This window comes from Equus przewalskii, chromosome 15 (assembly GCF_037783145.1).
Source record: "Equus przewalskii isolate Varuska chromosome 15, EquPr2, whole genome shotgun sequence".
In the NCBI taxonomy this organism is placed as follows: domain Eukaryota; kingdom Metazoa; phylum Chordata; class Mammalia; order Perissodactyla; family Equidae; genus Equus; species Equus przewalskii.
The window spans coordinates 70858444-70991062 of NC_091845.1; the positions used below are offsets into that span (position 1 = coordinate 70858444).

Sequence of the window (132619 nt, forward strand, 5' to 3'; positions counted from 1 at the left end):
CAAAGATGGCACCTGCCACCTCCATCTTTGGATAGTATTTCAGCATGCCCATTGTAGTGTGTTAAATTGGATGCCTGCCCCTCTGGCCACAGCTTTAAGATAAGCAAAGAGGCCTCTTTCACAGGTCTGGGCCCTTCAGTCAGTTGCTGCTGCACTGGGCCCTGGGGTGGGTGAGTCTGCTTCAGCCCTTTAAGAAGTTTCTCAGATTGCTATAGCCTTGTGGGTCTTGTGGATACAAGCCCCATTGGCTTTCAAAGTTAGGTGTTTTCAGGGCTCATCTTTCAGGTGCAGGTCTTAAAATCCGGGGTGCCAGATGTAGGATTCAAACCCTTTGCTCCTCAGAGAGCTTGAAGTTGTGAGTTCCCTCCCAGTTGTGGGCCCCCATGCCAGGGATGAGGTTTATGGTGAGACTGTCTCTCAACTTCTCCTACCTGTTTCAGTATGTTTTTTTTCCCTCATTTGCCTGATGTTTAGGAGTCACTCAGCTGGGTTTTGGGTTTCTTTTAGAGGAAATTGTTCTGTATGTAGCTGTAGATTCGGTGCGTCTGTGGGAGGAGTTGAGTTCAGGCTTCTCCAACTTCGCCGTCTTGAACTGGAACTCTCTTGACTCAATGGTGATTGATTCTAGGTAGTAAGATCTGGACGCTTGATCAAATTCAAGTTTCACTGATGAGGGCAGGGGCAAGTGTACTTCATAGATGTTCTCCGTTTCCTGCTGCACCACATCAGGAGGGACATCTGGTTGTCTTACCAACGAATTCAGGTATTATCAACTTGATCCATCATTATAAAATTCCCCATTTGCCTAGATCTACGATTTCATTAGGAGTTCTAAAATGGTTTCCTTTTATCATTTCTTCTGCACTTATTACCTGGAATTATTCTTTAAAGAGGAGTTTTTCCTCAACTGTCAGGTTATCCTGAAATGTAGTTCATAATGATAGGATAATTGCTTGATTCCCTCCTTTTGTTTATCAGTTTCCACTGCTTTAAAATTTTTAATATTCTTTTATGACTTGAAAAAGCCTAAACAAATTATCTGTACCCTGGCTTTCCTTTCCATAAATACCTCACAAATTTAAAATACTTGATCATTTTAATTGCAGATTCCCAGATGCTAAACAAACATGAGATGGCTTTGTCAAAAGGCTCAGGCGGTGGTAGAATGGAAACAGAGCGGGTGCCTTGCTTGTTGACAGATCCAGATTAAAAAGCATTTTTAGGGCTACAAGGTGGGGTCAGCATACTATAGCCCACTGCCTATTTTTGTAGGGCTTTGAGGTAATAATGGTTTTTACATTTTTAAAGGGTTGCAGGGAAAATGCCACAAAGACCCAGCCCACAAAGCTTAAAATGTTTACTATCTGGACTTCTACAGAAAAAGTTTGCCAGCCGCTGCTATAAAGCAATATGTATTAAAGCACCTCTGGATGAAAGGTCTATCTGTGAAACAACAGGTTTGGATTAGGGCAGTGGCTTGTATGCTTTTTGGGTGGGAAGTTACAGATTTGAACTCTAAAGATGATGAGCTCTACCCTAAAAATGTACATATACAAAACTGTGCCTATGTCTGTTCCCAGGCATTATGGCCCTCAGCTTAAGAACCTGTGCACTTTAGTATTGTATTGTATTGGCCTGCCTGGGCTGCCAAAAAAGAACACCACTGACTTGGTGGCTTAAACAACAAATTTCTCACAAATCTGGAGGCTAGAAGTCTAAGATCAAGGTGCTGGCAGGGTGGTTTCTGGTAAGGCATCTCTTGCTGACTTGCAGAGGGCCACCATCTGTGTACTCATGTGGCCTTACCATTTCTGTGTGCATGCACTCCCTGCACTCCCTGTCTCTTCTTCTTACGAGGCTCCATCCATATTACCTCATTCAACCTTCATTACATCCTTAAAGGTCCTATCTCCAAGTAGTCACACTAAGGGGTTAAAATTCAACCTATGAATTTTTATTTATTTATTTATTTTTTTGAGCAGCAACACAACTCAGCCCATAATGTAAATACTAAATCTGAGTTTAATTGAGCGCAGTGTCTGCACTGAGGATCCTGCCTCCTTAAGCTCTGAGAGAGAACCTATGTTCTAAGGGATTTGCTCCTGAATCCCATGTACCACCTTTCATGCTAAGGAGTCATATTTGTTGAATTCATGAATGTTGGTGAGATCAGGCTAGTGCACAAGAAAACTCATAGAGGAATATAGTAAGGTGCTAATTTAAGTGTCACAGATTAAAATACTGCAGCAATTCTGAGGAGAAAATAATCAAGTTTTTTTCCTTTTAAATGAGAGAGCTACCTGTGCTTGGAAGTATTTGCATGTAAGGAGACCTTACTGGCATTGGGACATTTAGTCTAAGTGTCAAAGCCAGAGTTGAAATAGTTTATGTAGGGTGTGAACAGACTCTGGAGAGTCAGGAGGAGAAGCTGAGATCTGGAGCCTACGTTTAAGACCTGAACTGGAAAAACAGTTCATAATCTTGGAGATTCTATCTGGGGTAGAGAGAAACAGAAGCATAACATTTATCAACAGTGTGCTCACCAGGAAGTTTTGAGGAATAGTAACTATTTCAAAAAATTTTTAAGTGGTGAAATTCAGGGACACTCACTGCAAACTGCAAACTGCCAACGAAACGCCCCAGCCAACACCAAATGGCTCCGCTCAAAGCAGGTCCAGGCGGGTTTGTGTGGGGGCGGGGTGAGAGCAGAGTTTACATGACACTGCAACCTACTGGGCAGTGGAGGAATCTGTGTTGTCTTAAGCTATGGATTAGCTCAAAGCTGAAAACTCTGAAGGGCCGGTTCTGTTGAGGGGCAGGGACAAACCTATACTCCACGTGGAGAAAAATCTGAGAAAAACTTGAGGGGGTTCGTGTCCAGGTTGAAGACTTTGATCTTTCACCATTTGAAAGGCCAATTCAGAGAATCATTAGGAAGTGAATATTATATATCAACATAACGTTCCTGATTCTGGTTTGTCCTTTAAACAAAATGAGGTAGCTTTCTATTTCGAGGATTGTGGTAACGCAGGTAGTAATTGGTGTTTGCATTAGCCTTTATTAATCTCAACCTAATTTTGTAGGTTGAGATATAAGGGGTTTTAAAAAAGTTTTAATAAGAGTTAAAAAATATATTTTTTAAATCCAATAGAATGATGTTCTAATAAACATCAGAAACAACTAGCAATGCATTTTTTAAGCTAAGTTTTACAAATCTTTCATTGCTTCAGCAAGAGAATGGATACTAGAATGCTTTCCTTTTAAAAACTCATCTATTCGAACAACTAATTTGAGTCACTACTTTTATTCTTTATTGTTTTTATTTTCCAAGTTTTGGCGCTCAGACTTGGCAAACATCACGGTATTTGCACAAACATGCACACGCATATATACATCACAGTATTTGCACAAACATGCACACGCATATATACAAACATATTTAAGTTTAAAGCTTCACTTCCTCTACTAAACCTTGTGCTCAGGCTCCTGTTAAAAAGAGGTAAAATGGTGAGAAGATAAAATCAGGGAAAACATGAATGAATCCCAAATGACAGCTTCCTTGTTGTTACAAATTAAAGCAGACGTTTTACGGCAAAATCCATCACCTCGCTAAAACCTCCACTGTTACAGCCTCAGATATTTACAAGAAAATAAACAAAAAGCCTCTTACACACTTCAATGTGGTGTAAGGACAAGCTAGCTGGGAGTTGCATTTTGTTGTTATTTTAGGTAACTTTCCATTCAGGACAGTTAATATTTCAGTGATTAAAATTTCAGATGTAAAAATGAACTTCAAGCAGGGTCATCATTATACTCTGAAGCAGAATTCTTCAGGCAGTTGTCTTTAAATTACTACATAAATCCATCACAGTAAGATTCAGGCTTCTAATTTAAAAAACATTTAATGTTCCGTAACTAAAGAGTAAATATGATCAGTGTACTCTAGGTCGTTTGATTTTATTTTTCTCTGCAGGAGCTTTCCTCTTTTGTGATAATCCAGGCCCAGGTTCCTTATTATTCTGAAGAAATGAAAGAGCTTCTGGTAGACAGTAATTTTCTACTTGAGGAGGGGATTCCTATAAAAGGGGAAAAACCCAACATCACTGTTCATTTTTTTCAGATTTCAAACTGTGAAATGATCAGGTAATAGATTCCTTTATTCTGCTTTTTGACCAGAAAAAGTTAAACATTTGTCGTCCAAGGTATGCTATTTAGCATTTGTCACATTTAGTGAACAGACCCTATGTGACAAAATTTTACCCTTTATCAGAAAAATGAGTTTATAGTTCAGATCTTAATAGTTTCACCTGTAAAATATGGATTAAATACAGAATATGGAAAAATACGGCTACTAGCTATCATTTATGTGTGAGACATTATGCTTGGTGTAAATTTATGAAAATATTTACTTAATCTTTACAATAAACATGTGAGATAGGTGTTTGTATTTCCCATTTTACAAATAAAATACAAATGTTAGTTATACAACATTTTGCTGCAAAACCAAAATTCATACACTTTTCTATTTAACCCCCAAACCCTTGCATTTTTCTTCCTCACAACCATATTCCAACATAAAAGAAAAGGAGCTTTCCCTCCTTATTAGAAATGTAATAAAACTTCTTTTTCTGGCAATATGGCAGACTTGATAACATGAAAATGAATCACCACAAAATACTGGATAAGAACCTTTCAATCCAATTCTTCCACGGATAACAACTATAACTCTGACCAAACTATTTTAAAAGCAACTACCGTTAGACATTGGAGGAGAAATAAAACCAGGCAAATGGTAGCGGGAGGTTGACATCTGGAAGAAGATAATGGTATGGGGTGAATTTCTTCTTTTTTTCTATTCTTTCTTTTTTTTTTCCTCTTTTTTTGAGGAAGATTAGCCCTGAGCTAACATCTGCCAATCCTCCTCTTTTTGCTGAGGAAGACTGGCCCTGAGCCAACATCCATGCCCATCTTCCTCTACTTTATATGTGAGACGCCTGCCACAGCATGGCTTGCCAAGCGCTGCCATGTCCACACCTGGGACCTGAACTGGTGAACCCTGGGCTACTGAAGTGGAACATGTGCACTTAACCACTGTGCTGGCCCCTGAATAGACATTTTTCTAAAGACATACAAATGGCCAATAGGTCCATGAATAGGTGCTCAACATTGCTGTACATCAGGGAAATGCAAATTAAAAGCACAATGTGCTATCCTCACAGCTGCTAGGAGGGCTATTATCAAAAAGACAAGCAATAAAAAGTGTTGGCAAGTATGTGGAGAAACGGGAACCCTGTGCACTGTTGGTGGTAATGTAAATTGGTGCAGCCACTATGGAAAACAGTATGGCGGTTCTTCAAAAAATTAAAAATAGAGCTACCATATGATCCAACAATCCCACTTCTGGGTACTTATCTGAAGGAAACAAAAATACTAACTCAAAAGATATTTGCACCTTCATGTTCACTGCAGCATTATTTACAATAGCCAAGATAATGGAAACAACCTGAGTGTCCATCAAAAGATGAATGGATAAAGGAAACTGGTACATATACGTAATGGAATACTATTCAGCTATAGAAAAGCAGGAAACCCTGCCAATTGTGGCAACATGGATGGACCCTGAGAGCATTATGCTAAGTGAAATAAGTCAGAAACAGAAAGACAACCTTATGATCTCACTTATAAGTGGAATCTAAAAGACACCCCAAACAACTCAAAGATACAGAGAATTGGTGGCCAAATGGGTGAAGGTGGTCAGGAGGTACAAACTTCCAGTTAGAAAATGAACAAGTCCTGGGGATGTAACGGACAGCATGGTGGTTACAGTTGATACTGTATTGGATATTTCAAAGTGGCTAAGAGAGTCAATCCTGGAAGTTCCCCCCACAAGAAAAAAGAAAATTTGTAACTATGTGTGGTGATCTAGACTTATTGTGGTGATCATTTTGCAATACATACATATATTGAATCATTATGTTGTACACCTGAAACTAATATAACATTATATGTCAATTATATCTCAAAAAAAAAAAAAAAAGGGCAGCCAGACTCATCCTTCAGGCAGATTGGAAGACTCCTCTCTGGATAAACTGAAACAATTCAAGAAGTACATAAAGGTCTGAACCTAGGAAAGGGTCCCCGATAACCAGCCCACCCAGGCTATCTCACCCAGCTCAAAAACGACAAGACCGAACTGTGCTCAGTACTTCTAATCAGCTTTTTTATCCCCTTCTCTTAATCATGAGCAGAAAGCCAGGAATTACCAGATATCTGACAAATTCATCTAACGCGGAAGATAAAGACCCAAAACAAAGAGGGGACAGGCAGTTTAGTGGAAGCAGAAACTATGCAGAAATAAGAAAACTTTATAAAAGGTCTCTATTAAAAAACATGATAACAAAATGAAGTCAAGAGAAGGCATGGAAGATAAAACTGAGGGAATCTCTCAAAAAGTGAAGATAAAAATAGGTGAGAAATAAGAAAATACACTATACAAATAGAAGTACCAGAAAGAACAGAAAGCAGAGTAAAAAAAACATCATCACTGGAATAATTCAATTTCCCAGCACTGAAAGATACATTACCAGACCAGAAGGGGCCCTCCAAGTGCCCAGAATAATATATACAAACCCTCATGATTGCATGTCATTTTGAAATTTCAGAAAACTGGGGATAAAAAGAACTTCCTATTAGTTTACAGTTACATATAAAGGTTTATGAATCAGAAGGGCTTTGGTTACTCGACAGCAATACCAGAAGCAAGGAAACATGCAATCAAAAGCCTAAGAGAAAATAGTTTCCAACCTATAATTTGATGCCCAGCCAAACTATCGGTCAAGTGTGAGCAGAGAAAAAAGACTTTACACACAAAGTCTCAAACAATTTATCTCCCATGTGCTCTTTCTCAAGAAGTTACTAGGAGACTTCTATCAAAATGAGAGAGCAGATCAGGGCAACATGGGATTCAGAAACAGGAGATACAACTGAGAAGAGGGAGAAAGGATGGTGAGTGGAGATCCTGGGATGACAGCAGTGCACAGAAGTAGAGGTGACCATCCAGCCTGGAGCAATGTGACTAAGGACACGTTGAAGGCCATCATCACCAAGATCTCTGCAGCCACCACACCTAGCTTTTTAACCTGAGGTCGGAACACTGGGATGAGCCTATCTCAGAGTCTTAACTGTACTTGGCTTATGTTGACCATGAACTTGACCATGAAGGTGCTGCTCTCCCCTCAGCCTGCTGCTTCACCCCACAGACATGCTCTGTTTTGACCTACTCCTGAGAGCTAGAGATTAGCAATGATGAACTTAGACGTAGAAACATAAAGCAGCTCACTCCCCCAACACATTCCTCCAGATAGCTAGTAGCGGACACACATTACAACCCTGAAAAAGGCAGGGACATGAATAACCAAAAGTCAGATAGGGGATTACTTCTGGTGGGGAAGTAGGCAGATCAACTGGGGGAAGCAACAGGGAGCTCCTATGGGACTAGCAAGCTTCTATTTCTTAGCTGGGTATCTAGATGACATTTTGTTCTTTTGTAACCAGTACATACGTTCTATACAGTCTTTCATATGTAAGAAAAAAAAACCAAAATGAGAACACATGTACAAACACTTAGCCCAGCACAATACAGGTGACTGATACTGGTTCTTGCTTAGATGTTAGCTGTGTACCTGAAATGATCACGAATTTTAGGAAGGAATGAGGTACGTAGGGTTCTCTACATTCTCCCTACCCTGCCCTTTTCCCCACTGGGTAAATTTTTAAAACCTCATGTCTCAAGAAATAGAGCTTTTTAAAAAGTTATTTATGTGTTCAAGGAGAGTTTCCTACTAAGTATGTCCCACTGCTTTATGACAAAGGCTTTCTCTCTATATTAAATCCCGAGCGCTCCCAAACACACGCAGCAAAAGTCACAAGGCAGGCTGAGTTTTGGCTTTCCCTTTTCTCTACACCACTGTTTGAACTCCTTTGTACGAAGACATTCATGATCATGCATCACACCTTGCTGATTCCTGATGGCATTTTAGGCACTCTGGTGTCAGGAAGATTTTTCTTTGCCCGTTCAAATCACACAACATAGGCCCTTTCTGAACAGGAGTGGAGTGAGCCCTCCATATAGCAAATGCTTGGTTTACCACAGCGTCTAACAAAGGTATTTACTGTGTATCGATGCAAAAGTTCAAGAAAATTAAAGGAGGACCCTTGGGTAAATGCTTCTCCTTGGACTCCTAGAATCAATTTTTGCTTTTTTTATAGTCCAACCTTTTAATAGGCACTTCTAAGGCTTTTAGAGGTACCTAGTTTTTTATACTGGTCTCGCATTTAACTTCCAAGCTAAATGTTTACATATGCGTTATTATAAAAAAAGAATGAAAGTGAAAGGGACGAACATTCTCTTACTAACAAGCTGAGGGTTTTGTTGAGTCGCTTGTCTATGCATACAAGCATATCTGCTACAGAGGAGGTCAAAGACAGAATCTTACAAACCTGCATAAGATAATCAGCAATATATTCCGTTTTCAAGCAGTACACATTATGGGCAGCAGCTTCCGCTATATTAACTCCTGAGTCATCTGGTTTGAGTTTATTTAAGTCAGAGAAGAGATGTGTGGCTTCTTTAAATAAAGGTACAGAATGACCAGATAGCACCTAATGAAAAAACAAGAGGCATCACAATCTATCAATGCCTCAAAGTAATTCAACTGTACAATCTGTACTTAAGGATTACCATCTCACAAAGCACAGAAAATCAAGCACTGATCACAGCAAGCTTGGTTAACAAATAATTCATTAAGTCGATCCAATACAAACCTTTGCTCCTCCTGACTGAAGAAGGCGTTTGAATCCTGCTTCTCGGGATGGATCAACATGTAAGATTACCTTCCACCCACTAAATGCCCCCTACAAATAAAAAATAATCAGTGTTGGAAAATATTTGGAAAATAAATGACAAAATCATACAGATCAATACATCATTTTATCTATAGACTTAGTTTTATGTTAACAAATAATCTTAAAACCTTTCCTTTTGCTACAGTGGTAACTGTCTTTTGGCACAATACTTTGAAACACACGACAGTGTTTGGCACACAGTAGGTCAATAAATATTTGAAGAATGAAGAAAAATGATGTGATGGTTAGGTAACATTAAAACAAAGCAACCTGACTTTTATTTAGCCTTTTCTATTATTTTTTTCTTACAATTAATCAAAGGTAGAGCCTAAAGCCTCCATTACATAATTCTCTTGAAAATGGTTACTAATTAGAAATATTCCTTACTCAAATATTTTATAACAGTTAACAGAAGCCAGTGGAATTACTGTAAAAGAAAGAGTCAGGGCTAACAAGGAACTGGAGAGAGCAGAGAACTCAGAATACAACACGGAAGATTCCTTAACTCACGGGTTCTTAAACTTTCTGTGAGCCATGGACCCCCTCTGGTAGTCTGGTAAAACTTATATGTCTGTTTTCTAAATAATTTTGTAGAAAATTAACAGCTTTATTGAGATGTAATTTCTATACTATATGAATGTCTTTTTAATGTTCAAGATAAAGTATAAAGAATTAAAAAGCAAACCATTTTATTGAAAATTATCAAAATATTAAAAAATTTGTAACATAATAGAAGTGCTTCTATATTAATGAATTAAATCAAAAGACCTAATGGTGGTTGAACAACTACTATAATTTTAAATAGTGATGAACATAACCAGTATTTCAGATACAGGCATACCTCGCTTCATTGTGCTTCAGATATCGCGTTCTTTTACACATAAAGGTCCGTGGCAACCTTGCATTAAGCAAGTCTATTGGCACCATTTTCCCAACAGCATTTGCTTACTTCGTGTCTGTATCCCATTTTGGTAATTCTTTCAATATTTCAAACTTTCTCATTATTATCATATTTATTATGGTGATCTGTGGTCACTGGTCTTTGATATTACTATTGTAATCATTCCGGGGCACCATGAACTGCACTCATATAAGATGGTGAACTTAATCGAAAACTTTTGTGTGTTCTGACTCCTCAATGACAAGCTATTCCTCGTCTCCTCTAGCCTCCCTTTTCCCTCAGCAACAATATTGAAATTAGGCCAATTAATAATCTTACAATGGCTTCTAAACATTCAAGTAAAAGGAAGGGTCACACATCTCTCACTTTAAATCAAAAGCTAGAAATGACTAAGCTTAGTGAGGAAGGCATGTCGAAAGCTGAGACAGGCCAAAAGCTAGGTCTCTTGTGACAAACAGTTGCCAAGTTGTGAATGAAAAGGAAAAGTTCTTGAAGGACATGAAAAGTGCCACTCCAGTGAACACACGAATGATAAGAAAGCAAAATAGCCTTGCTGCTGATATGGAGAAAGTTTTAGTGGTCTGGATAGAAAATCAAACCAGCCACACATTCCCTTAAGCCAAAGCCTAATCCAGAGCAAGGCCCTAACTCTCTTCAATTCCGTGAAGGCTGAGAGAGGGGAGGAAGCTGCAGAAGAAAGGTTTGAAGCTAGCAGAGGTTGGTTCACGAGGTTTAAGGAAAGAAGCCGTCTCCATAACACAAAAGTGCAGGGGAAGCAGCCAGTGCTGCTGTAGAAGCTGCAGCGAGTTCTCCAGAAGATCATTAATGAAGGCGGCTGCACTGAACAGGAGATTTTCAAGGCAGATAAAACAACCTCCTCTTGGAAGAAGATGCCATGTAGGACTCTCATAGCTAGAGAGAAGTCAAGGCCTGGTTTCAAAGCTTCAAAGGACAGGCTGACTCTTGTTAGGGGCTAACGCAGTGGGTGACTTTAAGTTGAAGCCAATGCTCATTTACCATTCTGAAAATCCTAGGGCCCTTAAGGATTATGCTAAATCTACTCTGCCTGTGCTCTACAAATGGAACAAAACATGGATGACAGCACATCTGTCTATAAGATGGTTTACTGAATATTTTAAAGCACACTGTTGAGACCAACATGATCATGTGACTCATGTTGTTGTCTTCTGGACAGGTTACCTTTCCAGTATGAAGTTTTGAGAATGACATCAGACAGAGAGCCTGACAACTAGTGGAATAAACCTCAGAAAAAAAGATTCCTTGCAAAATATGACTGCTCATTGACAATGCACCTGGTCACCCAACAGCTCTGATGGAGATGTACAATGAGATGAATGTTGTTTTCATGCCTGGTAACACAACATCCATTCTGCAGCCCACAGATCAAGGAGTAATTTTGACTTTCAAGTCTTCTTATTTAAGAAATAAATTTTGGGGGCTGGCCTGGTGGCATAGTGATTAAGTTCAGCGTGATCTGCTTCAGTGGCCTGGGATTCGTGGGTTCAGATCCCAGGTGTGGACCTACACACTGCTCATCAAGCCATGCTGTGGCAGTGTCCTACATACAAAATAGAGAAAGGCTGGCACAGATGTTAGCTCAAGGAGAATCTTCCTCAAGCAAAAAGAGGAAGACTGGCAATGGATGTTAGTTCAGGGCCAATCTTCCTCACCAAAAAACAAAACGAAACAAAACCACCCCACCATTTCAGAAGGCTATAGTTGCCATAGATAGCGACTCCGCTGATGTATCTGGGCAAGATGAAAACCTTCTGGAAAGGATTCACCATTCTAGATACCATTAAGAACATTCATGATTCATGGTAAGATGTAAAAATAGCAACATCAGCAGGAGTTTGGGAGAAGTTGATTCCAACCCTCATGGATGACTCGGAGGGATTTAAGACTTCAGCAGAGGAAGTAACTGCAGATGTGGTGGAAACAGCAAGAAACTAGAATCAGAAGTGGAGCCTGAAGATGTGACTGAATTGCTGCAATCTGATGATAAAACTTTAACAGATGAGGAGTTGCTTTTTATGGATGAGCAAAGAAAGTGGTTTCTTGAGATGGAAGCTACTCCTGGTGAAGATGGTGTGAAGACTGTTGAAATGACAACAAAGGATTTAGAATGTCACATAAACTCAGTTGATAAAGCAGCAGTAGGGTTTGAGAGGATTGCCTCCAATTTTTAAAGAAGTTCCACGGTGGGTAAAATGCTGTCATCAGCATCGCATGATACAGGGAAACCGTTAGTGAAAGGAAGAGTCAATTGATGTGGCACACTTCATTGCTGTCTTATTTTAAGAAATTGCCACAGCCACCCCAACCTTCAGCAACCACCATCCTGATCAGTCAGCAGCCATCAACATCGATGCAAGACCCTCCAACAGCAAAAAGATTACGACCCACTGAAGGCTCAGAGGACAGTTAGCATTTTTTAGCAATATTTTTTAATTGCAGTATGTACATTGTTTTTTTAGACATAATGCTATAGCACACTTAATAGACTACAGTATAGTGTAAACATAACTTTTATATGTGCTTGGAAACCAAAAAATTCATGTGACTTGCTTTATGGCAACATTTCCTTTATTGGAGTGGTCTGGAACCAAACCCACAGTATCTCCGAGGTATGCCTATACTTGCAATTATCATGCAAAGCAAAAATATCTCATTTCTATTGGGGTGAAGTCACAGGTACTGTTAATAGTGTTGTGATTTGTTGCCTAGACTTATAATGAAAAGAAATGCTAGCTTTCAATTATAGGTTAGTAAGATGAGGATGTACTTTCCCCCCATCCAAATTGTACAGCATTCTTGAATTTGATCTACAAACTTCTTTGGGAGAATCTTGTTGAGCCCAAGTTAAGAACCCCTGAAGCTAGACGCCGAAAAGATTCGTTGGAAGAAATACAGTATGGGTCATGTTTTACACATATAAATTATTTTTACAAGAGCCATCAACATTATATATAGCCTACTGTCGATCACAATTAGAGGAATTAGGAATTAACATTAAGCTCAATTTAGAACGTCCAAACTAAGTATATCAATCAAGGGATAAAAGACAAATAGAATTCTCACATTGTCAAGCACATTCTCTTAAAAAAAATTAAAATCTGGAAAAGTCATGACATTGAATGCCATTTATACTACCTAAATAATTATATATGTTAATACCTCAATAATGCCCGATTCTTGTCTTTGCTGGATTTTTCTCCTCCATCTCATTGCTGCAAGTGCTAGTCTTCGCTGCTGTACATTGATTCCAGTCAAAACGTCAAGTATGCAACTACTTCCCCATTCATAGTCTTCTTCCTAGAGAGTCAGTCCAACCAACTTTGAGTTTCTACAAGATGTTCTCAAGGGGTCCACAATTTAATGAGTCAATTGTTACAAATACAGAGGGTGCTAAGTGAGCATCAGTTTACAAGCATAGAGGAAGTGTAGATTAATCTGGCTTCATAGGAGAGTCAAGCATATCTGGTTTTTAATTAGAAAGCAGAAAAATATTGCATACCTTTCTAAGAAACACAGATAACTGCACCTTAGCAATTGGTAGTATTTAGATTATTGGGCTTCTCCTAGCGTAAGACGAGCTTCACAGGAGGACATAGTCTCAGAGCAGGTATGTATTAACAGCTGGATTACCTGTCTACAGAAGAGATCCCTAAGGGATCTTGATTGAAAACTTCAGAAACTAGACGATAGATATTACTGTGAAGATCAGTAGGAACCAACAATATTTCAAATAATTAGTTTAATATTTAATGGACTGGCAGTAAAGATAAAAGCTCACAATGAGATAATCTTGAAATTTTCTAATCTCAAAAAATGCCCCCCACATTCAAATTAAGTAATACTGATATAACTAAGAATCTGGATCTGTGATCTTTAATTTTTTTTGCTTTAATTGTTAATGCAGATCTTATAAAATTGGTTAATCTAATTGGTCATATTTGGTTATTTCAATTGCATGAACAGTCAGTGTATGCGCTGGAATCAATTAAGACATCTACTTTTAAAGAACAATGACCCTTCCCATTCATTGGAATACACACCGGCATGAAGTGCCCAGCTGTCCTGCATGCTTCAAGGTAGGAGCGATGAAGCACCCACTTGCCAGCTGCCACTGAGGCTAAGTACTTCTCGTTTCGAAGTGGATGTCCCACAACAATGTGTGTGCAGTTGGGATCAAAGCACTGCTTCTCTATCACTAATCCACCTTGAGCAGAGAAAAGTGGTACTTTACTGATTCTTAGCTTTGTCCTGGGAAAAACGCATCTCAACTATGCACAGAAATTATTTATAAACAAATGCATCAAATAAACCAAAAATCTTGGCTGATAATTATATTACTTTACACAAATATTTTATAAAATGTTTATTACAAAAACAAAATACAAAAATAGTAAAATGAATCCCCATACACTGACCACCTAGGTTCTAAAATTATCAAAATTTTGCCATCCCTACTTTATCTATCTGCCTTTTTTTGCTTAACTATTTTAAAGTAAATTCCAGACATCATGGTATTTTACCCCTATATACTCAGTATGCATCTCTAAAATACATGGGAATTTTCTTATACAGCCATAATGCAATCACCAGATCTAATATAATTAACAAAAATTCTTTGCTATCTCAATACTAAATCCTTATTCAAATTTTCTTGTTTATCTGCACTGGTTTGTTACAATTAAGATATAAAAAGAAACAGAATACAAAGGAGGACCACATACTGCAGGTGCTTGTTAGATCTCTTAAGTTTCTCTCAACTACCAGGGCAATTTCCAAGCACTGAATACGGGTAAGCAGGGAGACAGAAGTCAAAAGGGGGCCCCTACAGACTAAAAGCAGAAGAAAAGTCTTGATGAGTGGAAATTAGGTCAGCAGACCAACACAGAAGCTTGGGAGGAAAACCCACACACTGGGGAGACATGAAGCAGTGGTGGAGCTGAACTCTCTTCTCAGATATGTATGCATGAAGTCTGACTTTGAGGAAGAAGAACGCATAAGTAAATATAAGCTTATGTGAAACAGGGATTTTGATTTATACATTAGAGGTTAACTTGACTACTGGTTAGGCAGAGTTGGATCAAGGACTTTCTAAGACGTCAACAAAACATTTGAACTCTACTCATGCTTTACAGACAACTCTAATAATAATAGCAGCAATACTTTCTGAGCACTTACTATATGCCAGGAACTGCTCCAGATTATTAACTCACTTAATCCTCACAACTCTACTAAGGTAGGTTATATTATCTGCAAATTGTACATGAGGACACAGGTACAGAGTAACTCACCCAGGATTACAGAGGGACAAAAGAAGAAGGTTAAAATTCCCTGTTAATCTATCAATACCTAGTCTATACAACAAATTTATTCTGTAACCCAGAGAACATAATAGACTGATTTATTATGTTCACCGGTTGGCCACAGCTGCTTCACTTATAAAATGAAGGGTCTCTTTGCTTTCTAATATCAAAAGCCTTCTAGTCACAGACTCCCAATTCCAGCACAATCTGTACTCATCTGCCTCTGCTCTGTCCTCTTCTAGACAATTCTCTGCTAGTTGCTACTATTCTTGCCCACAGTTTGCAGACATGGAACAATCTATAGGAGACAGAGCCTTGGAGTGTTCCATTTTGGTGAGTTCTAGGTAAAGTTTAGCGATGCTGACTTATAACACTGCCTAATCTATTAGGTGCCTGGGAAACAAAGTGTTCCACATGAGGAAAGTTTCCAAGAAACAGCATCTCACGTGTACAACTGTATTTGACAGAAATCTCTAAAAAACATATATTGTAGTTCTCTGAATTCTTAAAGGGATAGCACTAAATAACATTTAATCTTTTCTTGATGACTCAGAGCCACTGTTAAAACAACCATTATTTCTTAATGTTTTCTCTATGTCAAGCTGTCAGCTTAAGTTCTCTTCCTATCATTTTCCTAACTCTATAGAGCTGCTCTGTCCAATATAGTAGCCACTAACCACACGTGGCTCTCAAACGCCTGAAGCACAGCCAGTTCAAACTGAGATGTGCCGTAAGTGTAAAATATATTCCAGATTTCAAAGACTTAGTAAGAAAAAAAAAAGGAAAATATCTCACTGATATTTTATATTGATTACATGTTGATAATATTTTGCACACACTAGGTTATATGTTTAAAATTAACTTCACCTGTTTCTTCTTACTTTTTAAAATGTGGCTACTCAAAAGCTTAAAATTACATATGTGACTCATGTTGTTGTCTACTGGACAGGTTACCTTTCTAGTATGAAGTTTTGAGAATGACGTCAGACAGACAGCCTGACAACTAGTGGAATAAGAATGTTACATAAGACAGAGCTTCTCTCTGGATATTACCATACCTTCAACTTCACAAAAATGTAGCTTTATTTATCTTGTAAGTGTATAATTTCATTGATTTTTGTCCAAGATTTGTCCAAAGCAGCACAAGAGATTTCTTAAACCTTAATGGTTTGTTTCAATTTAAATCTTTAAATCCTATGACCCAGTGAGTTTAGATTTAGATTAGAAGTTTATAAAATCAAAGTTCTAATGCTGACTCAATGTACAGCCCTGGACTAATTACCCTTCTTTTAAATCTCAATTTCTACATCTTACAAATGATATAAATATCAACTACATTTGACTTCCAAATAAGGTTACTATAGAGCACATTTTTGACTTAAGTAAAATACTTGTACCTAGTTTTTCAATCAGATGACAGTAATCAATACGTTCTTGAGGATTCAGAGATGACAACTGAAATATGTACTGTTTTTTTAAGTCTTCATGGGTCTCTTCTATCGTTATAATCTGGAATGGAAGAGTTTTATTTCAGAAAAAATTAACAGTAGGAAAGTTATCTGGCATATGGTTCTTTTATAGTGATATTTTACTTAGTCTTCTGAGTTATCAAATATAGAAATAATAATACAATGCAAAGAAATGCAGTTTTCAATATTAGATGAATCCTTGCTATTGATATCAACAAATTCTGAATACAGCAGAGCAGCAATATCCAAAAGCCACATCACCATACTCAGGATAAACAAACCTGTGCTTTAGGGTGTGGGGCCACAGGCGGGTTGGCCAGGGGGAAGGCAATACTGGGGGCTTGAGGCGTAGGGATCAGGTGGCTGTCTTTTATTGGAGTTTCCAGTTCATCACAGGTCGAGTGCTTTGGGGCTTCAGGCACACATATGTTTCCAGGACCACAGAGAGCTGAGGAAAATAAAATGCTGCAATGTGATGCTATCCATGTACGACTAAGAACAAAGTCTGGGAAATATTCTCATGTGTCTTAGCCAAGATAAAATTAAACACAAATTCTGGAAGGTAAAAAGTACATGCAAAAGAAGTAGCCTATTTCTAGAGCTTATAAATAAATGCAATTAATTAGCTTTAAAAGGGCAAATGGTGTTATCTGTCGGCTTCTCCCAACCCTTTCTTTAAATACCAACCTTTGATCAGTAAAATGTAACCCAAGTTTGTAAAACAAAGGCAATTCTACACTTGGAGAAAACCAGACGCAGAGACAAATCTATATACCTAGTATAGAGAAATAATTATGTGATGTGAAAGACAAAGGGGGAAAGATGACCAAAGATGAGAGGCAGGAAGCATTCTGTTTTCAAGGTAAAGCCCAAGGAAGAAAAAAATAGAGGAATTCAGAAAGGAACCCACGCAAATCCAAAGAACAAATGTAAGTATGTGCTGGGCGGAATTCAGAAGACGACTTAAAGGAAAACAAGATTAGGAGAAAAACCAAGCATTAACTACACAGATACAAAAAGCCCTAGAATGAAAGAAAGCACAATGGTGACAACCATGTCTGGAAAACAAAAAACTAATCCTAAGTTTCCAAATTTAAGAATCAAAATATTTTTCACTTTACTGATAAATTACCTCAATTTATAATTATTTTTCTGACTCTTAAGTTTAAACCAAAATCAGAAATATCTAGTAAGTTTTATTTGCACGCACACTTCAGAGAACCACAATGTGCTTTATGCTTATTTTTAAGAGGTAAACATGTACTTAATACAAACAAACAAATACATTTCTTTCTCATTACCCTGTTCAGCAATTTCTGAGTCATGTAAAGGCTCCTGGAAAGGAGAATCCTCCACTTTTTTAATGTCAACCTGAGGCTCAGAGTATTGTGTGGGACAACTGGGCCACTGCAGATTGCTGGCAAGCCTTGCTCTCTCCTCCCTGGCTGTAGGGTCATCCCAAATGATCTGTTCATTTTGGGAGGGCTCTGTGTTGACATCAGGTACTGTCTGACGAGACTGCCTAAGAAATAAAAGCGACAATTTTAATAAACAGGTAGCAGTAACAAAATCCACACTTGTAAGTTAGACTGTAAATTTGTGGTTCACTTTTATATGCCCACCATCTAGCACACAATAAGCACTCAAAAATATTTACTGAGGGACTGGCCCAGTGGCACAGCGGTTAAGTTTGCACGGTCCGCTTCTCGGCGGCCCGGGATTCGCTGGTTCAGATCCCGAGTGCGGACATGGCACCGCTTGGCACGCCATGCTGTGGGAGGCATCCCACATATAAAGTAGAGGAAGATGGGCACAGATGTTAGCTCAGGGCCAGGCTTCCTCAGCAAAAAAGAGGAGGACTGGCAGTAGTTAGCTGAGGGCTAATCTTCCTCAAAAAAAAAAAAAAAAAAAAAAAAATTTACTGAATAAATTAACTATGGGAATTTTTTTCTTTTTAAGATGTTTCTATCAGAAACTTATCTGTTCTAGGTAGAAAATAAAACACATATTTTGACTGAATGTCCACATATTTAAAACTTCAGGGGCAAAATTTACTGTCAAGAAATTAAAAGAAAAAAATCTGAAATGATTGCTGCATTTAAAAACCAGATTTCTCTTAATTATATAGGCCCAGGGAAACATGATAATGTTCAGAAAACTGGCTACTTTGCTTACCAGTAGTTGTATTTTTATCACTTGAAATAATAAGAACAAGAATTACATGCGAAGCATACAGAAAAGGCTGCCTTAAAAGAAAGTCCTTTTGGCCCTTGGTAACCAAACCTCCGAGAGACTAAGGTAGACCAGCCTTATACTGAACTAGAGTAAAGCGCGTTTTATGGTGTAATCATGACAATTGCACTGGAGAGTAAATAGAATTTTCCTTCAATGAATATATTCAATCTTTTAATATATATATAAAAATAAATATACACATCAATATACACAAATATAAACATATATATATGGAATCTTAGTAAAAATAATTGACCAAAGCTGATGGTGCCCCCAAAGAGTTCATTTGCCTCAGATACAAGGAAGACAGGCTTTTATTCTCAGAATGTATTTATTTACTCTGACTTGGTGAAAGATTTAGGCTCTCTATAATGATAAACTATGATCTGAAGTGTATTAAACAAAAAGACACTTTTACTCAGTACTCAGATAAGGAATTAGCCCCATGAAATATACAGTTAGCAAATGAGGCAAACTGGATCTTCAAATCATCTCCTTCTCAGCGGAGGTGAGAGAAAGTATTAATCACACCTCACCATGAAGCAGTTGCTTGGTAGGAAACAAACCTCTGTGTCTGCCTCCTGCCCCCACGTAAGAAGTCTAGAACTGCTTGGAACAAGGGCAGGAAAGAGGAAAACCTAAGTAGGCAAAGGGCCACAACCAACAGGTAATATCTGAATATAATACATATAGTTTGGGCTAAATAAGGCCCAGCAGTATAATCCTTTCATTGGTGTTGATATTCTAAACTTCTGCTTTACCGATTAAAAAATAAATAAATAAAAATTAGGCTCAACTCATGGAACTGAGTCAGCGGGAAGCTAAATAAGGAGCTTTCTCTCCAGTGCTCTAGTCACGCCCTCCTGCCATCAGCGACAGGTGCGCACCTCAGGGCCTCCAGGACTCTACTTCGTCCACTGCGGGCAGAGCGAGTGCTGTCAGGGGTTGAAGAAGCGCTGTTACAACCACTTCTGGAAAGAGAAGTCCTCTGCACTTGCGGTTTCACTATTGATGTTGCAGACATTATCTCCTGCAGCTGCTTCTGGAAGTTCTCTCTCATCTCCAAGGTCTGTGTCAGAGCTTGAAACAAACGCAAACACATCAATCAAGGTTAAGTTTCTCCTTTTTATCACATCTTATTAACTACTTTGTCTAGATTTGGTTGAAGACAAATGCATTAACTTGACGTGTACTGAATACTCACTATAGGCCACAGTAATGTATGAAGACCATGAACATTGTGGAACGTAACGGCAGCCCTCACCCGAGGACTGCATGTGAAATACTCAGGAAGCTCTTCGAAGACACTCTGGAACCTGCAGGGCTTATCCTTTCGGAGGGCTCCCTGCCTGCCTCTGACCCTCTCTCACGTTACGTACTACACTCTGAGGTGCATCACAGTCAGCTATGTGTGTGATTTTCCCCTGCAGTCCTTGAAAACACAACCACAATATATTTATCTTTGGCTTCCTTGTGGACTAACATTGAAGTAGGTACTAAATAACACTTTTGGAATGAACAGACTAGACTAACTAAATAGGTAAGTCACAGAAAAAGCTCTGGTGGGGCAGGATGAGTAAGGAAAATAGAAAATATTAATCCCTTAAAAAGAGGATACCTATAAAGCTATTCATTGCAGCACTCTTTATATTAGCAAGAAATCAGAAATAACCTGGATGGCCATCAACAAGGGACTGGCTAAATAAAGTGGGCCATTCATACAATAAATACTATACAGTTGCCAAAAAAAGGAAAAAAAACTGAAGAAGCTCCTTATGTACCAAGATGAAACACTCCAAGAGTTGAACTACTAAACAAAAAGATCAAGATCAAAGTATAAAACAGCATATATATATATAGTAGTCCACCATTTATTTATTTTTTAAAAAGCAAGGAAGGAGAGAACATCTTTTGATTACATATGCATAAGACAGTTCTAGAAGGATACATAAGAAACTAATAACACTAGAAGGATGGGAGAAACTCTTCATACCTTTTTCTGTACCTTTAAAACTATGTGAAAACATATTGCACATATAATAAAACTTTTTGAAAATCACTGAAAAGATTTGAACCAAAGAATTTTTAAAAATTCACTAACTCTACCTACCTTTAATAGAATAGGGCTGTACCACACTAACTGTAAAATACCTAGGCCCACAAATTTCACAAGTTTCACACTTAAGGCTTTGCAAATTATTACTTACTGATTGGCCTGCAACCTCAATTCAATTGTTAAATATACGCTTCCCTTGTATTTAGCAACCTAGAAAATTATTTTTCCATCTGATGCAAAGAAAGCATTCTGTATGAAAGATATATATTTATAAACTTTTTTTTGATAATTTAAAACACTTTACCTCCTTTAGAGTCATTCCTTCCATTTCCATTTGCTGTTGCTGATTCTTTATCACTGGTGGTCATATTGTCTATATCATTTTCTTCTATAGGCAAATGATCTGGCTGTTGAAGAAGAAAAATCACAATTTCTCAAACCAAGCCATTGTATAAGGTTTCACAGCAATATATATACATTCAGCTGAAGGAGGGAGTAAATATATTATCCATATTATCTACCTCATCATCCTTTATTGTAGAACCAGCTGAGAGTAGCCGACTGTTACAGAGTCTGTCATCTTGCACTGCACTGATATCCAAGCTCATTTTGGGATTATAAGTATGTGGATAAAGAGATTCAGGAAGATGTTTATACTCCTGGGCACACTGCAATACAATAATGTACTTTAAAACAGGACTGAAAAGAATCTTAGTGAATAAATGACATTAAGTAGGAAGAAGGACAACCAATACCTTATGTTAAGATGGCAAAAGTGTACAAAACTGAAGTTTTGAAAAGTAGTTGACACTTAAAAATTCCATCATACAAATGACAAATTGTCCTCACTTTTTAATGTCCACTAAAGTATAAAATCTAATTCTATTTCTATGCTTTTGTCAAGTATCAATCACACTCAAGGGAATAACCAGAAATAAAAGAGAAAAGAAACAGTTCTAAACTGCATTGGTGTGCTAAATTAATGCTCCTAAAATTATTATAAGATTTTCTTTCATATCATTTTTAATTAGTGAAAAGAATCAGAGAATCAGAAAGAGTACCCATTACAGACTTGTTAAGTATTTAAGTAATAAAGATCTTACGTTTTTGATGCCAAAGAAATGAAATGTGAGGTTAAGTTTATCAACTTGTTTACATATACAGAAACTGATCAGTGCCTTGAAATAATGTCTGTATACGTTTTCACTTAACAGAGAGGTGACGAGAAAAAGTACCACTTACTTCTAAAAGCCAGTGCTCTGAAACAATGTGTACTCCTCTTTCTTTTACAGATTTATACTCTCGATTAGTGTCATTTGGTCGCCCCTGATAGATGAAATGAGTCACTGTTTCATCGAAACTCCACCTGAACCAACCAAATACAAAAAAAAAAAACTAAGAGAAATATCTACATTAGTTTAAGATGATCACTACTCTCTATGAATAGAATATTTCTGACCTTCACTAAACTTTCAAGAACTAGAATAAGCAAAAATATCAAATGATAGGCTCCACTCCACATTTTTTGTCAAATTTTATACATATATTGCTAGGTACATAAATGCAGAGAGATATGTGGAATGGTATTCTTTAAAATATCACTTCCTTCTTTACACTTTTCTGAACTGTGCAAAGTTTCTTTTATAATGTATCACTTTCTAATAATAATAAAGGTATTTTCAAAGCAATAAAATGCTAAAGCATCCAGTCTGTCCTCCGCTGCCGGCAGCCACTCTTCACCGTACACTGCTCTATGCCTCAGAGTAGACTGTGTACTTTACATACCATGATCTCATCCATTCCTCACATCAATCCTAAGACACTGGCATCATTATATCCATTTTACAGAGAAGAAAACTGAAGGACATGGTTAAGTAACATGTTCAAGGATACTCAGTAAGTGGTAGAGCCAGTTTTTTATTTTGTTTTGAGGAAGACTGGCCCTGAGCTAACACCTGTGCCCATCTTCCTCTACTTTATATGTGGGACACTTGCCACAGCATGGCCTGGTAAGTGGTGCGTAGGTCTGCGCCCGAGATCCGAAGCGGCGATCCCCCGGCTGCCGAAGGGGAGTGCCAACTTAACCACTACACCACCGGGCTGGCCCTGGTAGAGCCAATTTTGACTTCAAAACTCACTCTCTTAACCATTACATTATGCTATGACCTCCTGATTCTTCCCATTTAATACTCTCCTGACCTAGGAAAATCAGCTAAAAAATGTGAAATACATCACCCTTCAAGGGATCAAGTAAACACAAAAGAAGAAGTAAAAATTACACTTCTAATTAAATCACCAAAATAAACAGAGGTTTCTCTTTATGGATACTTAACATACTTTCCCTCTCCTAAATAAGAAATATCTCCGAACTTTTTAAATAGGTAAACAAACAAATTAAGATGGAATATTGCCTCCTAAATTATACTATAAACAACTCTATTTCCTACTCCCCATGTACCCTTAAAAATAACAGTAAAAAACCCCTTCCCTCACCACGAAAAAAGAGAACTACAGGCCAATATCACTGATGAACATAGATGCAAAAATTCTAAACAAAATTTTGGCAACCAGAATTCAGCAATTCATCAAAAGAATCATACATCAGGATCAGGTGGGATTCATACCAGGGACACAGGGATGGTTCAACATCCGCAAATCAATCAACGTGATACACCACATCAACAAACTGAGGAATAAAAACCACATGATCATCTCAATAGATGCAGAGAAGGCATTTGACAAGATCCAACAGCCATTTATGATAAAAACTCTGAACAAAATGGGCATAGAAGGAAACTACCTCAACATAATAAAGGCCATATACGACAAACCCATAGCCAACATCATACTCAATGGGTAAAAACTGAACGCCATCCCCCTGAAAACAGGAACGAGACAAGGATGCCCTCTATCACCACTCTTATTTAACATAGTACTGGAGGTCCTGGCCAGAGCAATCAGGCAAGAAAAAGGAATAAAAGGAATCCAAATAGGGAGGGAAGAAGTGAAACTCTCGCTGTTTGCAGACGACATGATCTTATATATAGAAAACCCCAAAGAATCCATTGGAAAACTGTTAGAAGTAATCAACAACTACAGCAAAGTTGCAGGGTATAAAATCAATTTGCATAAATCAGTAGCATTTCTATACTCCAGTAATGAACCAACAGAAAAAGAACTCAAGAATACAATACCATTCACAATCGCAACAAAAAGAATAAAATACCTTGGGGTAAATTTAACTAAGGAAGTGAAGGACCTATATAATGAAAATTACAAGGCCTTTCTGAGAGAATTGGATGACGACATAAGGAGATGGAAAGACATTCCATGTACATGGATTGGAAGAATAAACATAGTTAAAATGTCCGTTCTACCTAAAGCAATCTACAGATTCAACGCCATCCCAATCAGAATCCCAATGACATTCTTTACAGAATTGGAACAAAGAATCCTAAAATTCATATGGGGCAACAAAAACCCCGAATTTCTAAAGCAATCCTGAGAAAAAAGAACAAAACGGGAGGCATCACAATCCCTGACTTCAAAACATACTACAAAGCTACAGTAATCAAAACAGCATGGTACTGGTACAAAAACAAGTGCACAGATCAATGGAACAGAATTGAAAGCCCAGAAATAAAACCACATATCTATGGACAGCTTATCTTTGACAAAGGAGCTGAAGGCATACAATGGAGAAAAGAAAGTCTTTTCAACAAATGGTGCTGGGAAAACTGGAAAGCCATATGTAAAAGAATGAAAATTGACCATTCTTTTTCACCATTCACCAAAATAAACTCAAAATGGATTAAAGACCTAAAGGTGAGACCTGAAACCATAAGGCTTCTGGAAGAAAACGTAGGCAGTACACTCTTTGACATCAGTATTAAAAGGATCTTTTCGGACACCATGCCTTCTCAGAGAAGGGAAACAATAGAAAGAATAAACAAATGGGACTTCATCAGATTAAAGAGCTTCTTCAAGGCAAATGAAAACAGGATTGAAAGAAAAAAACAACCCACTAACTGGGAAAAAATATTTGCAAGTCATATATCTGACAAAGGCTTAATATCCATAATATATAAAGAACTCTCACAACTCAACAACAAAACATCAAACAACCCAATCAAAAAATGGGCTGGAGACATGAACAGACATTTCTCCAAAGAAGATATACAGATGGCCAATAGGCACATGAAAGGATGCTCATCATCGCTGATCATCAGGGAAATGCAAATCAAAACTACACTAAGATATCACCTTACACCCGTTAGAATGACAAAAATATCTAAAACTAATAGTAACAAATGTTGGAGAGGTTGCGGAGAAAAAGCAACCCTCATACACTGCTGGTGGGAATGCAAACTGGTGCAGCCACTATGGAAAACAGTATGGAGATTCCTCAAAAAATTAAAAATAGAACTACCATACGATCCAGCCATCCCACTACTGGGTATTTATCCAAAGAGCTTGAAGTCAGCAATCCCAAAAGTCCTATGCACCCTAATGTTTATTGCAGCACTGTTTACAATAGCCAAGACGTGGAAGCAACCTTAGCGTCCAGCAACAGATGAATGGATAAAGAAGATGTGGTACATATATACAATGGAATACTACTCAGCTGCAAAACAGAACAAAATCATTCCATTTGCAATAACATGGATGGACCTTGAGAGAATTATGTTAAGTGAAATAAGCCAGCGAGAGAAAGATAATCTGTGTATGACTCCACTCATATGAGGAATTTAAAATTATGGACTAAGAACAGTTTAGTGGATACCAGGGGAAAGGTGGGGTGGGGGTTGGGCACAAAGGGTGAAATGGTGCACCTACAACATGACTGACAAACAATAATGTACAACTGAAATTTCACAAGATTGTAACCTATCAATAACTCAATAAAAAAAACAAACAAACAGGGGCTGGCCCCGTGGCCGAGTGGTTAAGTTCGCGCGCTCCGCTGCAGGTGGCCCAGTGTTTCGTTGGTTCGAATCCTGGGCGCAGACATGGCACTGCTCATCAGACCACGCTGAGGCAGCGTCCCACATGCCACAACTAGAAGAACCCACAACGAAGAATATACAACTATGTACCGGGGGGCTTTGGGGAGAAAAAGGAAATAATAAAATCTTTAAAAAAACAAACAAACAAACAACAACAACAAAAAAAACCCCTTCCCTAATTTAGTTGTTAGTCTTTCTAATAATTGTTTCTATGTCTCTTGTGAGGTAAAAGGATACAAATAAATTATCAAGATAATTCAGAAAAAGAGAGGAGTATTTTTGCCTGAATCATCCAGGTTTACTACTAGTCAACTCCACCGCGATAATACAGAAACTGAGCTTTAGTCCTCAGAGGTCCTTCAAGGACAGACTGCCAATGGTTACAGATGGTTCAGATGAGAGGTCTCCAAATTTTTCTTAAAAGACCAGATGATAAATATTTTAGGCTTTGCAGGGCAAACAATCTCTTTCACAACTGCTCAACTCTTGCCTTGTTGGATGAAAGCAGCCATGGATGACAGGTAACGAATAGGCATGGCTGTGGTCCAATAAAACTTCACTTACAAAAGCAGATGGTGGCCTGCACAACCCTCGGTCTAGGTCAGCGCTTTCAGCAAAACTGTTACTTCACTTCAGGAGCTATGTTGGAAATTTGTGGGGGTGAGTTTGGTCATCACAATAGCGTGTGTTTGTATGTTGGGGGCGCTACCAGCACTTAGTGAGTAAGACCTAGGGCTGCTAGAAATTCTGGAGAACAGTCACACATACAATTATTCCATATCCTACACGATTTTCTAATGTCCTGACAGAAATTCACATAGGTAAAAAAAGTTGCTTATAATTAGATGAGTCTGGAACCTATTTTACATATAAACACACGGGGTTTTTTTGCAGTTTTAATATACACTAATATGCCAGACATGCAACTAGCTATTGAGTAATTGCTGGAAGATGTACTTTGCTTCATTGGGAACACTGCCAAATTGTGAACTCTTGGTAAAGTCCTATTACCAACAGAAATGCTGCTCATGGAATCTGAGTCTCCATATCTGTTTCAGCCCTGTGGCTGTAACAATTGAAGTGATTTTATGTATGTATTCAAAAATATGAATATTCATTTCTTCTCATGTTGCCAGACACAGGTATTTATATACTAAAAATATATTCTATTGTTATGTGCTTCCTATTGACTTTTATTTTTTAAAATTATAAAAGTAGGCAAGTTATGTTTATGAAATCCATTTTAGTATAGGGAACGTTATATATGTAATAAAAAGGGGATGCTGCATCGGATGTGTTGAGCAGATCTGGTCTAGATGTTTCACTGGTGGGAGGTGGGAGATAGTATCAAATGGCCTCTTCAGGATGTTCTGGTGCTAGCTTATGGAAGGGGACATCTGGGACATCTTCACTTCAGAAGTCATTACCCTATGAACACGTAAATACTGTAACCTCTACATTTTAAAGGGTTCTTTGCTCTCATCCATTGCCAAGTCTGAGAAATCTATTTCAGGAATAGATATAAGGAAAGCTTTAAATTAATATGATCGACCAGTTAAATCCTACTCTGGAATTTCAGTAATATATTCTGTTTTTTGTACTGAGAGAACTGGCATTTTAAATGTTATAAAAACACAAGTCCTATATGTTCCTTTTAAGTCTTACATCAAGTCCATATCCAAACAGAACATCCCGGGAAGCATTCAATTTTGACAAATACATACACCCTCACAGGGCTACTGTGAGAATGAAATGAGATGACGCTCGGCTCATACTGGGTGCTCAGCAACTAGGAATCGGTAATATAAATACAATAAGAGGTAGTTATATACTATAATAGATCATATTATATACTAATGTATACAAAACAGACAATACAAATCATAGTTATGAGAAAGTTTCACTCTTCTAAAATAGATGCATTGAACACTAGGATGCCTGTAACTATCACACATATGTCTTACTTTTAAATTCTCCTGATCTCGTTTCTTTATCAAATAGAAAGCTAACTGGAATAAGACTTACAAAGGAGAAGATGAAGCTAATCATATTCCTCAAACTGTTAGCTATTTGTAAGACCACTCATTATGCTACCTATGAATGGCTGAATACAAGTGATCGAGAAAGCCAGCACCGCAGACAGGGGAGGAGGACAGTCAACTCAGCGTGGCTGGGGTACGGAGGGTCTCAGTCCCCGACACTGATGCCATTTGTGCTAGAGACTTGTCTCTAGCCTGGCTGTCAGGCTGAGGGAAGAGCTGATAATCTATGTCTCCAAAGTAGGGAAAATGATAGAAATTAAAACATCCTCAAAAAAGACCATTTTAATTCAGGAGTGCTGCAGTACTTAGAACTACTCACAGGACTCGAATCTGAAAATCACTAAGGTAAAAATATGTTTCATCTCTGACCTAGATATATTACTAGACTATAAACTCCTTGAAGACAAGGATTCTTCTAGACTGTACTTATTATTCACAGATCTCAAGTTCTTAGAATCATAATTGGTACAAAATATTCAAAGGTTCTCAAATATTTGTGGGATATACCCTAAAAAATAAACACATCAGAGTGAACTCATATGGTAGAGGGTGTTTTATCTTATTTATTTATTTTTGAGGAAGATTAGCCTTGAGCTAACATCTGCTGCCAATCCTCCTCTTTTTGCTAAGGAAGACTCGCCCTGAGCAAACATCTGTGCCCATCTTCCTCTACTTTATATGTGGGATGCCTGCAACAGCATGGCTTGATAAGCAGTACATAGGTCTACACCCGGGATCCAAACTGGTGAACCCCAGGCCACGGAAGCAGAACGTGCAAACTTAACCGCTACGCCACTGGGCTGGCCCGCAGAGCATATTTTAAAAGGATGTGGTAAATTAAATGTCAACTGGAGAGATTCTGTAGATAATACAACACACTAAAAGGCAAAATAAATGTTTCTTTGTAGATACTCAAAACAGCTTTAGGTTTACCTATAAATTTAGGCCACATTACCACCAAAGAGAAAGATGTGCCAACTACCTGTAATCTGCTCCTAGAGAGGCTGCGATCCCATTGAGTTCACTCTGCTTCTTACTGAGTTTTTTACTAACACACACCACTACCTTGTGAAGTGGCTTCAAGGCTTCTTCCAGTTCCTGGAAAACAAAAGAGACAGATATCACTACTGCTTGAAATGTTTTATCTAAAACTTCCTTTTAATAAGAGATCGAAGTCTACCTTCTCTGCTTGGGCATCCTTCAGTTGAGGGCTGGCAGAAAGAGCAACAGCATTTCGAGAGCTATTTGCCAAAGCAAGTTTCAAGTTTCTGACAATGACTTCTGAGAGTGGTGTGCTCAGCTTCCTCTTCTGTTGGGTGGGACCTCTTGGAGTTTCCAAGGCTGCAAGTGCATCCTATATATATGGAGGGGGAGAGCGAAAGAGGGAGAAAGAGACAGAGAGAGGAAGAAAGGAGAGAGAAAGGAGGAAGAGGAGAGAGAGAGGGAAGAGAGAGGTAAATAGAATAGGGAAACAGAAAAAGGAGGAGAGGTGAGGAGAGAAGGGAGATAATCCTCAAAATTAATTGGATTAGTTTTAACCTTCTCTGGCTGCCCTCCAAACAACAGTGAGAACAACAAAATACTATCTCTGTCTATACACAATGAAGGAAAAAAAATTCATAATGTCCAGCAAATTGGTTCAGAGAGACTACCAAGCTTCCATTTTCAAAGACGCTTACCACATTGACCCTTAGAATCTTAGAGTTGCAGTTGCAGTAAAAATAAAGGACACCAAAAAACAAAACAAGCAAACAAAAACACAGAAGAAAACAAGTAAGCAAGGATGGATATAAACAAGATGGGAACTAAGGAAGGTTAAAAAGTCAGACAGAGCTGAGAACTGTGAAAAATCTTCAAAAGTACAAAATACATTCCCGTCCCAAGCCACTCACACTTCCCTCACGAGAGGAGGTCACTGTTGTCTGGGCGCTTGCTCATTCTCTTTCCCACCTGCATAGTATTCCACATACACAGCAGAAAGCATCTAACCAGTGTTCAACTGAGTATTTAGATTAACAATCTCTGGCCGGCATAATGATGCAACGAATAACCTTGTACATACACCATTTTGTACATCCAAGAGTAATGGGACCATTTAAGCAAAATGTGTGTACCAACGCTGACATCCTCATGCATTAGTGTGTGTTTCCCAACATGCTTGACAGCACAGCGGGTATCACATTTTTCTTTGTTGCCAATCTGATAAGTTAAAAAAATTTATCTGTATGCTTTAATTTTCCATCGTCTTATACTCAATGAGATTAAACATCTTTATGCAGTATAATATTTCTATTTGCTTTTTTGTGACAGCTATCTCTTCCTATCCTTTGCCCATTTTTCCAGTGGGTCATTAGTCTTTTTTTATCTTCACTTGCATGAATATAATTATATAAATTTATATGTATATATGTCCACTGAGATTTACACATATTCTCAAATAGTCATTTGTTAAATTTTTGTCATGGAGAATATTTTTTAAAACAAATATTTTTATTGCACATTTATAAAATCTGCATAGTTGAATGTGGAGAACTTTTAATGCTGTCAAATTTATATGAATCTTTTATTTCGTTTGGGGTATTATGTTATAGTTAGAAAGGCTTTCCTCACACTGGGATTATTTAAAAACAAACTCTTTCATGGCCTGTTCCAGAATTTTTATGCCTTTACTTCTTGTGTTTAAGTATCTGATCCTCTGAAATTTATTCCGACATAAGGTGAGGTTTCATCCCATCTGTTTTCTGAGATGGCTAGTCAGTGGTTTGATTTGAATGCCATTTTTATCATTAATACATTCTCCTATCTGTGGGGCATAATCTCATGCATTGATTTGATTATCCATGTGACAATAACACACTGCTTCAATGACTGCAAAAGATGTTTTAGTAACTAATAGGGCTAGTGCTTACCCAATTATTCCTCTCAGATTTTTTATTCTATTTCTGTTTGCATTTTTAATAGGATGTTACCTTTATAGATCTTTGCAATGTTTTATCTTTTTTGCAAGAATATGGTAAGGCTTTCTATTTGCTAAAGGTTTTTTTTTTTTTTTTTAAATTTCTTATTTCTCCACAGCATTTAAAAGAATTCTTCACAAACAAAAGAAATCAGAAGCTCCCATACCGCATCTCCCCATCTTCAGCACCTGTGCCATGAACACTGCTTCCCTTCTGGTACTTTCCTCTACTTGAGCATTAGATCCCAACCGCTCTCACCAACTCAAAGACACAGCTTCAGTTCTCCCCTCTCGTCTATATTATCAGTTGGATCTCTACTGATCAGTCACACTGGCATAGTTATTTCCTCCATCTTAAAAAACAAAACAATCTTCTTTTGACTCTGCTTTGTGTTACAGCTACTACGCCATTTCTTGGTTTCCCTTTATAGTAAGATTCCTCAAATGCATTGTTTATATTCAATGTCTCCAATTCTCACATTCCCATATGAACCCACAATGGCTTCCACCTCCACCATGTCATCAAAACCCTTACTGTGAAGATCACCAGTGACCTCCATAAGCATAAATCCAGGGGTCAATTTTCTGTTCTCACCTTTCTTGATCTTTCAGCGGCATCTGACAGAGTTAACCACTCCTTCCTCAAATACTTTCTTGCTTGGCCTCCAAGACACTCTCTAGGCTTTCTCTTCCCTCACTGGTGGCTCCTTCTCAGTCTCCTTTGCTGATTCCTCCTCTGAACTCAAGCCCCTCAGGGTGTTCCTTGGATTTCTTCTTCTGTTCTCTCGGCATCTATTCTCAGGTAGCTTTAAATATCACCCATAAACTCAGAACCCAAATTTCTTTCCCTAGCCTAGACCATTCCCCTAACTTCAGGCTTTACGTGTAACTGCCTATCTGACAACACAACTTGGATATCTAACAAGCATCTCAAACTTTATGGGTCCAGAACGTGAACTCTTGATCTTTAAGCCCCAATCCCAATCCGTTCTAGTCAACTCAGTTGCTTGGCAGCTCCATCCTTCTAAACTCTCAGACCAAAAATTTTATAGAAGGATCCAAATTCTAAACATTTAAAACCCCACCATGTGCCAGGGAAAACTGATTGAGAATGATCAATATCTAGACATACCCTTGTAAATTATTAGACTTAAAAAAAAGAAAAATCCACATGGCCTTGAGGCAAAAAAAAAGAATTAACTTATAAAGACAACATAAGCAGATCGGCACCAGAATTTTCAAAAACGATACACACAGAGCAAGGCAGCAGTGGAGCAGTATTTTAAGGAAGATTAAGGAAAAAAAAGAGCAACTAAGAATAGTACATTCAAACAATCTGTCGAAGACTCAAGGCCTCAGTAAAAGTCCTGAGTGTACAGGACTCAGGAGGCACTGTGCCAGGGCCATTCCTGAGGGATCCATGTGTGCAGTGTACACAGGAACTTCATCCTCCAAAAGGTGACAGGGCAGCTTCATAAAGGACAGAGAAGTGCACATTTCATAGATGTGACTGCCAAGTTAGGACTAGAACAAGGGTGAGGTCCACAGTTGAAGTACATATATAAAGATTTTATTTTCTGACAAAGGAGAAAAATGTAATTAAAAATAGCAGGAGGGAGAAAAACGAGAAACAGAATAAGATCATCGACTGTAGTGGAAGCAATAAGTAAGAGTGAAAACAATTTAAAACTGGTTAAGTAAGAAGAAGGGGGATTAAGGGCATTACAAGAAATATTAATATAAAGGTGACCATGATGATAAAACAAATCAACAAACCCCTTCCTAAATACCATAATGAAAAAAGAAACAAAGAGGATACAATTAGTGAAGAAACACGTAATATACACGTATATAACGTAACCACAAAGTAATGACAACACAATATATGGCAGAACTGAGATCAAATTTAAGTCATATTAAACGTGAATGGGCTTAGCCTGTCTAATTGAAAGAAAAATCTTCAAAATGGTTCATAAAACAAAATTCAACTCTATGCTATATAGGGGAGAAATACTTAAAACGTAGTAATCCAAAAAGGCTAAAAACAAAGGAATGCACAGATTTATGAGGCAAATAAAAATAAGAGGAGAGTAGGGATTGAAATCCTGATACGCAAGCAGATTTCAAGCCAAAAAGCATTAAATGAGACAACAGACACATTCCAACTTAAATAAGAGACATGAATATCTATGCAGTACTTAACACAGCCATTATCTATTTAAAACAAAAAACACTTGAGATACAAGGAGAAACAGAAACTGATCAATATTAGGAAACTTGAAGATACCACTTAGTACGAGACAGGTTCAGTGAACAAAAAAATAGGAAAGGGCATAAGAAATCTAAACAACATAATCAGTAAGTTAGATCTTGTGTGTGTACGTGTGTGTGTGTGTATACATCTCTCTCTCTAACACAACAACCTGATGGAGAATATATCTTCTTCTTTAAGGAATGTTCTCAAAAACCGACGATATATATATCAGGGTACAAAGAAATGATCAGTAAGTTCTGTAAAGTAGAAATATTACAAACAACACTCTGATCACAATGCAATAAACCTACAAATTAAAAATGAAACAAAGTCCTTCCATCTGGAAATGAATGAAAACTCTATATATTTGAGTAAAGGGTATGTGAGTATTCCTTGTACTATTATTATTTTGCAACTTTTTGTGAGAAATTATTTCCAAGTATAAAGTTAAAAACACAAAACTGGGGCCGGCCCGGTGGCCCAGCAGTTAAGTGCACATGTTCTGCTTTGGTGGCCCAGGGTCCACCAGTTTGGATCCCGGGTGCGGACACGGCACCGCTCAACAAGCCATGCTATGGCAGGCGTCCCACAAATAAAGTAGAGAAAGATGGGCACGGATGTTAGCTCAGGGCCAGTCTTCCTCAGCAAAAAGAGGAGGATTGGCAGATGTTAGCTCAGGGCCAGTCTTCCTCAGCAAAAAAAGAGGATTGGCATATGTTAGCTCAAGGCTGAGCTTCCTCAAAAAAACCCCAAAAAGCAAAAAACACAAAACTGACAATACCCTGTTGGCAAGGATGGGGAACACTGGGTGCTCAATACACTACTGGTGGGAGTATGAACTGGTACAACCACTTGGACAGTTTGCTGGTCTCTACTAAAGTTGAAATACGACCCAGCAACCTCACTGCTAGTTATATACCAAAAAGAAATGCATGCCCACACATTCCAAAAGACATGCACAAGAATGTTCACAGTTGCATTATTTGTAGGAACAAAAATTTGTAACTAGGTAAATGCCCATCAACAGTAGACAGGATATGTAAATTGTGGTATATCCATATAATGGAATACTGCACAGTAATAAAATCAGAGGTAGCAACATAGATAAATCTTTCAAATGGTAGTTGAACAGAAAAAGGGACAGAATCAAAAGAATAAACACTACAATTCCACCTATTTAAAAGTCAAAAACAAGCATAACCAAGCTATAGTGTCAGAAGTCAGGAGTGATACCTCTGGGGAGGAAAGAGGAAGGAGTGACGGGGCAGGGGCACAAGAAGGTTCCACGGCACTGGCAACGATCTCTTTCTGAACACGTGCAGTGGATTCCCAACTGCTAACAATGATATTTCCTTTAGCAGCACATTTATTGTACTTTTCTGATGTGTGTCAATTAAAAATGAAGTTTAAATAAGAGGTGTGTTTTTTATTGCAAGACCTAATAGATGTTCAATTTTGAGATTATTCCACGGGCCCTTCCTGTTTTCAGAGTAAAAAATTCAATACACCATATTACGTCAATTTGAAGAACCACTGATTATAAGACGAAGTACTATGTTATGTACCAGGAAAAAAAAACAGAGAAAAACATTGCTAAATAAACTATGACCTAAACAGCGAAACCTTTAAATGTGTTCTGTACCTTCACTGAGACTATTTCAGAATCATCAGCAAAGAATATAAAGAATGTTCTGAATGCCTGGAAATATTTCCACTATTTTCTGGCCTAATCAAATCATTTCACTGACTCTTCAAAGAGCCTGTGAGCTATGAGACCGCAGAGAGCATCTAGATACACTCCCTGATTGTACAGATGGGAATAATGAAGCCCAAAGAAGCTGAGTTGCCTTAAGAGGCAGAGGCCTGATCTAGACCTCCCAGTTCCCAAACCAGTGGTTTTCCTCTGTTTCTTAAGGCATGAGGGGCAGTGTTAATCACAGTACAAAATGTTACTTCAGAATAGATTTGATCAAAGATTTTGCTTGAAGAAAACTGTCCCAGGTATCAATTTATATTTATTTTCTGAAGATGAATAATCTGTAAACTTCATAAGTGTGCTCCAAAACATACTAGTAAAAATTATTAAAATATTGCTTCTTAATACCCTATGAGCAAAACTTCAACAGATAATTGTACAAAGGTTCATGGATAAAGAAATCATAGACAATGGTTTGGATAGCCACTTGAAAGGCCAAAAGCTCCTAAAGGAGAGAAAGCATCTTCAGGAAATAAAAGGAAACCATCTAAGAAGGTTAAATTAGCCCTTGATTTGTGAGTGAAGTTTTCAGAAAGAGAGCCATACTCCAGTGCTCAGGAGATCAAAGAAAGGTATACACTTAACTCATCTTTTTAAGGGAAATGATTGAAAAGTAGGTGATAACAGAGACATTTTCAGAAAGCAAGCACTGGGTGTACTCCTAGAATCAAACATAACTAGCAATGTGTTTATATTATTTTATAGTTTATAAAATTATTTCATTACATCATTTCATTTGATCCTTATGATAAATCTGTGCGTTAGAAGGAACTGATGCTCACTTATGCCCAATGATCTGTCTAGAGTCATACCATTCATGGCAGACCTAGGACCGGAACCCAGATGTCCTGACTTCACACCATATAGATCTTTAGCTGTTACCTCAACCCAGGGTATATACGAGGACTCAATAATATGAATTCACTTGTCAATGTCTCTGGAAAATTTACTACTGCAAACTTTAGAGGTGATGCAGAATTTGGTGCTCTAACTTCATTATGAACTATAAAATTGTTAACTCTGGGACCATTTTCTATAAACCTACCTTGACATCAAAAGAAGGCTTGAAGAGTTTGTCCTTGGACAGAAATTTTGATGGCGTGTCCAGGTGTAAAGAGGGCTCCTTCTGGAGCGGCTGGCCCACTGCTGGGGAAACTGAGTGCTGCCCAGTGTGCTGGGAGATCACAGCATGGAACGCCTTACTCTGGAAGCGGTTCATATCTAAGGGGGTAACGGCTGTTTTCCTGTGCGTGTCCACGTGTGTGGCAGGCTGCTCTGGAGTATCTGGATTTAGATTCACCCCATTTACTATTTCAGTTTCCAAACTTTGTTCTAGAGATTTAAAATAAAAGGAAGCAAACGTGAGCCACTAATGTCATCTTTTGTCTCTAAAGAGGCACACAAGAAGTGATGTTTTTACATCTTATTGTTAGTTTTCACGTGAATTCTCAGGTACACTTGAAACCACACGGTTATATAAGTACTTTCTAAGAAACACCAGATGGCATATTAAACACACGTTGAGTGAGACAAGCACATCAACTGAGACAATGATTAACGAAATTAATTTCTTGTTTCGCTTCTTGTGCCTTGAAGTATTCTCAATAAACCTTACAATTTGCCAAAAATTATATAAATAAATGTCATCTTAGTTAACGGCAGAATAAAGAGAAAATTCCAATTATATTCTCAGAGTTAACAACTACAGTCCAGTTTTGGGAAAGTCCTCAAAGAAACTTTAACATGACCTAAACATCAGCTTGCCTCAGCTGCAGGACTTCCAGTGTGGGTAAGCGACGGCTCTGAGAGATGTTCCCAAGCTGCTCACTGGTCCCTCAAGTTTGCCCAGAGATGCCACCATCTTACAAGCAGGGCTACTGTGTCCTCCCACCCCTGCCTCCCACCTTTTTCCAACCTTTAACAAAAACATTTATTAGATGGCTACTCCATGCTAGGCCCAATGCTGCACAATGGAAACATATAATGCATAAGACAGGCATACACCTTGCCTTTTCAGAGCTTATGGTTGAGCAGGGAGACATGAAAGTAGACCAGAATTCTAACACTGGGTAAGAGCTATAAAAAGCAGAATACGGGGTGTTACGGCAAGACAAGGGCCACAATTGGTGAGGCAAGAATGGCTTCCTAGGGGAAGTGACATCCAAGCCAAGAAGTGAAAGATGAGGAGGAGCAACAGGCAAGCATGAGGTGGGCTAGAGAAAACCTGCACAAGTCCAAAGATGAGACAGCACATTCATTACATGGTGTGTCAGTGCGGGCCACAGAAGGAACAGTAAATGGGATCCCAGCTCACATCTTTAGACTTGAACACTGAGACCTTAGAATGTCCCCAAATTATTTTGTATCCTCTAGCTTGCAGATAGTGCCAGGGTTGATAGGACAGATATAAATTAAACATCTGTGCTATGAACACACATTTATTTTGCCACCCGATAATGAATGCCCAATCCTGGCTCGCTGTACCCAATGTGAAAAGCAGAAATCAATGACCTCTCCTAAAAACAAGCTTTGGCACAGTCACATCCCAGAAACCATCAAATTGTAAACATATATATAAAAGAACAAAATAAAAATATTAACCTTCTTTAGGTGAATTTTCAATCAGAAAATGGCTTTCATTTGCTCTCTTTCCCATTCTAGCAGTCTCCAAGAGCCAAGCTATAGTGACTGCTGGTAAATTCCACTTCTTGGCAGCTTCGTATTTAGAACCACCTGGTTCTTTCAATACAAGATGTGTACTGGCAAGCATACCTTTCTTTGCATTGGATTTGCGAACAAAGAATTCTTGAACACTGAAAGTTATATTTAAAGAAAAGCAAATGGTCAGATACACAATTAGCCAGCAAACTAAGAATAAAGTTTCTAATGCACGAGTGTGGTTAAAGTTCTAAGGATAAGAAAATACTGGGGCTGGCCCCATGGCTGAGTGGTTAAGTTCGCGTGCTCTGCGGCAGGCGGCCCAGTGTTTCGTTGGTTCGAATCCTGGGCGCGGACATGGCACTGCTCACCAAATCACACTGAGGGAGCGTCCCACGTGCCACAACTAGAAGGACCCACAACGAAGAATATACAACTATGTACTGGGGGGCCTTTGGGGAGAAAAAGGAAAAAATAAAATCATAAAAAAAAAAAAAAGAAAATACTTAGATTAAAAGTTGGTTCTATTGGTTAAATTAAGCTAATCAATCCCCCTACAAATGCTTACTCTAGGATAAAAATGTTTTGCTATAATTAAACTTTTTATAAAAACATAAGCAAATTAAACTAGACTTTCAAGAAATAACCAGAAAAATTACCTCCTTAATAAGTCGTCACCCACCCACCTTGTCCTTTCCTCCCAAAAGGAGGCCAGGAACAACTAGGGGAGTAGAGAAAGCACACTGTATCACATTGTATCTTTCTAGCTCACTACAGCTTCTCACAGCATCTTCACAGATAATTTCACTTGATCCTCACAGGACTTGTGAAATATCAATATTTTACAAAATATTGTAAAAATACAACCTGGGAAAAGATACGGAGAAATTAAGTGACTTGCTCAAGATCACAGAATATTAAACCAGAGAGTGGGGGCAGAAACAGAAGTCCACCACTGGAGATAACTGAATTCAATTTTTTCTTTTATGACTTCCAGGTTTAATGTTCTAGCTCCCCACTCTTAAGGTTTTTAAGATATCCCACATTTTTCCTAGTGTGTTCATGGCTTCACTTTTCACATTTAACCCACTGATCCATTTGGTACTTATCTGGGTAAGAGATGTGGCTCCTCTGAAGTCTTCAGACTCTACTGAACCCTATTTATTGATTAAACCATCTCTTCCACAGTAACTTGAAATATCACTTTTATCATGCACTAAATTCTTATTTGTATTTGGGTCTATTTCTAGACTTCGTTCATTTATTGAACTTTCTGCTACTTATAGCTACACTATATTTAGTGAGGTTTTACAAAGTATACTTAAATAACTATTCTATTTCAGAATTTTCATAACTTTCCTGCTTGCTCATCTTTTCTGATGAATGTTAGAATTAGTTTGTTTATTGTCCTCCCTAAAAAATTTTGCTGGCATTTTTATTGGGATCATGTTAAACGTAAACATTAACACAGGGGATAACAGAAACTTCTTTATAATGTTCAGTCTTCCTTTCCAAGAACATGTACACCTTTCCTACTGTTTGAGCCTTATTTTATTTCCCTCAATAGCATTTTACAAGTTTCTGGAGCTCTTTCAAGTTTCATGTTAAACTTGCTGCTATGTGTCTTCTTTTCTACCGCAGACCTGGTAAGAGGCCTTTGTATTCATTAGCTCTTCTAACTGGTGGTATAGATGAAGGTCAATGATTTCTGTATATTAATTTTCTGCAGAGCCACTTTACTGAATTTTTCTCTGAGAACTGCTTTAGTTGTACCCCACGGAGTTGGTTGTCATATTCTTGTTTTCATTTTCTAGATTTTCTGCAATTTCAGTTTTTTTCAAAAAGCTTTTTATTGGTGGTTAAGTTCACATGCTCCAGTTTGGCAGCCCAGGGTTTCACTGGTTTGGATCCTGGGCGTGGACATGGTACCAACTCGTCAAGCCATGCTGAGGTGGCATCCCACACAGAAGAGCCAGAAGGACCTACAACTAGAAGATACAATTACGTACTGGGGGCCTCTGGGGAAAAGGAAAAAAGAAAGAAGATTGGCAGCAGACATTAGCTCAGGTACCAAGCTAAAAAAAAACAGTTGTAAAACGTCCAGTAGGTAAGGTGCTTTTATTTTCTCTATTATTCATTTCTAGTTTTTTTCCATTGTGATTAGAGAATATGGTCAGCACTCTTCCTACTTTAGGGAATTAACTGAGGTTTTCTTTGAGGCCAATTTCTTTACAGGTGACGTTTACGAGCGTTCCACAGGCACCTGAAAAGGCATGTTCACTGTTTCAGGGTAGATATCTAACTGTGGTATTTACATCTGTATCCTTCCCTGTTTTCTATTTGACCTGTCATGACGTGAAAGATAAGAATTCAATTCTCCTACAAGTAAGGTATTTTTGTTGATTCCTCGGAATATCTTGTTTCTGCTTTACCAATGACAGTCATGCTCAGTCTGGCGTACGTACTTTTTACCTTCAGTGTGACTAGCACTGTATTTCCAGTGCTCTTCTCTTTCTTGTTTAATGCCTTTTGATTTGAATCCAAACTCGCCTGACATTAAAATTGCAACTCCTCCTTTCTTTTCATTTGCATTTACTTGACAGATCTTTGCCCAACTTTCCCCCCCAAATATTCTGAATCACTTTGCTTTAGGTGTATCTCTTTTGAACTTTGTATTAAAGATTGGCACCTGAGCTAACAACTGTTGCCAATCTTTTTTTCTGCTTTCTCTCCCCGAATTCCGCAGTACAGAGTTGTGTATTTTAGTTGTAGGTCCTTCTGCCTGTGCTACGTGGGATGCTGCCTCAGCATGGCCTGACGAGCGGTACCATGTCCCTGCCCAGGATCCGGACTAGCAAAACCCTGGGCCTCTGAAGTGGAGCGCTGGAACTTAACCACTGAGCCACGGGGCCGGCCCCGAGGTATATCGCGTGTTTAAAAGGGTTTTAAGTGTTGCTTCATGATCTAATCTAAAAGGACTCTTCTTTGAATGTAAAAGTTTAGCTCATTTACATTCACTGCTGTAACAGTTTCTACTTCCTTTTTAAACAGCCACCATCTAATAAGTTAATCACACGGGTTGGGCTAATTTGGATTTTGGAGGTAACTTTTAAATACATTTTATTTCTTCCAAAGTATTCATTATTCCCACTTAACATTTGCATTTCTGGCTGAAAACCAGAGAAACAACGAATGTATACTGAAAAAGAATAAATCACCCATATGGCACGTGGAGGGGAATAAAGCTTAGTGCCAAGCAATATTCAATAATGGTCCATGTATCAGCTTTAAATATTCCCTTTTCTCTAGGTAAGCATTAATGCCTGTAATCTTTTTTTTTAAGATTTTATTTTTTTTCCTTTTCCTCCCCAAAGCCGCCTGGGACATAGTTGTATATTCTTAGTTGTGGGACCTTCTACAGGGGAGTGCACGAACTTAACCACTCAGCCACAGGGCCGGCCCCAGTGCCTGTAATCTTAACATTTGCCAGGCATCCATGAAGTAGCACTCTCTCCTCTCCCACTTTGGGCCATCACATAGATACACTAGATACTACCCGTAAGTACTATAAAGACACCCAGCCAAATTCTAATTTGAATGCTCTCAAATACATCAAAACAAATAGAAGGTACACCAAGACAACAGGTCCACTAAAAATACTACATACCTTGCTCCAAGGTGATTTGCTAAGAATGTCAATGAATCTTTTTCTGCTCCCACACACTGGCTGAACGAAATAACACAATCCACTAAAGGAGTCACTCCTGCCATTACTGGGACTGGCATGAAGAGAGGATTTGACTTTGGATCAATTAAAGTCTGATAGTCTATACAAGTTACCTTTTAAAAATAAGAGAAACAATAATATCAACCTGAAATAAGCAACTAGTGGTTAACACTGGTTCTATCATAGTAGCAGTAATTTTAATTTAGATGAAAAGCAATTTTAATTTAAAATAAACTTATGTATGCTCATTCTCAATACACTTCAAACCACAACATCAAAGAAATATATAATCATGGGGCCGGCCCAGTGGCGCAGTGGTTAAGTGTGTACGTTCCGCTTAGGCAGCCCGGGGTTTGCTGGTTTGGATCTTGGATGCGGACACAGCACCACTTGGCAAGCCATGCTGTGGTAGGTGTCCCACATAGAAAGTAGAGGAAGATGGGCACAGATGTTAGCTCAGGGCTAATCTTCCTCAAAAAAAAAAACAAAAAACAAAAACAAAAACAAAAACAAAAGGAAAAAAAAGAAAAAAGAAATATATAATCAATTTATTATATAGGATATTAAAATCAGCCAATTTATCATTGAAATTACTGAATACTGCTTTAAATTTAATTTCTTCCAAGGTATTAGTTTATAATTTTTTCCTTTAAATTCTTGGAAAGTTAAAAAAAAAAAAATCAATGGTGAAATTGCCAGTGGTAAGCCAACAAGATGGAATAATAGAAAGGTACATATCATGCTTTGGTCATGAGAAAACAGGGAAGGCCAAAATAGTACGAAATGATCTGGAGTAATGTGCTAAGAAGGAATGTTGCTGCTGTGGCCTCTAGGAAACGATAACTCCTATTCTACCAGGATCAGGACCAAGAAGGTAGCAAATTTTCATATTTTAGTATTTCCTTTGCTAAAAGCAATATTTAAACAGTGCTCAAATGCAAACACCAATTTACCTGAATTGAACTGCCTAAGAGATACACATTAACACTCTTGGTATTGAGATATCCTGCAAAACTATATTTGAGACTGCTATAGTGTTTTCTTACCAGCCACGCATTTGTAACAACTTCTCCCACAGTTGCTTCCACTTCACACCCCAGCAGAGGAACCACAGCGTAATCAGCAACAATTCTGCTCTGAAGGGACACAGTTTTTCCAGCATTTTCTCTGATGATATTTGCAATATTAGCTTCATTTTCACTACTAAAACCCAGAACAAGGAAACTCTTTTGGCTGAATAAACCTTCTTCAGTAACTGTAGAAGTGTCAGGGAGGCAATGACTGACAGAAGACTGGTTTTCTTCTTGAAGAGATATATGAGTAGAATCATTAAAGGGCCCAGCTTGAGACTTTGCAGCTTCAACTGGAAGAGAAAAAGAAATGTTTTCTAACAGATAATTTCTCTTTCTGGTTAAAGTTTACTTCCTAGCAAGGATGTTAAGGTAACACGGAGCCTGAGAATTATAACCACACATACAAACTAAGGCTTTATAAGTAAACAATGAAGAAAAGATATGAACCCAACCCATCTTCTGGGTCACCAAGAATGTATCAATATTACCATCTTCCACTAGGAAGGACAAAAGCAATCATGTTACTGTCCTAAGAATTCCCAGTGTACTAGAAACTCTCATCAGTAGAAAATTAGGAAACTCCAGTAACTCCACAGGCCTGTCTTAGTTCCAAAACTGGTTTAGATAATTCACAACAGAATTGAGAAAATACCATTAAGGAAGAAACAAAAGTAACAGGCCTAAGGGGTCAAGCCCTTCACATGGAAATACTGGTATAAAGGCAATAATAAGAGAATAATGATTACTTCTCTGTCAAAAGTTCCTAAAATGTTTCATATTGAAATTGGAGCATATTAGCTTCTATACAGATTTCTTAAAAGGACAATTGATCAAGGGCCCAAGGAAATGGTCTAAACCATTTCACTTTAGGATAAAGTTGGCTGACAGATGGGTAGAAGAAAAAAACACAGCTATATAAAAATATAGATGCCAATAACTAAAATACACAGCACCTAATACACAAGAAACATTGTCAAATCAAGGCTAAAAGTTTAAGAGGGAAAAACTCAGTATGTTTTTGAAAGCTCTAGTGCTGCTGTGTTGAAAGGTAACATTCTATGGCAGAGACTGGCAAACTACAGCCCAGGGGCCAAACTGGGCCCACAGCCTGTGAGTCAAGAACGGTTTTTATATCTTAAAATATTTTTAAAAACAGAAAAAAACAAAACAGAATATCTAACAGACACAGAATGTGGCTGGCAATTACTGTTTGGCCCTTTACAGAAAAGTCTGCCAACCCCTGCTTTATAGGATTCCAATGAGCCTGGATGCTATTCAAGGATTCATTTATTCCCTTAGCAGGCACTGTGCCTAAGTGCTTTATATGCATGTAATTAATGCTCATGATACTATGAGGTTGACACTATTGGTATACCTATATCCTTTCTTCAAGAGGAATCTCAGGCTTAAAGAGGTTATGTAACTTGCCTTAGGTCATAGTTATTAAGTGGCAGAAATGAGATATAAACCAAAGTCTGTCTGACTCCAGGGTCTATAACATTTATAGTGCCATCTTCTTATTTCTATCCTCATCTCCAACAGATAGTAACATATTCACTTTTAAATTAATTATTGCCATCTATCTATCTTATAATTCCTACTTAATACAAGCATTTATATTGCACTTACTGATACTCTGAAGAAGCACAGTTTTGTCTAGAGCATTTACTAATCAGTAGATCACGAGGCTCTCTGGCCCTCAGTTTCATACTATAAGAACTAAGGGGTAATAATATATTTATAATTTATAGAGATATATGAGGATGGGGAAGCTTAGATGGAAATAAAGGTGACATGATACTATAAAACATCCTGCAAGTAGTTTTTTAAATAGCCATTCTTAATATGAAATGTAAAAACAATTTTTTTTGCAATTTTAATTATTTTACAATCATACCTAGAAGAAAAAACAAACAACTGCGATGTCTATATATTGCTGGTGAGATGGGAAGAATAAGACCAGTGGAATTTTAAGACTACTACTATAAAAACAAACTAGAAATACCACGTTCTTATGAATTATAACTAACACCTTGAAGTTGTTAAGAAATTCAGAATAAATTAACATGTTCTACAGCAGTTCTTTCCATTTATTTTAGGAGCAAAACTCCTTTTTCAAACAGATCCCATTCAGAATCCCAACAGACACTTCTTGATAAATCTGTTATTGAAAAAGCTCTCTCAGGGGCCAGCCCGTGGCCGAGTGGTTAAGTTCGTGTGCTCCGCTTTGGTGGCCCAGGGTTTCGCCAGTTCGGATCCTGGGCACGGATATGGCACGGCTCATCAGGCCATGCTGAGGTGGCGTCCCACATGCCACAACTAGAAGGACCCACAACTAAAATCTACAACTATGTATCGGGGGGCTTTGGGGAGAAAAAGAAAAAATAAAATCTTAAGAAAAAAAAGAAAAAGCTCTCTCAAATAAAAAGTAATTTTGCTTTAAGAAGTAATTATAAAATACTTGATTACATTCTTTTTAAGGTGTCTGGGGATTCACCGAGATCTAGTGTCACTAAATCCTTTCAAAGTCAGTAGACTACTAGCTGTCTTAGGAAGGTCTGAGAAACTAATCGCCTGCCTCCCCGAAGTACCCTTGCTGAAGGATAGTGCCTAAAACTGTTCCCTGTCAATCTGTGGCTTCCTTAGAATATCCTAGAAAATTAGGATGCTCTCCTGATATGACGCACTACTAAAGCATAAGCAAATGGTCTGACAAAAACCAATTTTTCAGTACACCATGGACAGAAATAGTGCAGATACAAAAAGGAATACTGGATGGGAGCGGGCCCAGTGGTGCAACTTATGGTTAAGTTCACACATTCTGCTTTGGCGGCCCGGGGGTTCACGGGTTGAGATCCTGGGTGTGAACCTACACACCACTTGTCAAGCCATGCTGTGGCAGGTGTCCCACATATAAAGTCGAGGAAGATGGGCACGGATGTTAGCTCAGGGTCAGTGTTCCTCAGTAAAAAGAGGAGGATTGGCAGCAGATGTTAGCTCAGGGCTAATCTTCCTCAAAAAAAAAAAAAAAAAAGGAATACTGGAAACTCCCTTCTAGAAATATGGTAGGTTAGACATTTGAAACCCTCTCACTATAAAACACTCGAAAATATAAGATAAAATATTGAAGGCATCCTTGAATGCATAGCCGAGTTTGCACAAAAGCAAGGGAGATTCTCAAGGGCTAAAAATGAAGTAGTAGCATGAATCCAGAGCATTAAGTGGTTACTAAAACTAATGGTTACCCTGAATCTATTTTGGCAGTAACCTAGACTCTTAAAATTTAAGGATATCACATGGAGGTATAGGAGCCAAGCCTTTGGTCTCACATAAATTAGAGGCGGGGCAGAGTACACACTGAGGAAACAAACCCAGAAACCATAAAGGCAAATGCCTTCAGTGAAAATGGAGACCAAAACTAATCAACCAACAAAAATCCACCTTCAAAAAGACAGGACAGGGGCTGGCCCAGTGGCACAGTGGTTAAGTTCGCATGTTCTGCTTTGGCGGCCCAGGTTTCACCGGTTCAGATCCCGGGTGCGGACAAGGCATTGCTAGGCTAAGTCATGCTGCTGTAGGTGTCCCACATATAAAGTAGAGGAAGATGGGCACAGATGTTAGCTCAGGGCTAATCTTCCTCAAAAAAAAAAAAAAGATAGGACAAGTACACTAGCCTCTCGCTTTGGGTCAAGGGGGAACAAGATCTCTCCTATAAATATGTCATCATAGACAGGGCCTCAAAATAGGTTAGGGTACAAATTTACACCAGCCTGATGGTTAAGAAATATCCAGCCAATAAACTAACTTAGAGGTGTCCGAAGTTGGGAAACTCCTAGGCTCCTGGCAGATTTAAACATGAACCTTTTCTGGAGGAACAAACTCTCACCCCAGGTTTCTTACAATTCCCAGAGTCCTAAGAACAAGTTTACAATAAATATCACAACACACATGAGGATACCATGCACTGTGAACAATTATCAAGAGAATCACCCCTCCTCTCCATTCAGATGTTGCAATAGCCTTAAATGTTTCAAGAAATAAAGAACAAAACACGTATACAGAATAACAGACTATTAAAAGAACTAGAACTTCTAGGAACTGAAAAAACAATTACTGAAATTGAAAATTTAATGGATGGGTTAAACACATTAGGCAAGAGCTCAACAGAGAAATAGTGATTTGGAAGGAAAATCTAAAGAAATCACACATAATAAATCACAGAAAGACAAAAAGATAACATTAGAAAGACAAGTTAAGTGACCCATACAGAGAGCTAATGGGAGTTTGAGAATATAGAGAATAGGAGAGAAGCAACGTTCAGAGATAATAGATGAATTTTTTTAATACAAAGGGAAAAACCTCACTAATTCTTGGATTCAGAAAGCACAATGAATTCCAAGCAGGACAAATACATGGTAAAACTCCAGGACATGAAAAACAAAAAGAAGATGTTAAAAACAGTCAGAGAGAAAAGACAGATTTTGTACAAAAGAATGACAATTAGACTGACATCTGACTTCTTATCCAGAAGCCATGGAAACAGATGACAATGAAATAATATCTCCAAAGAGCTTAGACAAAGTAACTGTCTAGAACTGTATACCTAGCAGAACTGTCTTTAAGGACAAGGGAAAAATAAAAACATTAACAGAAAATGAAGGAATTTCCAAAGAATATATTGCAGGAGTAAAGAAAATGATTCCAGAAGAGAGGTCTCAGATGCAACGAGAAACGGCGGGCAAAGAAATAGCTAAACATGTTGGTAAATCAAAACAAATATTGACCATATAAAACAATAATAATAATGGCTAACTGTGAAATTTAAAAAAGACAATGACAACACCAGGCAAAACCAGAGAAGCTGAGTGTGTCAGTGAGTGCACGTGCAGGGGTGTGGTTAGTAGTGATGTTGAAGATAAAGTGTTATAAGGTTCTTGTGTTATTCAAAAGGAAGATAAAAATTCTGATTAACTTTAGATTTTAAGTCATGACGCACATTAAAGTTCCAAGGGTAATCACTAAAAATATACACAGTATGTCTAACTTGCAAATCAAAAAGGGGAAGGAAGATATGGAGCTGGGAGTTTGCAGTGGGAGGGGGCAAACTCAATCCATTCTAAAGAAGGTAAAAATGTCAAAAAAAACCCAAGGAAGCATATAAAAATGGGACAAATAACACAAAATAAGATGGTAGAAAATAATCAAAATATAGCACAAATAACAATAAATGTAAATTGACCAAATTTGCAGTTAAAAGAAAAAGTCAGTCATACTAGATACTGACCCACAGGAGGCAGGCATAGCTGTATTAACATCAGACAAAATAGATTTTAAGCTAAAAAAACTAAAATCATTAGGAAAACAAGGATCGCCATGTAATAAAACTTCAAAATATATAAAAAACTAAACTTGACAAAACTACATGGAGAAACTGGCAAAGCTACCACTACAGAGAAGGAGTTTAACACATTTATTTCATTAATCCATAGAATAGAGGAGACATATCTTGATATCATATGTATGTATAGAAACCTCCCAACAATCAGAGAAAACAATTTTCTGAGGCACAGAAGAACATTTATGAAAGCTACCTTCTAAATATCTCACAGACCAAAGGATATAATAAACTTAGAATATATTCAGAATTGAACAATTACAAAAATGCTACATAAAAGATCTTGCGAAATGCCACCGTAAGTTAGTACTTTTAGGGAAATCTAAATACATAAATACTTAGACAAAAGAAAGACTACAAAAAACAAACTATACAACTTAAGAAATTAGAGGAAAAAGAAGAAAAAAGGATAAGACAATAAATGAAACAAAAACAAAACAAAAAAATCAAAAGCTGGTTTGTTAAAAAGACTAATAAAATTGGTCTTTAAGTTTCTTAGAAAACAGAGCTTCCCGAAATAGAGTCAAGAAGAAATAGAACAATTAAATAGTTCCACATCCATTACATGAATCACTTCTGTGCTACAAAATCTTCCTCCAGAGAAACACCAGGACCAGTTAGATGAGTTTTACCACTCATTCCAGTATCAGACAACTCTAATGCTACACAAACTCTCTCTGAGACTGTCCATTTTATCAATTAATAACAAAACCCAAAAAGACAACATGAAAAGGAAATTATAGGCCAATCTCACATTGAATAGTTTAATAAAATCTTAAAGTATTAGTAAACTAAATAAGTAATGTATTAAAAAGACGAATATATCACACTCAGAAAAATTTAAACTTAACAATATAAAATCTACTAATACAATTTAACATATTAAAGGAGAAAAACCATATGATCATTCCAATGAGTGCAGGACAAGTACTTAATAAATACCAACACCCAGATCAAAGCACTAAATAATAACAAAAACTATAAAACTCTTAGACGTAGAAGAAAAGCTTCATGATATTTGATTTGGAATGATTTCTTGAAATATGACACCAAAAGCCACAGGCAACAAGAAAAAGAAAAAGATAAACTGGATTTCATCAAAATTAAAAACTTTTGTGCATCAAAGGACACAACATAAAAAGGTAACCCAAAGAATGAGGATAATATTTGCAAAGCACATATCTTACAGAGGATTACTAATATTCAGAATATACGAAGAACTCCTACAACTCAAGAACAAAAAATCAACCCTACAAAATAGAGAAAGGACATAAATAGACATTTCTCCAAAGATATACAGATGGCCAATAAACACATAAAAAGATGCTCAACATCATTAATCATCAAGGAAATGCAAATCAAACCCACAATGAGATACCACTTCACATCCATTAGGATAGCTTTTATTAAGAAAATAGAAAAGAAAAATGTTGGTGAGGATGTGGAGAAGTTGGAACCCTTGTGTACTGCTGGTGGGAACATAAAATGTTACAGCACTGTGGAAAATAGCATGGTTTCTCAAAAAATTAAACATCGAATTACCATATGATCCATCATTCCACTTCTGGGAATATACACAAAAGAACTGAAAGAAGGGGCTTGAACAGATACCCGTACACCAACGTTCACAGCACCATTATTCACAACAGCCAAAAGGTGGAAACAACTCAAGCGTCCATCGATGGATAGTTAAACAAAATGTAGTACATACATACAACAGAATATCATTCAACTTTAAAAACGAATGAAATTCTGACACACGCTAAAACATGGATGAACACTGAAGACATTATGCTAAGTGAAATGAGCCAGACACAAAAGGACAAATATTGCATGATTTCATTTACAAGAGGTCCCTAGAGAGTCAAATTCATAGAGACAGGTTGCCAGGGACCAGGCGGAGGGAGGAATGAGTTATGGTTTCATGGGTATAGAGTTTCAGTTTGGGAAGATAAAATAGTTGTGAGATGAAGGTAATGCCGTGTCGGACAACAATGTGAATATAATTAATACCACTGAAAACATAAAAAGGGTTAAAATGGCAAATTTTATGTTATGTATATGTGTATGTTTTACCACAATTTTAAAAAAGTTCAATACCCAAAATAGTCCACAGAAAAATTTAAATTAATATAAGACTTAAGATCAATATTCCAAATGTTTCATTCTTATATACTAGCAAATAGTTCAATAATGTAATTTTAAGAGATATGAATTAAAATATAAAAAAGAACAAATATGCATATAGACAGAAAGCAAGAAATTAGTAATAGTTCTACCATAGCATGCCTGGGATGTTTGTGAATGTAACTACTTTATTGAAAGACACTGAAAAAAGAAAACTATATGGTGACAACTATGTTCACGGACAGGAAGATCTTTTCATTGTAAAGATGTCAATTCTCCCCCAGATTATAACCTCAATACAATTCCAACCAAATTATCACACTGCTGTTGTGCAAACTGACAAACTAATTTAAAAAATGTGCATGGAAGCAAAGGTTCAAGAAGAGTAAAGACATTTTTGTAAAGAAAATTGGAGAGTCTTTTCATCTCAGATAATAGAACATACTACAAGGCTACTGACAGTTTACCAGGTTGGTATCTCAATGGAACAGAACAGAAAGCCCAAACACAGATCCTCACATAACAGACCCTTAATAAATGACAGAGGTGGCAGTGCAAATTAGTGGAGAAAGGATGGATTATTCAATAAAAAGTATTGAAAATAAGTGATTATCCACTTGGATAAAAATCAGTTTGAACATTTCATATCAAATACAAAAATCAACTCCACATGGATTGAAGTCATTAATGTGAAAAAGGAAAAGTTTAAGACTTCTAAATATACATATATGAGAAGAACTTTCTGACCTTAGGGTAGGAAAACTTCTTATATAAAATAGAAAAGCACAAACCCCAAAGGAATAGAATGAAAAATTCAACTACCTTAATATATTATGGCCAAGTAACACTCAAAAAGATGCTCTACTTTATTAGTAATCAGTTATGAAATTAAAACCACAATGAGATCCTGCTTTACATTCATCAAATTGGCAAAAATTTCAAGCCTTACAAGAAACACTACATCTTGAAAGGAACGCAACAAGAGGAATTCTTACTCGCTGTTGTTCTAGTGTAAAGTGGTACACTAAGACAAACACTTCAGAGAGCAATTTGCATTACGTATGAAGTTGAAGATGTACACATCCCATGAATCGACCATGCCCACCCTAGAAAAGTTCTTGGTCACGTGCACAGAGACTTGCATAAGAACAATCTCAGTGGTACTGCTTCTATTAGCAAAAGAAAGAAACAATAAAAATGCCTACAGGTAGGAAAATGGATAAATTGTGATATGTTCATATAGCAGTGTGGTATATTCACAACCAGCTACTTAGATTAGATAAGTATCTCTCAGTTTGGGAGAGGGTAGCAAAAGAGTACATACCATGTATCATTTACATAAGCTAAAATATACAAAAAATGAAACAGTGTATTGTCTACAGATATACACACGTTATAAACTATAAAGAAAATGAGGAGGGATTCACAAGAGGCTTTTGGCATAATGAAATATTCTGTTTTTTTACAGCTAGACAGTAGTATATGGTTACTCATCACACTATTCTTTATATCTTTTTGGATGTATTAAATATTTTGCAATAAATTTTTTTAAAAAGAGAAGAAATGCTGCTCGCAACTCTTCACCGGCAGTTTCCCTGACCACACTGAGGAGAACCACACACACAGGGAGCAGACCACAGTTGCAGCACTGTATGCATTAAAACCACAATAGTCAAGTAAGAGGCATTTGCTACAAGGGTAAAATAAAACTCATACTGCTACAAACTCACACAAACCAAGTGATGCCAGTATACAAAACAGATCAAAGAGGAGCTGGTGAGGTGAAGAGAGAAGAAGGGGTCAGAACCCTTCAGCCTTGCCTGCTTAGAAAAAGTAGCAAACAAAACTTTAAGGGAAGAACTTACCTAGAAAACCTGGCAGAAATCACCTATGTACATATACTGCTACTAAAATACTTCTTAATCACTATAAACACTAATCAACTATTTCTTACCTATTGTTGGGTTATTAATTACATATTGAGAGAGCAGATCTTCATCAGCTTGTTCATGCTTTTCAACAGGAGCAAAGTCTTTCTTAGAGAAGCTGCTGTTCTTTTTTAAAAGGGCTGTTTTACTTTCAGGTGGATCTGACACTGGAATTTCCACTGGCTGGTAGTTGGCGTGGATATATGGCTCTTCAGGAAGCATATAACCTTTATTAAAACACTCTAGCAACCATTTTGCTCCCACTACATGAGGCCTACAAAGATAGTACATACTTTATATTAGTTTAGACTGTATAGCCATCATCGCACTTGCTGTGCAGTTTCCATACTTGCATGGATATGCAATTTTAAGAAAAATCATTACAGAGTAGAAATTGCTTTGAATTAAAAACTGATAGAACCTGTGGGCTGATTTATCCCAAAACTGCTTCAATTCATCGTCATAATCTCCCACAATAACATGAGTTACATCTTCATTGAGCTGATTAAAACGAACTCCGCCTCCACTGTTAATAAGCCTTCTCAGTTTATCTAGCTTTCTGCCACTAAAACCGCAGAGATATATCTGCAAAGAGAGAAAATAGTTACTTTAGATTAATGCATTTAAGACGATTTGTTTCTCTCAATAAAAACTCACTTATTAAAAATATATATCTAAATCCATTGTGTGTAAATAAGACAATTCTTATGTACATTTTTAGATATATTAAGAAGTGGAGGATACTCTGAAACTCCTTCACAACCTCACAGCATTATTACTCTTCAGGGTCTATTTGATAAGCATTCTGAGGCTTTATATAAAATAGAAGCCAGGATACAATATCTTCTGAATATTACTGCACAGAAATTTCTAAAATGCAGGTAGCCTATTAAACTGTAAAGATCTTACTACTTGTAAATTTTAAAGTAATTATAGAAATAAAGTGGAGTTAAATGTCCAAATTCAGAAAATCTAGGTTTAAATTTTGGTTCAGCTGCCAATACTAACCACATGACCATGGCAAGTTACTCAAGCTCTTTAACCCAATTTTCTTACCTATAAATTGAGGTATCTTTTTCACAGAGTTGATTAAACAAGAAAATTTAAGGCAAAAAGCTGAGCACAATGCTTTGAGGATAACGCATATGCAATAATTTGATTTATTTTTAACTATCAGCATATATTTAAACCAATTTAATCAATATAAAAATCTTTTTCATCTTTTACATAATGTGTCATTTAAAAAATTTCTTAAGAATGATAAATCTATTCCTAACTGCATTTATATCCCAAACTAAATAACCTCCATTACTAGAATATATTTTAACAAAAATGTGGAATTATACACTTCCTATAAGTAAAGAATAATTAAACGTCATATTCAGAATTAGAATAGTCTAGGATAAAAGATTATAAAGGACACTTTCTGTTCTGCTAGTAAGTTGTTAAGTTTTAAAAGTATAGAAGGGTGAGGTAATCTGCCCAATTTCCTTTCTTAGCAACAAAATAGGGTTAAATCTTTGCTGCTCTTTGAGAATTAACACATAGCCTACTGATTCTACAAGTAGGAAGATACTCAGTAAGTATTCAACTCTAGGAGACCTATAGCATGTTTCCATCAAGGCACTGATAAGATAGTTATTCAAACACTAAAAAACTAAACAGCCCAAGAAATATTAAACAAAGCAGTGGGTCTAATGGTTAGGGATACAGGCTTTGGAGTGGATGGCTGGCTACTTAAAGTCTGTATGACTCTGAACAAGAATTTTAATCCTCTACATCTCAGCCTCAGGATAACATCCATTTTAGAGTTATTTGTGAGAATTTATACAACATATTAACAATATATATAAAATGATTAGCACAGTATGTAGCATATTATAAAATTTAATAAATAATAGTTATAGAACTCTGAAGGATGACAGATGAAGGTACATCCCAGGCAGAGGCACCCTGACAGCTGAAGGATGAACATGGCCTAATCAGTGCATCTACTTAGCTAGAGTGGAGGGTTTATGTAGATAAAGAGCAAACTCAACTCTGAGGGGTCTTCAAAGTCAGGCTAGGAAGTTCTAATGTATATTATCACTTATTGCATTTATTACAGAATAAAGACATACCCGACAACCATCTAATAAATCTTCAGGTGCCTGAAATGCACTGATGTCCAGATTTTCTAGATTTTCAAGTGTAGGCTCCACTTTACTATTAAGAACTGAATTACATATCGATTCATTTATGCAACTTGCATTGATGTTGGAAATATGGCTGACATCTGAAAGAGTACGACCTATGTATTAAAAAAAATGTATAAATTTACAGAGATAAAATAATTGTGATTACTATTTTCCTATAGATTAACTTTTCTTAAACACAAAGGGCTATGAACAATTTCCAAAGGAAGATACAAATGCTTCTACTGAAATCTCGTGGGCAAAGTATGAAAACTGAAAACAAAACTAAGTTTCCTATCTCATTTAAACGAAAACACATTTAATATATTTTTTCTTAATAGTTGCTTGCTTCTGATAAAAAATCTGAAGTTGTCGGTTATAAGGTCCAAGAAGCTTATATTTGAAAAAAATTTACATTTGCTAAGCTGCCAACACAGCACCTACAGAACAGAAACAGCTTTAAATTTTATACGAATACAGATATCTATAATAATTGCAGTGAATAAAATGTACTAATATTTGCACATCAGTTGAGGTTTAAAAAATTAATTCTTTTAAGTCTTTATCTATTAGTATTCTTAATTTCTCTAATCATCTTTTGCATTTTGTATCATTTGCATCAGGGTATGAAAGAAAGTACGCTTTCACTATAAAAAAAAAATCAGAAGTTCTGGACTAATATTTTGTACAATTTGGTTGTTTTATTACACACTTATGCCTGGAAGCATTCCCAACTGCATCTCACTGATCCTAGTAACAAATCAATTCTTACATAAAAAACTGATTGCCTTCAAAATGATCATTTACTTTAATCCCAATGAGACTTACCGTCACCTGTAGTGATCTGGCCAGTAGGAGTTGAAGTATCAGGCATAGCCTTTGTTTCTGGTCTAGGTTCTGTCCTGTATATGGATTCATCCTGACAAAAACCTTTCTCAACACTGTCAAAAAACCATTTCGTGGTCACACAGTGTACATTCCATCTCTTGGCACATTCATATTTTTGACCTATCATGTTCGTTAAGAGAGAGAGAGAGAAATTCAAATCATTAAAATCTATCTTTGTAGAAATATTCAAATTATGATAGAGTATTAAAAAAAACTCACCAGAGACAAAATTAGTTACCAGTAATTACTCTTAAAAACTATGCCATACAGCATATTAAAAAGTAATATTTTAGGGGGCAGGCCCCGTGGCCTAGTGGTTGAGTTTCCTGCGCTCTGCTTCGGCGGCCCAGGGTTTCACCAGTTCGGATCCTGGGCGTGGACATGGCACTGCTCATCAAACCATGCTGAGGCAGCGTCCCACATACCACAACTAGAAGGACCCACAACTAAAAATACACAACTATGTACCGGGGGGCTTTGGGAAGAAAAAGGAAAAACGAAATCTTCGAAAAAATAAAAATAAAAAAATAATAAAAAGTAAAAACATAAAAAAAATATTCTCTAGAATAAAGATTGTAGAACACCAAAATGAACTGCAATTTTAAGGAATTCTTATTGATAATGTATTTTTCTAATAACTGCCTCATGTTCTGCAAGGTGTATCTTCAAGTCAAAACTTCTAGTTCATTTAGTAAAGCTGATACACTCAATTAAAAACTAAGTCAAGCCTTTTAAATTTGTCATTACAAAGAAATGTAATTTAGCTATATCTATTAGCTTTCTTGTTATTGATGCAAATTTCTTCTCAATTATTTGGTAACTGTGTAGGGGAGTTTTTTTTTAAAAAGCAAAAGATCTGATAATAAATTTAGATAAAACACCACTGGAAATTTTTGCTTCTTTATATTTATTCAATGACCTGGATAAACACTAGGAGAGTCATGTAATTTTTCTACAGATTGTGAAACAAACTATCTTTGCAAGATGTTAGGGAAAAACTATCATACTAAATTTATGACACGTCAGAAGCAAAAGCTATACTGTAAAGACTTTAAAATGTTAAATACTAGAGAAAATTTTGCATTTGTCCATTTGGGAAACAGTTTTACCTTTCGGTTCTTGCACAATGAGGTGTGTACATTCATTCATTTTCAACTGCCCCATGTATTGACCTCCATGCTTAATCGTGAGTTGCTGAACTGCCTTCCTCTCTAAGCCACACAAGCCAGTCACACAGATTATACAACCAAGAAAGACAGGACACTTGAAGTCTTCCACGTTTATATCAGTGTATCTAGCTATTTTCCTGGGGAAAACAAATGATAAAAAGGAAAAAAATTTAACATGTTAAATATACCAGATAGTTTAAAATTTACCAGAATAACGACAAACAACAGAAATATCACTAATACTTTCCTCATTTTTTAGGATTTTAATCACTTTTAAGATAAGGGGAATGGGGACACACACTCAGAATTACACTAACTGATCATCTAGCTCAACATCATCTCTAGTGAAAAATAATGTTTCAGACGGCGTCTCTCAAATAAAACTGTTTGAAGGGAAAAATATATATTTCATTAACTCTAAGTCCATGCTGATCAAAGTGGGGTGTATTTTTCAATAAGTCTGAATCTCCACCTAAAAACCCAAAGATTCTTTAGTTACCTACTTAAATAACGGACTTTTCATCCTTCCATTATAGTATATAAATAATAAGCCATGATTTTTGGCAGAACACCAACAATATCGATATCATCCTGTTGCCATTCTAGGCAGATGTGCTGAAGAAACAGCCAGGCTGGGAGTGAGGGTGCCAAGGGGGAGATATATTTAGGATGTCCTGGATGGTATTGAAAGGAAGACCAGAAAAATGCCTATTTAATTCAAACAATGGCACCTGGACTTAGGGTTGCTAATCTAGTTTTAGGGGAAAATCAATTCTGGCCCTTGAAATAGCTCTAAGCTCCATGAGGGCAGGGATGCTATCCTGTTTTGATCACTACGTATATCTAATGCCTAGCTCAGGCCAGGTACATAAAATGAGCTCTACTGACATTCACTCAGGGACTGGCCCCATGGCATAGTGGTTAAGCTCACGTGCTCTGCTTTGATGGCCTGGGGTTTGCAGGTTCAGGTGCCGGGTGCGGGCCTATGCACTACTTATCAAGCCATGCTATGGCTGGCATACCACATAGAAAAAATAGAGGAAGCTGGGCAGAGATGCTAGCTCAGAGCTAATCTTCCTCAGCAAAAAAAAAAAAAAAAAAAAAAGTGTATAACTCACTATATTTTTTTAAAAAATTTACTGAATGATCACATCTCAGTTAATGGCTTTTACATATGTTTATATCCAACATTACATATGCTCCCTTTGGGAGGGAGTACGACTGCCAAAATGATTAATTTACATACGAGCACAGTATTAAAGAATAATGCAACAGAAGAGTTACAGTTGCCACACTAACTATCTTAAGTATTTCACAAGCATTTTCTGCTAAAAACAATTTTATTATCAAAGCATTTCTTACCTTGCAGCTAATACTAACCCCATAGTTCATTCTACCTATCAACTTATACCTCGTTTGTTTTCATTGGAGAAAACAGTAATAACCCCATTTTTCTCCCTGAATAACAAATCCAAAGTGGATACTATAAAACCTCCCCTATGAAAACCCACAATATGCCAAAATGATTGAATGTACCACTTTTTCAAATCTACAAAATATCTAAATGTCTTTCTTACTTCTCCTGGGACTTCTCCCAAAGTGTTTTTACCCAGGAAGGAAGCAAAATAGGTTTCTTCAGGTTCGCAGCAACTAAATATTTCTTGCTGCCAACTTCTCCTGCAATAAGGTGAGTGACTGATACATTAAGGTCTCTGTATACGCGTCCGCCCATCATTTGTACATATTTATGAACTTCTTCCTGTGGCCCCAAAAGAAAATGCATTATTAATACTGAAGCAAATCATCTCTCTCCCTTTTTTACACGACATCCTATAAATATCTTTTGTTGTTGTTAGCTTGAATACACAAATGTTTCTCACCACTACGAAGTTAAATAATTAACTAAATTACTTTTTGGAAGATAAATATGAATTATAAATAAATTTTATATATTATTTTCCTAAATTTATCCCTTTCAGCTCCATGAATTTATTAAACTATGTTGCTTCCATAATAAACAATATATTTTAATATACCATACGTATGTTTTAAACAATATAAATTATATGTATAATATATAAGAAAAATACATTTTAAATCTCTCTCTCAGAATCCTTTTTTTTGATTAACCATCTATGGTGGAAAAATCCAAGCGATTCAAAAATAAACTCATCAACCACGTAGGGAAAAAAGTGACTTTCCTTTTAAATTAAAAGAAAAAACCTTAATTTGCCAGTTTTCAATACAACAGATTCCACTGCATTCAATTTACTAAAAAATAAAAAAAGATATACATTGCTGTATAGTAACTTTGTTATAAGTCATGAACACCAAAACTTAAAGGTCTTTCAAAGTATCTCCTACACAGTGAAAAATGAAGTGTGGAAATAAACAAATACACGTTATGATATTCCTCTCAACACCTACTCTTTTCTCTTTTTCCAGGCTTGTACAAGATACGGTTACATCAGACATAACCATATTATAAACTGGATGTTCGGCTCTTGGAACACATCGCTGGTGCTGCATACAAAATATGACTACTTGAGGACCAACAATTCTGCAGCCAAGCTACAAAAAAGAAAAAGTTTGGTAAGTAGAAAAAGACCTCCAGTCTTATAAAATTACATTTCGTAATATTTGCCAACTCTTTACAGAAGTTGATGACCACTACAGAAAAATCACCAAATTGTTGTAAGAAAAAAAAACAAAGACCATTGTATAATTTCTCAGACACACTACACATTAAATAAACACACACAAAAGCTAATCAAACAACGCAGGCTATCAAAAGAAATAAGCTTCAAGAGCCACGCTCACTCAAAATTGCCATCGAAACTTTAATCTCTGAAACAAACACATTCTTAATAATAGGGGATATGAGTAACATTCTTATACTATAATAATTAGGTATATCCATAATACTTTTCAAATGAAACACCCAGCCAGTGAAGCAGTTTAAAAGTGTAAGAGCCTCCTCTAAAATACTTATGTCACAAAGAAATGTACCATCCTAGGCAGTTTCTATGTTTGTGTTTTAAACACTTTGTCTGCAACTCAATGTCTTTCCAAGCAAGACCCACAAAGACTTTTCCTAAGATACTGCAGGTTACTCAAAAAATGACCTTTCATTTTCATTGATAATTGAGCTAATAAAGATGACAGTCTTGATCATCACCAGCACATTCAAGCCAGACTAAAAAGCCTACAATTGCCAAAGTCACCAGGGCACGACTGATTTAAATACATAGGGTAAATGATTATTGCTATCCTTTTGGTCAGTCATGAGAAAAGTGAGTTTTTGATGCTATTGGTTCTGACAAGCAGTGTTATTTCCAAAAGGAGGGTAAGACCAACAGTGCTTTTGGCAAAAGTGGGCACAGACCTTCCATAAATCGTACACATACTGCATCTACCTACTCTTCTATGTTTTCTTCTCCTTCAAACAAGAATCACTTCTCTGTAATGTGGATGGAATTACAGCCAGTTTACTTTTATTTCAAGGCTTCTCTGTTGTCCAGACACCAAAAAAGTAATGAGTCAGTAGACTCTAGAATCAACAAAAAGAAATAAGATGGCTCATTGGTATATTAGCAGTACTCACCCCCTAAATGCTTCCTTTCAGCATGTAATTTTTCAGACCCTCTACAAGGCAGAGGTACTAAAATTTGGCATGCAAAAGCACACAGGAAAGACAGTAAGTACCAAGTGTTACGTGGAGGGCCTTTCCTACTCTTTATCAGTTCTCCCTGAAATAGCTCCCAATCAAACTGAGTTCAAGGACAGCAGAACTCCATCACTAAACTGTTTCATTACTATAGGGCTCACTTATACTAAGTGAAGTTAAATCCCCTGAAACAGGAAAAGTACATATAACAAAAGCCTACTGTAACATAATTAGCCTTTAAAAATACTATTCTCATTTCCCAAAAGCAAAAGATCCCTCTGGATTCATAATGTGCATAATACTTCATGATCAGTAAAGAACTATGTTCACTGGAGCACAAACAAACCAAAAAACAGATTACCAAAGGAACACACTAAAAGTTAGCAAACCTTTCTGAGGTGATCAAAGACAATGCCACTAAAAGGGTCACAGATATAAAGTGATCGATCATTCTCCCTTATCTTCAATGCCTCTTCTTCTGTAATAATCTGAAGATATTCTTCTGATTGGAACTCTTTTATTGACTGAAAGAAGAATGAAATAAGAAGACACCAGAAATTATTCACTGGTATTTAAGTCCTATGAATTCTATTTTCAAAATCCATCTCAATCTAGCTTTTTCCCTCTTGAAAGCTACCATCATTTGTCACCTGGCCCTCTGCAGACGTCTCCAAAGTGGTTCCTTCTCTCTCCCTTGCCTTAAATCTATGCTCCGTGCAGGAGCTAGTAATCAGGTCATGTCATTCCCTGCTCAAAAACTTCCAAGAGCTTCCCACCACACTCAATAAAATCCACGTTCCTTACAATGGCCTACAGACCTGAGTCTCAGCCCTGCCCATCTCCCCTCTGACCTTCTACCGCTCATCCCTCTTGCTTACTCTAGCCACTCCTGTTTTCTTCTAGGCCTGGAACAAGCTAAGCAGGACCTCATGGAGAGGCTTTGCTCTGGCTCCCACTGCCTGGAATACTCTTCTCCCAGGCCTTCACCTGACTTGATCCCCCACTTCAATCAGATCTGCTCAAATGTCACCTCCTCAGACATGCCTTTCCTGATCGTGCCTCCTAAAATACGCTTCCCCATCCCTCTAGTCTATTTTATGAAGAAAAATAACATTGATATTACGTATATAGAGGTTTTATATAGAGTCTCCTTTATAAGAATGACAGTTTCATCATCTACCTTGTTTGCCACCATATCCTGGCACCTAGTAAGCACTCATTTTCTGAACCAATCTTGAAGTTCTTATGTTAAATAGTTAAGAGTGATCCTTTTAAACGGTTAACTCAGATCATGTTACTCTTCTGATTAAACCCCTCCAGTGGCTCTCCATCTCACCGAAAGAAAAAGCTAAAGTGTTTACAATGGTCCACATGGCCCTACACGATCCCTTTACTCTTACTCTCTGAAGCATCCCTTAATATTCTCCCCCCACCCTTTGCTCACCACACTAGAGCCACACTATATTGGACAGACTCTCCAAGCACTTTCCCAGGGGCCTGTGTACGCTTGTTCCCTCTGCCTGAATCTTTCTTCCCCAGATATCCACACGGCTACCTCACCTCCTCCAAGTGTACTCAAACATCATCTTCTCCACAAAGCCTACCCTGATCACACTCTATTTAAAATCGTAACCTTCTCTTCTCCTTCTCCCCCAACAAACATCCTCCAGAACCCTTAACCTGTTTTGCTCTTTTCTCTTCCCATAGCACTTAGCATCTTGTAACAGACTATATACTTTACTCATTTATCATGTCTGATCAATGTCTATTTCTTCCTGCTGGAACAGAATGTAAGCTGAGAAAGCATGGATCTTTGCCTGCTCTGATCATTGCTGTGTCACAAGTACTAAAATAGTGCTTATCAGATCACGGACATTCAATAAGTACTTGCTGAATGAATGAACTTTAAAGAAAAACGTGCTACATCAGTGCTTCTTAAGACTTGAATGTACACAGGAATCACACTGCGAATCTTGTTAAACTGCAGATTCTAACTGGTAAGTCTGAGGTGGGGCCCTAGGGTCTGCATTTCGAACAAACTGTCAGGCCATGCGAAGGCTGCTGGCGCCTGTGAGTAGCCCGGCTCTATACTACCCTACATCCTCCCATATTCTACTGTAAAGGATGGAACACACTTTTAACAATTAACCAAAAGATGAAGTGTAACCAGTACATGACCGATTCAAATATTTTCAGCACACAAAGGTCTACTCTGGGTAGCAGACAAAAGAAAGCAACTTAATTTTCAAGAAAAGCAGATCTGTCACTTTCAAGAGAAACGTCCTAATAGATTTCAAGCCCCCCAAGATACATAATAATGATATACTTACATCAATTCAAAAATACGTAAGAATGATGTATCTATATTAATGCAGACTACGGCAAATTACTATGAAAATAAGCTGTTATGAAGACATAAAAAGCACAACAAATCAAAAACACTAAAAACAAGAAAATGAATTCACAGATTCAAACAAGCCGTTGTCAACTATCCTTACCTCAAGAGCTTTAAAAAAACATTCAGAATTGTCTGAAGACTTTAAAAACTTCACCAAAAACGGTTCTTTGTCATTCCTGGACATTTTTGAACTGTCAAAATAAAGGAACCATTAACGAGAACAGAAACACATCAAGTACGGAGTTAAATGTTTAAAGCACCTATTTTAATGCACAGACAAGAATGCCTAGAGATTGGCATTCTGGCCTCGCTCATGGACTCGTCCACGATCTTTTCAAGAAACGCAGGAATGTGGGCAAAGTCAAGGGAAAAGATGACAACACCAATCCTTGCAAATCAGAGAATGAAATTAATGTCCCTACACTGAATACACTGAGGGCCTTTACTATGGGGCTCTAAGTCCCCTAAGCTAAAGGGCATTCAATTGCACTTGGCTTAGGGACACACACAACGAATCTGTCCCCGCGCGTCTCCACGGCCCTCAAAGCCTGTCCACCCCTCGGTAAACGGCTTTTATATAAACCTGGAAGCCAGCTAGCAGGACATGCCGCCTACAGGGCCGGCCGCTCCGGCTCCCCAGCTCCCAGGGAAAGGCCCGGCTCTCGGTGCAGCCGCAGCCACGTCCCTCGGGGCCCGAGTCCCACCGCCCGTCCGAGGGCCGGTTACCAGGGCCGGAACCCCGAGGCCAGAAGAGGCGCCGGGCCCTTCGCTGGGGTCCCGCTCCGGCCGCACTCACCTCGGCGGAGCCTGGGTAGGGGTTGTGGGGCGGCGGGTGGGGTCGGGCGCCCCCCCCGGCGCACACCCGCCCGCCCGCCGCGGCGCCCCCTGCCCGAGGCTACGGCAGAACCCGGAAACAGCCGGGGCCGGGAACCGACTTTCGCGCCAACGCGCGGACGCGCCCGCCTCTTCCGTCGGAAGTGACGCCACCGCTGCTGCGGGAGGAGGCGGGGCGTGTTAGTTGGAGAGGGTTCTCGGCGGCCTTGGGCAGCGCCGCCTGGCGCTCAGGGCTTTGAAGGGCTGGCCGGGTCGGCTTGGCATGGTCCAGCGCCCAGGGCTGGGGACCGCGGCTAGGGGCCGCAGTACCTTAGAGGAGGTGCCATCCTGGGCGAAGGAAAGGCAGCGGAGAACAGGGCGTCCTCAGTGTTGTGCACCTGCCGCCTGCCAGGCAGTGCGCGCAAAACCATATATTACCATTCAGAACAAATCTATGGTATCTGCATTTTACAGATGTCAAAGCTGAGGCTTAGGGAAGTTAAATGATGTGTCCAAGGTCACACAGTAAGTTGTAGAATTAAGATGGCGTCCACGTCTTTTTGACTCTACAGCCTGGGTTCTTTCTCCTCCAATGTAGCAGGAATATAGTCACCGCCTAGCACAGCCAAGAGGTCTGAAGGGAAGAAATAAGTCAGGATGACTTGCATTACACGCCTAGTGCAAAGGGGTCTTTGCCAAGACCTCCCCTTTCAATGATCATCTCATTTCCTTTCTCTATAGCTCCCTGAGTGTTGGCGAGATTCTGGGATGGAACCTAATGTTCAAATGGCAAAGATCGGGGGAGAGGAGGTAAAATGGGACGGCAGAATCTTGTTGATGACCAACGACAAGCTGTTTAGTTAGTGTTTCTCCTCGTTTTATTCTTGACTCTTGAGATTGAGAAGCTTATGACGGTGGATTGAGTAAGGTGAGAGTTTAATGCCATATACCTCGATTGTTCTTGTTTTTCTTTTTAGTGCCTACAGATGGCAGTGGGCAGCTTGAGTCTACGTGTGTGCATACACCCGTGGAAGGTGAGTCAGATCAGTAACCCTGGGACTCAAAAATAAAGGCCCGTTGTTGAGGAGAGGGTGAAGAAAGCTTTAGAAATAAATAAAAGTTACTAGAGGTGTAAAAAAAAAAAAAAAAAGAACAAAAAGGAGATGCCACACTTAATTGTAAAGGCGCAAAGCTTCATGAAGCTGTGGTGCTTTACAGTAGATCAAAGACTCCTGCTTGCACTATTCCCGTTTACTCAGCACTCCTCTGGTATGTGGGCATCACTGTCCTGTGCTATGTAGATGGGGAAAGAGAGGCTCAGGGACTGTGTGACTCGCCCAGGGCCACACAGCCAGGATGTGGCCGCACCTGGGCTTGAGAAGAGGCAGCACCATGACTGGAAACCCTGTCCCCTTCCTGACACACCACACTGGTCCTTGTCACATGCTGCCTGCCCTTCTCTGGATGAAGGTCAGCACCGGGGCAGGAGCCCGTTCCTGACATTTCTGGGGCTGAGTGGAGGCCTCTCAAGAGGAGGAGATTCATAGATGCTTCTAATGAAGAGGACGAGGACAATGAGATCAATCCCGTAGGTTTTAGCAGCTGGATTTGAATAGCAGGGGAGTGGATTCGTCTTTAGAGTATGAGACCAGGTGACAGGTTCTCCCATCTGTGTCTCCACATAGGCAGGGAGGGTCTGTATCTGTCCCTGAAGTACCTAATCTTGGGCATTAGCGAGAACAGTGGTTCTCTCTCCAGTGTGGTGCCTGGACCAGCTGCCTCAGCATCACCTGAGAACTTCTTAGCAATGAAAGTTTTGGGCCTGACTTTGGACACGCTGAGTCAGGAATTCTGGGGTGGGTTCCAGCGTTCTGTGCTTTAACAAGCCCTCCAGGAGGTTCTGATGCACTTTTTAAAGTTTGCTTGAACAGCAATCGTTTAGGAAAGTGAAATTGGTGACATGGGTTGTGGTCCATGAAGATTTTGGTGAAAACGAAGAATAGTTGTGATGTGCCCTCAGGAAGCTGCCTCAGAAAATGGGTTCAAGGATTAACTTTTCCCTTACCTCCCTGACATTTAGGATCACCCCCCTGTTTCTTTGTCAGTTTTGTCACCTAGAACCAGACACTCCAGACCCTGCTAGGAGTAGGATTAAAGGGAACTTTATCTGTTTGTAGAATGAAAAAACACAGGAAACAAATATGACAAAATAGTTACTTTTAAAATATAGGTGGTGGGAGTATAAGTATTTATTTCTGTTATATTTTACTATATAGAGAAGATTTATCAAAATTAAAAGATAAACTAAAAATAGATTTTCTGAGGGTTTTATATTTACGTTTCCAGAGCTGTAAATGAATAAATATGTATAAATAAAAGGATGTATAGTTTAAAAATGAAATTAGTAAATGATCTTTATTGCTGCAGAAATAGCAGTGCAAAACATTTGTTTAAATGGTTGTCTTCAGTAACTTGGAAGGTAGAGCATAGGCCTACTGAGTCTGCTGAGGTGTAGGAAGAGGAGGCAAAATGGAACGTAAGTGGCACATGTTGGTTGCTACTGGCTGCATTTATTTATTTATTTATTTATTTTTGCTGAGGAAGATTAGCCCTGAGCTAACATCTATTGACGGTCTTCCTCTTTTTTTTTTTTGTATGTGAGCTGCTTCCACAGCATGGCCACTGACAGATGAGTGGTGTAGGTCTGCACCCAGAAACTGAACCTGGGCCACCAGAGCAGAGTGCACCAAACTTAATCACTAGGCCACTGGGGCTCACTCTACTGGCTGCATTTAATTAGATATTATAAGAAAGAGACAAACTCAGGGAAGAATTGGCTTGTTTACAAGCAAAAAATGAAAAGGAATTAAAAAATCCACAAATGTGGCATTTTGCAAGGTTGGAAAAGCTGACTGTATCTAGGCCCTGAAAACAAGAGATAAAGCTGAGAGAGGTTTTTGGCAACAAATGTCCATTACAACCCTTCCATGTAGAAAAGATCTAGTTAAGAATATGGTCCTCCCACCCAAGCTGGGTAGGCATCATCAGTTGAGAGAGAGAGACGTATGGGGCCAAGGATAGCAACCAGGCTTGAAAATTAGTATAGGAGAGAACAGCAGGTGTGGTTACTACCATAGGGGAACAGCTCTGCTATGGCTTCCTGGCAACCTTGCACATATCCACGTAGGCAGAGGTTGGAATTACAGCAAGTCTGAGCCTCAGCTAAACACCATGTGCTCCTGCTGGAACACGAGAGGAACGGAGGCCTCTAAGGAGCTGCTAGCTGGGAGGCCACCTCCCACTTGTCTTCCGCCACCCCGCTCCCCCCCACCCCCGGAAGCTGTCGTCAGGTAGTTTCTCATCACCTCCCAGATTCTGATGAGTTATCGAGTTTTCTGCACCACTCCCCTCAGAATAGAGCTGCAGATTATGAAACCACTTAGCTGCTATCTAATTTGGTTCCTCAGCAATAGGACTTCCCATAATAGCCCATTTTGTCTCAGTGGCATCTTTTTTGGCATCTGGGAGGAGGACCCGGGGAGCCGGCACCTTTGGCTTCTTCTTCTTTTTTCCCATCTATAGAAGTAATAAACCATCTAAATCTAAAAGTGTCTCATGTTTCTTCACCAGTCTAATCAGTCAGGCCTTGCCCTTGCCCTTGCCCTTGTCTCATATGTGAGACGTCCCCCACTACCACGTGAAACTGACTGGAAGCAAATAGACCTGAAGTTTACTAGAGTTTTGAGATAATTGCTTTGCGAAGAAACCAGAAGCCTGGAGTATTCGAACTTTGATACAGTCTTCAAGCTTGCATAGGCAGAAGTGGGTGAAAAGTCATCCAGCCCCCAAGGAGCACAAACTCCTCCATACCTCTCCAGAAATGGCGAGAGAGGATAATGGAAAAGGAAGACCCTCCCAGAGAGAGGTGCCAGGGACCTTAGAGAGCAGTGAGTGAAGGAGCTACTTTCAGAGAGCTGAATCTGAATCTAATCAGGCAGAGGAGCCAGTGCCTGCCCGGTAGGACTTCAGAGTTGATACTGCCCAGCAATGGCTACGGGCCTCCTCTCCTCCCCTTTCTGGAAGGGAGTTTTATTGTAGTTATTCTGTCCCTGCTCCAGCATTGTATATCAGGTATGCAACGGGGCAGGGGAGGGGTGGGCAGCAACTTGCGTTTTTAGTCCATTTGTCACTGGATTCTGGCCTATGGTGGATTCTGGCAGAGACCATTTAGCAGACCCTTAGCTACCCACACATATCCCCTCCACCTTACCACTCTTAAACACATTGGGAAACTTCCAGATGCCAGCATGTGTGTTTGTATGAAGGCATTCTCTGACACCAGGAGTCTGCTTTGCCACCTACACAGTAGGCCAAAGGGCAAGAGGACTTACGACCCATGGAAAAAACCCTCAATGACTGACAGGAATTGGTGTACAAAGACTCTTGTTTGCAAACTCCTGGGATGGGATATTCTACCGTGGCTCTCAGAGTTTCCCCAGTGGAATTAAGCCCTGGTCTCCACATGGTAGCTGACATAATACATCCTTTAGATGCCTTCTTTTTCTTATGTCACTTCCTCATTCTCTTACCTGTGTTTCTTTACTCACTAAACAAAACATTTGAAAAGTCGTGTCTAAAAGTCTGTTTTCTGGGGGAAGTCTAAGACAAAAGATCCAAGATGTGTGCTTCCCTTTCATAGTGCGTGTTGTTGCTGGGAAGAAGTTGCCCAGGCAGGGATTCCAATTCCCCTCCTCTTTGCATCTAGATGTGCTCATGTGCTGAGTTATGGCTAATAGACTACAGGTAGAAGTGATGTTTATTACTTCCAGGCCTGGTCCATAAACAAGACTCTTGTACTACCTTCCACACTCTTCCTTATTCTGGGTGTCAACACACAGGGCGTTCTTGGAAGCCCCATGTTGAAAATGGCAGAGCCTCCCTCCGTCTGGATCTCTGAATGACTGACCAGAACTCTGACGGTGAGCTTCCCACCCCTGCTTCTCCAACAAATTACCACCCCTGCTGCCAATTGGGCTTTATATTAGCCGGAAGTCAACTGCCATCATGTTAAACCATTGAGATTTGGAGCTTCATCTGTTATGGCAGCTAGTACTAACCTAGTCAATTCTGAACTTGGCAAGATTTGGAAAAATGTTTTGCCAATTCAAAAATTGTCTCTGTTACTACAAAGCCCTTGGAAAGAGGAAAGAGTGAGATTACTCCAGAGACACATGCCAGAGGCCACATGGAGAAGAGCATTGACTATGGAAGCAAGCTGCCTAGTTTGAATGCTGGCTCTGATGTGTACTAGTTGTCTGACCTTGGGCAAGTTACTTAACTTCTCTGTGCTTCATTTTCTTCCTGTATGAAATGGGAATGAGAATAGCATTTACCTATAGGGTTACTATAAATTAATATTTGAAAATCAGCTTAGTGCCTGGTACACAGTTCATGATAAATTTACAAATTCTTAATTTTCCAAGGCCATTCTTGCCATGACATCTTTAAATTCTTTCCTACAGGACGATCTTCTACCCTTCTGCTCTGTATTGTGAGAGTTTGTGCCAATGCAACAGAGATGGCTTGAACACTTTGAGTTCCTTCCTTTGCAATATGACCTTGTCCCTGTACATAGGAAGTTTTTGTAGGTTGCTCCACTCAGAGGTCAGAGGGCACCTTGGCCCTGATGGATTTGGGCTGTGTTAGTTTTAGGTGGATCATTAACCTTGAGAGGAATGTTCACCTCTGGACGCTATTTGCTTTTTGTCCACAGGTCTGCAGAGAAGATTGCTCAACCTACTTTTGAGACAGTCATTTATGTGCACTTATTCATCTATTCGATCACTTTTTTTGAGCCCTATGTTATCCCAGGCACTATTTTCCAACCTAGGATTAGCGTGTTGAACAAGAAAAATGTGGTCTCCACTCTCAGAGACCCTATTTCCTTTCAAAGTTATGAATAAATGAAGGAAGGGCTAGGGTAGTTATAAATGAGCACAATAACCTGTGAAATTCATTCATTCAGAAATAATATACTAGAGTTTTAAAAAATGAAAGTTAAAAATTAGTATCTAATGTAGTCCGCACTTGTGCTTGTGTCGTGATGAAGTAGGTTTGCAGGAATTGTGCCCTTGTTGAGTGCATCTACAAGATGTGGATACAGCACCCAAAAAACATCTATTTAAGAGCATTAGACATTAGAGGGGCCAACTTTCTGGAAGGGGAGGCGATAACACAGAGAGGTGAGATGACATTCTGCAGTCACATCTCCCTGGGGGAACCTGCCACTTCTGGGCACAAGGCAAGAGGCATTTGGCTTCACCTGAGCTGGGGGCACTGCTAGCAGAGCTATGGCTGTCCAGGGCTGGAATGACAGAAGTGGAGGCAAGGTTCCAGTGAGAAGGGAGGTGCAGAGAACTAAGCCTGACAGATGACTCATTTTCCCCTTTGGATATTTGGCACAATTTGAAGCTCCATGGATGGGAGGCAAAAGGGACAATTCCACACTGTAGAGGGTCCAAGGAATAGACCCGGTATATTTGTTTCCTATTGCTGCTGTAACAATTACCACAAACTTAGTGGCTTAAAATAACACAAATTTATTATCTTATAGTTCTGTAGGTTGTAAGTGAAAAGTGGGTCTTACTGGGCAAAGTTGAAGGTGTCAGTAGGGCTGTGCTCTTTTCTGAAGGCTTGACAGGAGAATCCATTTTCTTGCCTTTTCCAACTTTAGAGCTGGTCATCTTTCTTGGCTTATGGTCCCACCCACTCCCATCTTCAAAGCCAGGAATGGCAGACTCTTTTGTGTGTGTGTGTGAGGAAGACTAGCCCTGAGCTAACATCTGCTGCCAATCCTCCTCTTTTTGTTGAGGAAGACTGGCCCTGAGCTAACATCCGTGTCCATCTTCCTCTACTTCATATGTGGGACGCCTGCCACAGCATGGCTTGCCAAGCGGTGCCATGTCCGCACCGAGGATCCCAAACAGCGAACACCGGGCCGCCAAAGCGGAACGTGCACTTAACCGCTGTGCCACCGGCTGACCCTCAGGGTCTTTCTTACATTGCAGCACTCAGACACTAACTCTTTTGGTTCCCTCTTCCACATTTAAAGGACTCTTACGATTACCTTTGCCTACCCAGATAATCCAGGATAATCTCTTTATCCCAAAGCCACCTGATTAGCAACTTTAATTCTAGCTGGAACCTGAATGGCCCTGCCACGAAATGCAACATTTCCACAGTTTGTGGGTTAGGACATGGACATCTTCGGGGGGGCCATTATTCTGTCTACCACACCAGGCTTTCAGTTGGCATTAGAGAGGCCACCCAAACTGCAACCTAGCCTTGGTTCAGCCCGATCTGAGTGGATCAAAGTGATCAGTCCTCATTTTATTTTCTTAAAAGACTGAATGTACCTTGGAAATGATGTATATCATCTGGAGCTTCTAAAAAATTTCGTACACAATGTCCAGTTGTTCAAGCAAAAAGTAAAAGGCATGCCAAGAGAACTATATGTCCAAAAAACTGATAGAAAGACACATAAAATAAATATACCTCCAAATAATCCAGATATTTCAATTAGCAGACAGACAAGGACCCTTAAAAACTATGATCAATAAGGCCAAGAAAATAGAGTAAAGTGTGGTGAAAACAGGGGAAAAGATGGTGAAAATAGTAGAAAGGATGGAGAATTTCATCAGAGAATTGGAGTATATCAATAAGAAATCAAATGGAAATTCTAGAAGTGAAAAAGGCAATAATTCCACTCCAGATGCAAAAAAAAGTATCCTGGCACTTTCTGTCTGTATGACTGTGGCAGCCAAGATTGAGTGAGGGAATCCAGGAACTACAAAAACATGGAAAGACAATTTTTATAACTCGGAAGTAACCTCATAAGCAACAAAGAGCCTGTTTTACTCCAGAAGAGAATCTAAGATGTGAGTTTACTTGAAAAAGGCAATAATTGATGTTAATTTCTTGATAAATGAATTTAAGAGTACAATAGATGCACAGAAGAGAGGATTAGTAAACTGGAAGACAGGTCAATATAAAACTAAAGCACAGTGAGAAAAAAAGAAAGAATAGAAATACAGAAAAAGCATGATATATGTGCGTATTTTAAGAAGATTACTACACATAGGATTATAGTCACAGAAGTAGAAGAAACAAGAGGCAAGAGGAACATTTAAACAAATAATGGCTGAGAATTTTCTAAAAGTGATGAAAAACAGTTCATATATTCACCCATATATTCATAGCTAGAGTAAAGTCACAGTAAGGCACATCAGGGACAAACCAAAGAAAATAAAGAAGATGATGAGAATATTTTAAAAGCAGCCAGAGGAAAAAGACACATTACCTTCAAAGGAGCAACAGTTGACTTAGTTGACTTCTCAACAGAAATTATGGACAAAAGAAAACAATAAAATGACATTATTAAAGTTAAGGAAGAAAATAATTAACAGAGTACAATATTATACTGAGTGGGGCAAAAACATCGTACAAAACTGTTAGTTAAAAACATTTAAAACTGTGGGAAAATTCTTTGCTAGATTTGTACTAAGGGAAAAGAATTTTTTTTTTAATTTTTATTTTTCCTTTTTCTCCCAAAGCCCCCCAGTATATAGTTGTGTATTTTCAGTTGTGAGTCCTTCTAGTTGTGGCATGTGGGACGCCGCCTCAGCATGGCTTGATGAGCGGTGCCATGTCCGCACCCAGGACTTGAACCGGTGAAACCCTGGGCCACCGAAGTGGAGCGCACGAACTTAACCACTCAGCCATGGGGCCGGCCCCCGGAATTCTTCAGACAGAATAAAAATGACCCCAGATGGAAAGATAGAAATTGAGGAAGGAGTGGAGAGCAGTGAAAAGAGGAAATATGTGGTTGTAAATAAATATTGACTTAATAATATTTTATGACATTCCAAAGTATAAATGTAATTAAAAGTGCATAACAATAACACAGCAGACAGAAGAGAGGAAATGCACTTAAAATGTTATAAAGTCCATAGCATTAGCAAGGAACTTGTAGAAGTGATAGTGTTTTTACACTATGATAAATCAAGGGTGTGTGTTGTAATCTATTGGGTATTCACTAAAAGAAAAGGAAAAGAATATGTAATTAACAAGTGAATAGAGGGGAAAGGATGGACAAATTAAAAGATTGATTAATCTAACAGAAGACAAGAGAAGAAAGGGAACATAAAACAGGTTAGCCAAGGGGCTGCCCCGTGGCCGAGTGGTTAAGTTGGTGCGCTCCGCTTCAGTGGCCCCAGGGTTTTGCCGATTAGAATCCTGGGCGCGGACATGGCACCGCTAGTCAAGCCATGCTGAGGCGGCATCCCACATGCCACAAGTAGAAGGACCCACAACTAAAAATACACAACTATGTACTGGGGGCTTTGGGGAGAAAAAGGAAAAATAAAATCTTTTTTAAAAAAAAAGGTTAGCCAAGTAGAAAGCAAATCCGTCATGCTCTGCATAACGATCTCTCAGTCAAAAATGAACTGCACATATGACAGTGGTCTCATAAAATTAGTACCATATAGCCTAGGTGTGTAGTAGGCTATACCATCTAGGCTTGTGTGAGTACACACTATGATGTTCACACAACGATGAGACCGCTTAACGACAAATTTCTCAAATATATTCCCATGGTTAAGTGATGCATCTCCGTAGTAAGGCGGTGAATAACACCAAAATATATCAGTAATTACATTAAATGTCAACAAACTATATATGCCAATTAAAAGTCTAAGATGAGGGGCTGGTCCCGTGGTGCAGCAGTTAAGTTTGCACATTCCGCTTTGGCAGCCTGGGGTTCGCTGGTTCGGATCCCGGCTGTGGACCTATGCACTGCTTATCAAGCCATGCTGTGGTAAGCATCCCACATATAAAGTAGAGGAAGATGGACATGGATATTAGCTCAGGGCCAGTCTTCCTCAGCAAAAGGAGGAGGATTGGTGGTAGATGTTAGCTGAGGGCTAATCTTCCTCAAAAAAAAAAAGTCTAAGATGGTCAGATGGAATTTAAAAAATATATGCTTCTTATAAAAGACACACTTCAAATATAAGGACACTAAAACACTGAACGCAACAGGATTAAAAAATACTCCATGCGTACAATAGCCAAAAGAAAGATGTTGTAACTATACCAATATTAGACAAAGAAGACTTTAAGACAGGAAACATTACTAGAGATAAAAAGAGGCATTTCACAATGATCACAATAATAAAGGGACTAACTCACCAGTCAGATCTCACACTCTCAAATATGTATGCACTCAAAAACGTAGTTTTAAAATACATAAAGCAGAAGTTGGCAGAATTAAAAGAAGAAATAAACAGATCCATAGTCATAGTGGGGAACTTTAACATACCTCTCTCGGGTGCTAATAGAAAAATCGGACCCCCCCAAAGAATAGAACTGAACAACAAAATTTTCAAATAGGGATATATATACATATATGTATATGCACACACACTATACATATATTTGCGCATATGTATTTTATTTATATATAACATAACGTACAAATATACATAAAACACATAAACAAAATAATATACATATAATATATATGGTATATACATATATACATAAATAAAACACTTTACCCAACAACCACAGAATATTCATTTTTTTTAAATGCACCCTAAACAGTAAAATGTCACTATGTGTTAGGCCATGAAACAAACTTCAACACATTTCAAAAGACTGAAATTGTTCAGTGTGTATCTTACCATAGTGGAATTACGCTAAACAGCATGAGATAATTAGGAAATTACAGACATTGGAAATCAAGTGATACACTTCTAAATAAACTATGAATCAAATAAGAAATGACAATGAAAATTAGAATACATTTTGAGCTGGATAAGCATAAGGATATAACATATCAAGAAAAAGAGTGGTTATAGGGAATTTATAGCCTTCAACGCCTGTATTAGAGTGGAATAGAGGCTGAAAATCAATAATACTAGCTTCCTTTTATATAAACTAGAAAAAGAACAAAACCCAAAGAAAGTCAAGAGAGAAGAAATCAATGAAATAACGGATGAATGTACAATAGAGAAAATCAAGAAAGCCAAAAGTTGGCTCTCTGTGAAGATTGATAAAATAGATAAACCTCTGGCAATACCAATCAAGGAAAAGGAGAAAACATAAATTACCAATGCCAGCAATGAAAAAGAGGATTATAGCAAGAATCCTCCACATGTCAAGAGCTTCCAGGTTGGTGAACGCATCTGCGTGCTGGGAGGGTGGTGCGCCTCCGTTCCTCAAGGACAGAAGCTCCTGTGCCTGGGGCCCTTCTAGACCTCACCGATGAACCTCTTCATCTGGCTGTCTGTCTGTATCCTTTATAGTAAACTGGTAAACATAAAAAAAGTATAAAGATAATATTGTGAACAACTTTAAATCAATGAATTTGAAATTTAGATGAAATGGACAAATTTCTTGAAAAATAACCTTACCTTGAAGGAACTTGAAGAGTCAGAAAATCTGAATATTTCTCTCGCTGTTAAAGAAATTTGATCTGTTATTAAAAACTTTTCCACAAAGAAAATTCTAGACACAGGTGGCTTCACTGGTGAGGTCTTCCAAACATTTAAGAAGAAAATAACACTACTCTTACAGAATGTCTTCCACAAGATAAGAAAAGAGGTAACATTTCTCAATTCATTTTACAAGCCATCATAACCTTAAAACCAAACAGTAAAATCAAAGAAAACCACAGAATGATTTGTCTCATGAAAAAAGATGAGATAGATGCAGAAATATCATAAACAAAATATTAGAAATTCAAATTCAACAATATATAAAAAGCATTATACATGACAACCAAGTCGGGTTTATTCCAGGAATGTAATAGTGATTTAACATTTAAAAATCAATTAGAATAGTTTACCACAGTAACATGAAAAGGAGGAGAAATCATATAATTATCTCCGTAGGCACAGGAAAAAATACTTGATAAAAAGCAACACCCATTCATGATAAAAAAAAATTTTAGGAAACTCAGGAAGGAAGGGAGCTTCTTTAATATGTTAACTGATATCTAAACAAAGCAAACAAAACACCAGCAAACGTTTTACCTAGTGGGGAATTGTTGAAAACTTTCTTCGTCTATCACTACCTCTATGCAATAATGTACTGGAAAGTCTAGTCAGTGTAGTAAATACAAAAAAGAATAAAATTATAAGGATCAGAAAGGAAGAAACAAAACGGACATTGCTCACAAAAGACATAAGGATGTGTACAGAAAATCCGAAAGAAACTATTATAATTAATAAGATAATTTAGCAAGGTCACTGGATTCAAGGTCAATATACAAAAACCTATTGTTTTTTCACATATCAGCAACAAACAAATAGAAAATGAATTAAAATCATGATACCATTTGTAATAGCACCAAAAAAAACCAGCTGATATCTAGGAACGAATCCAGTAAGGATGTGCAAAGCCTCTAAACTGAATACTACACAATATTATCACGAGAAGACCTGGTGACGAAGACCTAAATAACTGGAGGGATGTGCCATATTCATGAGTTGCAAGGCTTAATATTGCCAAGATGCCACACCCCCAACTGACCTATATTTCTGTATAGTTCCAATCAAATCTCTGCAGGTATTTTTTCTGGAAATTGACATGTCAATTCTAAAAGTTATATGGAACTGCGAAAGCCAAGACAACAACAACAGCGAACAAACAAGCCCACGTCCATCTTGTAGGAGAACGAGCTGGAGGACTCTACACTGTGAGATATCAAGTCCTGTTATAAAGCTACAGAAATCGAGACGGTGAGATACAAACAGAAGGAGTGATATATAGACCAGTAGAATAGAATGGAGAGTCCAGAAACACGTATACAGCTACCTGATTTTTGACACAGTTTAGACTAAAGTGAAGTGAGGAGGGAGTTACCTTTCCAGTAAATGGTGTTGCGTCAATGGGACATATATGTGGAAGAAAAAGTGAATACGGGCTCCCGTCTCACACCATTCACAAACATCAGTTCCAAAAAAATCTGGGCCATATGGCTCAGCCTTGTCTTCTATGACATTATGCTAGCTTTCCCAGTCATTCAGTTTATAACTGTAGTTATACAGCAAAAATTAGAGGGTTTATAAATCATTTGTTAAATTCAAGAAGACCTAATGAGTGAGTATTTGGGGCAAAAAAAATGTGATGTTAAGAAAGTCGTCTGCCTCTTTTAACCTAATTTCTCTTTCACATGAATGGAAAACAAATCTGTCTACGTCTAAAAAAAAATCAATTCCAGCTGAATTCTAGATCTAAATGTGAAGGGTAAAACTATACAGATTTTAGAAGGAAACATAGGAGAATATTTTCCTGAACTTGGAACAGACAAAGATTTCTTAAATAGTATACTAAAAGTGCTAAACATAAAGGAAAGTGTTGAAATTGGACTCGGAAATATTCAAAATTTCTGTTTATAAAAAGACACCATTAAAAGAGAGAAAGAAAGCCACAAAATGGAAGAAGATATTTGAAATACCTATGTCCAACAAAGTTCTCATATCTAGAATATATAAAGAACTACAACTCAATAAAAAATAAGCAGACAATCCAATAGAATAATGAGCAATCATAAAATAAGAATCTAAATTGCCAATAAACATACGAAAAAGCTTCCAACTTTGTTAGTCATCAGGGAAATTAATATTAAAACTACAGTGAATTCATCAGGTGCTCCAGAATAACTAAAATTAAAGTCAGCCCAAACCAAGTGTTGACAAGGATGTAGCGCACCTGGAACTTTCATACTCTGTTGGAAGTGGGAGGAGAGTGGAAATTGTACAACTGCTTTAAAAAACTGGCAGCAGTTATGAAAGCTGACATAGGCATACCCTGTGATCAAGCAAATGCATCCTTGTGTATATATCAACAGAAATGCACACGCATGTTCACCAACAGACACGTGCAGGAATTTTCACAGAAGTATTACTTCATAATAGCCTCAAATAAAAACAAAAACCAAAACCAAATGTCCGTCAATAGACCTTGATAGATTCTCCACTGAAAGACTACACAGCAACGAGAATGAACAAATTACAATATGTGAACAGCATGGTTGGCTCTCACAAATATTATGTTTAGACAAAGAAGCTAGATAGAAAACAGTGTTTACTTTATGATTTCATTTTTATAAAGGACAAAAATAGGTGAAATTCATCTATGGTGTTCAAAATCAGAATAATGATGACTTTTGATCATTGGTGACCATAACGCAGATGAGGGTGCTTTTAGGGGTACTGGTAATATTCTCCTTCTCTGAGTACTAGTTACATGGGTGTGTTCACGTCATGCCAATCCATAGGCTGTACACTTATGATTTGCACACTTTATGTGTATGTATAAGTTCAATAAAAGGTTCTCATGAAAACTACGTAAATTCCATTTCCTCTATGTTAAAAAGAGGAAGAGACTGCTATTCTTGTTTTCAAAAGTGAGAGGTCAAAGGATTCCTTGAGTGGAAGGAGAAGTAGAAGCAGCTAAGAGACCCACCTTGGAATCTCTGCCCTCTTGTGTCTTCCGCATGGGGTGGGTGCAGCGGGTAGCTTCAGGACTTATGTGTCACCATCACAGCAGGCCCAGAGGACGGGGTTTACCCCTTCACAGTCTCTGGGGCAAATCCCATGCCAAGGACCTCCTGATGAGTGTCTCACCAAGGAGAAGACTTGTTCCTCCTTTCCTTTGGGATGATGTTCAGAAGGGATTGCTGGTCTAGAGATTGCTTGAATCTCTGACCAGAAGGATGCTGGATATTTCCAGCTCATGAGCAGATGGGCTGCGGTCAACAGGGACTGTGACAAACTCTCTGCACGGCCCAGACCCTGTGTAACTGAGGCTCCTATGCCTTTCTCAGTGGGTTCCAGCTGGTCTCCCTCTGAAGCCCAGAGGGTCACTTTAGAAGCTGCCCAGATGTAAGAGGTCCCGTCCTCACTCCACCCTACTCCTAGTCATGCGGCACAGAGAGGGACAATGCACATTTCCTGAACTGAAAACCTAACTCAGTTGGCTAGAGGTGATGTGAAGGAGGAGAGGAATGGTGACAATCTCCCATTGGATCGTTCAAGGATGGCGATGTCTGTACGATGAAGAAGGAAGAGGAGAAGCTGTTTCCTCTGAGGGGGGTTGTGTGTATTTCAGAGAGAGGAAGGAGAGTCCAGATTTATGTATTACAGTCTCACGCCCTTGACCATGTGACTTCTCCTGTGATTTACAGTCTCTTCTGACTCCCTCCGGGCCACCTCTGGCCTTAGTGGAGGGCAGGGTTAATCTCTGCTAGAAGGAAGAACTTTTCATAGTCTTGGTAGGGGCTGAAACAAGCAACAATATTTACTTAGCAGAGATTCACCCTTTGCACACGGGGAGAGGGTACAGAATAAAGAGTTATGGTGGGTCAAAATGATGATAGACTGTTCAGGTTCAATTATAACACAATCTTATATTTTTTAGGCCCAGTTCTGAGGATGCTTTATTAGATGAGTCTTGGTTTGTAGTTTGAATTATTATATTGCCAGTCCCCAAACTTAATTCAGTAGAAAGTCTATTTAAAATGTATTCGGAGCAAAAGACTGAAACTAATGCTTTACACAAGAAGGCCTCTGGATGGTCAGTAAGCTTATAAAAAGATGCTCAACCTCATTAGTTGTCAGAGAAACTCAAAATTACAGCGCAAAACCACCAACTCTCCCACCAAAAAGGCAAAAATGTGGAGCAACCAAACTCTTATCCTCTTAAGGTGGAGTGTTAATTGCTCAACCCTTTGGAAAACTGTTTGGCAGTACCTTTTAAAGCTGAACATATGTCTACTTTATAACCCAGCAATTACTCTTCCCGGGAAATACCCTGCAGAAATGCATACCTTTATGAGCTAAAAGACATTTACTAGGATGCTCATAGCAACACTCCCTGTTTTTAGGAGCCCAAACTAGAAACTAGGTCCTGAACAGGAAAGATAAAGTGTGCTACATACACAGCATGGGGTAATACCCAATACTGAAAAGGCATGAAGGACAACCATACCAACAATATAGATGCATCTTACAAATATAACCTTGAGTGAAAGAAGCCAGATGCAAAATTGTACTTATTGTATGATGCTATCTCTATAGAGTTCAAAACTCAGCAGAATTAGTGTCTGTTGTTAGAAGCGGAGATAATGGATGTCTTTGTGCGGGAGGTGGGAAGTGACCGGAAGAGGGCAGCAGGGGGCCATCCAGCTCTGTTAACGTTCTGTTTCCTGAGACAGTGCTGGTTATACGGGTGTGTTCGTCTGGTGACACTTCATCAAGTTGTACACTTAGGATATGTGAAGTTTTCCTTCTGTTTATTTTTCTTCAAGAAAAAGGCCTTACAACTTTGTTTAAATTCGGAGGACTTCCCGCAGGCAGGGTGCCCAGACTTCAATAGGACGGGGCTGCGGGCTGCAGGGGCGACTAGCAGCTGCCCTCTCCGGGTTCAGAGCTTCCCTCTCCTCAGCCTTCAGCAGAGGGTTGCAGGGGACCGTGGCATTTGGGGGGGCTTCTGGGAGGGACCCGGAGTGGAGAACAGAGACGCTTTCGGAGGAGGAGTCTGAGGATCCCTGAAAATTGTGTTCACAACGTTGTGTACACGTGTGCACAGGCCTTCCTGGGGGAAGGGCCACAGTTTAGCTCCTGAGGATGACCCCTCGGTCCCGAGGAGTCTGTTTTCCAAACATTTCCGTGCTGCTTGGCTAAATGAAGGCCTGGGGATCCGGGAACCTGCGTTCCAGTAACTAACCTGGGACCGGAGGGGATCGCTCTCGCCTTGGGCCTCAGTCTCCCTCTTTGTGGAGTAGGGCGCTCAGTCCAGTCGGTTCCGAGGCTGCTCGGCTCGTACACCCAGGACGCAGACCCCCAGCCCGCGAGCGGAGGTCCAGCTCCGGGCGCTGGGCAGAGGGGGCAGCAGCGGGGCGGTGGCGAGGGGTCGGCTTGCGGCCCTACAGCCCCGCGGCGGGCCAGGGCGGCTGGCAAGCTGCCCCGGGGAGGTGCGGTGTGGGGTGTGTGTGTGTGTGTGTGCGTGCGTGAGCGTGGCTAGGGCAGTCAGCCCAGAAGGGCGAACCCTTCGGAGGAGGCGGGCCTTACCGCCCCCCCCCCCCCCGCCCCGCCCCGGCCCCCGGGGGCAGGTTACAGGTGGCCGAGGCGCGGGGAGCCGAGTCGGTGTCGCGCGCCCGCAGCGGAGAATGAGGCTCGCCATCTGCGCGCTGCTGTACGCGGGGGCCCTGGGTGAGTGCGCACTGGGAGCCAGGCGGATGGGGACCGGGAGCCAGCCAAGGGTCGGCCATAGCGGGACACCGCGCTGCCTGGATCTAAAGGGCGCCGAAGCAGCCTGGCGCCTGGCTGGCCCCATAGTGCCTTCTACCCGCCGGGGCACCGGGTGCACCCGTGCACCTGCCACACTTTCGTTCGTCTTTTCGGAAACCCCGTTAGTCTAGAGCAGGGGTTCGCAAACTAAGACCAGTGGGGCAGATCCCGCCAGCCGCCTGATGTACAGCTGGGTGAGCCAAGAATGTTTTCACATCTTTAAGTGGTTGAAAGAGAATCAAAAGAACAATATTTTTGACACATGAAAATTATATGAAATTCGGACTTCAGTGCCGGTAAATAAAATGTTTTGAGAGCATACATGCTCTTTCAGGCAAGTATTGTCCATGGATGCTTTCAGACTTCGACGGCAGAATTGAGTACGTGCCCGGAGACTGTGTGGTCCACAAAGCCTGAAATATTTACTTGCTAGCCCATTACAGAAGCAGTTCATGATCCCTGACCTGGAGGCTTTTGATCTCTTTACGGTGAAGGAAACAGGGTCAGGGGACAGATGGGATTTTTCCCAGGGTCTAGGGTCAGTATCATGTGGGAGAAGGGCAGGTATCTAACCAGAAGGATTTTTCCTGCTCTGAACCGTACACTGCCTCCCATCCCTCCACACACTCCAGAGGTAGAGGAATGCAGGGGGAAAACAATACCCTAGAATGGGATCCACCTGCCACTCAGTACTGTGTGACTATAGGTGGTCCTTTGACCTCTCTGAGCTGGTTTCCTCATCGGTTCAGTAGGAATGCTTTTTCACAACCCACAGTTGCTGTGAAGGTGAAATGAGGTAATGTACCTAAAGGCAGAGCTCTAGACGCAGGTGAGTTATCACGGGTAAAAATCCTGCACAGGGCCCCTTCCTGTGTTGGGGGGTGGGGGGGGGGGTTGGTGGACAGCACTCAGGGCTCTTGGCTGGGTCACTGTAAGGAGGGTAATAGTAAGAAGTGGATGGGCTCGTGCGTGTGAAGAGCCCTTCCTGACACAACCGCAGCACATTCTCCGCAGCCGTGGTTCTCCGGCCTCAGGCTGTCTTAAATAACTTCTGGGGTGGGGTGTCTCACAGGAGGGGAGGGCTAACCTGGGCAGGGCAGAGGAAGGGGAAGGCAGGAGGGGCAAGGAGTGCCACGGGGGCCCTCTCTGGCCGAGTACTGCCACATGGGGCCTCACAGTGAGCTCTGCTGGGGCTGGGGAGGCGGGAAAGGTAGGGTACAGCTGTGGCCGGACGGTGGCCACCAGGACATCGGAGTGCAGCCCGCCCACCTCCCACGTTCTTCCTGAACAGGGCTTGTGTTATTTGTTCTTCCTCCGCCGCCTTTCCTGGCAATGTCAGGCGCTGACCCAAAGTTCATTTTCCCAATCGCCTCAGTGTTTACAAATCAGAGGCAAGAGCGGCCTGGCCCCTCCCTCCCTGCCTCATTCCCTCCCTCTTGGCCACTGGACGAGGCCGGAGTATGGGATGTGCATTCTTCAAAGTTCAGTGTTCTTTTCCAACAAAAACTCTTCTGGTGGCAAATGAGAAAAATGCAACCAAACCAGCTTAAATTAAAAAGATCAAGGGAGAGGGAGTGATTATTAGTAGGTCTTGCAAGAGCCAAGAACCAGGGGCTCAGAACAGGCTATACCCCGACCTCAGCCTCCACCTCCTTTCTTGGCCGTTTGCTCTTCTGGGGCTTAAGAGCTTTCTCCATGCAGTGAACATGTGGCCAGCGGCAGCTTCTCCCTTCCAGGATCGGTTCAAACTATTCACGGCGGGCTCTGGTTGCCCCTTCTTAAAAGTGCTGCATGGTTGGGTGGAGTGTTATTGATGATGGGCCTAGTCTAGCTTACTCAACTCTAGTTTACCCTTAGCTGGCTTGCACACACTCTCTTTCTCTTTCTTTTTAAAATCACTTTTATTGAAGTGTAATTTACTTATAAGAAAATGTACCATTTTAAGTATATATGCAGTTGAATAAATTTTGACAAATATACCTACCCATGTAATTACCACCGCAGTAAAGGTACAGAATATTTCCATCACTCTCAAAGTGTCCCCTCCCCCTCCCCAGTCATTCCCACTTTCTACCACTATAGACAGGTTTTGCCTTTTCTAGGATTTCACATAAATGGAATCGTACAGTACATAGTCTTTTGTGTCTGGCCTTTTCTGTGTTGGTATAATTGTTTAGAGATTCATCCACCTTGCTGCGTGTATCAAAGTTCATTCTTTTTTATTGCTGAGTAGTATTCCATTGTATGGCTTTACCCCAGTTTGTTTCCCCATTCACCTGTTACTGGATGTTTAGGTTGTCTCCAGTTTGGGGATATTATGAAAAAAGTGGCTATGAGCATTTAGTGTATGAGTCTTTTGGTGGGCATATGTTTTCATTTCTTTTGGTTTAATATCTAGGAATAGAATTGCTGGGTCATAATGCTAAGTGTATGTTTAACTTGTCAAGAAAATGTAAGTGTATTTTTAACTTGTTAAGAAAATGCCAAACTTTTTTGAGGAGTTGTACCATTTTCGTTCCCACCAGCAATGCAGGAGAATTTCAGTTGCTCCACATCCTGCTAACACTTGGTGTTGTCAATCTTTTCACATTTAGCCATTCTAATAGGTGAGTTGTGGTATCTCACTATAGTTTTAACTTGCATTTCTCTGATGAGTAATGATATTGAGCACCTTTTCATGGTTTTATTGGCCACCTTTATATCTTCTTTGATAAAGTATCTGTTCAAATCTTTTCCCATTTTTAAATTGGATTATTTGACTTATTATTGAGTTAAAAAGCCCTTTATATATTCTGGATACAATCCCTTGGTCAAATAGATGTATTGTGGTTATTTTCTCCAAGTTTGTGTCTTAGCTTTTCATTTTCTAAATGATATCTTCTGAAGAGCAGATGTTTTACATTTTGATCAGGTTCACCTATCAAATTTTTATTTTTTTGTTGTTATGCTTTGTGTCCTCTCTAAAAGTATAGTTGGCTACCCCCAAAGTTGCAATATTTTCTTCCTTGTTTTATTTTAGATGTTTTATAGCTTCATCTTTTATGTTTTGGTCTATGATACATTTTCAGTTAATTTTTGTGTCTGGTGTGAAGTAAGGGTTGAGATTCATTTTTCTCATATGGATATCCATTGATTCCAGGACTTGCTTTTGAAAAGAATAACCATGTCCCACTGAAGGATGATGAACCTCAAAAATATTATGTTAAATGAAAGAAGCCAGACACTAAAGGCCACACATTATATGATTTCATTTATATGAAACATCTGGAAAAGGTAAATCTATAGAGACAGAAAGCAAATTGGTGGTTTCCAGAGGCTGGGGAGAGGGGAATGGCACTGACTGCTTCACGGCTACGGGATTTTCTTTGGGGATGATGAAACCATTTTGGAACTAAATAGAGGTGGTAGTTGCACAACATTGTGAGTGTGCTAAATACCGAAAGGATTTTGTTGTTTTTGTTTAAAGAGTGGTCAACTCTGTTCTGGCAGGTAGTCATATTATCCGTAGATCAGCTGAATTTTTTCAAGACTAGTTTTCAAGAGTTTTAGACTTTATTCTAGGGTGAATTTAGCTTACTTCTGAACTCTGTAGTAAATGCACTGTTTATTCAATGAGATTTTTCTCTACTCTAAATGATGGGAACTCAAATGATTCCTAATCCCATTTGAGCTCTAGGAAATCTTTGGCTTAGGCTCCTCATTAAAGTTTCTTCCCTGGTGGTTGTCTTTGCCTGACCTTTACAATGCTCGAATTGGTATTTAGCCAGAATCTCAAGGGTATGCAGATTTCTGGATCTCAGTCTCTCTCTCCTGTCTCTTTTTGCACTTCCCTGCTCTTTGGCACACTGTGCTGCAGATTCTCCTTGCTTCAGCCTTACCCACCTATGATCTCTGTCTCCTCGACTTGGTAAAGCCATCTGGCTATTTGTCTTTCTCCTCTCTGCCCTGCCATCTGGAAATTTTGTCCAGGAACTAAGCTGGGGTGATTATAACATTCACCTTATTCGTTTCCCTTTGTTTAGGGATCATAGTCCTCTACTTCCTGTGGTCCAATATTTTTACACAGTTTTTTCATACCTTTTTTTTTTTTTGGTTGTTTAAAGTGTTACGGCAAGTCCCATATCAGTTACTCTTTCATAGGTGGAAGCAGAAGTCCATATTGCTGTTGGTTTTTTGTTCTGTTTTTATTTTTATTTTTTGCATTTTTTAGTTCTCTGTTTTAAAACCATGTTTCTGTCAAGACTTTAGCTTTCTTTAGCAAACTTCATTCACCCTGTTTTATGCTCATGCTTAAAAAAAATTAGAAGTGCAAAAGCTACAATTTTAATCATTTGAACATAAGCACAGTGATGACTGAAAATACAGACTTTCAAAAAGGCTTTACCAATAAGTGCATGTCTTAGAAAGAGAAAAAAAACTGCAGTTGTATGTCATAGCTCTTTGTATAACTTAACCTGCTCACAAAGCTATTTTCATTTATAGAGTTGTCTTGTCTCTACTGTTGCCAGTTGTTTCTAAGCACAAAATGTTTTAACAATCTATATTAGCAAGCAGAGTAAGGTGTTTGGAAAGGCTCAAAATGTACATGTAAGCTGTTGTTACTCCAGACGTTTCAATTCTGCAGGGCACGTGGCCTGGATGATTCCATTCCCTGGCTTGCTCTTCTTGCCCTGGGCTGCTACTATCAAAGGCTTTTTCAAATATAGCTGAGTGGCTCCTTTTGTCACTCCCTATCTTTGGTATGGGATTCTGTCTAAGGAAATTTGGCATCTCCTGTCCCATGTCTTTTGATATTTTCTACTTACAGACAGTTAAAAGGCAGTACACATTTCAGACTCAAGCAAACCTGGGTAGTTCAAACATTAGCTTCATCTCAAGTTATTTAATGTCCTTGAGAGAGGTTTTTTTCTTTTCTTTTCTTTTTTCCCCTAATCTCATCTACAAAACGAGAACACCAATATTTAAATGGCAGGACAATTGTGGACATTAGAGGAGGGTAATGTTTTTGCCACACTGCCTGACATCCACGGCCTCATCAGAAGCTGGGAGCTGTTACTGCCATAGCTTTCATCTTCTAGATTTAATTTAAAATGACATTTTGCTCAAATACTGCAGATTTGTAAACAGCGTTTTGTCTTTGTAATATTCTCTACACTAATTACTACAGCTTAAAATGCCAGTGAAATAAACAGGCACTGATTTCAATGCTCCAGCAATTAGTACCATGTAAGGTCAGAGCATCCAATGTCAGGATACGGACTAAATCACGAGGCCCACAGCTTCCTTCCCATACGATTCATTTTCTTTTTTAAGGTGAAATTTACAAATATAAAATTAATCATTTAAAAGTGTGCAATTCAGTGGTGTTTAACACACTCACAATGTTGTGCAACTACCACCTCTATCTAGTTCCAAAATAGTTTCATCATCCCCAAAGAAAGTCCCGTAGCCATGAAGCAGTCAGTGCCATTCCCCTCTCCCCAGCCTCTGGAAACCACCAATTTGCTTTCTGTCTCTATAGATTTACCTTTTCCAAATGTTTCATATAAATGAAATCATATAATGTGTGGCCTTTAGTGTCTGGCTTCTTTCATTTAACATAATATTTTTGAGGTTCATCATTCTTTTTTTTTTCTTATTTTACTTATTTATTTATTTAATTTATTTTTTGATGAGGAAGAGTGGCCCTGAGCGAACATCTGTGCCAATCTTCCTCTATTTTATATGTGGCACACCACCACAGCATGGCTTGGTGAGCGGTGTGTGTAGGTCTGTGCCGGGGATCCGAACCTGTGAACCCCAGGCTGCTGAAGCAGAGAGGTGGAACTTAACCACTATGCCCCTGCCCAGCCCCTACTTCATCCTTTTTATGGCACAATAATATTCCATTGTCTGGTTATACCACGTTTTATTTATCCATTCATCTGTTGAGGTACATTTGGATTGTTCCCACCTTTTGGACGATTGCAAATAGTGCTACTATGACTATTTGTGTAATGCATGTATCTGAGTACATGTTTTCACTTCTTTTTTCTTTTTAAAAGATTTTATTTTTTTCTTTTTTCTCCCCGCAGCCCCCTGGTACATAGTTGTATGTTTATTTTTAGTTGTGGGTCCTTCTAGTTGTGGCATGTGGGATGCCACCTCAGCATGGCTTGATGAGTAGTGCCATGTCCGCACCCAGAATCCAAACCAGCGAAATCCTGGGCCACGGAAGTGGAGTGCGCGAACTTAACCTCTTGGCCACGGGGCCGGCCCCTGTTTTCACTTCTTTTGGGTATATGTTTAGCAGTAGAATTTCTGCATCATATGGTAATTCTATGTGTAACTTTTTGGGGATGCTTTTGGCTTTTCTCTCCAAGAGGAAAGGCAAAATCAGAGAAATGGGACCTGACAATTTATGAGCCATGCAGCCAATCCAATTTGTACCACACAGTCAACACTTGACCTTGTCTTTAACCTCTTCCACCAGCAGAGAAAGGTGAGTGCTATGGGTCCCTTCAACCTCTGGCCTCTCTCCCCAGGGCTGTGCCTGGCTGTCTCTGTGAAAACTGTGAGATGGTGCACTGTGTCAACTCATGAGGCCAGTAAGTGCTCCCGTTTCAGCCAGAATATGAGAAGAGTCGTTCCAGCAGATGGTCCTCATGTCGTCTGTGTGAAGAGAACCTCCTACCTGGAGTGCATCAAGGCCATTGCGGTAAGTCACTGCTGCCTAAAGGAGAGCAGAAGAAAACCCATACCTTCTCTTTCTTTTTCTGGACTTATATTGTTTATCGCTTCAGTACAACATTCTCCCCATGGGAACTAGACCGTGCTATAGAGGAGAAAGAACTAAGCTGAAAACCTGAAAGTACAGGGACTGTAGAGAAAAATATAGGTGCTCTTTAATAGTAAAAACAATAATAATAATAATAATTAAAAACAAATAGAGAAGGATTCAGTGAAAATGCCTATGGTAAAGCAAAGACAGAATTGCAATGGAAGAGAAATCTATAAAGACTCAGAAAAAAACAAGAAGCTCTAGTCTCACTCTTATTCCCTAACATTGTTTTTGGAATTTCCTGGTACTGCAATCATATATAAAATGCATATGAAGGGAAACAAACAAAATATCAATATTTTCAGATGATTGCATGTTTAGAAAGTATAGTGGAATCAAGAGAAGTGTTACTATAATTATTTATTAATGAATAAATTAGTTTGGTAAAAAAATATATCACAATTAATGTCATTTTCATATGTCAACAGTTATTAGTTGGGGAAAAATAGCCCGAAATTATCACCTCATTTACTTTTAAAATACTGTACAAAAAAAAAGTTTCAGAAAAAAAAAGTCATATGAGAGATCCATAAGATTCTTATAAATATAATGCAAAAGTCTGGGACAGGGGCCGGCCTGGTGGTGCAGCAGTTAAGTGCACACATTCTGCTTTGGTGGCCCGGGGTTCGCCGGTTAGGATCCCGGGTGCAGACGTGGCACCACTTGATAAGCCATGCTGTGGTAGGCGTCCCACATATAAAGTAGAGGAAGATGGGCACGGATGTTAGCTCAGGGCCAGTCTTCCTCAGCAAAAAGAGGAGGATTGGCGGCAGATGTTAGCTCAGGACTAATCTTCCTCAAAAAAACAAAAACAAAACAAAAGTCTAGGACAAATGAACAATATTTATTAATAAATTAAAACATATGCCATATTCCTAGATGGGAAGAGTAAATATCATATACTTGAATATTCTCCCAAAATTAATAAATTTTATATAATTTTCATCAAAATACGGTCTTTTTAAAAGAATCAATAAAATAACTATAAAATCTTAAGAAAAAGCACATGGATGAGAATATAAATAGTATTATGGAAAAGAAAATTAGCTGTGGGTGACTAAGGCCAACCTGAAACTGTAACAGACTTAAATCACAGTGTTACAAAGAACTGGGTCCTGGTGCAGACAGAGAAGACCTGGGAGAGAACAAAATTTGGATATATTCCCAGCTTCTGTATAAACTTCCATCTATCTAATTATTTACATGATATAATATAGATGCAGACCATGATAAATGTCCAACATCAGGAGACTGGGGCCCTAGGCTTAATATATTTAGGTAAGATACACACAGATTTAGATAGATGCATGATACGACAAACTTTCCAAACAAACTGCTGAGAAAGGATTGTTTAGCTGGACAACTGGGCAGCCACTTAGAAAAAAAAATCAAGGGAAATTTTTAATCCGTTTACCAAAATAAACCCCCAGCTTGAATCTGGGAGTTGACTCAATCTAACAGAGATGGACATAAGAAGATAAATCACAAAAGTAGACAAATTCGGAAATGTAAAAATTTTAAATCTGTGACAAAGAAAAAAATTTTTAAAGCCCTAAGCCTACAAAAAAATACATTCATATCGACTGTGACAAAACAGTATGTTGTAAAAACTGTATAAAGATGTCATTTAAATTTACAAGAAATGCTTAAGAATAACAAGCTATAAACAAAGCACTCACAGAAAAGAAATTACAGCTAACAGACGAAATAATAAAGGAAAATGCTCACCCTTTTTAATAATTGAAGAAATGCAAATAAAACAATTCTTAAAATAACAGTTTATACCTGGTAATGTAAGGACATTTCTTATATGACAGCATTTCTTGCTTGTGGGTTTGCATGAAATTGGTACGCATTGCTACTGTCATTATACATTTCTACATCATTTCTGGAAAACAATTTGGAAATATTCAGTAAGGGTCATAAAGATGCACACAAACTTTGATTTACTTATTTTTCTCTAATTCATATACAGAGAGAGGAGGATTGATTTGTTACAGGAATTTGACCTTATGCAATTGTGGGAGCTCGTTAAGGAATCTCTGTGAGACTATTGTCTCAGCATCTGAGGTTGGAACCTGAGGAGGAGGCAGTCAGGAGTGGAAGATGTGTATAAAGTGGAGAGGAACAAGAAGAACCTGGAACCACAGGCATGAGCTGGAGCCCACGGAGAGGGACTGAAACCAGTGTCCATTCTTGTTGCTTCTGACCTGGATGGTGCTCACCAGGCCCAGTGGCCTTCTTGGTCTTTTACCTTTATACTAAATCCCTCCCTTTCTTAAGTTAACTTAAGTTGAGTTCTGATACATGCAACTAGTGGAGTACCAACTTTATACACGTTTATATTTATTTTATATAAACACACACACATACATATATGTGATGAAAAACAAAACTCAACAGAGTAAATTTTAAAGATCTTATTGGCTTTATTCAATGATTCATGAATCAGGCAGCATCCAATCCAGCAGGTAGAAAAGAGCTCCAAAGAGCTGTACAAAGAGAGACTTCTATAGGCAGAAGGGAGCAGGAACAAGGAGGTTTTACTAGGCAACAAGGTGGATTGGTTGTGGCAAGGTCATCTTTCTTTAGGGGATGGTGGGCGTCTGTCAGGCCCATGGCCTCACCAGTGCTGATCAGGTGATTCCAGATTGACTAGTTTAAGATTCTATTTCTGGGAGAGGCTGAAACTGTAGTTAAGTTAAGTCTCGATTTGGTGACATGGGACTTAGCATAAGCAACTCCTTTTTCGGCCTATTGTCTTGTTTTTAGCATATGTGTATGTACATACACACATATATATGTACATGTGTTGTAAAATATATATAAGAAAAAATGGGGTGGGGAAAAGGAGGCAAATATATAGAAACACAATACTAAATTCAGAAAAAGCCAAATAATGTTAAATGTCAATTAAGAAATGAATAAAAAGAATGATTTCCATGATAAGTAGGGAAATGATCCAACCTCCTTTCCGAGAGGAGGCTGTGAGGTTGCTGCCTCTTGCAGGAAGGAAGGAATCCTTGGCTGACAGATCCTTGAAAAGGAATCTAGATCTGAAAGAGCCTTTGAAAGTCAAAACGTGACTTCTTGAGGAGGAAGTATTGTGCAGTTTATTCACTCTCTAATCCAACAGACATTTGTTGAACACCTGCTTCCGGTAGGTGCTGGGATTCAGGAGGACAAAAACAACAAAAAAAATGTAAGCCTTGGTGGAGCTTACATTGCAAACGGGAGGGCGGACAATAAAGAAAGTTTGTCAGATGGTTGACAAGGGCTGAGGAGAAAAACCAAGGGGCATCCAGCATTCGTGAGTTAGTAGTTAGGAGTGTTGCTGGAGAAAGGCTCACAGAGAAGGTGACATTGGAGCCAACGCGAGGGAGGCGGAGGAGGTCTGAGCCATGCAAGTATCTGTGGGCAGGTGTCCTTGGCAGAGGGCAGGTGAGCCCTCCTCAGAGCGGAGGGGCTCCATCCGTGGGCTGGTCTCTTCTCTTCCAGGCAAAGGAAGCAGACGCTGTGACCATCGATGGAGGTTTGGTGTTTGAAGCAGGCCTGGCCCCCTACAACCTGAAGCCCATCGTGGCCGAGTTCTATGGGTCAAAAAGAGGTGTGTTCTCCCCGGGGACCCAGGTCTCTGGTCTGACACTGCAGCCATGGGGGAGACAGTGACTCGGTCAGTGTTACACATGCAAGGAACAAACTTGCAGGAGCTCTTTGGACTGAAGGAGGCTGTCACCTGTGCTGACCCGTGAGGGCTGGATGCTGGCTCTCTGGGAAGCTGTGAACTCTGTGTGTCCTGATGGACATGCCCTTGGTGCTGCTGGAGGAGAGGGGGAGTGCTGTCCAGAGTCCGTCATCCAGTGGGATTGCATCAAAGGAGGCCCGTCACTGGAGACACACGGGCTCTGACAGCCTCTTCCCTGTGCTCAGTCCCCTGCAGGTGCTACAGAACACGGGCCTGTGTCTGTAGTGAGGAGAGGTTTGGAGACAGTCGAAGAGTGGGGCTTTGCCTCCTCCCCATACTTATCCATTAGTGTCATCGGTGTGTGCGTGAGCACAGTCTGCCTCAATTTGACTCCAACTTGCAGGGTCCTGGCAAAATCCTGCGTCTTTCCTCTCACATCTTCACCTTTGTATCTGGGCTGCAGACAGAGAAGCAGAGAGTGGAGAGAAGCCCTTTGGGAGAAACAGTAACATCACAAGGACTAGGAGCTGAAGCTCTCTCTGAGAGCACTCTGCAGGCCCTGGAAAGCTGGTGCCCTCCCCCCCATACTGGCTCATGTCTCCAACGGCTTGGAGGGGCCAGCAGAAAAGGAGCTAGTGTTTATTGACTTGCAAAGGGACAGTTTTCTTTCTCCTGTCAATCAAAGGCTTTTTTCCTTTCCTTTTCTGCCTGCTTACCAGGGGTTGGTGCAGGTCCTAGGATCCCCTCAAGTTCCCCATTGCACACTCCGGGAGGTTAGTAGCGACGATGTGGCATCTTCCTTTGGCCTTTCTTTTTCTCTGCTCCTTTGCAGATCCACAAACCCACCATTATGTCGTAGCCCTGGTGAAGAAGGCCAGCGACTTCCAGCTGAACCAGCTCCAAGGCAAGAAGTCCTGCCACACGGGCCTTGGCAGGTCTGCTGGGTGGAACATCCCTATTGGGTTGCTTCTTCCCTCTGACCCCTTCCAAGAAGGTAAGCTGGCTGGAGCTGTGTGCCTGCAGGCAGGGCTCCGACTCCAGTCACCCATACGGATTGTATTGGGGCCATACGATCACTATCAGGTGAACGTGCCTTAGGTGGGGACTTGGGACAAAGGCAAGGGGGGCTGAGTGGACGGAGCCATGAGTTTTTGTGTACTCCAGTCTTCTTGTTGGTTGTGATGACCCAAGGTGAGCCCAGGTGCCCTTTCAGCCCTTGAAAGGTGAAGGCCAGATCTGTCTGTGCTCTGCAAAAGTGCGTCTTTCTGAGTCCAGCCAGCTCTGGAACATGCATGTTTCTTCCGTAACAGGGACAAGGGGCTGCTGGGATCAAATGGAGTGCTGAGCCTGGGCCACAGCTCTGCCTATGTTTGCCCTCTCTTGGGGTTCCCACTTGCCTCAGTGTCAGACTCTGCTGGATGTCTGTCTGGGCGGTTGTGAGGTGGCTGTTGAGATGCCCCCACTCCCCCACTAGGCAAGTTATCCCAACCCACTCCTGTGGGTTCCCGGAAGAGGGATCCCCATGAGCCACCACAGCCCCTTGATCACAGAAGGGGAGAAGGGTGGGTGGGACCATGTCCTGAGGTAAAGGGCGCTGTCAAGGGTTCCTGTCGTGGTTAGAGTTCTGCCCGGCCCCCCTAGAGCCTCTGTGTTTTTAGTTAACAAGATGAGGGGCGCTAGGATGCAACTTGGCTCAGTGTAGGTCAGCAGCTCTTGTGCCCTGCAGTGGAGAGGCAGGGAAGTGTCTCACGGGCTGGAGCCCTTGGCCCATGTTCTGAATGTGATGTCTGAATGCACAGGGACCCCGGTCATCTACTCCCTTGGGCACCCGCACTGTCAGCCACCTCAGGCAGGCTGCACCTGGCCGGCCCATGACTACTCACTTCTTCAGGACAGTCCCGGGAAGTGTGTGCAGCAGACTCATGGGCTCTCACATAGGGCCGCTCACTCACACGCATGCACAACCCAGAGGCCCCGGCCAGCTCATGCCCTGAGGTCTGTGTGTCTGTGTTGAGCAGCAGTGGCCAAGTTCTTCTCCAGCAGCTGCGTCCCCTGTGTGGATGGGAAGGAGTTCCCCAGCCTGTGTCAACTGTGTGCGGGGAAAGGGACAGACAAGTGTGCCTGTTCCTCCCAAGAACCGTACTTCGGCTATTCAGGAGCCTTCAAGTGAGTGAGACCCCTCTGCTCCTCCCTCTCACACTAAGGATGGGGAAACTAAGGCACACGGAGTAGACAGGGCCCGCCCCATCCACCTAGAGCATCAGTGTGAAACCCCCGTCCTGAGTGCTTCCCACGACCCACCCTCACTCCTAACCATCCTGAGGAGCAATCTTCTGTGTGGGAGCCCCTCCTGTCTCCCCAGAGTCTGAGATCTGCCTGTGTTGCCCTCCTGGACCAGGGAGGGCTGAGGGGACAGACCTGTCTTTGGGACTCTGGGATCCACAGACACAGGCTTGGGCTCCTGGCCGGGCCAAAGGCCAGGACCTCCCGGCCTGCTTCTTTCTGCCTGAGCATCTCCCCGTGTCAGGGACATGTGCCTGCCTCTTCCTGGCTCCCTCTCAGCCCCATGAGGGCACCTCTCCATACTCCATGCCTGTAAGAGAAATGGCTACCACTAAAAACTGGAGCGAAATTGGCTAGGAATCCAAGATGATCCAGAGTTTTTATCCTCCATGTAAAAGACTTTAAACTTTTACTTAAAAAAAAAATCTGTTGCTATAGGCTGGCTTGGAAGAGGAAGGTGACGGTCCCTCCCCAGAGTGGCCTGGGCTGTGGCTCACGGGGCTCCTGCCTGCTTCCGACCTGGGCTTGGCTGTGGGGATTCACAGCCCCTCACACAGGGCCATCGCCTCTGTGGGGACAGTCAGAAGCCCAGGAAACTGTGGGCAAAGCCCTGTGAGCCAGTGGTCCCGGCAGAGCCTCAGAGGGCTGCATGGGGGAGGGAGAAGCCCGAGTCGCAGACGGTGGCCTGACCACAGCTGTCCTGTCCCTCAGGTGTCTGCAGGACGGTGCGGGGGATGTGGCCTTCGTGAGGCATACGACCGTGTTTGGTGAGTTCTGGATGGAGGAAGAATCATGTGGGCCACAGCCTGGCCCGGGGAACTGGTTCCTGCCTGAAAGTTTCCTTCCGTCTAGAGATGGGTGACAAGATCTTTAATGAAACAGGAGAATTTTTGTATAAAAAAATTTCTGTTTTTTTGTACTTTGTTTAGTGCTCAAATTATTCAGTCTATAAATCTACTAAACAAATTTTCTGAACATTTAAACCATACTTACCAGCTAGTAAGACAACACAAGTTTTAATAATCAAATTCTCTTGTCACCGAAATATCAATTTCAAATTTAATCACATACTCCTGAACACTTCATTATAAATGGCTCCTAAATTCTTCAAACACGCAAATTATTTTAATGATTTCAAAACTTATTAGCACATCTACAATTAAATCTGTTGCAACAGCATCATTACCATGGGCAAAAAAGTATTTCTTCTCTATTTCTATATTAAAAAAAAAAACCCAAAGAAACTTTCCAGAATTTTGGGCAATTTACCAGAAGCAAACAAAGTAGTCTTTCAGACAAGTTGAGGTTACAGAGTCTGGGTTTTTATAACCAATTAAATTTCTGTCAGATACAGACCACACTTGTAGCACTCTAGATGTTTAAAACCAAATGTGTATTCACTATGCTAAGTTCACTTTTAAAACAAATGTCTGCTACCTCCATGAGAATTTTGAGTCCTCACTTTTTACATGGGCCTAGTTCCTCCCAACCTAGCGTTTCCCTCTAACATGAAATAGAAGTTTAGTGTCCTCTGTTCCCGTGTTCGGCCTTTCACAGTCCTCTGTCTCCTCATTATTACACAATGACCCAGTTCATTAGCATTTTGGCAACTGATGCCTGTTTTATTATCAGTAATTTTAATTAGTGGGGTTATCTCTGGGTTTCATCTTTCAGAATCAAATTGTTCCAAATAATTGTTCTTTCTTCTCGTTGCTTGCGGTACCTGAGCCATTCCAGTGGGCAGCCTCTTCTAACACTCACCCTGAAGTATTTGAAAACATCCTCACTTTCCCAGAGCCACAGGTCGTCCCAGGCCATGCTGACTGACCTTTGCTGAAGGCCACTCGTCTGCTCTTCTACAAGAGCCCTCACTGCCTCTTAAGTAGAAGTTTACGAGGGACCATCCGCTGGGCTTTTGGGGGTGAAAATGAGTGTGGCTGGGCCGCTGCTGCCACCACTGGGCCCTTGGGTGACTGAGGTAGAAAAGTTCTTTCTTTCTGAAGATATTAGATCATATTGATTCTTTTAGTTTAATTCAAACATTACTAAATCGTTTAAAACTTTTTCTTTTTTAAAGATTTTATTTTTCCTTTTTCTCCCCAAAGCCCCCCAGTACATAGTTGTATATTTTAGTTGTGGGTCCTTCTAGTTGTGGCATGTGGGACACTGCCTCAGCATGGCTTGATGAGCAGTGCCATGTCCGCACCCAGGATCTGAACCAGCGAAACCCTGGGCCACCGAAGTGGAGTGCGTGAACTTAACCGCTCGGCCACGGGGCCGGCCCGTAAAATTTTTTCTTTTAATATAAGGATTCAAAATGTGTTTTCTCTAGGACATATCTAATTAAAATTGTAACCATTCACAAGCGCCGTAATAGTACTCCTTCAATATGAGATTTTTGTCAACCCCAAAGACCTGTATTAGTTTTCTAGGGCTGTCATAACAAAGTGCCGCAAACTGGGTGGCTTAAGCAACAGAATTGTATTGTCTCATAGCTCTAGAGGCTAGAATTCTAAGATCAAGACGTTGGCAAGGTTGGTTCCTTCTGAAGGTTCTGAGGGCGGGTCTGTTCCCTGCCTTTCTCCTGGCTTCTAGTGGTTTGCTGGCAATCTTGGCATTCGTTGGCTTGTAGTTGCGTCTCCCCAAATTCTGTTTTTCTCTTCACGTGACGTTCTCCCTGTATGCATGTCTTGTCTGTGTCCAAATGTCCCCTTTTTTGGAGAACACCAGTCATGCTGGATTGGGGCCCACCCTACTCCAGTAGGACCTCATCTTAACTAATTACATCTCTATTTCCAAATAAGGTCACATTTTGAGGTACTGGGGGTGAGGACTTCAAACATACGAATTTTGGGGCTAACACAGTTCAACCCAGAACACCTTCTAACACCTAGACAAGGGGAACCGAAGAGCCTGTTTTCCTCACAAGGTTTTCTGGTCCTTCTTGTACCTACAGAGTGCCATGGCCGGGCCCCCAGGCCTCCATCCACCCCTCAACCCTTCCATGGCCTTTCCGCAGCAGCCTCTGCATCCAGGGCAGTTGCTGCTTTGGTGGGGGACCTGGGTTTTCCCAGCATGGCGACGTGTCAGCCTCAGACTAGCTGAGACTTTGACGAGTTACCTCACCTCCCTCAGCCTCAGTTTACTCATCTCTAGAATGGGATAATCATGTTCCTAAACGAAAAAGAGTGTGGAGAGCCTTCAGCACAGTCTTTGGTGTGCTGTGAGCGCTCGGAAAACATTTCTGTCACCATTCACATTAGCAGAGCCACAGAGATGGGAGGCAGTCAGAGTGGCCCTGGGCCAAGCACGCCTCCCAGCCCTTGTCTGTCTGTGGTGAGAACCAGTCATGTCATCTCCCGAGGCCTCAGGTTTCTCATCGGTATAAAACGTATTTGGAAAAGATTCCCTTTCAGTCCTCTTTAGGTTGTTAAAAAAAAGAATGATTAAAGAAGTCAGTTTAGGTGATAGAAACAAACTTTAACACTTCGCGAAGCGGACAGTCTCCATTCTAACTGCAAAATGGGGCAGAAGGCAGGGAGCTCTCATAGGATGAAGAATAAAGAGCAAGGAAGAGAAAAACAGAAAACATCTGATTGGTTTGGGGTCATGTGGTCAACCTTGTTTGGGGTGAGAAGGAACAAGGAAATAAGTATAGAGCCCAGAGCTGGCTTGGCATCTGGCGATTGGCCGACGGAATACACTGTGTTTCTGGTCAAGTGGAGCACTTACAGGCAAAAGACGTTGTCTACGTTTTCGTCTGCTGACATGGCATCCCAGGTAGGAACGGCTTCATCTTGGGCCTCGAAAGTTGTTTCAACAAGGTCAGACAGTTGGTGACCCAGTGAGGAGCAGGGACCAGAGCTCATGGCTCGGCCTGCAGTCGGCTCATCTGGGCTTTCCTCCCCTAGAGAACCTGCCAGACAGGGTCAACAGGGATGACTATCAGCTGCTCTGCAGGGACATGGTCCGGAAGCCAGTGGAGGAATATAAAGAGTGTCACCTAGCCCTGGTCCCTTCTCACGCCATTGTGGCTCGAAGCGTGGACGGCAAGGAGGACTTGATCTGGGAGCTTCTTAACCGGGCCCAGGTATCCCCACCCACTGTACTCCCCTCCTGCTTAGGGGTTCCTGCTTGGATTTGGGGCATTTTCCTTAATATCGTCCTAGCCACTCTGGAAGTCCTTCTGGATGTAGGACACAGCAGGACCCACGGCACACATCATCTGCTTCACTGACAAGACACTTAGGCTGTATATGTTATAGACAGCAGAGGCCATAAAACCCTCGCCTAGCATCATCGACCCAGAAGGCCAAAGACTCTTTGCAGAAGACCTTCCTTGTCCCATTTTATTCTTTTCAGTTCTAAAGAAATCCTCAGGATGCAGTGCAGATGCCCCTCCTCCACGAAATGTTCCATTATTATCCTATTGGCCTGTGATCCCTCAGCGGCAGGTACCCGGCCGTGAGCATTCTCCCTCTGTCCTGCGTTGGTGGCAGTCTCTCCCAGCCAGCCCTCATTCATCACCCTGTCCCATCTCCGTCAGCACTCTCTGTTCAGCACTGGGGATTCAGAGATGAACTAGACAAAGACTTGCCCTTGAGTCGCTTAGAAAGGAATGCGGAAGATACAATGAGTATATTGTACATACAAATGATCACTAGATGAGATGGCACAGCCTTGGGGATGTGGAGTGTGTACTTTGCAGAGGACAGAGGGACTGATTTGCAGGGTATTATATCTGGGAAGATTCCTGGGCCCTGGGGAGTAAGCTGTGTGCACCCCTTGGAAGTGTGGGGGTTTGCCAGAGAAGGCAGCAAGTGACATTTCATGCATAGCCACTGCAAAAGCAAAAAGCAGACAGATACTGGAAAGAGTGTGTGGGTAGGTGTTACCATCAGCTCCCGCCAGGAACTGCTTTGGGGCTGGTCAGTGGGAGTCACAGGCGAAGGGGACTGCTTGAGATCCTTCAGTGCTGGTCTGGGCTGGGAGCCAAGCCCAGGACTCCTGACCTTCAGGCTTGATGGCAGGGTCCCAGATCACAAGCCGCTCCAGAATAGAGACCACTAGAGACACTCTGGGCAATCAGAGAGCCACGAATGAGGCAGTCTTCAAGGACTGCCCTGGGGGAACATAGCACTGGAGAGGGGCAGCTGCCTGGCACACGGTGACCTGTACCCCATCCTACAGACCTGGGGGCAGCCCCTGGCAGTTTCCCTGAGACTCACAGGTGGACAAGCTGGGGTTTGAGTAAAGCGTTCCTCGGACAGAGACTCGGGCCCCCTGTGAGCATAGGGACTGCCGAGGGCCTTGGCCACTGTCTTCACTCTCAGGTGCTCATATTTCTCACCCTTTCTCTTTTCCTGTCTGGTGTGGGGTTTGTTTTCCCTTTATTTCTCTATGCCAGCCCCCTTCCTTCACTGTTTCTTTTATCCTTTGAACAGGAAATTTTTGGAAGTGACGAGAATTTAGTATTCCAGCTCTTTGGCTCTCCTTATGGGAAGGACCTGCTGTTTACAGACGCCACCCTTGGGTTTTTAAGAGTCCCACCTAAGATGGATGCCAAGCTGTACTTGGGATATGAATATTCAGCTGCCATTCAGCATCTAAGGAGAGGTATGCAAGGTCCTGGGAGGGCAGCACACAGGATGGGGGTCATAGAGGCTTTCCTGGTGCCTGCAGGCCTCACCCAACCTTCACTGGCCTGGGAGCCCAAGGGCGCTACCAACTGCGTTGGGTTAATGAAGGGATTTTCTGCTGAGCTGGGGAAAAGGCCTGAATTTTGAGACCACAAAAGGGTTTTCAGGACCTTCTGATTACAGACACTTGAAGTAATGATGGTTCTGGCTCCCTTGTATTAACCAGGGTCAAGTTTCCCTGAGGCAGTTCTGTTTGAATGGGAATATAGCCCATCCTAAACTGAAGTGGGAACGTGGCCTCTGCCACCATCAGGAGTGGAAATAGAATTTCAGAAGGTTTTAATCCAGCTCCTGCCTTCCTCTGGATCCCTATGGTTCATTTCTTCCTTCCTTCTTTCTTTTTTAAAATTCATTTAGTCATCAGCCAATAGTTATTGAGTATCTACAAGAGCCACTGTGTTAGGCCTGGGCATACAGTGGTGAGCAGAGACATTGGGTAAGGGGAGAGCAAGCAGGCCCTTCCAGAACAGAGCCCGTGACTACCACCTGGGAATGCTTCCTGGGTGGGAGAACCCCATCCTGTAAGAGAAAACCCCTGAAGGCCCTGAGCTGGGCTGGTGCTCAGAGGCCTCCCTGGAGGTGGTGATGCCTGAGCAGGTGAGTTCAGGAGGGAGGGGAGTTGCTCTGCCTTCCCTGCTTTTTCTGAGAACCGAGTTCCCCATTTCTCTTGGGGGTGATAGGCAGGAATGAGTGGTGATGTGGGCATGAGATATGAGAACTCAGCTGCTGTCAGTAGGGACTCCATCGGGCAGCCATTAGCCAGTGGCACTAAACCCCCAGACCCATCTTGGGTCTTCCTTTGGATGCCTGGCTCTTCTTCACTCATCCCAGTTGTGGAAGACCCCCAGAGGGTGCTCTGGTGCTCAGTGGGCCAACATGAGAGGACCAAGTGTGACGAGTGGAGTGCTGTGAGTGGTGACGCCTTAGAGTGCACCACAGAGGAGACCACTGAAGACTGCATCGCTGCCATCGTGGTAAGCAGGGCCCCACTCCACAGCTGAGCTCAGGCACACAGACACATGGCCTTTCTGCCCCCTTCCCAGATGCCTTCCTGTCAGCCTTGCGGCTGAGATGCATCTGTTGTGTGCTGCCCCCCACCCTCCAAAGCCCCACCCTACTCCACCCAACAGGCCCCTCCAGCTCAGGCTTGGTAGAAACGCAGAGCCTGCCCAAGACCCAGACTCCTTTGGTGATCAGCTCTGGAGTCCAGGGAGCCCTGAGGGGCATCCTGCCTAGGAGCTGCAGGAAGTGGGGTGACATCCCAGGGGGTGGTCGGGGCCCCTTTGGATGGTGAGGGCAAATCAACCTTCTCAATCCTTTAGTCATGAATTTAATATGTTTTCTGGTGATAAAAATATTATGTGCTGGGGGCCGGCCCGGTGGCGCGGTGGTTAAGTTCGCATGTTCCGCTTCTTGGCGGCCCAGGGTTTGCCAGTTCAGATCCCGGGTGTGGACATGACACCGCTTGGCAAAAGCCATGCTGTGGTAGGCGTCCCACGTATAATGTAGAGGAAGATGGGCATGGATGTTTGCTCAGGGCCAGTCTTCCTCAGCAAAAAGAGGAGGACTAGCAGTAGTTAGCTCAGGGCTAATCTTCCTCAAAAAAAAGAAAAAATTACATGCTGGAGGAGAAACGAAAAATAAATAAAATCATTCACAACTTCATAACTCGGAGATCATCACCACATATTTTCTGAGTTATGAAGTTGTGTTGTTATTAACTTTCTATTTCTCTATGAGCAGATAATATTTTTGTGACTAGAAAAAATAAATTTATAAATAAAAGGATGAAAAACTGACAAACTTAGGAGACATACAAACTTTGTTAAGAAAGAGGATCCTAATTTTGGTAAATCTCTCTGGGACAAACCGATAAGATTAAGATCTTGCAATTTATACAGTCTCCTAAATTTGTCAATAATAAGGATTAGATGAATTTGAGTGCTTGTAACATTGCCTGGCATATAGTAAAGAGCCAATAAATGTTAGCTATTGTTATTATTAAAGTCGTGAGCACAGTTGGTGAGCACTTTTTTAGGTAATGAATTCACTTAAAATATGATTTTAATGGCTGCATAATATTTCATCAAATATTTCTGCCTCAATTTATTTAACCAATTTCTAAATGTCTATATTTGGATTATTTCCAAATCTTTTGCTATTATAGATAATATGGTAGGCTTGGTAGAAACGCAGAGCCTGCCCAAGACCCAGACTCCTTTGGTGATCAGCTCTGGAGTCCAGGGAGCCCTGAGGGGCATCCTGCCTAGGAGCCTGCCTAGGATTGAAGATTTTTGTTCTATAACCATCAATATTTCTGAGTTCATCTTTAATAGTCATGACAGCTAGTATTTCTGGAGTTCCCTACTGTGTGTCAAGCATGTTTATGAGCTCTTAACTTTCATTAATTCATTTAATCCTCACAATAAGCCTATGATGTATATTTATCACCCATTTTATGGATGAAAAAAATGTATATAAAGTAGTTTTTAGGGATGTGTCCTTTGGAGTAGTCAGATCCTGGAGACTGTGTGGTTTTGTGGTTACAAACAGAAGTTAAGGAATTAAACTGCCTGAATTTAAGTCTTAGTGACTATTTATCAGGCAAATTATTTAACCTCTCTCTGCTTCAGTTTGCTAATGTATAAAGGGGGAGAATTATAGTACCCACCTTACTGGATTTTGTAAGGAATCCCTGAGGTAATCACTGTGAAGTGGTTAGAAAGGGCCTGGTCCATTGTAAGGGCTTGATAAGTTTTTGCTTCTATAGTTACTACTGTTTTAAGTGAAAAGTGTGTGTGTGTCTGTGTGTTTTTGTCTCGATGACCTTATCTAAGACTGTAAGTGTACTTATTTTGCTCTGTTGTTGGAAAATTTCATTGATTAAAATAACAAGTTAATTATTAATAAATTATTTAATTAGAGAAATTAATTATTTATTGACAATCTTTGCTGTGCTGGGGCTCTGAGTATAGTGCTAATGGGGTTAGGGGAACAGAATTAAACACCATCATGTGGAAGAAAACGTGTTCCACGGAAGCATATTAAATATGTTCCCTGAGTCTGGCCATGTGGATTTTTGAGTGACAGTGGTCACAAAGCAAGTGTGGTGAGACATGTCCAGTACTCAGCATTGGTTTCATGAGGGGACACAGAGAGGGCCAGGGAGCATGACATGGGTTGGGCTCTTGTTCCTGGGTCAATGGGCCAAAAGCATGTCCAGTTTTGCAAACCCCATGTTTATGTGGCAGAAGCTTTGGGTGATCCATGATTGGGTTTATCACAAGGACATGTGACATGAAGTCAACAAGATGGAAACCTCTGAGGGTCAGTGAGACAGGATCACAGCCTCACTGTTGTGCTACTGATTTATTTCTTAACTTCAGAAAGGAGAAGCTGATGCCATGAGCTTAGATGGAGGATTCATCTACACAGCGGGCAAGTGTGGTCTGGTGCCTGTCCTGGCCGAGAACTACAGTAAGTGGTTTATTCACTCTGGGCCACGGACATAGAAAGATGAAGAAATAATTTAGTTCATTGTTGAGATAATAGTAACTATTTTTGGAATGTAGGGAGCTAGTAGATAACATCTCCCTTCCCCAGAGTCAGAACCAATTAAGATACAGACATAGGAGTTAGGCAGAAAGAGACCAGAGTAACAACTTCGTTACTAAAAGAATGATGTTGGAGGGCATGGTACAGAGCAGGCCACCTGGCTTGCCAAATTGCCTGTGAACTAGAGTTGCCCACTAATTCAGGAGAACAAGTCTCTTGGCTTACCCCATGGCTGAGGGCGGAGGAAAACGCATTTTGTCATAGGTGAGAAGATTTAAACCAGCCTCTCCCCGCTCTCTTCAGTAGAGAAAGAAGGGACTGAGCCACAAGTGCCTGGATCCTTTTGTGAAATTTACTAGACCGAAATTAACTCACTCTGGCTACACTGGAAGATTGAGGGGTGGGACCACAAGGTCATGGTCTTTGGTGAGGATCCATCCACTTGAAAAAATAAAGCTAGGGGAAAAGTGGGTTTCACCCATATCATTTGTTAGACGCCTCATCTGCTAGGCATCTATGTTATCCTTTAAAGCAAACCAACTCTGTGAAGTAAATAGTGGTATCTCCATTTTACAGGTGTAAAAACTAAGGCTTAGAGAAGTTGAATGATGTGTCCAAGATAGAATAAAGACTGCTTCCAGGTCTTTCTGACTCCATGGACTGGTTCTTTCCCCTCCAACATAACAAGAACATAATGATTGCTTACCATAGTGCAGAGCTCTGAGGGGAAGGAAGGATGTGAGGATGACTTGAACCACACAGTGAATGTGGAAAGATCTTTGGCAAGATCTGCAGTGGTCTCTGCTCCCCTGCTTTCAGCAAGCATCTCATTTCCTTTCTCTGTAGCTTCCTGAGTGTTGGGGAGATTCTGGGATGGAACTTAATGTTCAAATGGCAAATTTCGGGGGAGAGGAGGATGGCAGAATCTTGGCTTGTTGATGACCAATGACCAACTGCTTAGTTAGTGTTTCTCCTCATTTCCTGACTCTTGAGATTGAGAAGCTCATGACACTGGACTGAGTAATGTGAGAGTTTAATGCCATGTACCTTGATTTTTTAATTTTTCTTTTTTAGTGCCTACAGATGGCAATGAGCAGCTTGGGTCTAAGTGTGTGCATACACCCGTGGAAGGTGAGTCAGATCAGTAACCCTGGGACTCAAAAATAAAGGCCCATTGTTGAGGAGAGGGTGAAGAAAGGCTCAGAAATAAACAAAAGTTACTGGAGTTCTAAAAAACAAACAAACAAACAAAAAGGAGATGCCACAGTTAATTGTAAAGGAGCAAAGCTTCATGAAGCTGTAATAGTAATTACTATTTGTAGGTGCTTTATAGTAGATCAAAGACTCCTGCTTGCACTATTCCCGTTTACTCAGCACTCCTCTGGTATGTGGGTATCACTGTCCCGTGCTTTGTAGATGGGGAAAGAGAGGCTCAGGGACTGTGTGACTTGCCCAGGGCCACACAGCCAGGATGTGGCCGCACCTGGGCTTGAGAAGAGGCGGCGCCGTGCCTGGAAACCCTGTCCCCTTCCTGACACATCACACTGGTCCTTGTCACATGCTGCCTGCCCTTCTCTGGATGAAGGTCAGCACCGGGGCAGGAGCCCGTTCCTGACATTTCTGGGGCTGAGTGGAGGCCTCTCAAGAGAAGGAGATTCATAGACGCTGCTAATGAACAGGAGGAGGACAATGAAATCAATCCTGTAGCTTTTAGCAGCTGGATTTGAATAGCAGGGGAGTCGACTCGTCTTTAGAGTATGAGGCCAGGTGACAGGTTCTCCCATCTGTGTCTCCACATGGGCAGAGAGGGTCTGTATCTGTCCCTGAAGTACCTAATCTTGGGCATTAGCGAGAACAGTGGTTCTCTATCCAGTGTGGTGCCTGGACCAGCTGCATCAGCATCACCTGAGAACTTCTTAGCAATGAAAGTTCTTGGGCCCCATCCTGGATCTACTGAGTCAGAAACTCCAAGGATGGGGCCACTGCCCTGTGTTTTAACAAGTCCTCCAACATTAAGATTTGGAAACCACTGTGACAGAGGATCCTGAGATGGAAACAGGTGCTCCCTTGGGTCTGGAGTTTCTTAGGAGCCAGGCGAGCTGGGGGAGTTGGGCACATTTGGCACACCACAGTACAAGCAGCGTCTCTGTTCACTGCCTAGCACCTGGTCAGAGGCCCTGCACTGCCCACCCTCCACAAAGCCCTGTGGAGTGCAAAGCCGCAGCAGCTCCCCTTTGTTTGCAGCAGGACCCAAGCCCTGGGGTATGCTGTCCTACTCCCCTCTCTGCTTTCATGGCCAACAGTCTTCTCTGAGTTGTGACTTTGTCCCCAACCCTAAGGGCCGGCATTTCATCAGCCCTGAAGTCTATTCTGATTATAGATTACATGAAGTCTGAAAGAACTCCAACTGCTGCAAGAGTGGTTGAAATTTCCAGGAACTGCAGTGATATGCACACGTAGGTCAACAAGGACCCTGGAAGACAGTTCAGGGGGGCTGACTGTGATGGAGAAGGGTAGATCTGAGTAGAGATGGAGAGGCTCTAACCCCAAAGCCACACTCAAGTCCATGAACCCACCCACCCACTCTCTCTCTCACACACACACACACACACGAAACAGATGATAATAATTAATGCCCCTTGTGCAGAAATAGTTACACCTCCAGAAAGACACTGTAATAGTACTTGGCTACTGGGATGGTGTAATAGAGCACTGTTGGGGAGGCATGGGCTTGCTGCGGCCTCAGGAGATTGTACTTAACCAGAGAGGGGCTCTGGTGCTGCTTCTGCCACTAGCAACATGGCTGGCAACCAATCAATGTAAACTCCCCTTCCCGTTCCTAATGTACAAGATGCTCACATTAGCATATCTGATCCCCCTAAATAGCCCTCCGGGGTGGGTATCACTGTCACCATTTTACTGAAGAGAAATTTACAATCGTAGATGCTAAGTGACTTGTCTGAGGTCATTTAGGAAGTGACTGGTGAGGCAAGTCTTCCAACTGTCATGTTGACTCTGAACTTTTCCAGGCTTGAATATATAGAGACATGAACCTCAATAGCAAGAAAGAGAGTGTATGTGTGTGGGGAATGGCGCTGGTGAGCCACATTATCTTCTAATTCTGAAGATTTATGATTCTAATCTTATGATCAATTCAGCTTTGCAGTTTAGGCCTTACTCAATAAGTACAATTCGGTTACATAATATTGGGATAGAAATAGATAAAATATCAATGGTGTTCCCATTAGAATCAGGAGCTAGACAAATAGGCTGTCTTCCACCAAAGATATTCAGCATCATTTTGGAACTGAATGCAGTAAGATAAGAAAAAGAGATTTGTTTTAATATTGGGGAAAGAAAGAGATTAAATTGTCATTATTAGAAAATGACATGATTGTAAACCTATAAAATGAGAGACAATTTTAAAAAAGAAGTCATGAAAGCTCCTTCTTTTGGACTTCTAGTCAACAGAAATATGTAACAGGTGCACACTCATATATACAAAGACATAGAGATAAGTGGGTTGTAATAAGGAGAAATGGGTCACAATGTAAATGCCCACCAGGAGGGGAACTATAAAATAATCCATACAGTGGAACATAACTTAGATCCAACCAATAAATAGAATGAGATAGCCATATCTATTTTTCTACTGAATCAAAAGGTATCCACAATATATTCCTTAGGAAGAATAAAGCAACTCGCAGAAAAGAATGTATAGCAGGATTCCATTGAAAAAGTATGAAGTACGTGTGTCAATATTTGTGAATGGATGTATGTAGACATATCTGGAGAGCAGTAGTGTCAGTCTGTTCGGCCCAGTACCTAATAATAGCAGTTGTTGGGAGGGTCCTCTGCTAGAGTAAGGTGAGGGCTTCAAGCTATTCCCCCTCCCCTGGGAAAGTGGCCGGCAGAGGCTAGCCGCAGCAGCTCGAGAATACATTTTTGGAGGGCCCTGGAGCTGTTGAAATTGCATCTTGGAATCTTTGTTGCAAGGTTACTACGTCGTGGCAGTGGTTAAGAAATCAGATGCCGACCTCACCTGGAACTCTCTACGAGGCAAGAAATCCTGCCACAGTGCCGTTGGCACTTCTGCAGGCTGGCACATCCCCATGGGCTTAATATACAACCAAACTGGGTCCTGTAAATTTGGTAAGTGTGTTCTGGGAGGTGGTGTGGCAGCCCCTTCCTTGGGCCTGTGCCTGTGTAGGGGGAGAAATTCAGTTCAACGAATGGCAAGGAATGGCATAATTGGGTGGTGGTGTCAAGGGCTGGACACACATTGCGGGCAAGCTTCGCGTCTTCTTGGGCAGGTCCTTCCCTTTCTGCTCACCTCCTTGCTTCTGTGGGGAGTGGCTTGGCCCAAAGGGCAGATCTCAGGGAATACCCTATTCTTTATCTCTTACAACTGGCTCAGGGAACAAGCCTGGGGTTGCAAAGCAAGAGTGGGGTGTATGTGTGTGCACGTGTGTGTGTGTGTGTATTGTTTTTCCATATAAACTGAATTGGCTGCTTTGGTAAAATTGAAAATCTTACACCAGCAAGTCCTTTATCTTTCCCTTGCATCCTCATCTTTCTTAGATTCTTATGCTAGTCATTTCAGCAACACTCTCGCCAGTACCTAAAAGACTCCTGCTCCCCTGCCTTCCCCAGCCATCTGACAAGTCCCAGCCCTGCATGAACCCCATTGCCTGTTCTCTTTGCCCTCTGCACCTGAGCAGCTGAACATGGCTGGAGAGAGTCACAGGGCAGTTCATTCCGCTGGAGATGCTCCAGCTGCTGGCTTCAGTAGGCCCCTGGAAGTCATGAGCAGCCCCACTGTTTCTCTTCTCCACACCCCCACACTTCCCAATAATTATCCTAATGACCTAACTGTCCACACACCTCCCTCCCACATCCGTCTATCACTTCCTCAGCAGATGATCTCATCTGCACCTGCAAGAGACCATTGAAACTGTTCCCCCTCAACATCCCACCGCCAAAGTCGTGGGCCTCCTGAGGGCTGCGTCTGCTTGGCCTCTCTCCACAGACCAGTGGATCCCTCCACCTGCACTTGGGTGTCAGCCCCTGCCTTGCTCCCCTCCCCAGAGCCTCATACCCTCGGTTACTTCTTCTCCCTCTGGTATATCCAAACAATTTCTTTCAACATGTACACACACTCAATGTCTTCTACCTTCAAAAATCTTCCCTCTCTCAATATTCTCCTCTAGCTCCTGCCTTCTTTCTCCTCCTCTTTACTGCAAGATTTCTTAAAACCATGGTCTGAACCACTCACCTCCCACTCACTCCTCCACTCGCCGCCCTCTGGCTTCTCCGCATCATTCCACAGAAAGAACTCGGGTCAAGGCAACTGGTGACCTCCGTGTTGCTCAACTGGAAGAATGTGCTCCAGTCCATTTCTCCATGAACTCTCTTTCTTCAAATCACCTTGGAACACTATCTCCTGGTTTTTGTGAAAACACACTGGCTTGGTTTTTCTCCTACCCCTACCAAGTCCCCCTTTCCCAACCTGGTTAATGAATGTTTGAGTTACTTAAAGCAACTTTTTTCCCCACTCTAAACTCAATCCTCAAGCACTCACTTCCATGCCTACAGCCTCGATTACCATCCATACAAATATTACATGTACAAAGCTAGGCACATAGCGAGCACCAGATAAATGTTTGCTGCTATCACTATTATTAATATTATGTCTATATGTTGATAACTGTCAAGTTTTTATCCCTAGCATAGATCTCTCCTTGACCTCCAGACCTGTACCTATTGAACTGCCTATTTGACACGATCTGGTTGGGTATCCCAATCGCATATTAAGTTTAACCTGTCCAAGATGGAATGCATCCTCTCTGGCAAGCCTGGTCCTGCTCCAGAGCTGCCTAGCTTTGTGGAGGAGCTACAGTCCATCCACTTGTCCCAGCAGGAAACCGAGCCATCATCCTCCACATCCCATCCATCACTAGTGAGGTCGAGTTCTTCATGCTCCACCTCTCTCCCTTCCCTTTGTGCTACTCTAGTCCAGCTGCCCTCATCTCCCCTGGATGACTGCAGTAGCCTCCTGCCTGCACCTCACATTGCCAGACCAATATTCACAAAGTGCAGATCTAACTATATCCTGCCCACTACCTCTGGTCCTGCATTATCTACAGCCCTTCAGAAGCTCCCCAACTCTCTAGGAATAAAGAAAAAAATCTACACAAACATGTAAAAGGTGGTCTGGACCACGCCCCTGCCCCACTCACTCTTGTTCTGGGTGGTCCAGCCCCATTAAGCTCTCTGTGCATTTGCCCCCCACACCCAACCCCTGCCCTAGGCTTTTGCAGATGCTGCTCCTTTTCTGGAAAGCTCTTGTCCCTTCGTCCTTCACTTGGGTAATTCGTATTCACTCTTCCTCTCTTGACTTTGAGGCTTCTCCCTGAGCCCCTGGGTCTATACTGGGTTCCTTTATCTGCAGCTTGTGGAACCATATTCTTTTCCCCAGAGCACAGGGGGAAACACAAATTCACTGGTGATTGTTGCCTGGTAGACTTGGGTTCCAGGAGGGGCTGGGGCCTGTACGATTTTCTCCACGTGCTGCCTGGAGCCCAGCACAGGGCTTGGTGGCTGGGCCTCTCAGGTGCCTTCTTGGACTTGGAGTCACGATGGCTGACCTTGTAAAGCAGAGCAGGGGCAGCGGAGGTCGGAAAACATGGGACAGGTTCAACCAGCCAGGACTTCCGTTTTCGTCCGCTCTCTCAGGGTTAAATCTGTGTCTGTTCTTCCACGCCACTGCCGCGTGCCAGGATGGGGTGGAAGTCTGTGAGCTCCCAGACCCTTGTCCCAACTTCAGCCCATTCCCCTTTACTTTGCTCCAGCTGCAACCTTTTCTTTATTCCTTAAGGTTCTTGTTTCTAATAATATGATACTAAATACCCGAATGTGTCTTTATGTCATTCAGGCAATTCTAGGGACAAAATCTGAGGCTTTCTTGCTAACACAGGCAGGACGTGCTGACCTCCTGTGTCTTCTGCACAGATGAATTCTTCAGTCAAAGCTGTGCGCCTGGGTCTGATCCGGATTCCAGTCTCTGTGCTCTCTGCAGCGGCGGCAGCAATCCAGCCCACACGTGTGCTCCCAACAGCCACGAGAGATACTACGGCCCCAGCGGGGCGCTCAGGCGAGTAGTGTCTGTGCCCCACCTTCCTCTTTGGCACCAGCCCAGTGATCTTCTTGTCCTTTCCTCACCCCAGCATGTGGGTGCTGCATTTAGGAGGAGCCAGAAAACAGAAGTGCAAATTCCCAGGGGCTCTGAGGACTCAAGTCCAGCCCCTTTCTGGAGTACTCTCCTGCAGACGTGCTGACTTTGGGCCTCAGGGGAGAGGCAGGGATGATGCGTGCAGGGTCCCAGTGCTGGCTCTACTCTTGCTCTTTTCTTCTGCGTGATGTCGGACATGTCATGGAATCTTTCAGAGCCCATTTAAAATCAGAGGGCACAGGACATGTGCTTCCTACATCTGGCTGATGAGTGCATTTTAATAGATATTCCTGGGCTCCTCCATCCATTCGAGAAAGACTTACTGAGCACCTAGTCGGTGGCAGGCACTATTCTAGGTAGAGGGGTTACAGCAGCGACAAGACACACACGGCCCTGTGCCCCTGAGCCCTGGGGGGAGAGAAGGACAGTAAACCTCTCAAAGAGGACAGTCACTTCCGACTGCAGTGAGTGCTACAGAGGAATGGAGGGGGGTGATGTGGCCATGACTCGAGTAGGGACAATTTTGGACACTGTGGTCAGGGACGGCCTCAGCAAGCAGAGGGATCATGTGAACTGAGGAGTAAATATTGAGAGGGAGACAGGCCTGAGAAAATCTGGGGGAAGAGTCATCCAGGAAGAAGGAATGAAAGACAAAGGCATGGGGTGGGACAAATCATGCTGCATTTGGGGCCAGAGAAGAAGGCCCGGGGGTAGAGCATGGGAGGAGGGGGTCAGGTGTGTGAGGAGGCTGGAGCCGCAGGCATAGGCTGTCTCGGGCCCCACTGGCCTGGCTGAGGAGGAGGATTTAATCCTCAGTGCGATGGGCAGTGTGGGACACTTTGAGGCAGTAGGGCATGTTGTGTGAATTAGGGTTGTCTGGCTGTGTGGTTGTCTGGTTGTGTGGAGAATGTGGGCTTCTAGAAGGGACCCTTTTATTTGTCACACTGCCAGACAACTTTGTTGTCTCCAAAGTTTTGTCTCTTTCATAAGCCATACATAAATTTCATATTTTCACAGATCCCACTACAACAATATATGCTGAACATTAAACCTAGGCTAAAACAGTATATATATTTTTACATCTGAAAGTGCATAAGTGTTAGGGTCGATGGTCCCATTACGATAGCATCACAGAGGACCCGGAATTGTCAGAGTTCTGTCTCGAACCACGATTTCCCCTCTTTCCAAAATGAAGATGAACTGAACACACAAAGAACAATCTGAGCTTCAAACATCTCCTCTCCCACCCGCTCCCACCCGCCTTTCCTCTCCCTACAGTTTCCCGACTCCAGCAGCCCTTCATTCCTACTGCCCTGGATCCACTGATCCTGCAAACTCTTCCCTGTTCTCACGCTCCGTCGTGTCCTTTTTCCCTCCATACTCAGCGCACATTCCACAGCCAACCACCATCATTATTCCCCTGAGCATGTCCTCAGTGCCCATCCCCTCTCCTCGCTGAACCACGACCTCGGTTAGATCCAACATTTCACTACTCAGTGCCTGCACTTCCAGGCTGACTGGCCTCCCTTTAAAGTAATGAGAACCCACCTCAGATGAGCCATATGTCGTCTCTAGTCCCTTCACCCACCCCCCGACTCTCCTAAAAGATGATTCCATACTTTCTCCTCTCCTCAATCTCCCAAAATTCTTCCTCCATCTATCATACCTTTGTTTCCTATTTCATGTGAGAAAATTGAAGCAATCAAAAGAGAAATGCCACAATGTCCCACTGTCACATCTATCCACAGCATCTGTGCCCATAGGCACTGCTCTCCCTCCCCTTGCTTGGGAGCGCCTGGCTGTCTCCTAGCTAAGCCCACCGCTGCCCCTGCCTTGATTGCCTCTCCTCCAGCCTGCTCAGGCACATGGCCCCGGCACTCCTCCCCTCTTCCTCCTGCCTCATCACATTTTCTTCTCTACTACATCGTTTCTATCAGTAGACAAACATACTGCCTTTTTTTCCCTCTTAAACATAAATAGAAACCTCTCCTGATCTCACTTTCCTCTCCAGCAACTTCCCATTTCTCTCCTCTTTACAACAAAATTCCTTAAAGGAGTTTAATATCTTTGTTTACTCTGATTTCTTTCCTGTCAATCTCCCCAGAACCCAGTTTAAGAGTCTGTTCACCTCCCCCACCCCTAACCAGTGGCGTTGGCTTTGTTATTGTTTTTAAATTGTCTACAGAAAACATTGCTCCTCACTGTTGACACATGGGCGGACTACTCCCACCACACCTCCCCGTTGGTACACGGCCATCCACCACGCAGCTGACAGTGTGCTTTCAAGTCACCAATGACCTCCATGTTGCTAAATAAATCCAAAGACCAGTTCTCAGTCCTCGCATTACTTTATCTACAGCATTGTCGGCGCCTCTGATCACTTCCTCCTCTTGGATCCGTGTTCGTCCTTGGCTTCAGGACACCAGCTCTCTTGGATTCCCTCCTTCCTTCCTGTTACTGCATCTCAGTCTCTTTGCTGGTTCAACCTCACTTCCCCAACCTCCACATGTTGGTGTGCCCCAGGACTTGGTCTCTCTTCATGCCCACACCCTTGATGATTTTATCTAGTCTTGATCCATCTGTATGCTGACAATTCCCAAATTTACACTCCTGTTCAGATGTTGCTACAAAATTCCAGACAAAACTCCAGACTGGTATATCCAACTGCCTACTGGGCATCTCCAGTTAGATTTCTAATCACCATCTCAAATTTAAATTCCCAAACTGAGCTTCTGAAATTTCACGCAGTCTCACCCAAACCAGTACTTCTTGCAGTCTTCCCCGTCTCAGTTAAAGGCAACTCCATTTTTCCTTTTGGAAAAAAAGCCAAAACCTTGCTATGTGTTATTTGTGTCTACTCTTTCTCTCAGACCCCATATCTGGCCCATTATCAAATCATGTTGCCTCTACCTGCAAAAGATAACGAGAATTGACCTCATCACCCATCTCCACTGACACCACCTTGATCCAAACCATCATCATTTCTCTCCAGATTGTTATAATAGCCCCCTCACAGGTCTCCATGCATCTGTTCTCTCCTCCTCCCCCACCACGATCTATTCTCAACACATCAGCAAGAGCAAGTCTGTTAAAACATAAATTACAGCATCACATTTCTCTGCTTAAAGCCCACCAGTAATTTCTCATATCACTCAGAGTAAAAGTCAGGGTCATTCTTTGACCTATAAGACCCCTCTGTGATCTGGGAAGGCCCTTTGTGACCTCCTGTCCTTCGTCTTTCCCTGGTGCTCTTCTGCTCCAGCCATCTTGGCTTACCAGCTGTTCTTTGAAGACATCAGGCACCCTCCTGCCTCAGGGCCTTTGCACTTGTTCTTGCCGCCGTCTGGAGTGCTCTTTCTCCTCATGTCATCATGGTAATTCCCTCATTTCCTTTAGGACTTTTTAGGGAAGTCTTTCCTGGCCACTCCATCTATAATTTCATGTGCGTGCGTACACACAGACACATACACACATCTTTGCCAATATTTCATATCTACTTTTCTTGCTTTATATTTTCTTTAGCATGTGTCACTCTCTAGAATACTATACATTTTGTCTACTTATCTTGTCTAATGTCTTTAATAAAATGAATAAGGATGCCTTTGGTTGCAAATGAAAACTCATGTGAACCACCTTAAGCCAAGGGAGAAGTTTTAACAGGTGCTCTGGGAGCTTCCTTGTAAGGGCTGAGACCTGAGCCTCAGGAACCAGCCAAGATACTTTAAGGCAAGGGTTGCCAGATAAAATTCAAGATGTCCAGTTAAATTAGAATTCCAGAAAAACAATGAATAAGTTTTTAGTATAGTCTTGTGTCGCTTAACAACGGGGAAACGTTCTGAGAAATGTGTCCTTAGGTGATCTCATCATTGTGTGAGCATCACAGAGTGTACTTACACAAACCTAGATGGTATAGCCTACTACATACCTAGGCTATGTTGTATTAATCCTAGGGGACCACTTTTGTATATGCGGTCTGTCATTGACTGAAGCGTCATTATGCAGCACATGACTGTGTGAGGGGACACACTCTGCTGCTTCTCTCTCTCTCTTTCTGCACATCAGCCTCATTTTCTCATTCCCTGCAGAGTGGTTTTCTCTATTTCTCAGTCTACATGAAGGGAAATGTCTGTGACCAGCAGCCCCAGCGCTGGCGCAGCTCCTGAGTTATAAAGAAGCAGTCAAACGCAGACCATAATGTATTAGTCCTAATTCCCAGGAAATGGGATTGTCAGCCCAGTTCAGGTGAAAGTTTCCTACTTACACAACTCATGCAGTGACTTTGCATTGTAAAGTTGTAGCTGCTTTGAGTGTGACCAGGTGAATTGAGGGGGTTGGGGGGGAGGAGTCAGTTCTCAAAAAAGTGTCAGAGCTTGGTAGATCAAAAGAGAGCCAAGAAATTTTAAATAAAATTTTACAGAAGGAATTTTGTCTTCCTAGATATAAAAATCACATTATAATACTATATAATATTGTAATACTGTGATCAACACAGGCTGGTTATGGTAAGTGCAATATTCCATTTAGGTGATTGGATGAGTGGGGGCGAACGGGGCCCATAGCTGAGGGCAGTGTGGGATCAAGGCAGGGCTTATTGTTTTTTAAAAAAGAAAAGAAGTGTGAATGCTGATGAAGAGAGCCCAGTGAACAGGGAAAGGCTCCAATTATCTAAGAGAAAGAGGATAGCTAAAGCGGAAAGTGTCGGAGAGTGCAGGCGGGGTGGGATGCAGAGCAGGGAGACGCTTCTGCTGGGAGGGAGACCTTGCCTCCTTCTTTGTACCTGGAGGGCGGGAGAAGAGCACTAGAGCCTGGGGCTGGCAGTTTTGGCAGAGGGATGCTGAAAGAAAGCTCATGTAATGATTTCTATGTTTTCTCTGAGAAGCAGGAGCACATGTCAGAGTGAGTGTTGGGGAGCGGGTATGGGGAGACACAGAGGTTTGCAGGGAAGTGGGAAAACATTTTGAACTCATTACAGAGTGGGGAGCTGGCTGTCACAAGCAGTGGTTCTCACAGTGGAGCACAAATCAGAATTTCCTCCAGGGCTTGTTAAAACACAGATCGCTGGTCCCCCCACCCCTGCCCTACTCCCCGCCAAAGAAGTTTCTGATCCAGTGGGTCTGGGTTGGGGCCCGAGAATGTGCATTTCTAACAAGTTCCCGGCTGGTGCTGATGCTGCTGGTCCCGGCCTTGAGAAGCACAGGTCTAGAGCAGAGAAAGGCAGGCAGGAACCTCAGGGGAAGTTAATGGTCGGGAGGCCTGTGATACCTCACTGCTGCGGTGTGGACACACCTGAGGCAGATGGTCGTGCTCGTTCAGGGCCGGGAATGCATGAAGGGGAGAGGTAAAGGAAGAAATAGGGCCAGGGAGCTGAGGGGACTTGAATGGGAGTAGCTGATCCTAGCTAAGGAGAGAGGGATCTGAAGTTAGGAGAGAGAGAAAACTGGAGAGCTGCTCCTGGTAATTAACAAGTAATATCAGTTTCCCACTGACTGAATGTCATAAAACCAATTTTTAATGTGCTCAACATTTCTCATAAAGAATGCACCTTAAACACAGAGAAACATTTTTCAGGGAATTATGAGTGACCAAATATCTAGTGAAGCACGTTAACTTTTATTAAGGCTGAATAGACGTATGGGTGTGACAAGACTCCTTCAAAATCACATCTTCCCTGCTGATTTTAATCTCTGATGTGAGTTTTGATCCAACCAGAGAGTCATCCTTGAATATCCCTGTTAATAGGAGAACACAAACATCTCTGGAGAATCAGATCAGTATTTAAAATGAGGAACCCAACAATGGTTATCTGCAATGAAAACTAAAGAAGCGGATTTCTTTTCCTATTCCATTTACCCTGTAATTCCCAGGACAGCTGGGCCTTACAATTGTGTGTGCAGAAGTGGTCAGTGTTAGATGTGCCCGTGGCCCGGGTGGAGGGGGCGTGAGCTCTCGGCGATTCCCTCTTGGCGTCTTTCCCTCCCACTCCTTGATCCTCCCCACTGAGCTGACCCTCGCTGTGCAGGTGTCTGGTTGAGAAAGGAGATGTGGCCTTCGTGAAGCACTCCGCGGTCCTGCAGAACACTGACGGTACGCGCCTGCACTGTCCTCTCCTCCCCTGGAAAAATCTGAGGCTCTCACAGGAGATCACTCCCCATCGGGCAACGAGGGAAGTTTATTAACCCTACCAGATTCCAGTGACTTTGGTTCTAACGTTTTTTATTTAGGGAATGAGAAAATTCTTCACATCTGGTGAGACTTGATAGGGTTATTTATCACATTGGCCTTGAGCTAAACCCACAAACACACGAGGCCACAGTGCGTATGAGCACGTCTGGCTCTCTTGATTTATAGGCATTCTTTATATATTCTGGATACAAATTTTTGTCAGCTGTATGTATTGAGAATATCTTGTCCCTCTCTGAAAAGCCTGGCTTTTCACTTTCTTAATGATGTCTTTTGATGAACAGACATTCCTAATTTTAATATAGTTCAATTTATCAATCTTGTCCTTTCTGGCTAGGGCTTTTTCCGGTCTGGTTAGAAAATCTTTGCTTTTAACAGGACCAAAAAATCACTAACCAGAAAGATTATGAATTTGTGAGTTGATGAATGTTTCTCTTCTGTTTTATTTTGAAATCTTAATTGTTTTATTTCTCTGTGATTCTCTGTGATTCTCCCAGACACTGGTGGTCGGTCACATTCCCCAGTGAGGGTGCCTTGACCAAAGCTGTCAGCTATGGCTGACCCATTCTCTCTCCTTAGGAAAGAACCCTGAAGCATGGGCTAAGGATCTGAAGAAGGAAGACTTTCAGCTGTTGTGCCTTGATGGTACCAGGAAGCCTGTGACCGAGGCTCAGAGCTGCCACCTGGCCAGAGTCCCAAATCATGCTGTGGTCTCAAGGCAAAATAAGGCAGATTTTATTCGCAGAAGGCTCTTCAACCAACAGGTATGGGCACCCAGGGGGTCCCGTCTGCACGCCCCAGCTGAGTGCTCAGTTCACTTGCAGAGCTGAATGGACACACCCCGGCCCAGGCTCACACTCTTTCTCCCTGGGCGCTAGAACTTGATTCTTGCAGCCCTGCCTCTGAGGAAAGCGGAAAGCTGGTGGCTGCGTTCACTTCTTGTTCTGGGGTTGTCTAGGGTATCAAAGAGGACTGAAAGAGCCTCAGACACGTGGGCACCTGGAGTGTTTCCCGAGACTCTCTGGACTCTCCAAGCAGAGTCATGCTGCCTCTTGGGCTGGTTCAGTTACTCCGTGAGAGTTAGCCCCTTCTCTCTTCTTTTGTCACAGGAATAGGGGAGCTGGCTCAGTGCCCTTCGCACTTGGCTGAGCTGTATGTGGGAAAAGCAGAATGGAGGTGACTCTACCTGACCTTGGGTGGATGCCAGGGCATTTCCTGAACTTGAGCAGGATGAGCACTGTTTTAGGCTTCGTGAAAGTTAAAGAGCCAATAGTCAGACAATGTATGACCTCGACAGGCAGCCAGCAAGAGCTGATCCTCTGGAGTAGCGGGCTGCCTAAATCAAATGGTCTTAAAGAAAACCCAAAGCCTCGTCTCCCTTTTGCACTAGAACACCCCATTCTGGGAGGAGCCCCAAAGATGTAATCTGAGTCTTAGCATATGCTGCCCACACACCCCAGTTAAAGGATGGTGAGCCAAGGAGAGCTGGCAAAACGAGAGGCTCTGTGTCATGGACTTTTGAAGGGAGGGGCCCCACACAGGGTGAGCTGCCACCTTGGCCACAAGGGAAGTGGATAAAGGAAGAGAAGGGAGGGGAAGGAAGAGATGGATTTCCTTTGGGTGCCTTTGGCAGATCCAGAGAATAGAAGAGGAAAGGTAACAAGGGCTCTGGGCAGCAGGAAGACATGCAAGTATGACCTAGAAAGTTAAAAACACTCAGCAATGATTGGCAGAATAGTGATACAGTGGCAAACTTGGAGCCTTTTCTATTTAGCAGTTGCTTTGCATACATCATCTCGCTATTTAGTGTTATTATCTCTACTTACTAATGAGTGAACTGAGGTTCGCTGAGTTCAGGAAGGAATTTTCCTAAAGTTGCATGACAAGGACAAGCTAGGGCCAGGATTTGAACCCAGAAGCCATACTTTTTGCCATTTTACTACGGTGCCTCCTAAACTGTTGCCGTGTGCCGGGTTTCCCAGGGGCTGGAGCTGAGTGGTCCAGCAGACTCAGGTCTTCTGAGGCAGACTGTACAATCTCATGCTCCCTGTTGCTGCTGGTCACTCACTGTCTGTCTGTCTGACCCAGGAGCTCTTTGGAAGAAATGGGTTTGAATACAGGATGTTCCAGCTGTTCCAATCCTCACCCAAGGACCTGCTCTTCAGTGATGACACGGAATGTCTGGCTAACCTTCAGGACACAACAACTTATCAAAAATACTTAGGGCCAGAGTATCTCATGGCTATTGCTAATGTGAAACAATGCTTATCCTTTGGTGAGTAGAATACAACGCCGAGGAGTAATAACATGGGGGTCAAGGTAAACCAGTTTGGATTAAGGCCCATCATGTGCCAAGCCCTGGGCCAATACCAACAGGAACGCAAAGATGTGTAGGGCTTGCTCCTTGCCCTGCAGGAGGATTCAGACTTATCAATGGGGTGACCCAATTAGATAACAGTATAAGACACTGCCTGAAAGAAGGCCAAATTGTTTGAAAGAGACAGAGTGCAAAAGGCCTTGAGATCATTTGGAAATTGAACTTGTTTACATGTGTATTTCCATTTTTTTGCTAATAAAATGAAAATGTATGTGTGTGAGCACTTCAGTATATGGAGAAGGTTGGGAAATGACACATATATACCACTCATAAAGGACCAATTTTCAAATATTTTAATTAAAATATGTAAATAATATTAATAGAAACAAATAAAGGTATTTAGCCTATAGTAGGCCCTTTCTATATATAGAGAGAAATGTTGGAGATATAAAATAATAATAATCAAATTATTGGGAGTGTGCCTGAATTTTTATTGAACTATATTGCACGTTGGAGATGATGAAAACAGGAGGAAAGGAAAAAGTAGGTATTTAAGGATAGCACTCACCTTGGTTAGGAGAGAGAGGGAGAGAGTTTTTAAAAAAACCTTTATTACCTACCATTTACTTTTAGAAAATAGGAATAGAATTGTGTTTAGTAAGCACAGGCAGTACCTGAAGGTCTTTCTCTTCTGTTCTACTTCACAGAACTTGTGGATGCCTGCACCTTCCATGGAAATTAAAAACTGGTGAAAGTGGGCAACCGCAGAGATGCTCAGAGCCTGCAAATATGGTGGGGCCACATGCTCACTTGTCTAAATGTGGGTCTGTGTTAACATTAGTTATCTTTATAATTGTGTGCTGTAATTGATGCAAAAATTAAAATGAATAAAAATTACTGTATCTTTTCAGAAAGCTTCATGAAATGTTCTCAGATTTTCGGGAAGAGAAAACTATTTCTTTATACTAGAATTGTGCATCTGAATTTAATATCTAATCAAGTGTACCTTTTTTTAGAACTCTACAAGATTAGATCAACGTCCCTCTCTATTCTTTGATTATTTTACCCAAGAGTCAAGTCACTTAAATAAGATTTAAGCAATAAATATGTCTGGCGGGAGTCTGAATGGTGATTACAAGTGTGCAAAAAAAAAAAAAAAGCCTCAGTGTGCATAGTATCAAGGACTTACATAATAAAAACAAAGGATAAGGAATGAGTTTTTGTATTTTAACATATAAAATTCATAATGTCAAGTGGAATCAAACTCCTGATTCAGATTAATTTGAAAATATTAACGTTACTGTAAAAATACAATCCTACTACACTTTTACAGTCAACTTCCTGAAAGTGATTTACACATTTCTTTTAAGTCACGTTCTTATCAGAGATATTGCCATATTTATGATACCATAATGCCAGCCTATGATAGTGCCTCAATAAATGTTGAATAGGAACCTAAGTTATACATTGTTAAATGTCAGTATCATGAGTGTGGACTTCTGCTTCTGCCTGTGAAAGAGTAACCAGTACAGGACTTGCCCTCCTTCCATTAACAATTAAAAAACTGGACAAAATATATGAAACAACTGTTTTCAAACATTAGACAATAACAGCTAGGATTATGATCCTTGAAAGAAGGAACAGAAAAGAGGAGAGCAGAATGATGACCCTACTTTTTGGCTAGAGGAAATTTCCAGATCACAGCACAGGGAGGGGGAACACAAGAAAGCCCATTACTTTGAGTTGAGGAAATTTTCCAGGGGTGATTTTCCAGAGATGTTTTTGTTATTGAATTCTAATTTAATTCCTTTGTGATCAGAGAATACGTTCTGTTTAACTCAGAGATGGAGCTTGGGGAAGCCAAGGGGACTGGAGTTTGTATAGAGAAGAGATCTGTATAAGAGTTTCTGGTAAAACACCAATCTGCATGTGTGTAGAATGAAATTGAAATCCATCAGGCTAGGCAGTGAATAACTGAGAGACCTAGAAGGTGAACAATTCCCAGGGCTCACTCAGGCCAGGAATCATTCACGTTCCTACCAACCAGAGTGAAGAGACGTCATTGGACACCTAAGGATTTCACTGAAGGTCATGCCTTGGACATGGGGCTAAAAAAACAGCTGTAGATTAAGGGCTGCTCTCTAACCACCCTTACTGAGAGTGAAACCAGCCTTGGTAGGACCAAGCTGATCTGCAAGTAACTTAACCACCTTCTAAAATAAACCTCAGTACTCATTTAAGGAAAACAGCAAAATCTAAATATTCAACAAGGTAGCATACATAATATCCAGCATCAAAAGCAAAAATTACCAGATATGTGAAGAAGCACAAAATGTGACCCAGAGTCAGGAGAAGAAGCAACCAATAGAAACAGACCTAGAAACCACAGAGATGATGGTATTCAGACAAGGAACTTAAAACAGTTCTTATGAACATGCCCAAGGATTTAAATGAAAACATGAACATAGCAAACAGAAAAGTGTAATGTTTAAAAAAGAATGAATGAAAATCTAGAGCTGCAAAATTTGTGGTTTTCAAGGAATTTGTCTATTTCATCTAAATTGTCTATTTTTGCCATAAAATTGTTCAAAATATTTCCTTATTCTTTTAATATTTATAGGATTTGTAGTGATATCTCTTCTATTCTTCACGATGGTAATTTTTTTCTCTCTTCTTTTTTCTTGGTTAGTCTAGCCACATGAATTTTTCAAAGAACAAATTTTGGTTTTATAAATTTTCACTATTGTCTATTTCCTATCACATTTTCTGTTCTTAGCCTTATTTCCTTTCTTCTACTTACTTTTAATTTAATTTGCTTTTTTTCTTAGATTCTTAAGGTGCAAGCTTAGATCAATTGTTTAGAACATTTTTCTTTTCTAATATAGACATTTAAAATTATAAACTTGCTTCTAAGTACTACTTTAGCTACAGCCCACAAATTCTGCTATGTTGTAGTTTCATTATCATTTAGGTAAAAATTGTTTTTCTAACTTTCCAAAGATTTCTTCTTTGATCTGTTGATTATTTAAAAGTTATTTTTAATTTCCAAATATTTGGTGATTTTCCAGAGATGTTTTTGTTATTGGATTCTAATTTAATTCCTTTGTGATCAGAGAATACATTCTGTTTAACTTCAATTCTGTTTAATTTATTGAGTTTTTTTAATGGCCAGCATATGGTCTATCTTTTTGATATGTATACTTTTCTATATGTATACTTGAAAAAATCTGTTTTCTGTAATTGTTGGGTGTAGTTCTATAATGTATAGTCCTATAATATGCAATGTAGTTCTATAAATAGCAATTAGGTCGAGTTGGTTAAATGTTATTGTTCAAATCCTCTTTCTTGACCATTTTCTTTCTGTTTTGTGAATTAATTACTGAAAATCTCCAACTGTAAGTATGGATTTGCTCAGTTCTCCTTCCAGTTCTATCAGATTTTGTTTTATGTATTTCGAGGCTCTGTTAGGTGCATACACATTTAGGATGTTAGGTTTTCTTGATGAATTAACTCCTTTTATCATTATGAAATATCTCTACTTGTCTCTCGTAATACTTCTTGTCCTTAAGTATTCTTCACTGGATATTAATATTACTACTCCACCTTTCTTTTGATTATTAGTGTGTGCTTAGTTAATTGTTTTTTATCCTTTTACTTTTAATCCACCTTTCTTTATATTAAGGTGGGTTTCTTATAAAGAGCATGTAGATGGGTCTTTCTTTTTTCATTGAGTGTGACAAGCTCTACCCTTTTAAATGATATGTTTAGTTCATTTATATATAATGTAATTATTGATATTTGTTTTCTCTCTGTCTCATCTTTGTTCCCTACTTCCTCTTTTCTTCCTTCTGTTGGATTAATTGAGTATTTTGTAGTATTCCATTTTATCTTCTCTATTGGCTTATTAGCTAGTCTTCTTCTTTTTTAACGTCTTCTCCAAGGTTTGCAATATACATCTTTAGCTTAATACTAGCATCAAATAATGTTATACCACTTTGTGTAGAATGTAAGATCCTATAATAGGGGCCGGCCCTGTGGCTGAGTAGTTAAGTTTATGCCCTCCGCTTTGGTAGCCCAGGGTTTCGCTGGTTCAGATCCCGGGTGCAGATTGCTCCAGATCCTTTAGTCCTTCTTGGGAAAGGTATTTTCACAGCTGGTCCTGGATCATCTCCCTGTGGCTGCCCCTAGAAAGCCACAGGCATGCTTAGACTTTATGCTGGGCCTTCCAGGAAGACTCTCTCCTGGAGTTTCACCTGCCACAAAGTCCTCAGGCTCGTTGCCCAAAGCCTTGGAGACTGTTAACTCTGATGGGCTTGAGTTTCTGCCACCAGTTTCCCCCACCAGGAGAGCCAACTTTGCACTCTTAAGTGGCATAGACCTGTGGCAGGAGCCTGAGGACCCCAGTCCAACAGGGACCTTTCACTGGCACTGAGGAAGAGCTATCATGTTCCCTACCTCCGTTCTCTCCCAATTCTAAGAACTTAGAAAGAAGACCAGAACAGATTAATGTTTAGCATTTCAACATATTTGAGGTACTAATGGATCCTTTTGAGGGTTAATAAAAGCCTAGGACTCTCACCCTAGTAACATACACACACACACACACACCTACTGGGTGTACAATTTTTGTATATTCATGGCCCCAGTCCACTGATTCTTTAGTGACATCACACCACCTTCCCTGGGGTGAAGGAGTGGGAATAGAGGCTAGTTAACCTGTTTTTAGGCAGATGCTACCCTGTGGGGATGATGTGTTGTTAGATTACACATGTAGACAAACTGCACATATTTATGTAGAAGACCTATCTGTGGAAACATTTAGAACAACTAAAAGGACAAGATAAATCAATTGTGGAAAACAACAGTTGACATCAATTATCTACAAATCCGTATAGGTCAGAGGTTACTTTGGAAAAGCTGAGAAACTAGGTGGACTTTGGTTTTCTCTTTCTACGGGAGCAGGGACGGTAAACAATGGCATTTGCTGTGGGGCAGTAGAGGGATCAGTGATCTGTTTGTTTTGGCCCCAGGAGCACTAGACTCTGCTCAGCTTAACCAGCCACTTCTTGCGGGCCCATCTGAAGATCTCGGGACTTGGCTTCTCTTGGTGAAAGAGCAATGGGAAGCGAAAGCTCTAAATAACCTTGGAAGAAAATATGAATGACACCTTCCAAGAAAACATGTCACAGGATGCTTTGACATTGCTCAAGACATTGAGTCCAAAGTCCTAGGTTCTAGCTTTCTCTGCCCTGCTGGGCAGCCTACCAGTTACATCTTCTGGCTGGGCCTCAGTTTTTCTCTCTATTAAATGAAGTCATTGTACTAGATGGCCTCGCAGGGTATGTTTTGCTGAAGGGACCATTAGCAATGGAAGGAGCCATAAAGAAATTATGTAGAATCACTTCATTAATTCACTGAATGTGTTGTCGGTACTTTGTCCACGCTAAGTGTTCTGTAATAATGATAGTCATCGCCATCTATTGGCATCTGCTACATGTCAGGCAGGGCCAGCATTTTAATAGCACTGCAAGTAATCTTCAAAATGACCCTATAAGGTAGGTATTCATATTCCTATTACTAATGAGAAAAGGGAGGCTAGGAATAGATAAGTAACTTGTCCAGCATCATACCGCTTCTATATGGCCTATGATGCAAACCCAGGAGTCTCTGATTCCAATGTCATTCTCACTTTATTCCACAGATTGCACATAATACCCAGTACCTGTCTACAAGAATGGACAGGTGAATAAAAGGAGTGCACAGGTAACTGTTATACAGGGAAAAAAATGCTACCAGATCTGTCTGTATATTCTCTACGATGTGTTGTCTAAGACCTAGTGGTCAGCACACTTGCAGGCCTCCCTGATGTGCTATGACTTGATGGGCTGGACTCACACTGCTGTGTACAAGGAACTTGAAGATATTGGTAATGACACAAATGAAAATAAGAAGGAGATTAATGCACTGGGTATAGTACTAGCTGATTTACTTTAATTGCTAATTTGGTTCTCGCAATAACTCTATGAAGTAGGTATCATTATTCCCATTTTCTAGATGAGAAACTGAGGCACTGAGAGCTAAGTAATTTGCCTAATTCTTGGAACAACTGAAAGTCTTACTGTAGAGAAGTGAATGTATAGAAGCAAATGACCAGATCACATAGGCTTCAGTGGTGCCCCGTCAGGGAGAACCAGGGCCATGTGCTCCTCCTGTCCTAATCTTTGCAGTTGTTATCCCCTCCCATGTTTACTTCATGCCACAGCCACTTCCACTACGTTCCTCTTTGCACTGGGCAGATGATTTCCAAACACAAATCTTAGAATAAGCTTCACTTCTGGGAGCAGATTCCTCTACCTGAGATCCTTCCTTTATTTTAAAATTCAGACTGCTTGACACCCTGGTGTCCTGGCCCAATTTATGCCAGGCTCTCAGAATTCCCTAGCCTTCCTTCCCCCTCCTCACCATCCAGCTTTGTGGCCTGGGAGAAGTCAATGGCCAGAGGGGCCTCTGGAGTGGGGACTGGAGCAGCTCCTGTAACATGTTGTCTGTTTCACAATTTTGCCTGAAACTGGCCCTGCCATGGAGCTCTAAACTGCGCCCCCAGCCCTGACCTCTAACCCCCTTCCCATCTTTGGCAAGCCTGTCCAAGTGTCCTGCAAACAGAGTGCCAGAGAAGACCAGCTTTTCCTGTATGCCTGCCTTTGAACAGGGACCTTTGTTCCTTTACACATAACGGTTTCCAGAGTCCACCCAGCTCCGGAGTCAGTGGCCTTTGCACTTGTTGGCCTAGAGGTCAGGTGCAGCTGGGTTAGGTTGAACATTATACTGACGAGGAAAGGGTTTTTTAGGAGGTTCTTTTGCTTGCAGACCAAGTATCTCTGATTTGAAATGAGGACAAACAGCCTTTAGTGTCTCCCAGTACATTACAGAATAATGACTGAGTTGAGGGAAAGGAGCCAGAGCTTTGTAACACTGAAAGATGCTGACCGTCTCTGTTCAGTTATTCCTCATTCTGCACATGATCCTGCTATCTGCCCATCACAGTACTGTGTGACTGTGGAGACAGATAAAAAGTCTTCCCTTTCCTCTTTCTCTCCCTTTTCCTGACCTGTCTCTCTTCCCTTCCCTTTTTTGTTTTTTTCTTTAGTTAAAAAAATATGTATTCTTTCTCCTCTCTTTCCTTTCCTTGAGATGGCCAGGGGCAGCGGAGCCTGAGTGACTGGGGCCAAAGAGGCAGCTGGAGGATCAGGAGATTGATTATGTACAGGGGAGGTGAGCAGAGCTTAAAATACGGAGAATATTTGGATCCAGTTTTTTCATTGTTAGAGAAGGGAGTTACAAATATAGGAGGAAGAAAACTAGATTTGCTGTGGTGTTCAATTGGAATAGGAGGAATCAGTGTGAACTCACGGTTGGGGAGAGAGAGAGTGAGAGAAATAGATATCGATGTGTGTTATAGGTGTACACACACACACACACAAATATTTCTTAGCTCTGTCTGATCCTAGTATCAGTTTCTCTCCAAAGAAGTTACTACACCTAACACCAGATTTTGTTTCCTAAATACCATTCTATACTAAAGGGATAAAGTTTTCTTAGGGAAATAAGATTCCAGAAACAGAGATTCCAGAGCTGGTCCAGGGAAAGTAGAAAATAGGCTTGAATGTCTTATCTGCCAGAAAGTGAAGCGCTTAAAAAATGATAGGGCTTGCAGACAGAGAAAGACGAACTCTGTATGACTCCACTCATAGGTGGTAGTTAACATATGGACAAAGAGAACTGATTGGTGATTGCCAGGGGAAAGGGGGGTGGGGGGAGGGCACTAGGGGTGAAGTGGTGTACCTACAACATGACTAATAATGATGTACAACTGTAATTTCACAAGGATGTTAACTTTTATAACCTTAATAAAAAAAAAAGACAGTCCAATTAAAAAAAAACTGAAAAAAAAAATGATGGGGCTTGTAAAAAGTACATAGGAGCAAGCTTGAAGGGCCACCCACTAGTGAAATTCACAAGAATCTGAGCATCAAAATAAATGAGGAGAATGGGGCCAGCCTGGTGGCGTAGTGATTAACTTTGCGTGCCCTGCTTTGGCAGCCCTGGGTTGGGTTTGCTGGTTCAGATCCTGGGCACAGACCTACGCATCACTTATCAAGCCGTGCTGTGGCAGGTGTCCTACATATAAGGTAGAGGAAGATGGGCATGGATATTAGCTCAGGGACAATCTTCCCCAGCAAAAAAGAGGAGGATTGGTGGCAGATGTTAGCTCAGGGCTAATCTTCCTCAAAAATAAATAAATAAGTGAATAAATTAATTAATTAAATAAGTGAGGAGAAAAATTCTGGGAAGATGGCAGAGTACAAAGCACCAGAAATCTGTCTCCCTACCCGGACAACAATTAGACTGGTAGAATCTTTCTGTTGTAACTATTTTGGAACTCTGGAATTTATTGAAGACTTCCAACTTCTAGGAATGGCTTGAAAGGTAAATTGCCATTAATTTCAGTCAATTTCATTTTTTAGCTAGGTAATGGCTAAATGGCTACACATTCCCCTCCTTGATGCCCTGCATCTCATGGCTATGCACACATTACAGAAGCAGCTTGCACACAGCTTGTGCGAGTCAGGGTGGGCAATAAGGATCCTGTCGTGCAAATATTAGGGATCTGTGTTATTATCACTGATTGCTGCTTCTGAACATGGAGGTGCAGATACAGAGGAGGGAAGCCATTGTTGTTACTTCCCCTCCTTGTTGCAAGACCTCCTCCTCCAGCTGAAGTGACTTCCAGAGTATTTAAAGGGCTGACACTTCTTTCCCCCTTCATTTTTCTCTTGTTCTCCCTTTTGAGAGCCAGACATTAAGACTAGGACAGTCAAAAGAAAATAGATATTCAGGGGACATTAGAAAGTCACTGCACATACCCAGGGAAAAGAGAAGGTTCAAAAAAGACCCGAAAAGACTTTAAGTTTACACCCCAGGCAGATTCTTGGCACAAAGACAGCCTACAGCAATAAAAAGACAAAGCTTCTTGTTCTCTATGGAAGAAGAAGAACCTGATTTCCAGAGTTACTACATTATTAGATTTAAATGCAGTTTTCAATGAAAAATCACAAGGCATACAAAGAAACAGGAGAGTATGGCCCATTCAAAGAAAAAAAATAAACCAAAAGAAACTGTCTCTGAAAAAGACCTGATGATAGATCTACTAGATGAAGACTTTAAAAACAACCATCTTAAAAATGCTTAAATAACTAAAAGAAGATGCGGAGAAAGTCAAGAAAATGATGAATAAACACAATGGAAATATCAATAAAGAGACAGAAAGCCTCAAAAGAAACCAAAAAGAAATTCTGAAGCTAAAAAGTACAATAACTGTAATGAAAATTCACTAGAGAGATTCAAAGGCATATATGAACAGGCAAAACAAAGAATTAGTGATTAGTGATTAGGACAATTGAAATTATTGAGTCTGAGGAACATAAAGAAAAAAGATAAAAGAAAAGTGAACAGAGCTTAAGGGACCTGTGGGACACAGCAATGTGGAATAACATATGCATTGTGGGAGACCCAGAAAGAGAAGAGAAAGGAGCAGAGAGAATATCTGAAGAAATAATGGCTGAAAACTCCCCCAAATTTGATGAAAGACATAAATATAAATATCCAAGAAGCTCAATGAACATCAAGTAGGATGAACTCAGAGACCCACACTGACACATATTATAACCAAACTGTCAAAAGCCAAAGACAACAAAAACATGTTGAATGCAACAAGAGAGAAGCAACTCATCACATACAGGGATCTTCAATAAGATAATTAGCAGATTCCTCTTCAGAAACTTTGGAGGCCAGAAGGCAATGGGCTGAAATATTTAAAGTGCTAAAAGAAAAAAAAATGTCAACCAAGAATCCTATATCTGACAAAATTGTTCTTCAAAAATGAGGGAGAAATTAAGACATTCCAAGATAATCAAGGCTGAAGGAGTTTGTTACTACTAGAAATGCTCAGTAACAAGAAATGCTAAGGCAAGGTCCTGTGGGTTGAAATCAAAAGACGCTAGACAATAACTCAAAGCCTTATGAAAAATAAAGTTTACAGCCAAGCAAAATATACGGGCAATTATAAAAGCTAGTATTATTGTAACAATGGTTTGTAACTCCACATTTTGTTTTCTACATATATAAGAGACCAATGCATTAAAAAATTATTAATTTATGTTTGTAGACACACAATGTATAAAGATTTAATTTTGTGACATCAACAACTGAAAGGGGTGGGGAATACAGCAGTAAAGGAGCAGAGTTTTTTATGTTATTGAAGTGAAGATGGTATAAATTCAAATTAGAGTGTTATAATTTTAGGATGCTAAAGTTAATCTCCATGGTAACAGCAAGGAAAATAAATATAGAGTCTACACAAAAAGAAATAGGAAGGGATTAAAATGTTTCACTACAAAAAAAATCAACTAAACACAAAAGAAGACAGTAATGCAGGAAATGAGGGAGAAAAAAGCTATAAGGCATATAGAAAACAAATAGTACAATGACAGAAGTAAGTCTCTCCTTATCAATAAATTACTTTAGAGGTAAATAAATTAAACTCTCCAATCAAAAGACAGAAATTTGCAGAATAGAAAAAACACATAATCCAATTACACACTGTATCTAAGAGACTTATTTTGATCTAAAGACACAAAGAGATTGAAAGTGAAAGAATGGAAAAAGATATTCCATGCAAACAGTAACCAAAAGAGAGCAGGGTTGGCTATAATAATATCAGACAAAAGACTTTAAATCAAGAAAGCCTACAAGAGGCAAAGAATGACCTTGTGTATTAACAAAAGGTTCAATACAGCAAGAGGATATAACAATGATAAACATTTATATACCTAATAACAAACCATCAAAATGCATGAAGCAAAAATGGACGGAATTGAAGGGAGAAATAGATAGTTCTACAGTAACAGTTGGAGACTTCAATACCCTACTAATAATGGCCAGAACAACCAGATAGTAAGGAAGAGAAGTAAGGAAATAGAAGACTTGAACAACTCATTAAACCAAATAGATCAAAGAGACATATACAGAACACTCTACCCAACAACAACAGAATACACATTCTTCTCAAGTGCACACAGTGCATTTTCCAGGTTAGACCATATGCTATGCCACACAGTAAGTCTTGATAGATTTTAAAAGATAGATATGAAACAAAGGATCTTCTCTGACTACGAGAGGATGAAGTTAGAAACTAACAGTAGAAGGAAAACTGGGAAATTCATAAATTTGTGTAAATTAATTACACAATACACTCTTAAACAACCAATGGATCAAAGAAGAAATTACAAGTAAAATTTAAAAATACTTAGAGATGAATGAAAATGAAAACACAACATACCAAAACTTATGGGACACAGCAAAAGCAGTGCTAAGGAACAAATTTATAGCAACAAGTGCTTTCATTAAAAAAGAAGAAAGATGTCAAGTCAACAGCCTAATTTCACAATTTAAGGAGCTAGAAAAAGAATAACAAACAAAGCTAGAAAAAGGAAGGAAAAATAAAGGCTAAAGCAGAGATAAATGAAATAGAGAATAGAATAGAAAAACTAGAGAAAATAAATGAACCCAAAAGTTGGTTCTTCAAAAAGATCAGCAACAGTGACAAACCTTTAGCTTGCTTGACTAAGAAAAACAGAGAGAAGACTCAAATTACTAAAATCAGAAATGAAATCAGGGACATTACTGCTGATTCTACAGAAATAAAAAGGATTATAAGAGAGTACTTTAACAATAGTATGTCAACAAATTGGATAAACTAAATCAAATAGACAAATTCCTAGAAACAGAAAACCTATCAAGACTAAATTACAAGGGAATAGAAAATCTGAATAGACCTTTAACTAGTAAGGAGATTGAATCAATAATCAAAACTATCCCAAATAGAAAAGAACCTGGACCTGATGGCTTCACTGGCAAATTCTACCAAACAGTTAAAGAACTAACACCAATCTTTCTTAAACTTTTCCAAAAAATTGAAAAGTAGGGAATACTTCTTAACTTATTCTATGAACTCAGTATTATCCAGATACCAAAGCCAGACAGGACACTACAGGAAAAGAAAACTATGGACCAATATCCCTAAGAACATTGATTCAAAAATACTCAGTAAAATACTAACAAACTGAATTCAGCAGCATATTAAAAGGATTATACACCATGAACAAGTGGGTTTTATTCCTGGAATGCAAAGATGGTTCAACATATGAAAATTGATCACTCCCACATGATCATCTAAATTGATGCAGAAAAAGCATTTGACAAAATCCAACATTCTTTCATGATTTAAAAAAAAACAAACTTGGGGGCCGGCCCCGTGGCTGAGTGGTTAAGTTTGCACGTTCTGCTTTGGCGGCCCAGGGTTTGGATCCTGGGCGTGGACATGGCACCGCTCACTAGGCCACATTGAGGCGGCATCCCACATGCCACAACTAGAAGGAGTCACAACTGAAATATACAACTATGTACTGGAGGGATTTGGGGAGAAAAAATTTTTTTCAACACATAAGTGCAAGCTCCTTCCAGAGCAATTAGGCAAGAAATAAAAATAAAGGCATCCAAATTGGAAAGGAAGAAGTAAAATTATCCCTGTTGGCAGATGATATGATCTTATATGTAGAATATCCTAATGATTGCATACAAAAAAATTGTCAGAACTAATTAGCAAATTCAGTTAAGTAGCAGGATACAAAATCAACACACAAAAATCAGTTGCTTTTCTACATACTAACAGTGAAATTTCAAAAAGGAATTTAAGAAAAACAATCCTATTCACAATAGCATCAAAAAGATGCTTCAGAATTATTTTAACCAAAGAGGTGAAAGACTAAAACATTGCTGAAAGAAATTAAAGAAGACATATATAAATGTAAAGACATCCCACGTTTATGGTTAGAAGATTTAATATTGTTATGATGTCAATACTACCCAAAGCAATCTACAGATTAAATGCACTCCCTATCAAAATCCCAATGGCTTTTTTTTCAGAAATAGAGAAAAAAATCTTAAAATTCATATGGAATCTCAAGTGATCTTGAATAGCCAAAACACTCTGGAAAAAGAACAAAACTGGGGGACTCACACTTCCTGATTTCAAACTTACCATAATATCACAGACATCAAAAAAGTATGATACTGGCATAAAGACAGACACCTAGACCAGTGGAATGGAATAGAGAGCTCAGAAATAAACACTTGCATATACGGTCAATGATTTTCCACAAGGGGTCCAAGAACATTCAATGAGTGAAAGGACAGTCTTTTCAACAAACTGTGCTGGGAAAAGATATAAGCATGCAAAAGAGTGAAGTTGGACCCTTACCTAACAACATACACAAAAATTAACTCAAAATGGTTTAAAGACATAAACTTAAGACCTAAAAGTATAAAACTCTTAGAAGAAAACATAGGGCAGAACCTTCAAGACACTGGATTTGGCAACGATTTCTTGGATATGACACCAAGGCAAAGGCAACAAAAGCAAAAATAGACAAATTGAGCTTTATGAAAATTAAAAGTTTTGTGAATCAAAATCACTATGAACAAAGTGAAAAGGCAACCCACACAACAGGATAAAATATTTGAAAATCAGATATCTGATAAGGGATTAATATCCAGAATATATAGAGAAGTCCTAAAACTCAACAACAGAAAAACAACCAATTCAAAAATGGGCAAAAGCCTTGAACAGACTTTTCCACAAAGAAATTATATGAATGACCAATAAGCACACGAAAAGGTTTCTTTCATTACTAACCATTAAGGAAATGCAAATCCAATCTACAATGAAATACCATCTCATATCCAGTAGGATGACCACTATCAAAAAAAACAGAAAGTAATAAGTGTTGATGAGGATGTGGAGAAATTGGAACCCTGTGTACTGTTGATAGGAATGTAAAATAGCACAGCCATTTTGGAAAACAATAGGGAGTTTCTTTAAAAAATTAAACATACAATTACCATATGATCTAGAAATTCTACTTTTGAATAGACACCCAAAAGAACTGAAAGCAGGGTCTCAAAGAGATACCTATGCAACCATGGTTATAAAGTATTATTTGCAACAGCTAACATGTGGAAGTAATCCAAGTGCCCATCGATAGATGAACAGATAAGCAAAATACAGTGTACACATACAATAGAATATTATTCAGCCTTAAAAAGGAAGGAAATTATTGACATATGCCTACAAGATGGATGAACCTTGAGGATGTTACAATAAGCAAAGTAAGCCAATCACAAAAAGACAAATATTGTATGATTCCACTTATATGAGGTACTCAGAGTAGTAAAACTGATAGAGACAGAAAGCAGACTGGTAGTTACCAGCGGTTGGGAGTAGAGGAAAATGAAGAGTTATTGTTTATTGAGTATAGAGTTTCAGTTTTGCAAGATTAAAAGAGTTCTGGAGATGGATGGTAATGATGTTTGCACAATATGAATGTACTTAATGCCACTGAACTGTAGACTTAAAGACGGCCAAGACGGTAAATTTTAT

General features: G+C 40.6%; 2 protein-coding genes and 3 long non-coding RNA genes across 10 annotated transcripts; 3 read left to right on the forward strand and 2 right to left on the reverse strand.

Annotated features, from left to right (window-relative positions):
* The first annotated feature begins 628 nt into the window (after nucleotides 1-628).
* Nucleotides 629-14245, forward strand: LOC139076003 (uncharacterized). Its single transcript, XR_011527164.1, has 2 exons — nucleotides 629-763; nucleotides 13808-14245. It is a non-coding gene; the product is annotated as an uncharacterized lncRNA (long non-coding RNA).
* On the reverse strand, nucleotides 3289-63101 carry TOPBP1 (DNA topoisomerase II binding protein 1). Of its 6 annotated transcripts, XM_070576069.1 has the most exons (29): nucleotides 62919-63101; nucleotides 62223-62313; nucleotides 60114-60248; nucleotides 59478-59607; nucleotides 58485-58628; nucleotides 57635-57816; nucleotides 55998-56194; nucleotides 54829-55008; nucleotides 53947-54101; nucleotides 52248-52411; nucleotides 51853-52100; nucleotides 42350-42666; nucleotides 41244-41416; nucleotides 37520-37731; nucleotides 35964-36250; nucleotides 29133-29306; nucleotides 28935-29050; nucleotides 22147-22270; nucleotides 21426-21572; nucleotides 21209-21311; nucleotides 19736-19928; nucleotides 17915-18135; nucleotides 16895-17061; nucleotides 16542-16653; nucleotides 13885-14048; nucleotides 13004-13141; nucleotides 8824-8913; nucleotides 8500-8661; nucleotides 3289-4076 (listed from the first exon to the last, which is right to left on the reverse strand). In XM_070576069.1, exons 5-29 carry the CDS (start codon nucleotides 58584-58586, stop codon nucleotides 3933-3935), a joined length of 4272 nt encoding a protein of 1423 aa, XP_070432170.1. In that variant the 5' UTR covers nucleotides 58587-58628; nucleotides 59478-59607; nucleotides 60114-60248; nucleotides 62223-62313; nucleotides 62919-63101; the 3' UTR covers nucleotides 3289-3932. The 6 variants fall into 6 exon arrangements, with proteins under 6 accessions (XP_070432170.1, XP_070432166.1, XP_070432165.1 ...); XM_070576065.1 differs by lacking the exon at nucleotides 59478-59607 and having other exon boundaries at nucleotides 62919-63077; XM_070576064.1 differs by lacking the exon at nucleotides 59478-59607 and having other exon boundaries at nucleotides 53947-54116; nucleotides 62919-63071.
* Nucleotides 58503-64094, forward strand: LOC139076002 (uncharacterized). The gene is made up of 4 exons (XR_011527163.1): nucleotides 58503-58649; nucleotides 61512-61721; nucleotides 63677-63745; nucleotides 63913-64094. It is a non-coding gene; the product is annotated as an uncharacterized lncRNA (long non-coding RNA).
* Nucleotides 64095-73425: 9331 nt separating this feature from the next.
* Nucleotides 73426-80033, reverse strand: LOC139076004 (uncharacterized). Its single transcript, XR_011527165.1, has 3 exons — nucleotides 79730-80033; nucleotides 74410-74453; nucleotides 73426-74305 (listed from the first exon to the last, which is right to left on the reverse strand). It is a non-coding gene; the product is annotated as an uncharacterized lncRNA (long non-coding RNA).
* Nucleotides 80024-118976, forward strand: LOC103546376 (inhibitor of carbonic anhydrase-like). The gene is made up of 17 exons (XM_070576088.1): nucleotides 80024-80214; nucleotides 86817-86989; nucleotides 90611-90719; nucleotides 91630-91791; nucleotides 92816-92963; nucleotides 93792-93847; nucleotides 96992-97170; nucleotides 98525-98696; nucleotides 99611-99753; nucleotides 102166-102256; nucleotides 103409-103465; nucleotides 106331-106486; nucleotides 109346-109487; nucleotides 115585-115649; nucleotides 116325-116509; nucleotides 117834-118020; nucleotides 118770-118976. The coding sequence occupies exons 1-17, from the start codon at nucleotides 80172-80174 to the stop codon at nucleotides 118802-118804; spliced, it is 2103 nt and encodes a 700-aa protein (XP_070432189.1). The 5' UTR covers nucleotides 80024-80171; the 3' UTR covers nucleotides 118805-118976.
* Nucleotides 118977-132619: the final 13643 nt, after the last annotated feature.

Bases quoted from the DNA above. Each gene is read 5' to 3' on its own strand.
- TOPBP1 (XM_070576064.1), bottom strand. From the start codon at position 62,306: ATGTCCAGGAATGACAAAGAACCGTTTTTGGTGAAGTTTTTAAAGTCT. The intron at 60,249-62,222 runs GTAAGGATAGTT...TTCTTCTTTCAG, and splicing joins GTTTTTTTAAAGCTCTTGAG to TCAATAAAAGAGTTCCAATC. The intron at 8,914-13,003 runs GTATTAACATAT...TTTTATTTGTAG, and splicing joins AAGAATCGGGCATTATTGAG to GGGGCATTTAGTGGGTGGAA.
- LOC103546376 (XM_070576088.1), top strand. From the start codon at position 80,172: ATGAGGCTCGCCATCTGCGCGCTGCTGTACGCGGGGGCCCTGG. The intron at 86,990-90,610 runs GTAAGTCACTGC...CTTCTCTTCCAG, and splicing joins AGTGCATCAAGGCCATTGCG to GCAAAGGAAGCAGACGCTGT. The intron at 116,510-117,833 runs GTATGGGCACCC...TGTCTGACCCAG, and splicing joins GAAGGCTCTTCAACCAACAG to GAGCTCTTTGGAAGAAATGG.